Source organism: Diprion similis, chromosome 4 (assembly GCF_021155765.1).
Source record: "Diprion similis isolate iyDipSimi1 chromosome 4, iyDipSimi1.1, whole genome shotgun sequence".
Classification (NCBI taxonomy): Eukaryota; Metazoa; Arthropoda; class Insecta; order Hymenoptera; family Diprionidae; genus Diprion; species Diprion similis.
The window spans coordinates 14,447,130-14,549,963 of NC_060108.1; the positions used below are offsets into that span (position 1 = coordinate 14,447,130).

Consider the following 102,834-nt stretch of genomic DNA (forward strand, 5'->3'; position numbering starts at 1 on the left):
TCACTCGTCGGATCCCAGCAATATCAGCGCTATTCAGCGTCAGCGAGGTCAATGTACGGATTTTTGATGCCACATCACGATCGTATGCCAGATCAATGTAGAGTTGGGACTCCTTTACTCTGGTCTCCATGTTGAGATAGTCACGGCAGCGGCCACGGCCGTAGATCTTTATACATAAGCCAATTATACAACATGCATTTACCGACCAAATACGTGAAGAATCAAGTTGCAAACCTCTGTTTCGTGTCAAAGAGCGCTACTAAATCACGAACTCGAAAAACACGAGCGTGTGGGTTCACTCTGGCTTCTCTCTAGTCACTGATTTTTATATGGATGCATTCCAATATTAGTTCCCAATGCATTGCTATCAACCATCGTTTATCTCTTTTGCGCTGAGTTCGTGGTTAGCTCTGCCTCTCTGCCTAGTGAGTTTTTAGCGCTGCCACCAAATTTCGGAACGCACTTATATTAGAGCAGCTCCATGTAGATTGGGGAAGCCCCCGGTAGTCGATGGGGGTGCTGCCAGCTATTCGATACGTGAAATTAAGTGCAGACAATTTTTAGATTGTGTCGTCTGGTACGGAAAAAAATTGTTCTTGAATTAGAAAGCGCTGATCTATTAACATTTGAAATCTGGTAAAACCCTTCGATATTGGGCTAGATCACTATACTATCCTAAGCACACCTGAGTATTTTATTAACCGTAATAATTAATTTCAGAGGAACGATGAAACCATCAATATTTGCCACCGTAGCCGTAGCGACAATCCTCATTTCGGCTGAGGTAATTACTGTAGAAGCTGGACTGGTGGGCATTGGACTTTGCTATGCTGGCTGCGCAACACTCGCCGTCGCATGCTTTAGTGCAGCTGGTGCCATATTCGGCGTCGCAAAAATTGCCCAGATCAATGCATCTCCAGCCCTAGGACAATGCAATTCGGCCTTCGGTTCTTGCGAATCTGCCTGCGTCGCAGCATTTGGTTGATCTAAACGTTATAATCTAGATGTATGTATCAAGTGTTATCGACTTAGAAAGTCCGAATGCCAATGCTTACGTAATCATGAATAAAAACTGCAATAAAAAATAAGAAAATATCTGACTTGTTGAATGTTTTTCATCTTCGTTTTCCGCCATATCGATATTGCCTTTTTCCGCAGGACAACTCGTCACCATGCACTTACCACCCACATTACCACCCTGTTGAAAATCCTGTTCCATTCCAAGTTTCGTTTGACCCGTCGTAACCTAACCTGATTCAACCTAGCTGATAGTAATGTATACCCATGTATACCTCTGTATGTATACCGCACGGAGTAATACCACTTGATTTACACATAGTAGCTCGGAGAGTACGGACGATAGTAACTAGACTTTATCATAACAGTGTGTACTAGTGTTATACACAATTACCATGTATGGCTGCATTTTGTTATTTATTAATTATCACGTTTACGTATTGATATAAAATTGAGTAACTGCGAGCTACAAATATTGAGATAATAAATAGTATTCGATATGGATATCGGTGAACTACTATCATACAAGGTAATTATTCAAATATTTCTACAAGTTACCAAAATTACGTGATGTCTAGTTTTCAATGTGGACAGAAAAGTTTTTTTCACGTTTTTTGAATTTCTTTCGTTACCGATAATTAAGCTACCTACTAACAATATCTACCCTAAAAATGTGTGTCAGAAACATAACCTGTTAATTTCTCCGACACTTGTGGTTATTGTCGGTAGACAAGGGTACACTCACTGCATTACTGTCATCAGCTGATCAATTGCAAGTTCTGATGATTACTGGTGGAGTATGTTACGTTTTATCTATGGGATGAAATTTTAGCCACCCAATACACCGAAGCGGCCAGTACATGGAGATGAGGAAGATGAGGATAACTGGGAAAATGTTAAACGAGCAAAGCGTGTGATTAAAACGCCATATCATCCTCGTCAGCGACAGATCAATGAGGGAGATCTCACTCCGGCTGCTAGCAATGAACCTCCTACACCGATCAGAGCTGCACTTCCAGCTCCAGCCAATGATGTTATCGAACCTCAGTTGACAGAAAAAGAAAAACAAGAGATTATCAAGTATGTAGAGACGGAAGCAGCAGAGGTTGAAGCCTTAGATGAAGCCACACTAAAACGAATGGTTCTATTGTTTGAAAAACGAGCTCTTAGGAATCAAGAAATGAGGGTAAAATTTCCAGATCAGCCAGAAAAGTGAGTTGGTATTTACCCATTTATTTATGAAGACACACTGCCAATTGACTTTTTACCATTCTGTCTTTTCTAGATTCATGGAATCTGAAGTGGAACTACATGAGACATTGCAAGAACTAAATGTAGTGGCAACAGCCCCAGATCTCTACCCAATAATGGTAGAACTTGGTGCTGTGCCTTCCATGCTAGAGCTTCTTTCTCATGAAAATACAGACATTGCTGTTGGAGTGGCTGATCTACTGCAAGAGCTCACAGATGTTGACATTTTGCATGAAAGCCAGGACGGGGCAGATACGCTTATAGATGCATTGCTGGAACAGCAAGTATGTGCCCTCTTGGTGCAAAATTTAGAAAGGCTTGATGAAAGTGTAAAGGAAGAAAGCGACGGAGTTCACAATACTTTGGGTAATATTCCGTGACATAGCAAGATGATTATTACAGTATGGAACTATAAAGTTGATCTAGGTTCAATTAGGAAATGAAATTCTTAGGGATATTTATTTTTGATCTCAGTTATCACCTTTACCTAAAAGTTTGCTTCTTAATTTTTTTCAAGCCATATTCGAAAATCTACTCGAGTTCAGACCAGACCTCTGTGTGGATGCAGGCAAGCAAGGACTCCTCCAGTGGCTATTACGAAGAATCAAGGTGAAGGCTCCATTTGATGGAAATAAGCTATACGCCAGTGAACTGCTATCTATACTTGTTCAACAAACGCCTGAGAATAGATTGCTGCTTGGGGATTTGGATGGAATAGATGCTCTTTTACAACAGCTCGCTGTAAGGATTTTGCTGTTTCCTAACTATATTGCGAATGATCTTGATGAAACAATAACAGATACGAACTCGTTTATTCTTATCCTGTAGTTCTACAAGCGTCATGATCCCCGAACGGCAGAGGAACAAGAAATGATGGAGAATCTGTTTAACGTTTTGTGCTCCAGTCTAATGGCAACGATAAATCGAGACAGATTTCTCCGTGGTGAAGGGCTCCAGCTGATGAATCTAATGCTACGAGAGAAGAAAATGTCTCGTAATGGATCTTTAAAGGTACATAAAGTGAAAAATTCCTGGAAAGTTGTCACACTCTAGTCGACTCAGATTTCCGTTTTCTAGACAGAGGTTTATATTACAGGTACTAGACCATGCTATGAATGGGCCAGATGGAAAGGACAATTGCATGAAGTTTGTAGATATACTAGGATTAAGAACAATTTTTCCATTGTTCATGAAAACACCAACTAAGAACCGAAAAAAAATACTCACAACAGAAGAGCACGAAGGTAATTACATAGTTTTTATTTACTGCTGTTCCCCTCTTGCTGAACTCACAATTTTATCTTGTTCTTGCCACCTGTATTTATTCAGAGCACGTCATTTCCATTATCGCAAGTATGCTGAGGAATTGTAAAGGAGCACAGAGACAACGTCTGATAAGCAAATTCACCGAAAACGATTTTGAAAAAGTCGATAGACTGATGGAGCTTCATTTTAAATACTTGGAAAAAGTAGAGGAGGTTGAAAGAGATACAAAGGCAAGTCGTGTAACTATAACTAACTATTCTTGACTTTTGTAGTCATCTATAAATTGATATCAAAACTGACACTACTTACATTACTTATATCCACTTCTGATCCCTACATCTATGTGTATGTGTGGGATTATCACTGGATATTTTCTGTTCCTGATATTATTCAGAAATTCTAATTTACAGGATGACGAAGAAGAGGAAGAATCTTACATGAGGAGACTGGATGGAGGATTATTCATTCTCCAGTTAGTAGATTACGTTTTATTGGAAGCCTGTACAGGCTGTCCGCCAACGGTGAAACAACGGGTAACTAGAATTCTCGCACAAAGACGTGCATCTCTCAAGACCATAAGGCACATTATGAGAGGTAGGTTGGACAGCTCATATTATGAATTCGCACTTCCAGTACGCTTTTCTGTTTCTACAATATGAAGGAGACAGCATAAAAACCGGTGCTTTTCATAATTCCTATAGAATATGCGGGTAATCTTGGTGATGCAGGCGACAATGAGTGGAGAGAAGCAGAACAGCAACATATTTTGCAACTGATCGACAAGTTCTGATGCTTACCTACCTCAAGATTTTCAGCCTTTATAATGATGAGAAGATTGTCCCACATTACCCAATTGTGTTCACACGTAATTAGATGTAGATAAACCCTCTACACATCAGCGAAAATCGAAAAATTAACAGATTATTGTAATCACGTAGTATTAATCGTATTTGCATTTTATTTACAATTAATAAGAATGAATTGTCAGTAAATGTGGTTCACTGTTTTTGTAGGCAGTTTTTTTTCTATGCTATCAGTGGAACTCCTACTGACTAGTTTATCTTGCATGTTGATGCCAATAATATCGAAGAAAGTCATAAAAAGTCATTCAATGATTACTTCAGACACTACATAAACTTGCAACATATTATTCTTATAATTTTTATGTCATTTCTGTTCCCTATAGTTCATTACTTCATCATTAATCAAGGTAAACGGATGGTATGTATAGCGTACTTACATCTACAGCTTTGCAGAAAGCACTGATGCTAGTTCTTTCTCGAATAAGCCACAAAACTGATAAGTGGTATCGCTTCATCGGTTGACAATCATTCATACCATAAGTTGTTACCACCATTTGTTGTAATGTCTTTTTATTTCCTTCTTTACTGATGTTGCAACTTATATTTTTTTCAAACTTTTGAAATATTATTAGTGAGAGGATGGATTCGGTTCAATGATTGAAGAAAGACAAGGCTTCAATCTGATTATAATTGTCTTCACAAGGACTGCAATTATCTACCGCAAATACCGCGAGTGAAAAGAAGTTGAAAATTTTCGTTAATTATATCCGACCATTCTTTAAAGTTTTAAACGAATATGAATTTATTTACATTTGAGCGGAGTACACAGTAGGTGCTATGCAATCACAACAATAATATTATCATTGTAAGATGATAAAAAATAAACAATTATGTATTACAATCTAGTATGGATGAGTCGCGTCTTGTATTTTCCCTGATACGCTAAAATGTAAAGTCTCGTGCTCTGCAAACCTAATGGCGTAATGAGATAATGAAAATATGTAAAAAAAAATGAACAAACATGTTTTATGTACAATGTGAGAATTCGACGTAAAACCAGTCACGCCTTTTTTGCGCACCGTCGGTTCCGTCGCTTTTCGGGATCAGTCCAGTTCGTTGATTCGATATAACGAACATCCGTCGCAGATTTATCTAACAATAAGCATTGGATCACAGCTAATCTACATGAAAATCTTACCTCTAATGATAATTAATATGTCGCTACTGCTAAATAGGTCACTCGTTAATGACTCAATAACACATGCCTTAGACGAACGAGTTTCCTAAATACATCGCGTGTGAGGAGATGCGGCAGGATGATTCCAAAACGTTAAACCGTATCGAAATACATAATTCAAGGTCATTAATTCTTCTTTCACTATATGTTTTACGCAAATCTGTTGCTGCATCTCATCGCATTTTTTTTCAATAAGAATTTCCTTTGCAATATCGTGGGTGATGAATTGAAAACTGTGGGAATAAATAAATAGCGATATCACGAACGATTACGTGTGATGTCAGTGGAAGACAATAACGGTGTCAAACTGCAATGGTATTTTAGCCCTTACTCAACAATGAAAGTAATGGGGACTTAACAAATCACTAGGCTTGGATATGCCTCTGATTGTACGCAGCATTAAAAGTATCGAAATAAAATACACGAGATAACACGGATGATGGCAAGTTGCTTTGATTGTTTACGCTCTACGCGTTATTTTTCTTATTTATACTGTGTTTCATCACTCACCAGCCTTAGAGTGATGGTCATGGGAGGGTTTTACAAAGCAAGGTAGAATGTCACGATTTTTGAATGTCAAGTACATATCAATTCAATAAACATAACAACGTCCCCACTACACCCATGTTCATCTACTTATAAGAATATTCATTTGACGGTGACCGGCTAGATAATAAACAGGTACTGGCCGTGGTGAAAAAATTTCCAAAAGTCTCATATTAAGGAAAGTTTTTTCACAACAGTACCACCAGTCTCACCAATAAATGAGCTAGCAGCAAAGAAACGATAATTGAAACCTATTTCCGACAAAGATATGAAAACTATGTCAAGCCCAACAGCCGCTCAGCCTTCTCATGCTTACCAACAGTATCCTTCTGTAGCTTGATCTATGGGTTTCATTTATCTGGCTACTTGATCTATGACTAACCACTGATCAACGTATGAGACAGGTGGCGCAAATTCGTTGAGGGCCAATACAGTCATCATGGCAGAAGGCTCCACATTGTCGACATATGACCATAGCACCTCTCATGTTGCATTCACACGGTGGTGGAGGATCACCACCCATAATAACACCAGGAGCACCAGGCTCAGCGCCACCACCACCTCTCCCATCTGAAGCACCTCTTGCCTTGAGAGTTACAGCTTGATGAGAACCCTCCCCAGCACTCGCTGGCCGTCCTCTGACCAGATGAAGTCCCACTCCCATTCCAGCTATTTGAGGGGGAAGCGGTGGTGCCGATGAAGCCCGAGGTGCACTGTCTCCGACTCCAGTTCTTTGTACTAAGATGTATTGACCCAGACCATTTGTTCCATTAGGACCCAGCTGAGCCACTGCCCCACTTTCAGTCACCTAAAATATGATTTATGCAAGTTATTTTAAGCGAAAACATCATCAAGTTCCTACAGAATAACCAAATCATATTTCACATTTACCTCCGCAGGTATGGCTTGCCGTGTGGTAGCAAATACATGTCTAAGCATCACTGCTTGACCCTTATTCTGCGTATGTTTTACATGCTGCACAGCTTGCTGAGTCTTCTGGGTTTTGACACTGGTTAGCGAACGTCCTCCAGGCTTGCTAGTAGTAAAAGCTCCATCAGCACGGGCTAATAAACTTGGGGGTGGTTTCAGATGAGCCTTGAGTTGATCCCTATTCGGCGAGCTTTGGATCACCTGTAGATTGATAAAGGATTTGAACTATTCCAAATAATCTAGAAATCCCTCAACAGTTCATGTACCAATACTGAATTCTAGTCAAATTTTGGACTTTACAGATGAAAAAAAAATAAATCCTATAGCATTCAACTTTTCAATGCAATGGACTAACCGCCTGACAGATCTGGTAGCTTCGTTCCAAATTTACAGCTCCAGGGGGTTCTTTTGTGGAACTCCGAGACCTTCCCCCGCCTTGTTCCTTATTACCACTCCGTGAACCTCTTTGGCCACCTTGGCTGGTAGAACGAGCCAATCGCGAAGGAGCAGTGACGACGTTTGTGGGATATTGTTGCTGGACAGTAGCAGTTACAATCTGTCGAGGTTGCGCAACAATTGGAGTCTGTTGCTGGACAACAATTGTGCTTTGCCCTCGACCTTGATTCGGGGACGGAACACATATAGGGTTGCTCTGTGCCTGGTTACGTGGAAGCACATTGCTATTTGCAACATTCGTTTGTCCAACCACATTTGCCGACGATATTTGAACAATGGTCTCTTCTTGAGTACTGACTACGCCGAGCTGGGAGGACGGATTGGGCTGATTTTGAATCTGTATTGGGACAGAGTTTGAGTTTGTTTGCCCCGTATGAAAATTTGTTTGTACAAATCTGATTGACTGTAGTGGAGGAAATGCTATTATCGGTGGGCTATTCGACTGAATGTTGTTCAGTAGGCAGGTTGTCACAGGGGTACCAACAGTCACTGTGTCAGCTCTTTCATAGGAAGGGCTTTGGTCAACGGGAATTTGCACAGAGTTCATCACTTCTGCAATACTAGTCTTTGTGTTACTTTGTTGGGGAATGCTCTCAATTTCGTTGGATGTCGATGAATCATTGCAGTCATCCTGTGTCGTCACAGTTATGTTTGCGGCAACAGAACCATCTAAAGCTGCCGTTACTAGGGGCCAGGGTACTTGGAGCTCCTCATGTGTCTGCAAATTGGAATTAATTATTAAACCATCACTTCAATTCAAGTATTCTAAAATAAGTTCGATTCAGAGAACGTGATTTTGAAGAACCTTATGAAAGTCGTCTCCGAAAAAGCATTTTATAGGTTTCAATTATTATCTACTTACAGTGGTTACTCCAACGTTATTTACTGTGGGATCAACAGTCCAGTTGCATTCGAGCATCCCGGTACTAATCTCTCGCGATTCGAGAACATAATTATTGGCATCAATGAAAGCATCTTCCTCATTTCCAGTGGTCATCTCACACGAGGCTGCATTGACTGGCCCTTGTACAGGTACCGCAGGATTGTCATCCTCTCCTCCTGTACTTGAACCAATTTCTATGTCGGCCAGAATGGGATAAATATTTTCTGGGCATCCTGATATCTCTTCATAAGCTTCTTTCATTTCACCACGTACCTACGACCACAAAAATCCATTTCATTGGAATATGTAAATACCAACCATCTGAGGATTATAATGCTGATAACCAATATGATTCTTGCATTTTCTCACCTCTAATTCGTGTATGCGTTGTAATGTTTCACTATCTATCTCCATCTCTTCTGGAATCTGTGGTTCACCATCTACAGTTGTAGTTGTTGCTGATTCTTCTACTTCTGGTTGACTATTGATTATAGACTGGTTCTCTGATATTGGTTCTGACAGAGGGGCACCATCACAGGATGACAAATTCTCTGTTGTTATATTACTTTCAATTTTATACATCTCTGAATCATGATTATCCGATTGACGGGAGATCTCTTCATCGGGTACATCGGAAACTAGTTCCTCAGACTTGTGTATTTCTTCATCAATAACTTCAGCAGCTACTCCATTGGGTATTTCTAACATCAACTCTCTTGGAGCTTCAGATATACAGAGATCTGATGACTTCATGGTCTCTTCATCAGTGACAATGACAGGTGTTTCTTCTGTGAGTGGTTCAGGGTCAGACTTGATAATGACATTGGATGAAGTTAGTTTTTGATGTGTTAGTACTTCTTTGCAACTAATACTCGGGACCTTATTCTTGTCACTGTCACATTCCTGCACCGATTTAAGGGACATTGCTTGACTCTTCGTTGCCAAGCTTGATGCAATTATATGACTTTTAGAAACATAACTTGCTATCGCCACTTTTTCTTCTGTAACTGCTGCTGAACAAGGTATAAGGTCAGTTGCTGATTGATCATGTATAGATTCTGAGCGTAGTCGCAAACTTGAACGCGTGACTGCTCCAATCGGCCTTGGTTCCAGTGCACAGTGCAGTCCTGTAAGAATACATTACTCATGATTTAATTTTTTCATTTTTATTATTGCAGCACGGGTAAGTACCCAATACAAAACAAATGAAAAATAAAACTTTTCAACAATTTACGGCTTAAATTTCATAAATCTAAAGTCTTTTTATAAACTCTTCCTTACTTAAATGAAATAGATCTGAAGTAGTTTTGTTTATGTTTACAATATTCATAGCTCTCTACAGTAGGGATGCTTTTATCAGACCAGTATCAACGTCGAAAAGGGGTAATAATAATAATTATAAAAAGCAAAACTATATAACATAGAAATTTTGTATGAAGGTTTTTGAGATATTCGACTTACCGGATCTTAATTTAGGCTCCCGTTTCTCGCCCCATATTGGCTCAAAATGCTTAAGCTTCCAAGGATCTAACTTATTCTTATCTCTCTCGGCTTCCATTTTCAGTCTCTGTTGATTTTCTGGGGTGAATTCACCCTCAGCCAGACGTTTTTTCCACTCAAGGCAGGCACGTGCAAAGAACTCATTGTTCAATCCAGATGTTGCAGCATCCTAAAAAGTAATGATTGCATGCAAGAGCAAATATTATACAATATGTATAAATATTTATGAAAGGCTCTTGCAGTCAAAGAAGTAAACTTTTTATCATATGAGGCTGAATGAAAAGCCAAACATTCTAATTTTTATTCAATTAAGGGTAGTGTAGTTCGAAAATAAAAATTTTGTGAAAAACCTTGAACCCCCAATACTTTTATAGAATCATGAGCATTAACCTAAACTGCAGTTTACTATTTCGAAAAAATTTAACACGTTTGGCTAGTAACTCTGGTTGCTAGCTTTAGTTTCATTTTTATCATAACTAGTGATCATTTGAAATTACAGATACAATGACCAATAGCATACCTGTCTATCAACAGCTGGTAAAAGCTGAGCGAGCTTCCTTTGATAAAGAGGAGGAAGTCCCTGGAAGGTGTACCGATTAAGTAAAGCCCTAAGACTGGTGCTGGCCAAAATGCTGGCTGGTGATTCCAGATCTACTAACCCAGCTTCTAACTGAGCAGCAGCTGATAGCCTTTTCGTCGATCTTCTACGACTAGACTTCAAACTAAAACCAGGTAGACTTGCCAACACTTCCCTCATTGTAGCTGCTGGTTCCTCTGCTATTTTTATGGAAATATGATTACTTTTATTTCATCAGTTTAAGAATAATAGCAATCCAAAAATAATCCTGGACGTTGACAGATAACATATTATAAATACATTTGGATCTTGAATAAAAATTATTGCCTTTCTGCATATCCTGCGCAACACGTGTGCCACAATTCTTGCTATTACACGTTTCTTATCCAAAGAGTTTCAGCAGACCTGTTAGTTACAAATAGAAAAAAAAACCTAAATGATTTTGGTAATCAAATATAAAAACCAACATAGAAGCAACGATCCAACAATTCTGTCAACAGATGACACAACTGAAAGCAATCAAAATTTGTATACAGACGATGAAATTCAGAGCTGTTGATGGTTTAAAAAAATGATACCGATTAATAAACTTACTTGTGGGAGTTCGTGGGACATTAGCAACATTCAAGGGAACATCGTCCGGAGGAGGTGGCGGAAGAGGCTTTACAACAATTCTTGGAAGGGTGCGAGAGTTGCCAGCAGCTATCGTAGTGTTTTTTCTCCTCCTCTTGGCCTGCTGGCGGAGCGCGTGTTTGATAACTTTTTTGCTGTGAACCATACTGGAGTAACCAGAACATCCAGGGCTGCTTTCTCCGCCTCCCTCGCACTTCGTGCCATCCAGATCCATCTCCATTGTCATACAAGTAATGCCCTACCTCATTGCCACGATAAAACTACACGTGTGCACATGGTTGATTTGGCAAGATTCCACGAGTTTTTAAACATTAACATAACAATGGTTACATTTTTGATTGGTATATTATGTGAACTCCGACGAATGTCAACTGGGGTATAAAAAATAAAAACAACATTTCTTCAAACCGACTGCCCAACCAACTTCCTGCTAAACTAGGTTAAAGTTTTTGACAATTTTCAGCACAAAATTGTTAATGTACTATTGTCACACGTTGCAAACGCGTTCTGATTATGAAAATAGAGAGTTTTAACTCAGTGAAGCATGAAATATCGAACAGAAAAACTCTGACGACGTTTCACTTCAACCAGCCATATTGTATTTACGTATTTATTCCGTCCAGGCTAGCCAACTGGAGGAATTTTTTTCAAATTCTCGTTAGTTCTTTACATTACGTTTATATTATTTTCATTCGCCGATTCACACGTATCAATTTACGAAGAAATTCATTACGAATTCAAAATTGTTAACATTATACTCGTATCGGTCTGAATGTAGCATTTCGAATTAGTTGTAACGCATTAAATTCATGAGCATGAAATCGAAAAGAAATTTTAAAAAACTCACACGTCCATAGAGCTTACATGGAGTGGACACGGCGACGTTTTCACGGTCCTTTCAAACGTGTCCCAAACAGATTGAGAAAGAAGGCTCATGAAAGAAGGACATATCATGTCCCGCCTTTTCAGCACACTTCTAATGCGATCGACGAAGACAGCGATATATTTGTCTTGAGCGCAATGCAATTTGAAGCCTGCAGAAAGATCAGAGGAAAACGTCGGCATGTCCACTCCATGTTTTTCCAGCTTATAATTCGGTGCTCTGTGCGGACGACCCTCTAGAAATGTATTACTCACAGTTACATAGATATGTATCATATAATTCCTTCATCTCTGTGTATATTGAACGCATAAACATGACATAGCTTATGGAGACTGACTGCGCGCCTACAATAGAAATTTTAACTGCGCGGTCTGTGCACCAAGCGAGCCTGAAGCCGTAATTAGAAAGAGAGAGCACAGCTGGACCGGACTCCTCTGTTGGACAATCGAAAATGTGGGAAGCAGTCGCCAGGCGGGGAGGTATGTGTAGTTCCATGGAGCTATGTCGCCCCCCCCCCCCCCCCCCCCCAGAACGCGACGCGCTGACTAGTGAGAGGTCCCCGGCTCCTCGCCTAGGAAGTTTTTAGCGCTGCCCCCTAGTTTCGGAACACATCCCTAGAATCCAGAAGCGGAGTGCTCTAAAGCCTTAGAGCATATACTGTATATGCTCTAAGTCTAAAGCGAAGGGCTTGTGCGATCGCAGCGCTGGCTGACAGCGAAATAAACAGGGAGCGTTCGAGTAACGAACGACTTTACTGTCTAATCCTCTGTGACCATGAATTGACTCTACACTCTAAGTTGACTGGTGTCGTCCCTTGTCGAAATTTGCAAAACTATCGCGTGAACTCGTGAGAGGTTAACTTTATTGAGTGTTGATTTGTTTAAAAGTTAGCTTTATTATGTACGGTCTAAAGTTAGGTTTGTCGTTTTTAATAATAATCTGTGCCTTGGGCACACACGCAGGTGCAAACAGCGATAGCGATGGCGATATCCCGCTATCCAGGATTCGGGGCAGCGCCGGACCAACGCTAAAATTTTTCTACTGGCGAGTCAAATTCTTTTTGTCGAATGATGAAATGTTTTATCTGCATCCTTAATAGACAATGCACTGACATTCGTCACGTGACTATCGTGTGAACCATAATGATGAACTGTCATTAGTTTTGTTATAATTCTTTCAGTTATTCGTGTGGCTACAGAAAGGTATTTGACGACTATGTCAATATTCTGCAACAGAAATATCCTGGACTGAATATCGATGGAGAGAATTTTAATCCAGCTGGCTACAAGCTATTTTTGGCGAAATTTTTGGTGAGTATAAAACATCTGTTTCAATTCAAAGTAAGAGTATCTCCGAAGCAATGAAACCAGCTTATCGATTGATTAAAAATCTGATCTTCATAAGTTTATAGTATCGAAATGATCAGTTCGTTTATTACAGTTTAGTTGTAATATCGATCGTTCAGCTTTACCATACACATAACTTATTTGATGTTCAGACCATTGACCCATTACTAATAGCATTGATCAATTCTCTTTGCAGGGCATGTCTAAAATCCTGGTGATCATCATAATATTATGCGGCATAAATGTATTTGCCCCGTTAGGCATTCGTCAGCCATCTTGGTGGCAATGGTGTACTGATAATCGTCTCTATGCCTGCATGATGCTCTTCTTTCTCTGCAATGCAATTGAAGGACAGTTAATTGCATCAGGGGCATTTGAGATCCTACTCAATGGTTATTAAACTCTTGCAATATCAATCATCAGCACAAGCAAGCAGAATGAAATAACTCTTGAACCTATCTCTAGCACGCTTCCATGTTACAGATGTTCCTGTGTGGTCTAAGCTAGAAACTGGACGAATACCGCAGCCTCCAGAACTTTTTCAAATCATAGACAGTCACATGCAATTTGGAACAATGGCTGTTGAACATGACGGCTTTGGTAAATAATGATGAGTCTGATAACCACTATTGTCAAAGAAAAACAAAAAATGTTTTATATAATTACGTATCTAGATAACGGAAAGTATAACCTGTTCAGTTTACCACATGTTATACTACTTTGCAGAAGCGATAGTAGACAATCTATGATTTATCTTTAAATGATTTTAATATCGTTTCGCTCATCGAAGTTCACATTGCATTTACTGTTGCTCCGGAATAGTAATTCCTGTTAAATCTGAAGTCAGTTTATTGGTGTATCATTAACGGAATTTTTTGATGTCTCAAGTGTATTGGGGCATCCTATTTTGGTCTAAGGATAATTTACCAAGGGGTTGAGGTGGTAGATGACTGTATTATATTTGTACTACTAGACAAATGAATTTGTAATTGTCATGTTATCAATCTTGAGTAATTCTTTTATTGTCTTTAAGTGTAGCATAAGATTCCGTGTACATATACGTGTGTTCGTTAACGAACACTTGTCAAATGTTGTATTATATTTCTTATCAACTACGTATTTGTTATCCTTCATTTATCGACTAAGTGACAAGCTAGGAAGAAGCGCTAACTCATTGTCAGTACCGAGACAGTAAGTAATAGTAGAACCCCGATTAACCGGGGTTGACGATCGATCGATTAGTGACTGCCGAGCGTATATTTTAACAAGTCTAAAGCCAGTTTCAAGACTAGATGCGTTCCGAAATTAGCTCCCCCAGTGCCATCAACAATCTCGTATCTCTTTTGCGCTGCCAAGTTTGTGACTAATTCTGCCTCTGTCCTAGGGCGTTTTTAGTGTTTAGTTCTGCCAGCTAGTTTCGGAACGCAGCCTATGTTTACGATGGCAATACCAACGGTCGAACTGACGTACCGACATCAATATCTTTATTCTCTTTAAGGTAGCGCTTCACCCACTACAGAAAACCTAGCTCTTGTTGTAGATCATGGTGGAGCCGTGTAAAGAATAAGGTTGTAAGTCATGTGGGTTGGTTTGCAGTAGAGTCCCTATAAAATATGTATAGCCCTAACCAAAGTGGCAGAAGTCCTCTTGATGTTCTCAACCTCTCATTTACTACGGTTTCACCACTGATATATACTAAGTGAGTTTCTCCCACGGTCTTACGTGCGTCTGGAAACGCAGCCTCATTTCAATAAGGCTGTGTATCCCCGTTACGAGCTGCGCTATTTTTTTCGCTCACCGTCACGTAAGTCGCTGCAATTTAGTAGTACTTCCTACCCACGGTCTTCTGTGCTCCCTTCCTTGCTCCTGTACGAGCACTACTAACAATAAGCAGTAATGCTACGTAGCGGCGGGTGAAAAATTTAAAAATATTTGGTTCGGTTAACGGGTACCTGCATAGCGTTTTTGGACCTGTATATAAGACCGTGGTTTTGAATCATGGTAAAGAATCATTATTCACCAATAGTTCTACTGGGCCGTAAGGATAATAGCCGGAGCCTAACCAACGGCAATCAATAAATAAACCCTGTGATCTGAATTCGAAAGTACTTACTCCTCTAAAGTGGAGAAGTGTTCGTGACCTAAAGTCAGGTTAGATCAACTCACAGGCCATAAGGGCCTGGGACTCAATCATTTTTAATCGATTTTTAATCGAAAATTATGGAAGTAATACTATTTCTCGCACGCCGTCGGTCCTGGCCCGAGAAATACGGTCGTTTCATGCAGCACTGCCAGCAATACTGGATGCTGCGCGTGATCCCGTACTACCAGATCATCGGATTTTCATCAAAATTATCAAGTATTACGCTTACAAGAACACAAGTGATACCACGACAGCTGTCATGGTGGAATTCCTTCAGGAGACCTAGGCCCATGTATCACGATTTGGTCTCCGTGAATATTCCAATGACAATTGAAGCTAAGAGCCACTATAAAAGTTGCAACACCCATCTCGAAGTTGAGAATACTATTTTTGCTATAAATAGTAGCAATGCCCACATTTTTGACTTCAAATGCAGAACAACCAGTGAGATACGAGCCTCAAGCCAACTCCAGAAACTACTTTGCATTGATACTGAAAAGGCTGATATTTGGGTCAAGGCTAATCGAATTTTTAGTCTCATGGATCCAAATGATATATCATTTAATTATAAAGCATGCCTGGATGCTGGGATGTCCGAGGCAATTATTAGAGAAAATGCATGGTTACTGTCTCATCCGCACAATATATTCAAGTCAAAGATGGGGTTGATTAAGAACATGATTTTTACTAACATTGAAAATGGTATTCCACTCTTTCGCTTGGGCATATCCGATTTGCTGACACTTTCGAAACAGCTCGGATACGATGCCAAATCGTATGGTGGAACAAACAGAATACAGTATCTAACTGAGCAACTTCAGGTGATTTCTATTCATTCATGGCTGTCAATACATAAGTGTGTTGTTGTGATGTGCCTCTAATCAGATATTATATAATTCCAGTGTTCCACATTTGAAATATGCCAACTTATAATCAAGTACCAATTTATGCAGAATCATCCATTCGATAAGCTACGCGAAACCTTGGAAATACTGCTATGTATGACCCTATTCTGCATATCAATCTAATTGAGTTCTATGATTAATTTCAACTGCCCATCGAGATTGTGAAAATTAACTTCTCAATGTCATAAAAATTTACAGACTATGGGGTAGACCGGGGAGCTATTATGAAAGACTGCTGGCCATTCAGACAGCATCCTGAAACCATAACTGACAGATTGGAGAGAATTAGAAAAGCTGGAATTTCTTCTATCAAACCGTGGATGGTTCGTTGTACAGAACCTGTTATTGCCAGGTATATTTCGTCACATGCTTTCTTACATGTTATAAATACTTTTTTTGACAAAAAAACATATGTGAACATGATAGAGGAAATATGTTATTCTACTTTGCAGGACGATCAATATAGTGTCGTGTCGACGTGCAATACTGGGAGAAAACACAATTATTCGTTATCTTTCGGAAAGATTTCAATGCGATGAAGATAAAGCAGCTGTGATTCTCACCAAGTTCCCGAAAGCCAATAATGTAACCGGGCCCAAAATAAAGAAAATTGTCGATTTTCTGATAGAAAACGAATATACCATAGACCACGTGATACGAGTGCCACGATTTCTCTTCCATCGAGTAGAAAAAGCTCGGATACGACTAGATGAACTACATACATACGGTCACAAGCCTACTACTCTCACAGTATTCTGTGAAACCAAAAAAAAATATAATAGATACTTGAGAAGAGTTCAAAAGAAATCGCTGAAAAATAAGTCGTAAATTATTGACTGGCTATTTATTAATTATTTTTTTTCACAACTGGAATAGTTGAAAAGTTATTGTATGTCATTTTTTTGTGACACAAAATGTAACATGTGAAAGCCAATCCTTGCAGAAATTACTTCGCCATCTCACCATTTTCTATTTCAGTTGGAGTTGATCAGTTACTGCTACTCCTAATCGATCAATATTAAAATTCACCAAAATATGTATCTGCATAAATACGTTTACAGAGAAAATGATGTGAACTAACACGCAATAGTGAAAACAAGGAATAAGGTCATGTCTATTGGTCAGAGAAACCTGATTCAAGGGATCATTGTTGTATCTGAAGTTGTTCACGAGTTTATTATCTGAAGATGCATTAATAACGCCATGGTAATAACTATTACCTGATTCACCCCAGCCTAGATGACATCTAATCAACAAATCTTTTGTTATGTTTTAAGGGGGTGCCCTAGTAGATTTCGACGTATTTATCTCTACATATCAAAGTCCACGTATCTCAAATGCAAAAAGTCCCATTTTATATGCAATTCTGAATAAAAACACTCCAACGCATTTTCATCTGAAACAGAAATGACATGAATTCTACGAATTTATAATTATGATTACATTATTTACTGTAGAAACAATGCCATTTCTTTGGTTCTGCGTCAAATGAAAATGTATTTAATTGTTTTTCTTTTCGAATTACATACAGAATGGAAATTTCCCTTTTTCGCGTTTGAGATACGTGGACTTCGATATTTGGAAATACGTATGTCAACATCGAAATCAACTAGGATACACCCTTCAAGAAATAATCAGAATGCACATGTATCATAGAAAATACTGTAATGCATGTACATTATATTACCGTAAGGTATTTATTTTATTACGAATGATGAGTGATGGGATTGAAGTTGCATTTGACAACTTTTAAAATAAATCCTGCATACCTATCCCGGATATATTCATTTATTTTTTTTCCATGGAGCAGGATTGTTCAAGTTACTAACTGAATTATATCATTAATTGCTTACTTCGCTGGTTTTACAATGAGCGAGTAGATTCTTGATGTGCTCTTCATTCTCCATGGCACACTTATTGGTAATCAATGTTTTTTTCAGTGAGGAATTAATTAAGTCTGGATAACCATTGGCCAATTTATCCCTTACCTCTAAGGGATCGATCCATAGGATATGACTGAGGTGAAGCAAAACCTGAAACATTGAATAATTAACACACAATGATATTTAATCTTAACGATGAGACATCGGTAAGCAAGTGCACAAGACTGACGGACCTTTCCGAAAACGGATGATGTTGAATGAGTCACATTTTCTTGTAGCCAAGTATAAGCCATTCGATCGGCGCATGGACTCCAAGTAGGCTCCTCATCGAATGGAATAATGCCTGTCAGATAGATGTCTACAAAATGAGATGGCCATTGTGCAAGTTCGTCTGGAACTTCAAGTAGCTGACAAATCTGAAGCAAATAATTTTAATTTTTCAGGCTAAATTTGACAATAAAAGCAATAGTGACTATGAATTACTTTACAATATTGATTTGTAATAAGTGACTACTGTAAAATAACAGGTAGGCTTACTTTGACAAAAGATATGTCTCCGTCATCTATGCAACGCACTTCCACATCTTGGATATTGGATGATTCATTGTCTATCGCCGACAAAATCTTGACTCTTTTATAATTTCCTGGAGCCTCTTCCACAGCACAAATGTGACCGACATTCACCGCTCTAGCTGATCTTCTGTCAACGGAATTAACAGAATTTCTATGATTATTCACTACATGGAATTGCAATGAATATAACTCACTATTAATTGTTAATGACAAAGTTTTTCATATAAGGGATTGCAGTATATGGATAGCCATAATGCAACACAGATTGTTCTCAACACCTGAATTGGTTTCTCACCTTCTAGTTGGATCTGCATAATGATTCTGTAACTCAATGGAGAGTTTAGCAAGTTCCTCGAATGAAAATATTACTCTTTCATTTGTGTTTGCCTTTGTGTACTCTACGACTCTGGCTGAATAGTGATTGGCACTATGTATAGATGTGATAACGAATTTTACATAATCACCACTGAAAAACAAATAACAATGGTTTCATGTAATTATCGTAAGTGTACCTATACATCTTCAAGAACTCACGCTTTGATTTGTGTGGATGGTTCATCAATTTCAGGCACAATACAATGTCTACTTGTGCAGGCGTCCCTCCAAGGACAGCACCCAAAGGCTTTAAGATTTTCACATAATTGGTGATCAGTCTTTGCCATTTCCATTGATATAAATATTTGCTGTCGAAAAAAATACACATTCAGCATTGTGAGACAACAACAGTATATGGGTGTTTTACCTCGCAATAAGCTTCTATTTCTGGCTTCATTGCGATCCCGAGCCTTCGCATAATATTGATAATTGCGTATAACTGGGCGTCATTGCTTTCATCAGCTATCATAATGAATCTGGGCTTTGGTCGATCCTGCAAACACAGAAAAAAGTTGAACAATATAAGAGCAAGGTGAAATCGATCCAGCTTTATCTTACAACACAATAAGATCTTACCTGTTCGCGCGTTTGCGAAGAAAAATTGTTAGCCAGTGTTGAAAATCTGTAGAAGAACTGAGTCTTCGTATTTGAGGCAAGCGAATAGTGGATCAGTAATTCTGCATCCCTGATATTCAAGTCTGAGAGGACCTGGTCTGTGCAAACAAGCACAGAATACATACCTGACACTTTCACCATCCAGGACTCTCTGATACCTATGCTAACAAGCAAGTCGTGTTTATATGTCGTATGATTTGTAAGTTGTTGCGAACAGGTATATGTAGTATTACATTGGATATTTTGTGGATTTAGAGTAGCCATATCATACCTTGTATATGAGTGAAAATCATCTCATCATGAACGATAAGGATATCGATAGAAGCTGATTTAAGAAATTGGGAGAGTTCCCTTGCTTCATGTGGGGTTGTGCATACTATTACTGTCTTGAGCATCCGCCATTTTGCTCCAAGTAAGTCTGTTATATGGGGAAAGATGCAATGCAGTAAATACAGTTAACAAATCGTTAAGCACATTTAGGAGTCTAACGACAAGTGGAATTCGATAAAAAATACTAGCAGAACAATCTGAGTTTGCAAGAGAGGTAAAAACCGCTAAATCATCAACATATTTTACTCATTTTGAACTCTCACCAACAACTTTTGCAGCCTTCTCTTCTTTGGGTTTCATAATGAACATTGGACTGGAAGCTGCATAGATCACTGCTTCCATATATGATCCAATACAGACATATGGATCTTCGATGAATGCTTCAGTGAGGGTCCTCATGGCAGGGGTCCAGTGCCGTGCAATTGTTATCAGTTGCAGTGGCATTGAGCCAGGTAACTTGCAATGTCCATTTTGAACTTTCTTTATAACTTTGAATATTTCTTCCAACTGATGAGCAGAGAAAGCAACCACGAGTATGAAATAAAAAAAATGCATCATTTTCCATTTTATGGTGTTTGTGTAATTCATGTGGCAACAAGATATGTTAACGTACGTAAACTGATCGTTTGCTGAAATTGATGCATGCAAGGTGGTTGATACATCTCTTACCGACTCGCGATATCTATCAAGAATCACGTCTGCTCCATCAAAGACTACGTGAGATAGTCGTTTCAGGTTCAACAACTTCCTATTGTTCTTGATCAATCTCTTCAGACACGGAGGTGTGGAAATGAGAATTTCACAACCATTGTATAATTGTATCTGGTAAAAAGTTTAAGATTTTATTTCTACACAATCTTATACTTATTTCAACGATTTAGTTATCTCCATCACATGTGGATGTGGGAAAGAAATCATAAAGATGTCAGTGAGAACAGCAATGAATTACCACAAGGTTTTTTTCTGGCATCCCATTAAAAGCCGTTAACATTCGTATTTGGGGATACTCCTTCAATATTCGCTTACATTTCTCATGCACATGAAAAACATCACAGGAAGATACACATAGTATTATTGTCAGTGGCCCATTGACTCCAGATAACTATAACATGAATCATAAAAATGAAATCAGGCTTTAGTTTATTCAAATTTGGTTACAGCCAATACTAATACAATTATTTACCATTGTTTTAGTATTAGTATGTACGTAAGTTGACCCCCCCGTATCACCACTTTAGTTCAGCGATTTTCATTTGGTAAACCAAATAGAAGTTGATTATGAGAAAATTATTTGTTATTACAGGCGTATTTTTTAATCATTATTGCATTTTTTTTTCCACACATGGCATCAATAAGATTTCAGTGTATTATGTAAAAATTTCGTTTTTAATTTGTTTATACTTCAAATTGACGCTACAGTTGGCGCTGTGAGTAGGGCAGCTTTCAGGACTATAGAGGAAGATAATAAAGTTCAGTTCCCCCCTCTATGCGCAGCAATTATTCAAAACAATTAAAGTTTGAGTTTTTAAGATTTACCATTTCATTGTTCAAATCACAACAATTAGTCAATGATAAAGTTTTTCCAGTCGCTGAAGTCGATTTACAAAAAATCCCAAGTATAAGTCAATCCTTTGTATGAGTCACATATGGATTTTGAGAGGGAAATCGGTTAAAAAAAATATCTTATACACTATTCGGACTGATACAGTATTGATTTGCAGAAATACCTTTGGGTATATTTCGTTGGCAGCAACCAAGCTGGTTATTGGTACAAGATACGAGAATGTTTTTCCGGATCCCGGAGAATTAACTGCTACAACATTCAAGCCTTTGAATATTGCAGGCCAGACATATTCCTGGAGGCGCATTGGTCTCACAAATTTCATTGAGCGCAGTGTCTTATGTATTTTCTCAGGGAACCCAGCTTCAGCCACTGATGTAAGCTGCTCACAAAGAATTTCACTACATACCAGTATTTCATGATTGGAATTAACACAGGAATTGCCTTTTGGTGATCCATTGAATGCATGTGGGTAAACAGCGTTATTTTTGTTACGCCTGAAACGAAACCGTTCTGATTAATCTTAACAACTGTGATTTACCTAACTAGTGTTTGTAACTTTAATTTTGGAAGAAAGACAAATAAGAAAAATTGTGCCCACCTTTTATTATGGTCAAATGTATCTAAATTTTTTCTATGTAATTCCGACGTAGTTTCTTTTGTTGTTTTTACTGGAGAACTCTCAACTGATACTCTACTAGATATATCAGTGTTTCCAATTATCTCGATCAAATCTATTTCATTAATCTCATTAGTTCAGCTATTGAAATAATTATTGCTACAACCATTATTATTATTATTTATAAAACCACTTACCAGCATTTATAGCTGTTGCAAATTGATTGTAAATCAGTGCTTCGCTGAGAACAACAATCTCATTATCTACGATCAAATAAAGTTCACCAAATTTATTTCCATACTTGTCAAAAGAGAGACAATCAAAGTATGTCTGAGTAGATGCACCTATGATTTTTTTAGTAAATTCTATAGCACTGTTGCTCCAAAATTCTGAAACACTTTGCATCAATGTATGAAAAATAGATGCATGGATATGTTAAATTCAACTCCAAATAATACAAACGACTTTGAACAAATAAAAAGACATACCAGGCAATTTCATCTCCTGCAGTGATTGGCAATATATCGTTAATGCCAATAGATGACGTTAAAAAATCATCAGATATGGAAGCAGGTGGTAGGATTTTCAATTCTTCCATCCAGAATTCCAGTGCTATGCCATGATCAGGTAAGAAGACTCTGTACTTTGTATTATTGGTATTGAATGATCCAACAATTCCTCTGCAACACCAACCTGGTAATTCAGCGTTAAAACTGCCCCTGTTGTCAATGATCACCAGCTGTAGAAATATTTTTCAATGAACAAAATTGTTTGTCCTTTTAGAGAAGAAAACCATCCAGGTTTCAAAACAATTTTTATACATATAATAAAATAGTAAACAAATAACAATGAAATGCTTACATCTCCAATTTGTGGGCGCAAATGGTCTCCATACTTCTGTAAATTGGCTTTTGCTATCCTGTGTAATTTTTTCTCTAGCCGAACTATCTCTGCAGCGTAATTCTCTGTTCGACGAATTCTGATGTGAAAAGGATTGATGGCATTTGTCACTTTGACCGATTCAGCAGTACTCGGAATGTAGATACTATCGTCTGAAAGTTAAAATAGAATTATCCATTAACGAATTGTCAACCACCTGTGCAAATGATAAAAATCGAATGTGCAAAAATATGTCTTGAACATAGTTTCGCGATTGGCTCACCCATGTCGAAGTTTAATTAGACGGAAAAGATTATTTTGAAATATTAGATTTGTGTCGCGTAGTACAGTATTCTTATGTCTTTTAATCCATTTGGTTGTTTTATCACGATTTATCTGTCAGAATTTTTTCAACAAGTGGTCCCCACAGGCCACATCCGTCGACTAAATCGTAGACAGAAGAACTTTATAGACTAATGCATAGAACTATTTTAAAATTAGCACGGACGCGTGTTGACGTTTCTCCCAATGTCGAGTTAACCACTCTGGATGCACTCCCGATATTGGGTAGCTCTCAGTGTCTTTTATCTTTTGGTTCTCTTGCGCCGCCGAGTTCGTGAGTAACTCCGCCTCCGTCCTAGGGAGTTTTTAGCGCTGTCAGCTAATTTTGGAACGCACCCTCTATTCAAGCCTCATTTACTATAGCCTCTCATTGATACCCGGATGAGTTGATTTTTTTAATCGTTTGTTGGATGTCTGTGGCGTTTGATAAGTGTGTTTCCTACATTTGGTAGTAGTTTAAACTTCGGCTGAGAATTAAAGTGTTGTCAACCGCCCACAATTGTATTTTGAGATCGAATTCAGTTCTGCCTGTGCAGTGTATCTTGATTATCTATAGAGTTAAAATAAATTCGCTTGTAGCTAGACGCTACTTTCAACTGTTGTTCCAGTCCTAGCGCATTTAACTTTTTTGTTTTGGGGGATTTCATTACCAAATATCCTGCAAGCGATCAACAAAAGATTTCCCGTACGGCAAATTGAATTTCATTGCAATTCATTTTAACAGGAAACTGCAGTAAGTTAGATGCGGTAGGACTGGATACCCTCGAGTCTATATAACTTTTCATTTTTTACGAATAATCGCTCAATTATCAAACAACGAGAACTCACCATATCAAATACCCACAATCGATCAACAAACGATTACCAGTACAGAGAGTTGACTTTCATCGCAATTTACTGTTAAATGAGGTCCTGCTGTCAATTAAATACATTAGGACCGAAAAAATGCCCAACTTGCTCCAACCCCAACGAGCGACCAACAAACAATCGCATGTACGGGAAATTACATATGAATGTAATTTACAGTTAGCGAGAGACGATCACAATCTAGATGCGCTGGGATTGGGCAAACTTTCGGAACTAGTGCCTAACTACAGTCGGTTTTTTTTTTTTTTTTTTAGGACAGGTGCTCAGAAGGGGGAGGGAATATTGTTTCAATTTTTACAGGTAATTGGGGGACTATTAAAGGTTGGAGAAGCCCTAATAAACACCAAGAAACTATTCCGCACAAGCAGATGAGCTAAATCTGATCCCAAAATGCAAATATATAAGGGGCTAACGTTAATTAAATTTGCTAACTGATTTTGTTTTATTAACTATCAAACGTCGGGAAGTCACTATGTCAAACACCAGCAAACGACCAACAAATAATTGAAAAAAAATTAGCTTCTCTATGATATGGAGCGTTTTCTAATCGAGTGTAAAGTTACGGATATTCTCCTAAGTTTCTATTCTGGTACAACCTAAGTAGTTCGTGCCTGCTGATAAAGTCCGCGCAACAACGTAAACAGAACACCTCAAAGAACTAAACGCTAAACGGTGGGCGAGGGTCAATGGGTGAGGTATATATCCATATATATCTTCAGTCAACGGGTGAGGTACCGGTGAGCGGAGAGCAGGCAGAATCGGGCTTGCTCTGTGGGCTTGCTACACGGACGCGCAAGACGGCCTCCTTGAGGCATGGTGCGGCATTAGTGTTTGTTTTTTGTGTCTAGATGATATATGAATCAAGAATTAATTAATGATGTCGATTTTCAATGTGAAAAATATGATCGGACAATTTAACCCCAAGTTTGTCATTACACTACCGTCGATCAATTTATCCCGAACGCAAAAGGTGGGTGCGCGAGCGTAGTCTGGCTCAAAGAGTTGGGTTAATTGTCTGCGTCTACTAGTTTTCTTACATAAGTATTGAAGTTGGGGCAATATAATTATCTCTTCCGCTTACTCTATTGCTTTTACAGATTTTAATTATTTGCCTAACAAGTGGAACTCTCTTGTTGGGTGGATTAGCCCAATTTCTGAAAAGGCGCAGAAGACATCCAGCCTCTTTTGCTAGAAGATATCCCAGAGACGTGAGACATAAGTACATAAACGGAAAGGGTTCAAACTTGGGTAAGATCTTTAATCTTATTCTAGTCAAATAACATTTGAATTACCATTGTCGCTTTGTTGCAGTACATTGTGTGAACTATTCTTTAAACGATTTTCACCTTTGAATTTTTAAAAAAGATGCTGTATCCCAAGTATCCTGGGCGAGGCGTAGCGAAGCTAGTACTCGGAGTCACGTCAGTGACCGAGCCTCTCTGATCTCGTCAGTTCCAGGTGGCCCAGACGGTGATGTCAAGCTTACGCCGCAACAATACGGAGTACTCGGTAAGTTGTACATAATTGCAATACGTAGAGTTGGACCAATTTTTTTTCCTTTAGTGATTTAAAATTAATTTCAGCATGAACAATGACTCCTAGAATGACGATTACAGTATTGGTCTGAATGTAAGTCGACCCACAATTTTTCCACTTAAGGTATAAACACAAGAGGTATAAATTTTGAACCACTTAAATTCGGCATCCCCTTTTTTGAAAGGGAAGTTGTTTTCCTCCTCTTTCCGCTTTTCAATGCATCTACTTTACTGCACAATGCATAGAGCAAACACAGCAGCGACAGAGTCTGTATTGGATGAATATTTTGATAGTGAGGGTAACCCGTAAATTCTGGTTCTTAGAATTCTCAGCTCCGTAGCTTCGAATACATAGGAATTCTACTGTAGACTGAATATAAGTAGAATTTTATGGGGAATTGATCTATTATCACAGGCAGATTTGTTGATTAATATTGCATTTTCTTGCCTACATTACGTCAGTAAAACTTGAACGTATTATATGAATATCTCATTTTTAATATGTTGATACTTCAGACTGATGCTGTTCGAAAAAATTGCAGACTGATTCTTCATGATTCGTGATTTTATTAGTCAAAAACTTCGACTTATGTTCAGAGCAATACAGTATATCGCTTATGCAAGTCAAACTTCATTCTCTAAGAAACTATCTAGTATGACACGATTCTACTCGAGAAATATGCACTCTATAGATGGAAGGACAAGGGCATGAGTCATTATGGAAAAATAAAAGATGTATTTTAAAATAGACTCTTCAGTTGGGCAACGTCACTATCTCTTGTCCTAACGAATTTATTGGAAAAGGATAAAGTGATAATCGTTGTACAGTCGTAAATCTTGCAAATATATTGACACGAGTTGGAAGGAAATTAAAAAAACTATTGACTTTTTTGTATAGATATATACATTGCATTTATATATACACGGTAATGTACAATACAGCAAAAAAGCCGGGAACGAGTACTTAAATAAATATACATAACTGAATAGGAAACGCCCTTGGTGTTTTTATATGAAGCAGCACTGTTATTATTGATATTATTATTATAATAATATTATCAGATTGGTACTGCTGGTATTCCCACTTTTGATTGAAGAATGAAATACAGAAAAGACGTTATGTCGGCTTCAAGATTCAGAGCCGACAATACTTAGAAATAAGTATGTGCGGTCAGACCGTACCTGCCATCAGGTATCTAACGCTTTGAGTATAATGCGTAGATAAAAACTATATTAGCTGGATTACAAGCCACACACGCTGTACAAAAATCCTCACCAATATTAAACAAGTGATAACATAATAAATTACATCCTACCAAGCAAGGCTTGGCAGCTGAAAAGACAAGTATATATTACTACATTCTACAGGTATATAGAATATCCCAGGTAAGTCCATTTCACTCGAACTCACGACGCTCTTTTACAAACCTTAGCTTAGAAACTTGTGTAAAATTATACGGCCATCTCAAAAATATAGCATAGCTGATTAAGATTTCTATTCATCTTTTTCTTTCTTCCTATCTTCAAATTATTATTATATACGTTTTTTATTCATATTCCCTCCCACATTTACGAGCGTAGTGGGAATAGTGGAATGTAATGAATATTTGTCGGAAGTTGAACGGCACTTGTTCATCTTTTCTTTTCTCCATTCCTCGTCATTAACCGTTGTTGAAAGCTAATTTACATAATCATAATCCATTGGACTGAAGTTGCTTGTACTTGGTAAACTATGAGACTAGCTCATGATGGATATAGATAATCATTTTGTCTTCCTAATAAGCTAAATAATGACGTATTATTATTATACATATTGAATATCAAGATTTTCTTTTCTTTGTCTTTTTTTCTTTTTTTTCTTGAAGGCAAGCGGATGTCAGCACCGAGATCCCGTCATTAGAAGGAACCATCTCGTAACATACCCAAAGAGAACAGTTTATTTTTAAGGTTTTCATCTTGTTTCGTTTTTCTTACTCTCATTTTCCGCGAAATTTCCGCCATCGTATGCATATTCGGTAAACTTGTAGCGATGTAAAATTAATTCGTTCCCACGTATTAACGAGTGATATATATACTACATATTGCGTTAACGAGAATTTAAATGGTATTTTATACTGACAATAAACGTCGCCGCGATAATCATGTCGCCCATGCATGGAACCAGTCGCTGAGGGCGACCAGGATTCCTCCGGCAAGGATGAACAGCTCGGGATAAACTATGCAAGGAGCGCTGCCTCGCCCCTCGAGTTTATTTTTTAGGGATTGGGGGCTACCGTCATCGGCCTGCATCTCTGTTGTACCCTTTCCGCCTGGTGGAACAACCAGATTAAAATTGGGGTCATCGGTGTCTTTTTCGCTGTGATTTTGTCGACCCTCGATATCAGATTGCGAGCGCGGTCTTTCCGTTGTCGTCGTCGTCGTCGTCGTTGTCGTAGTCGTCGTTGGGACCAGGGAATAGTTACCCAGATAGTAAATAGGTCCGAAATCAGGATTGACATCGATCATGCTTTCTTCACGATAAACACCATCTATCGTGCGTGGTATCTTCTTTTTGTCCTTGTAATGCGAGGTCAACTCTGCCGTGTAGGGAAGTTCCTTGTCTGTGTAGTTCGCCCTGAGTGTAACGTTCACCGCGGTACCCGGCTCGAGGTACTTCTTCACTCTGTAAATCACAGAAACGTGTGTCAAGTTATCATATACTCAAAATAAACCAGCGAGGTCGATTCCAGAAGGAGATAAAAAACTCACGTGTGAACGCTTTCGCGATGCTCGTTCACCTGGCTACCCCATTGTATGTCTGGTAATTTCGTATTATTAGCAAGGGTGATCGTGGTATTCAGTCCTTTGAGCATCGCTTGTCCATGTCCCCAGTGTGCGGAATAGTTGTAAGAGTAAGCAAAAGCGTTTGCGACGGTCACCGCATATGAGCCAACGTTGCTGAGAGTTGCCTCGCCGAGTACCTGAGACTGTCGTTTTATAATTCGATCTTTGAACTTTTTGAACTTGACCGATTTCAGTTCGTAAGATACTGGCTCCCACTCGACAAGAACCTCGCCGGAGTTTGCCGAGTCTTGGACACCGTTCTGAAATGAGAGTGATATGTATGTTCGTGCTTATGTATTAAAATCGTACACCTTCTTACACGGTTCTTACCTCCTTTACGTAAGTCATGCTGCCGAGATTGTCGCGAGGGTCGTACGTCCCTATGTAGTGGGTAAAGCTGACGCCATGTTTTGCAACGTCGGTTTCTTGCTTTGGTCCCTCGTGCCGAGCTACGTAGGTCATTTCAACATCGCCGGTCGCGACGGAACCTATCTCGGGTACCGGTTTGAATTTATCCCAGTAGCGCCATTCGAGGCGCGCGGCATTCTCAACGTTCACAAGAAGTTCGTACCGGTGGTATGAATGTACGTTGCCGAGAAGCGTGACGACGCATCGTGTCTCACCTTCAACCTGGCCTCCGGACACCCAAATAGCGTTGTAAATTGCCCGACAGACAAATATCCGTCTCGATTCGGTTTGATTCGAGTTTGTGCTGGAATCCACTGTATGGAAAAATGTATATGAAAAATGATGCCTGACGATACACGGGACTTGAATATGTGGGCGTTATAAGAAGAGACGCGTTGCACCTTCCGATCCAGAGGCGAATTTGAGGCCCCCAGTAACGAGGTCGTTGTTCCCTTCGATTTCCACTTGATTCTGAGGCAACCATCTGAGTATGCTAGAAGTTACTAGCTGGTCAAACGACGATAGAACGTGAACGCTGTTGTCGCCGAATGCAAAGGTGGCCAGGAATATCAGCTGTACTAGGGCAAACGCTACCGGTTTCACCGGTCCGCGCATATTTTTGCTCGTGATAATCATCTGCAAAGTGGCAAGAATGAGCACACCGACATATCGGATGTGTGATGTGACACGAAGTGGAACGGGATTCACATTGAGCAGCATGTGTGTATATTCGCATTGTATAGGTATAGGTATACCGGCTAACGCCGGACGTGCGACATTGTGGCGCTCGGCGTTATCGATCGCCTGGCGACTTCTCAGTGCAGCGCCATTGGCGAGGAGGTGCGCGGGGTACCCTGGCGTTACCATGATAACGCCCCGTACCTTGAGGAAAAAGGAGAAGTTGAAAAGATGCGGCCGGCGCTCTCGTCTTTCCCTACGTCTTACCACTCCAATCACCGCGGGGTTCTTTTCCCTGAATGCACGCCCGCACGGCGGGTTGCAGCCTCGCGGTGCTTCAGGAGCAATCACAGCACGCTTACGTGAATGTCGCGTATTTCCATAGAGCCACGGCTAGATTATATGCATACACACGTACACGATCGTAGATTATCTACGTGTATAGGGCTGTGGGTTACGACATTCGCGAAGCGAGGGGCCAATTTTGTCCAAATATTTCCTGCGATTACGTACGATTCTTATAGGGCGTAAATATGCCTAGCAATTAATCTATGATTGATGATCCGGGCGAATTTGTACGTTATACGTGCTACTTGTTAGAATTTGTCAGTGGTATGGATAAGAGATATCAATCACATCATGCGCATTGCGTGTAGGTACCTATAGATGTATGCGGTAGAATACTACAATTGTCAACGAGAAAAAAAATGTGGAGTGCAGAAAGGCGAGAGATGCTGATAATTCCGTACATCGCCTTGCTTACGGCCGGTGGCAGTGTTTTGAAACGAAACACGCCCGCTGGCAAAATTTACTCATTACATGCGCACTCCTTTCGCATAGCTTTGAGCAGGGTTTCTCACGACGTGCTGCAGCAGCAACTTGCCTCTTCGTACAAACGCGTACCTAAAATTCGTCATCGCACTGGTGTACATAATACCTGATTCCGAAAATCTGTTATAATTCATCGAATTCACTAGCCCGTGACTTACCGCTTCCGGCGAGACAAACGACACGTTCATCTGACTCTTTCGTTTCTCTCTCTTTCTTACTCTATACCCCTCCCGTTTGCTGGAATATCGACCGAATCAAACCCCGCGCACACACACACACATACACACGAACTCACGCAAACATATTCACATGCTTATTATACGAACAATGTCGGGGACTGGTCAAATTATCAGATGATTTAATAACTTTCTTCAAAACGTCAAGCGACTCACCGCGGAGTCAGGCGTCGCAACATTCAAGGGCGATGATGCAGCAGCCAATTAAATTATTTCTCTACCGCATAAATTCCGAGGAGCACGCGTGGTCACAGGGCAAAACGTGACTCTCTGGTATACGCGTTAGGTGTACATAGATACGGACACGTTTAAAAGTTAACTCATATAAATGTAAGCCTGCCCTCTCTCGCCTCCTGCTCACTGGGATTCACAGCTCTGACGAAATAGAAAGTACGTATATCGACTGATAGAGTCCTTCTGCGCTAAACCGTGAATTTGTACCCAACTTTTAGACTTTCATTAAATATGCAGAATCGTTGACACAGGTGTAATTCAAACTGAGGGTACTCCTCGTATATATGACGGCCCTGGATTTCGTTGTTATTGACATACCCTGCAGGTATACGTCATCACCTTTTCAAACTAATTTAGAGCCGGCTCGCCTCGAAATGCCCCGGGTGATAACTTTGCCTCATTAATGCGGCAATCTGTGTTTCGTTGCGTTTCAGTTTTTTACCTATACGTATTAGACAATCAGCTAATGAAGCATAGAGCTTTATCACGTACGATAGTCTTTACGAAACAGAGCTTCCAGTTTTCTCATTCGGTCGCTGCTAACAACGCAATGGGGCTGATTTTTCGGAAGGCTATGTCTAATTAACTAATTAACGTTATACGCGGTTGAGCTTTTGTGGTATAGTATACACTCTCATCACGCATCCACGTCAACTCTAACGACAATAACCGTGAGCTAAGGTCGACTCCTGATTAAAATTGAACAGGAGCGGCCACGAACTATAATCTGCGAATGACTCGGTCCTTAGGGACGGATTTTCCACGTTCAAGTATGACAGGATTGTGAGAATGAAATTACCCGAGTGCAAAATGCAGGTCACCTAGGAAGGGTGGTTTAATGAGAACATTAATGTTTGAGTGCCTTCTACGCGTACGCAGACATTACAGTGATTAAAGTCGAACGGGAGCGGCCACAGATACCAATTTGTAAATGACTCTGTCTTTAGTGGCAGATTTTCGCGGATAGTGACATATCAAACGGAGCTATCAATTCTGGCAAGGATGGTTGATTGAAACCATTAATGTTTTCCCTTTGCTACCGTGTACGCGGACATTATGTGGGCTGTGCTTGGAACCCGTATATGTATTGATACTACGATTACGCAGTCCATTGGTTCAAGGTCGCCGGTATGCGCGAGGTGCTAATGCGACGATAATTAATTTTTCCTCATTGGGGTCCCTCGCATAACTAACCGAAATTTCGAGATCTAAGCGTTGCCTCGGTCTTTCCATAATTCATGAGACGAAAGAGAACGCCGGCAGAGCGAAGTCGCGCGGGGTCAGAAGAATTGGAGATGAAGGAGTAGAAGGAGTACAATAAGCACGCAGGCGGTTCCGATCTTTGTGTCACATTCATTGTATACTTACTTTAAGTGATCCCTCGTCAGCATAGGAGTTATAATCCGGATTGTTCGTCAGAGCCTAATGGCACACTGAAAGACTTCTTCGACGCGGTTCCCCTGAGCAGAAATGGACACAGCTCATAATTCGTCACCCTGCAACGATGTACCGGGTGTTTTGGTCATTCCGCAGATTATGCCAAATTCAGATACAAGGCAGGTGAGAGCTGTGCCGAAATAACGGTGTAACACAAACTGTGCCGATTGGCACTTGGCCCGGCGACGAGGTATGTCAGGTATGGCTCAGCAACGAGTGCAACGAGAAACGAAAACTCTAGAGGAGAACAACGCTGGGTGAAAAAGCAATCTGGCACAACTATTCTTCTCGGTACAATACGCACTGTACTGTTACTACAAACGTCTTCGGGACCAGAAGCCAGTCGACTGAGGACCGAGGTGCACCACTATAAAACAAACGGCTAGACCTCGACGCCGTCGCCGCTATTCTCTCCCCCCATTGGCCACTCGCTTTCCTTCTCTCTCCCCTTCTCTTCCTATACCCTCTTGTTCTCCTTCTCCCTCCGCATTTCGGCCCTGGCCTCAGCTGCCGCCAACATACCCTCTCCATTGGATGACACATCCTCCAATAACAAAACTGGGGAGGATTACGTCACTCGAACGCGGCGTTATTGACGCAGATCGAGTTCCCCTGCAGCACCAGCATCAGCAGCAGCAGCAGTAGCAGCAGGAGGAGGATGGGAAATGTTGGTCACAAAACCAGAACCAAGGAACAAGGGACAAGGGCGAACAGGCACACGGGATTCCCTCCTCCTCCCCCCTCATCCCCTGATTCATCATCGAACGTTTTCACCTTCTTACCAGGTTCACATGCGCTAAAAGCACGCCAGAGTATTTCTGCAGGGGATGCAACCCCCTGTCAGTCATACCTTTACACGCGTTGCATAGCTTGCAAATACCATATACAGCATATACACATGTAATAATTCATCATGCGTAGGTACGGATTAGCAGTAACATGGGATGCATTCAATGCACTTATTGTCAGTGCGTTGCACATAAGCCGCCGCACCCGCGGCGTCAATTGGATATTATGTTTCGGACGGTCTGATTGCCGCGAAGGATTCTGTATCCGGCCCGCGTGCCTTTGATTAGAGATTGAACGCCGTCGTTGTAGTTCTACGATATACGTTGGACCTTGACGGCGATTCCCAATACCCGATCTCCCTGATCAAGGTATTTTCCACGCATATATGTATGTGTATATATATAGTATATAGAAGGTATATCACGTGTACAGATTATAATGTGACACAGCGAGTTATATACGCGAAACGGCGGAGAAGGAACGAGCGTTGAATACAACAGTGAACGGAATGCATCGTGTAACGTAACCGTATAACATTCACAACCGGTTGGCGTCGACCCGCTAATAAAACGACAGCAGATAATACGCAGAGATGATTACGTCAGCTAGGTACATATGTACGTTTTGCCCTCCACGGAGAGAATCGCACCGTTTCACGTTCGCACGCCGGAATAAATCCCTCTAGCTCTGGTTACCGTCATAGTTGTTATAGGAGTACGAGAGACGAGATTCACGGGTCACGGCAGTAGTTATACCTATATATTTTACCGTTATCTCTCATGACGAGTTTGTAAAAACTGTAATATTGTGTTCAACCATCGTTGACTGGTCCGCCAATCGCCTCTGCTCATTTCTTACACTTGTTCTCATGTACATACCTATATATACTATAGAGGTCCGGGACGCAAGTATACTTATCTTCCAGAGTATAACGGGACTAAAGGGAAACGAACTAGGTATACGTTCATCTGTAACACCGCAACTCCGCAAAGTATTACGATCATCTCCGAAACAGTATCCCTGATCCTGTAATTATTTTTTAGCATACCGGTATTGATATCACGCATATCATAGTACATTGTGTAATTTAAGGGAATAATAGGCTTTACATATTATTTATTCGAAAAAAAAGCAAGACAACCAGAAAAACTGAAAAATGCTTATGCTGAAGAAAAGTACTACTTTCGTCTCGTTTTTCAGATAAATATAGTGGCCATTGCCGTTAAGTTGGGAGTAAAATACGTTTATACGAACTGTATAGATACAGGAAACGTGAACTTACTTGGGACGAAACAAACTTAAAATCAGAAAGGTTTACGAGACTTTTCAACCATTCATGAAATCGAGTAAAGTGATCTGAAGTTTGCGGTCTTTCGACAACGTTTATGCGCTTCGTTAGAAGAATGGTCGCCGAGCTTCACAACGATCCCACATGGCATTCCAACTTATTGTTAGATAACGAATTGTCCCATTTTCCTGAATTTTCGCCTATAATACTCCCTCTTGAGACTTGATATCCTGGCACGTTTCCAGGACTCGAGGCGCTCGAGCGAGCCATATACTGCTGGGAGGATGCCCTTACAGCTTTCAGTTCCTCATTGAACTGCGGAGATGCCCTTGCTCTACCCTCCAAGGCCGACGCCGCGTTTACTCACGATGTCCAAGAGCTGCTAGACCTCGGTTACCACATACAAAGCACCGCCGAGCTCCTCTTTATAGATCAGGTGAGCTCGTCGTAATTCGAAGTTCATTCAATCGTCACACTGCATTACTCATTATGGGCACCTTGAGTGCAGTTGCTACTATCAGTTCACTGCATCGTTACACACGATCCTGTTTTGTATTCCACAGCACTCCGTACTATTCCGTAACGAAAGCGACGCAGGCAGCGAGGAGAGCCGGAAGCAGTCCGTATCAGGAACTCGGGCGTCTTCCACCCTCAGGGATAAGCAGGACGCGGCGTCATCCCCCGAGTCGTTTGAATCGGCCCGCGACGGGGTAAGCGACGCCCGTCAGCGGAGATGCATACGTACAAATTGTACTCAACGCACCTTTTGCAAAATCAGTTAATATTTAAATAATAGTTGTTTCATGTCCCTACGACAATTGCTCGGATTGTAGGTCGCGGATCTTCGGGAGTTTGAGGAGTTCTCCGAGTTCTTCCCGCACTTTGAAAAGCAGAAATTGTACCATACGGCGCTCAAGCAACACGAGGACAAGGGCATACCTTGCAGGTAAATTAACGCTCCCACTTCGCCACGATGTCTCATTCCCGTCTTTTTGTAATCGTTTCGCGTTTTCACTCATCTCCGTCGCTGCCACGTAGGAAGTTACACACGGAGTTGGTTAAGTGTGGTTCCGATGTCGAGTACCTGGCCAAGGTCCACTGCCTGCGGCAGGCTTTCTCCAGGTTATTCGCCTGGCCCGCTGCCGCCTCGTGGATAGCTGACATGGGAAGGCAGCTGATCACTGATCTGATCGTATACGCGGATAGGGTCGGTATTGTTGTATATTCATGAAGGCCGCATATACCTACATCCAGCCTGGAATATCAACGAAAAGCTTTTCTCTTTCTTGTTCCACAGGATCCGAAAGAGTATATAACGCACTACGAAGCCATGCTCGACTTTCTTCAGGATCCAAGCAAGCGCAGTATGATGCAGGAGGAACTCTCGGGGCGAAATGTAAAGTGCATCAACTTCTACGACGTGCTGATCGACTTTATACTACTTGACGCTTTCGACGAGGTCGAGAAACCACCATCCTCGATAAAGGCGATACTCCAGAACCGATGGATTTCAGCGAGTTTCCGTGAAACGGTATAATACCTTCTAGCCACAGCTGATTACCTTCCGTTTCGCTATTAAAATAATTATTGTGTACACGACGCGTAACGGCATCCGCCGAGCGAAAACCGGGAATGGGAACACTGTTCAGATACGATTGTGTAGAAGAGCGGTGCCTTTAATCTATCTGAATATGGTGCATCTATATTAACATTATGCATTTACTAACGGGATAATCAATTTACAGGCCATAGGTACGGCGGTGTGGTCAGTGCTAATGGGAAAGCGCCAGATGCTCAAATACAACAAGGGTTTCCTAGCACATTTCTATTCTATTTCGGAACAAATATCACCGGTCTTGGTCTGGGGTTTCCTAGGACCTGAGGGCAGCCTTCGTGCTACTTGTTACTACTTCCGGGAGCAGGTCGTCGAGTTTCTTGTTGACATATTCAATTTTTTTAAAGTTCGCTATACCACGGTCGATGAGCTGGCCGAGGACATCCTTAGGGAAATAAAAACTAGGGTTGGTAACATAAATCAAAGACTTTCACTGGAAGGTTGTTAAAAAATGCTGCATTATAGAAATTTAACATTTGTAATTGATTAGACTAACCGGAACGAGTTATCGTTCGAATAACTGGGCTGACCGCCTTAATAGTGAAGGTACAACGACTATACAATTAACGGGTAATTTGCTTCACCCGTAGATGTTTGACCGTGTGTTCAAAGTTACGTACATTTAAGGATAGACGACGATGAATTCCTAGAGAATGGTAAATATGATCTGTGGCGTTCTTCTCGTTAGTTTTATGTAGCAATAATTCATTCGACGGTGAATGCCGTTCGTCGCTGTGGATAGGGTAAAAGATTTACTATCTCGGAATGAAGGAAGAAAATTTCATTATCGTTAGTAAAGGTGCCGACTAGTCTGTGGGTTATTTGTAGGACAAATAAACAGCGTATAGTTTGCTTTAATTTTGTAAATAATAGTAAAAAACGAAGCAAAAGGTATTCTGTAAAATGCTAATAATATTTCACGCAAAGCGCACCAAACTGATTGATATAGCAATTTCTATTCAACGCGTATAATTATATATAATTTATACATGCATAGATATACATATAGGTCTGAGTAAATCGTATGTAACATACGTACGTACATGATTGCATCAAGCGTACGACAAAATCTTGACTTTATATTACAAAATACAATTTTGTACTTTTTCCTTTCCCTTAATCAAAAATCGACCCTGATTGACCTATTCTTCATCACTATTCTTTCGCGAGATTTTTCATGTGATGACGTTAGATTTTAATCGAACAGACAATATCAACATTCCAGATTTTATTTTCATTTGATATAGAAACAACGATACCTGAATACATGTATCACCGAATATGTTAACCCTTTTGCCATAATGAGACTGAACGACTCAACGAGGACAGCAAATTGAGGGTTTCTATAATTAGCGTTGCTTTCAGAGGATGCAAAAAAAAAAAAAATACAATATGCGTCTCGTTCTACTGACAAAAGATTCAAATTCTTGAAAAATCAAGCATCCCTTGAGACGTGGAAAAGGATGAAGGCAAAGAGTAAAGCGGGGGGTTTGCGGCATGTAGTTCCGCCTGATATACAGGCATGTAGACATTTCAATCAAATCGAAACTTAACCCCTTGCCCAACAATTTAAGTTCCGATGGTATATGCTATAATGAACAGCAAGGTCGGTTGCTCGTCGAATCGTTTCACTGGTCGGCTAAACGTTCGAAGTTGTGCCAATCCCATACATCTCATAATATGTAAACAGATGTGTAAGATACAATCGGTTCAATTTCTTAAGATGTTTAATAAATAATTATGAACAAATCATCAGTAAACAAAAAATGTTTATTATCTTGAAATGAATAATAAATCAACAAAATATTTTATTTAAATTTTTGAATAAACGCTTATTTTAAATTATAAATGTTTAAAAAAATCTAATAGAAAATTATTAAGCTTCAATCGTACTTTTGAAGCATATTGATACATGTAATACAACTTTACATCTTTTGGACTCCCATGTCGTTTCGCTACGTTTTTTACTTATGTCTTGTACAAACTTTACACGCTCTTGATGACTTTGTTTTTGATTGTGTTGGGTCTATATGCTTGGAAAAATGACCCCAATATTACACGTGGAGTCTCTGTGTTGAATCTCCATTCCAAAATCATCATTGTCGTTTATATTCTAGTGACGGTACATTTTTCCGTGATAATTCGGCTATTCCATTTCTATATTTAGAGTGAGTGCCTCTGTTTTTCTTCTAGTATTTATTTTGTTGAACAAAATGTAGGAGTTAAAAAGTCTAATATCAAACATATAAACGAAAACTTTTCGACATCCTTCATAACAGAGAAGCACACTAGTATTTGGTCTTGCCAATCAATTCCGATCATTCCTTTGTTGTACTCAATGACACACTTTGATTTCGAAGTAGGATTGAATTGATTTTTACATTATTCAGTAATTTCTGTTGATTCGTGTTTTGTAGAAATGATATAAACGTGTCGTTTATCTTTCCATTTTAATGCCAGTATTCCATTTCAGCTTTTCACTCTGCATTCTCAATTTTTGAATTTCGCTTCGACAAAATCATTTGGCATATTCTTTCTGTTCAAACGTACTGCCTCAACAGCATTAGTTTTTCTATTAATTAAAATTATAAACACTTTTGATGCAGTAAACTGATTGTCACTTCTCTATAGCGGACAAGATTTATGGTCCCGAAGGTGTCCGCTATTGGGAAGTTTCACTGTAGTTATTTGCAGAAATCTTTTCATTGGCATCGTTTCTCTCAATATTTTGGGAAACGTTACTGTCGTTATTTGCAGAAATCTTTACACTGGCATTGTTGCTCTCAATATTTGCTAGCAAACCAAGTTTCTTCTATTTTTCGTCTTTGATCTTTATTATTTATTATTTGTTCTGCATATCGATTTGTCGTCGTCGCAGTATTTTCCCAAAACATTTTATCAAATACTGTATTAAAAATGTCTAATTTTTTTCTGTTTGCACCTAATTAAGGTAAAGTTGCTACTTTCATGCCAGGAACCTCCGTATACTTCTAGATTTTTGGTTTATTATTTCTTTCTTTCCAAATGCATTTCTCAAATTATCGATGATCAACGCAGGCTTCATCATGTGTATCATTTTTAGTAACTAGTCGCTTACAATGTTTTTACACAGGAAATAAAATATCACTGCTGTTACTATTGCTATTAAAAATATCTATCAAATCATTATTTATAATGTTAGTAAAACTCTGACTGCCTTCATCAATGGTAAATTTTCTTTTCGAAGACATCTTTAGAGGTATTTTTCAACATGTTTAAGGAAACATATTTGAATGTGCGAATGCAGACAAAAATAACACGTCACTGAGACTGAATGACATAGGCCAAAATTCGGCCTGATTGACGTGCCACAGTTCTCACACGATATTGTAGGCGAATGGATCAATAAAACTTTTCATTGGGAAAACTCATGTGTGCGTTGATCATGTTACTGTTACTACCGCACATACACATGCTTGATTTCTATAAAATCCATTAGAACTTGCAATTTTTTACCCTTCAGTTAGAATGTTTTAAGATAAATTCTCCGACTGTGGGGGGGGGGGTCGTAAAAACTCGCACCACGTAATTTATGGATAGACCCCCCATGTGTAAAGTTATTTTTATTAATTTTCATTTATTCGTATAAACAAAGTAAAGATAAAATACAATAACTAGATTTCAATAATTCTTAACTTTTAACTAGGTAAAAAATATCACGGGATGAACAGTGAATATCACTAATTTACTCCGATAAAAAAAAGGTGGAAAATAGACCAAATCTACAGAACTTATAACAGTTTCTGAGTTTCAAAATTAATCAGGCTCAAGCTGTTGGCCACAATTCGCGACCAAACATGATGGAGTCAATAAGGATAAGGTATGAAAAATTCAATAGGATGAGATTATAGGCATAAAAGTTTACCGCATTGTTCTATTTAATAGAAATTCAGTCCGCCGGCTACTAATTCCTCCAATAACTTCAGATCGTGCCGAAAATATATGTGTTGAATGTAATTGTAAACTGTAAATAAAGCTTTGCTGTATCAGCAACAGTAGAATGTCATATACAAGTAAAAGAATTCAGCTACATAATTATTGGAGCATTTTAGTTACCTCGGAAATTCGTTAATTGTACTTTTGGTTCTACCTTTTGAAAGTGTCGTTCAACGAATCCAAGTAGATTGGCCTTCACACCTCATTAGAATCAGATTTAGAACTCAGTTTTGTCAATCCGTTTCAAGTCATGTTAATAATCAAAAATCATATCGTTCTCCTCTCCAGCAGACTCGTCTTCATTTGAAGATGGTACATCGGGCCTTATATAAGATATATCATGTTTTCGTTTGAAGGTAGCAAAGTCTTCTCTCTCTGGAAATGTATTGAACAGTTAAATCCTTTTGATCTTAGCAATGTTATATAGTTATCTTGGTATGTACTTGTGCGCATACGAAATTGGGCTATTTGCTAGGCTTGGACCGTTTGTTCATTGAATACAATCACGAATGAATCGTACCATTCCAATCAATATCTTTCTTGGGTTTTATCGAGGCAAGGTGATCAAGGTCCACATATACATGTGGATATGCTATGCTTGAGTAAAGCAGCCTTGGCCAGGGGGTCCCTGGAAGCAGAATAGAATACCAACTTTTAGATAATATCAACTCTGTATTAGCTACATTTAATAGTAGGTTATGTACATTCTTACACTTTTGAACTTTTTGAAGGTAAACTGTGAGTTCTCTTCCAGTTGTTTTGTGGATAGTTTTCTCGGCAATGACTGCGCCAAAAAGATACAAATAAATATAGTAATCGATGCCTTCTAGCGATGTGCTGAAATTATCAAACATTGATCAATGAAATCCTAAGAATTATTGACAGATGCACGGTAAACCGACCAAAACTGTTTATCAGCGTTCGTACCTAAATTCAAGCTCGTCTGTCCTTACGCTAAGAAAGTAATCCTCCACATCGTGAAGAATTATACGAATCACGATTTCCGCATCCGTCTGATACCAATAAATTCTTGGCTTTCTCAAGTTGCTGATTAACATCGGGCAATCCATCTATATGCAACAATATTTAATCCCGCGCCGGTTATCCGTAGAAGCACGTGGTCGTTACCTTGTTGCTTCCCTTGCCCATTGAGAAACAGAGATAGAGGCTACTTCTTTCTCTGTCGCACATGAGGCCCCGACATGCCATGAGACACGACACGCCACCTTGCGGCGTAAGTCGAAATTAGGAACTTGGACTCTAAGCGGGCCAATCCCACCACAGCTTAGCAAGCTTTTATGTAAGGCCCGTGGCCATGGCCAACACAGAATGGAGACCACAGCTGTCAAGGCGTGTCTGAGGAAACCCTAACCTAAACTGACGCAAACGTTAACGTCGTGACTAATCCTACACAAGTGACAGTTAAAATGTCAAAGAACACTTCAAGCTCAGCTTTTCGAAAAATCGATGTCGACCAGTATAATGAAGATAATTTTAAAGAGGAAGAGGGTGACGGCGGAACTGCTGGTCCTGACGAGATGGAAATCATCACTCTTCTTGGACAATATCCTTTACGTCGACTTTAACCTGCGATCAAATTTGCATTTTTTCAGCTAAAAAACAAACATTTTTCTTATCAAAGACTCAAGGGGAAAAACATCGAAGCTCTGATATCCGTACTCAAGTCTGCACCTCTCGGATGCAAGAATCAACAAGTGAAGGTAAATTGCAAAGGTTTGCTACGTTTTGACCAACCTATTGATCCTGATGAACAACGCTTTTTATAGGACAATGCTTTGAACCTAACACTTAAGGTTCTATTGAGCATAAAATCAAACCAAATTGAAGACGCTGTAGCAAAATTGGACAAATACCTGGTTGACGTGTTGATGAAGTACATATATAGGGGTTTTGAAATTCCATCAGAAGGAAGCAGCGGACATTTGTTGCTCTGGCATGAAAAAGTTTACAACGTTGGAGGTGTTGGAAGTATTGTCAGAGTTTTATCGGATAGCAAACAAGCGTAAATGGAACAATATGGAAAGGAATTGCAACAAATATGTTATCAATAAACTGTTTTAAACCTGGTAAATTTGGTAAATGTGGCAAAGCAAATAGACAATTTCACCCTGTTAAACTATTTTATTTTTAGTTAAATCTATGATAAAGGGGAGTGGGACAGTAATTCATACAGGTAACATAGGTGGGTGTATACAATATTTGATTAGTCAACAACATGGTGCAGTTGGGCACTATGTAACATTAGCCACCAGTTTGCAAGAAACTGCTTTGCCCCATCGATTTTCTGCTTATCTCAGTATTACATTAATCAATAATATTTTTCCCAAGACATCCTGCCATTCTTCTTTGCATCTATTCATTCGCACTTATTCTTGACTGTAACCATGATCATATTCGTCTGATGAATCAAGTAGAGTGCACTCACAAAGACTGCGTTTGCTCTGTAAAAAGTGTGGAAGACTGCAGGTAAAGAGAGTGAATATTGCATATTTTACAACTTGATTGGTAGCAAAAAAACACTTACTGCCCTTCCTTGAAATATTCTTTTAGTGTGTTGCTGAACCTTTTACTGTACTTGACAAACTCTCGTTTGCGCTGTTCCAAAGCCTGTTTTCCTGCTGATCCTGGTATGAAACCAGCAACCTCATTTACAGCATCCAAGAGCTTCTTGATTGCGCTAGCAATCTCTCTGCACATGCAAAAAATAGCAACTAAGCACGTGCTCGTTGAATAATGTTCAATTAATGCACCTAGAGTTTACTCACTTAATCGTTTCAAGAAATGTTTTTCGATCAGTTATTTCATCAGGGATCCTGCTCAGAATTTTTTTTAGTGAAGCAGACTTCCGGTTTAATTCTTGGAAGGCGTCCTCTGAACGAGCTAAGCGATACTCAACTACTGAAAACAGTTTATAATATTGCATATAATTAAGAGATAGTAAATGGAGGTGCCGTGGCAAATTTATAAATTTATTTCGTTTATTCACATACCATCAATGTCAGAAGCAACTCCTTGTAGTCGCAAAATACTTTCATTCATATTGAGATTGAGATCAGCTCGGCGAACAATTCCCAAGACGAGATCATGCGTAACTCCTGGGTGTGAATTTTCCGCCTTTGAGAGAGCTGCACGTAAAGTCTGTGCAGCGCTTACATTTTGCCGTTCCAGCTGTAGATAAAAAGTAATGCGATCACTTTGGAATCGTTTGGTCGAAAATTGGGGCTTAGATATTACAGAATAGCTAGTTTTTGCAGATATATCCAGAAGTGATTGTGGTGGGAATAATCAACGTGTTATTATACGATTAAGAGGTTAATAGGTTGACCCTTAAAAGGCAAAAATAAAACGGTTACAGTAAATACCTTCGATAATATCGGGCGTAATATTACGGGAAGGACGAGTGATGTAACTGGGGTCTCATCGCCCATTGTCATCCTTCACAAATTTGAGGTCCTCAAGAATATTCCGAAGAAAAGCTACGCGCACTACTCAGTCCTCTACCCGATTGCATCCAGGAGAGATATACATCAAGTGTAAGACAGACGGTAGATTAGATAAAGTTTTCAATTCCTCATCGTGCAATTATTGCGCCCCGACCTATTCCGACAGCTGTCAACAAACTCGATGTTAAATAAAACAAGGTTAACGAGTCCAGAGGAAGACTTGTCGGATTTGTGGCAATGAAAACGGACATAACACGAAGAGAGCTACTCTCTCTATATAAAATGGTATACGACAGGCTCGCGGGTTTGTCCAGGTGTTGCGGTCGACAAACTGAAAGAAAACGGAGTCTCACTAATGGTTATATCAATGGTCTCAGTGAGTTTCGTATCTCAATGGGTGATCATCCATGTTTATGTAGGAGCATTTATTTTACTTGTCACATGCCTTCTACTGGGCCAGGTGAGCTTGTGTTTTGTGACGAAAATCGATCGATAGTCGTCAAAACACAGATGAGTCGTTCACCTACGACGTCGGCATGAATAAATTCATCCGATATTAGTCCATCCTGATCGCGAGCACGCATAAAAATACCAAAAAAACTTATAGACAAACTGATAAACCGCGACTTCTGTATACGTCGTTACAATGCAGAGCGTTATCAATTCTGTCAAAGGGACGGCGCTCGGGGTTGCCGAGTATCTCACCCCGGTTCTGAAGGTACGACTGTCATACACAAAACGTCCCCTATATTCCCACCTGCTCTGTTTCATCTCGGTCCTTACTAATTCACAGTATGCAATTCGCAGGAGAGCAAGTTCCGAGAAACCGGAGTTTTAACCCCTGAAGAGTTTGTTGCTGCCGGTGATCACCTTGTACATCATTGCCCTACGTGGCAGTGGGCTACTGGAGACCAAGACAGGGTCAAGTCATACCTACCAAAGAACAAACAGTTTTTATTGACTCGTAACGTGCCATGTTCACGGAGATGTAAACAAGTCAGTAAAACTTGGACTATGTTTTGACATGAGTTCAACCCTCAAATTGTCTGTAAATATTTTACATTTAATATTTCTAGATAGAGTATTGTGAAGATCAGGAACGTGTTATTGAGGTAGACGATCCTGAAGGTGGATGGGTCGATACCCATCATTATGACTCGAGCATTGGAGGAATAGATGAGAAAGTTACGGAAATGACATTGGAGGAAGGGCAGCCGGAGGCTGCTACTAGAGGTGGAGACACAGACGAGGATGATGAGGATGATGAAGAGCCAGCAGATATGGAGGCGTTCGAGGTCAGCGGTCTATTGGACGAAGATGATAAGGTACAGAAAATTGTGAATGGCACAATGATGCACAATCGGTATTCTTTTATTCTTGTCTTCAATCTATTTCTATTTAGTATACTTCGGAATCGACACGAAAACCTGTTAATGAAGAACGCGATTCTTGTACTGATGGTGAAATCATACATACACGCACATATGATCTTCACATCACCTATGACAAATATTACCAAACACCTCGGCTGTGGCTGTTTGGGTATGATGAGGTATGTAGTTAAGACTGCTGTCGCAATTAAAAGTTGGGATAAGGAGAAAAACTGTTTAAACAGTCTGTAGCAATGTTACGTCTGTAACAACGTCCTTTCTATGTATGTAATAGAAATGATTCCAAGCAATTTCGAGTATCAAAAGATAACATTTCAATTATTAAAGAAGAAGTCTTTAAAATAATAATGTTTAAAATGAATAATCAATGGCGTACCGTACGAGTACTGCATCTACCATACGACAGATGATTGGCAACAATCACTACAGTGCGTCATGACTATACTGTAATATAAGAGTTCTTGAATGTTTTTGAAACAATTTGTGATGATCTGGGCACTAAGCAAAATAAGGTCACAGATAGAAAAATAGAATCAAACACACAGATTGTAGTCACTTTTTAAGGTTCTGATTATAAAACATTTTCTCAAATACTTGATCAGGGTAGAGACATTCTAGAAAAACTGGCATCAGTCAGGAAGTTACGTTGTTCCACTGGAAAAAAGTTCCTATCTTACATTTAGTTACAGTAGCACATATAATACTTTCAGAGTCGCAAGCCACTGAGTGTTGAAGAGATGTATGAAGATGTAAGCCAGGACCACGCGAAAAAGACTGTTACAATGGAAACTCATCCACATCTTCCTGGTCCACCTATGGCATCTGTGCATCCATGCAGGTATTGGACGTGGGCTGACACCCTACATGTATTTATCTTTACAGGCACACTTTTTGTACTGAAAGATGAAACATTTTTTTAGGCATGCTGAGGTGATGAAGAAGATCATAGAGACAGTAATGGAGGGTGGGAGAGAACTGGGCGTTCACATGTACCTAATTATATTTCTCAAGTTTGTTCAGTCTGTCATTCCCACGATTGAGTACGATTATACACAGAATTTTATGCTTACCACCTCTGGATAGGTGGATGCAATAGTCAGGTGAAAGTAATGCTACTTAATAATATTGCAATTTCATTTTCAATTGCGTGTACCACCCTGACATCGCGAGGAAAGAAATAGCGTGCTGCCATGAAAATGGAAACCAAGTCAGCGTACCATGATAAGTTTACAATTACAATCCTGGAACCATAATCAGCTCCATAAATCTGATTAATTAATACTCACCACGGTAATTCGACGCCTAAGTAATTAGCTTCTGGTAGATTGCCTACTGCAATGAGTTACTTCTTGCCATTTCTAGATTAATACGATCGATTCTTTCATCAAACCGAATTACCCAAGCATAGCTAATTACTTATATTGCCTGGTATTATAAAGATGATGGCGATTTTAAGCTCATCATCGATACTACTGATGATTACCAGATGATCGTTAAGAATACTTCGGTTTATTTTTGCAGGTGGTAAAATTCTGTTTGTCTTTAGTTTGACGAAAACTACCTGTGCACTTACAAATATGTCGGACTTCAGTACTAGATTTATCTTTAGGGTAAATTGAATATGCAGGAAATAACACAGAATAATATTAATCAATCTTTTGCATCTGCAAATAAATTGCTTTAAAAATACGGACCTAAAAGTGGACGTTTCATTTACACTTCGCATTATTATGTAACCCATAATCCATCCCCAATTCTAATCAATTTTTCAACTTGTAATAGGTAATTGTGAGTCATATAAAACACTGTGATGTAGATGGAAATTTTCTGTCAGTTTTTCGTCATTTATTTACTACCGTCTTACATTGGTAAAGAATTGATACATTATTTCAACTCTATACATAATCAATTGGATACTTATAAACTGTAGTTAGATACTCGAGGTAATGTGCTTGCCTGAACACATCAGCCTGTCATTGAATTTTCATAATTTCTGCAAGTCACTACGATTATAAAGCACAAGGGTACCGCTCGTAATTGTACAGGTTCAATGTAATATTTTATTATCGTAGCATGAGAATATTTTTTTTTCGGCAGCTAAAATGCTGACTTCGTCATTTAGACAATAGTCAAGTATTCGGAGGCGAGTTGCATTGGGTCGACGTGATAAGACGTTACAAGTCGGACTTTCTGGCCATCTTGAGTTGTGAATTCTATCGTTTGCTCGCCATCCATTATGTCTTCAGTCTGTTCCTCGGTTTCCATTTGATTAACAGCAGCAACAGCCGTTGCATCAGTGTCCTCATCCTTGTATGAAAAATTAATTGTTAACAAAAATAATTGAATGAATTTTTCAATTAGACACAACCGGAAGACAATACTGAAAGTATACCTCCAACGCCTTGACAATATCTTCGGCGTCAGTGTGAGTTGTCGAAGTCAAGGCTACAGTGCTGCTTGGATCCTCTGTTACAGTTTCGTTTGGATCCTCGATTGTCATGGAGCCTTGATCTTCAACTTCTAGTTGTTGCGCCAATTCTTGACTCAAGACTCCTGAGTGAACTCTAATTGTCTGACCGTCACCCAGCTGACTAACAAACTGACCTTCCGACAGTAATTGTCGCGCATCTTGAATCGAAAGTGGAATAGGATTTCCTTCCTCATCGGTAATCTGAGACATGAAAGATGCGTAAGGGGGTTATAATCACACACACACACGCATCACCATACATATTGAACATAATTTTAATCATTTCACACCTGCAGCTGTAAGTCAGACTCGGTTAATTCCATGTTGATTCTCTCATCTGGCTCGAGATTCTCTTCATCTTGTACAGGCTGTTGGGTTGTCTCATCTTCATCTTCGACTTCCAAAGACGGCAATGATTGGCTCCCTGCTACTGCAGCAACCTCCTTGTTCTCCATCATGCCAGCATCAACTACATGGCGGGATGACAAAATATATTATTGTTTTTGCCCTGGTGTCAATAAAACATTGGATAAATTCTCTTTCATTGGAAATTTGCCTACCAAAGTGTAATGTTCTCGACTGATTTGGATCATCTGGATCCTGATATGAGACATATATAATCTGCTGTATGCCATCACCCGATGCCTCATCAGTTGCAATAACTTGAGTCACTTGATCTCCAAGCGAATTCTCATCACCCTCTTGTGCACCAGGTAATATCTGCCATACCTCGCCGATGGGAGGATTTTCTGTCAGCTCCCCAACATCAGCAACTTTATTTTCTCTGTGCACCTGCCGAAAAATAAATGTTTAATTCTGTTTGACCATTTTCAACAATGGTCATTGTACACAGTACCTTTTTGTGTTTAGTGAGGTTCGAGCAATCAGCAAAGGCTTTACCACAGATATTACATGAGTACGGCTTTTCCCCTGGACAAGGAAAAGCAAAAATCGGATTACTTTTATATTGAATATTCTCGTGATCTTCGACAACCCTTCTACACCAAAATGGCTCTTCAATAATATGAATACCTGTGTGCAATCGAAGATGTTTTTTGAGAGCCCACTGCTCAGTAAACCCGCGATTGCAGTGGGCACATTGGAAGGGGCGTTCACCCTTGTGCCGTCTGACGTGACACTTCCAAGTATCCTTGTGCAGGAAGCATTTTGCGCAAAATTCACATTTCCAGGGACGCTCGCCTGTATGTCGTTTCACGTGAAGTTTGAACTGTGAGGAGGTGGTAAACTTTCGACCACAGTAGTCACAACAGTAAGGCTTTTCTCCTGTGTGAATTCTCATATGTTCCTGCAGATTGCCGTTCTGTGAAAAACTTTTACTGCATACTTCACATGTGTAAGGTTTGTGCCCTGTATGCCATCTGAAAATAGGGACCGGAAATCGTTAATAATCATGAACATATAAACTTTTTACCTCAGCTATACCAGAAAATATAAATCAGTACCTATAGTGCAGTGTGAGACTGGTCTTGTGTGCAAATTGCTGCCCGCATAATTCACAGAAATATTTCTTCTCTCCAGTGTGAATAGATTGGTGATTTATCAGATTGGCTTTAGTCTTAAAAGTGGCACCGCAAGACTTGCAAACGTATGGGCGATCATCTGAATGTACCAGTTGGTGACGCTGCAGCAGCTGTTTGTGCTTGAAGCTTTTCCCACACTTATTGCACACAAAACGGCGGCCATTATTGTGCTCGGCTTCCTTGTGGTACACAACTGAGCTAGGGTGATTTAGAACTTTGCCACATATATCACAGGGAAATCCCTTGTCAGATTTATTTGCCTGGAAAAAATGTATGCTAAGGTAAGTCAGTAATTCAATAGTTCATTTTCCAGAACAATGGAATCCTCACCTCATGCGCAAGCATGTGCCCTTTCAGGCTTGTGTGATAGGCAAAGGTCTTGTTACATATGTTGCATGTATAGGGTTTTTCCCCTTGATGAACAACCTTTGCATGAACCTCATAGCTCTGCTTTGACTGGAATTGTTTTTGACAGAGTTCACACTCAATCATTTTCCCACCAACTTCACGCCGTTTTTCTTCCGCCACAGAAGCTTCTCCAGGTACATCTTGCGTCTCTTTGGGTGGAACAACTGCTGCATTTTCCGTTCCCTGGATTGAAAAACTGGTGAAATATTGCAAATAATACCAGTCTATAAGAAACGATTGAATATACCTCAGTTGTTGGAGGCTCTTGATTGCGAACATCGTTCTCCTCTGGATTTTCTATTATTCCTTCCCCAGTGTGTCCTGTAGTTTTCTGATGAAGACCAAAATTGTCTCTGTTCGTAAACTGCTTTTTACACTCGAGACATTCGTACTTGACGCCTTTGTGAAAGCTCCTAATATAAAAATGTCAAATACGTTCCATAAAAATGAAAATAAGGGTCCAAACGTTTCTGCACGACCATACTGGCGCCGGATGTTTTCGCAATTTACAAAACATTACACCAAATATTTTTATTTTATGTCCCTGGTCACAATAACTGTGCCAAAACTACTCGTTCCAGAACAGCCCCAATTACAAATTACTAAATTATTGAAGTACTGAAACCTATTGTACCATTGAAAATGTGGTAACAAATGCTATAACTGTTCACTTACTTGTGCATAATATATCTGCTACGTTGCAGAAATCCTCGTCCACACAAATTACATGTGAATTTAGTCTTACGCCGCCGAAGCCGTGGCCTGCCCCTACCTCTTCCACGATTTACTATCACTAGTTCACCAAGGTCTTTCCCCTCTTGAGTCTCCAGATGCCCAATAATTTCTATGATTTGAAGTACGTTGGGAAAAATGAATAATTTTTTGTTGTTCCAAAAATCCAATAAGACTATTAAAATTAGTTTTAATGTAATGACCTGAAGGTCGTTTCTTCCGAGCCGTAAGGAATAGATTGGTTCGGCTTTAGGTATGTTTAGAATATCAATTATATGTGTATTGCGAGGAAGTTGATGGAACAGTAAAAATAAAGTGTGAAGTTCAAAGGGTAGGTCAGTAGTGTTTTGGAAAAAATGGAATGAAGCGTTAGCGAGTGCACTGAGTACAGTGTAGGATCAGGGTTCTGGGAATAAAAGGCAATAATCAGGTAAAATGGGAGGTCAATTAGACACGATAAATAAAGAATGAGTCATGAGTGTGAAGAGTGACTCAGCACGTAACATTAGCGACACGTATTTAAACTTACTGGCAACAAGACACTAAAAACTACGAACCTTCGTGACCATCAGTTGTTGGCAAATTCAGACGTTCTTCCGGATCATCAAAGTCATCCTCAGGCTCATCATCATCTTCTTCATCGATTACCCCTTCTTCTTTAAATATCCTCTCCAGCTCCTTTCCCTGCACAGCTTCCATGAATCTATAGAGGAATGTATAGGTTGCAGAGGAGTATCAATTTAAATTATGCTAAAACTAGTGACCCGTTCTCAACAGCCAAATAACTGAAAGTAAGGTTTCTGGAAATTACCCAGCAAATTTTGTGATCGCAATGCTTTTGCAAAAACTCTTGCTCTTAGCTATATATTGTTGGTATTTAGTTGCTGGTTTCAGCATCAAACAGTCTCAGTAGCAAATTAATAATGTGATAGGATTCTAGATCACCTAGTTAATTACCTTTTTGGCACTTTTCGTTTTCGGCGACGCCTACCATCACCATCTACTTCTTCGAGCTCCTCCTCTTGCTTGTCTTCTTCCCCTTGACTGCAGACTTCTTGTTTCAATTCTTTCACAGTCTCCTGTATGAATGAAATTGACTAAAATTGTGTACATTCAAAAAAGAAAATGTATCTTTTGAGCTTGTGATGTTTACCTTTTCAAAAGAACAGAAACTTGATTGCAAATAGAAAAAATTACATCAATCGCCAGCATGTTACCTTAGCCTCAGCCTCAGTATGGGCCTTGGGAGGTCGGCCTCGTTTTCTTCTAGGCTTATCCAACCCTTCCATTTGTAAACTCATCTCATGTTCCGCCGTATATAGGGTTCCATCTGGCATGACTGGAAAATGTAGTATATTTCAATTACCTCATGATGATGTTGAGGGATCAGTTGCAATCAATATTAAACAAGGTAATCAATCAGAACCACCTTTTGTCCCATTCATCAGCTTACTTTTAATAACAATTTGCCGTTCAATATGATCGCCCTCAGCTTGTAATCCAAAATGGTCAAGCTCAGGAGTGACAATTTCCAACTCAGTATGTTCCCTTTCAGCACGAAGGCGCTCCCTCTCAGCCTTGCGATGTTGCTCGACTTGAGACTTCCACATCTCACGAATTTTCTTTTGTCCTTCGACAAGCAATTCGAAGAACTGTACAGTTGCCTCCAGCTGAATGTTGCATCCTGGGCAGATAGTGCGAGGTAGCTTACCATCATCTCGAATCTATGGGAAGTGAGAAACGAAATTTTCAGAGATAAGTCACAATGAAACAAAAAAAGTGAGTGTCTACAGAAAATATTCTATTATCATTACTTGCACCTATCAGCCAGCTCTTAGCTCTAGAAGGATGTAACGATTATTTTACTCGATCATATGTTTTTAATTGTTTGACGATAGTTGATATAATCGAGAGTAATTTTTTTGCGTGTGAAATTATCGGTGCCCTCGGGTTCGGCACCGTCAGAAAGGTCGAAATAGAAATACAAAATAATATCTTGATTCGTGTAGTACGTGAGTTTGAGGTTGTGCAACGAAAATCAGTGGAGCCTCCATATTGGTGAAATAGGAAGTCAAGTTGCTGTCTGATATCGAAGGATAGCTTGCAAATTCTCATACCTTCAGCGGCAAGTAGCGATTCACCATGGAGCTTAAATCCGACTCTTCGCCGTCAGCTGTGTACAAGAATTCTCCGTTGCCATTGTCTTCGGCACATAATCGACAAACCGCTGAATCATAAAGCGGGACCTCCATAATGGCGACAAATATTATTAGAGGCCCTGCCTACGGCCCCTGCCCGCAGTACAACGGGTGACCGGTAACTAACTCGTCCCTATTGCTTGTCAGCCCGGTCATCCACTCACGTTTCACTGCAAGAGAATATTTTCATCCGCTGATCGGACTTCTATCCAACGTTCTCGACAAAAGATTTTCCGAAGCTGTACTCAGTAGTTAAAAAATATCGGGACTACGTTGCTTCATATTAAGACATATATTCGTAGATCATAAGAAATTATTTACGACACCCTGTATGAGCTCCAGTTTGCAACGCCACGATACCGAAAGAGGGAGAATTGTGTGCTAAGACATTTTGGGTTAACCTCCAAAAACAGAAATTTCACGTTATACCTATATTCCTTTAATAATTCCTTGGAATCTGAAGTAAATGAGACAACTGTGATTTATTTGTCAATACGTTTGTAATCTCTAGCCGTTGCTTTGAATACTATTTTCAAATGGATCCAAAAGGGTTGTGACAAGCATACTGTTTACTACGCAAATTGAGTTTGTTTTGTTTTCATTGTTGATCAACGTCAAATGTTGCGGTGATCATGTCATTTTCCTTTTCGTTAATGACCCGGTTCCCCCACCGTTATTAATTTATCTTACGGGATGCTATATTTTGTTGGTTTCAACAAGATTGTGAAGGGAACCGACGTTACGGAATATGTATGAGCATAACTTGGTATGACTTGGCGGGCATAACCTTGATTATACCGTGACGTGTGCCGATCTGAGAAATCGTACGTATATGAACGTCATGGACGTATTTGTCGCAATCCATGTTAATAGAGTACTTGGTACTTACCCTGAAGGGATCTGCCGAAAAGGACAAAAAAAAAAAAAAGAAGAAGAAGAATCTATGTGAATAAAAGATGCTAATTGTAGGAAGTTTCTTAATAATTTTTGTTGCAAAAATGTGTTTAATGTCAAACAATTCCATTTCGATTCAATTGTGACACACAATGACATACAAGATACCTTTCTGCAACTAAATTTAGGTGCTAGATCTAGTTCATGTATTCATTCAATCACAGGTTGCTCCAAATGCTACAAAGTCGGGCCTTTTGAAAATGGTATCGGTTCAGCTGTTAAGAGAAGAAATATACTAATATAGTTACAAAGCCCTGACTGAAATGAAACCTGATACAAATCTGCCAGAATTCTTACAATGGCAAGGTAATCCTTTGTTTATGTATTCATTTCTTTTTATGTTGAATCGCACGGTTGTATCATTTAATTCATGAAATTTCAGAAACAAATTGTATATATAAATTGTAAACTGTATACGAAAATCTGAAACAACCGAGTTGTAATGTATGTAATGTGTAATTAAACTTTTTATTTTCTATTACAGTGGGGATGTGAGTAATTATCTTAAGGAAACTGAATTGCTTGTCCGATTGGTTCGTGAAAGACCAGCACTCTATGATAGATCAAGAACAGACTTCAAAGATCCTGCATACAAACAATTCATGTGGCAGGAAATTGGAGATCTAATGGGATGCGCATGTAAATATGATAGCATTGTATCACTCACAGTAACAAATCCAAAGTTACAGGGCCAATCAAGTTCAAGAATAAAAAACTTTAACGATTAATTGTAACACATAGTGTGGCAAATATGTAATCATCTGTATATCAGCACAGGAAATTTATAAGAAATGGATAAGTTTGCGTGATCGTTACACAGCAGAACATCGGAAACTCAAGAAAAATCCTGGCCTTGTACAGTCAGCCTGGCCTTTTTACGAATCTATGAGGTTCTTGGAAAAGCATATTATCGAGCGAAGGTAAAGCCGAGAATAAAACTAAGCTCATATTAATTGCAGAAGCGCGTTCAATCCACATTTGTGTCTGCTCTTATTTATAGAAGAATCTTGCCTCATATATATGGCTCACTAAGGGACACTGAGCTTATAAAAGAGACGCGTGATGTCAAACTTGAATCTTTCGATTCAGGTGCATTGGGTGACCCTCCATGGAATGGAGGGATAGATAATTCTTTACCAGTAGAAACTGGTTATGTTGAAAACCTCGCAACAGATCAAGCTGTCACACCTGATACTGTAACGACCGTTCCACCGAGCAAGAGGTACAGAAGCATATCTCCCAGCACTTCCCCGATCTCTATAAAGAGAGACAAGTTGAAACTAGAAGAAGGGCTTCTAGACAGTCTTCGCGATATAGGGAATGCTACCAAGCAGATAGCGTCATCAGTGTCTGATGAAGAAAACGCAGATAAACTGTTTGGGAAGATGGTTGGTGTGATGGTTGGAGAATTGAACAGTGATGATAAGAACAGAGCGAAAATCCATATAATGTCGTACCTATGCACGCACGGATATAAAAACAATGAATCAAATTGAATAGAGAAATAATTCTGGTGTCTAAATTCCAGAGTATGGTGTTACACCTTGTTAACTTTGGAAACAATTGGTATTATTTTTGTCGATGTGTATTTATTTCTATTTAAATATATGTACAACAATTGACATTATTAATATGGATGAGAACGTAGCTTTTTCCAGAACAGTATTATCGGTAAAAGTGCACTCCTGTGTTGTAGGCTTGGATGATAGATATCAAAGTCCACTCGCCTGAGCCGTTCTAGATAGAAATCGATTGCGATAGCTGGGAGAAAAATTGCGTTTGCTTTCTTTGGGACGTCATTGCGCAATGAACGTGCCTAAAAAACCAAGTACAAAATATCTTAAGATGGAAACATCTGATATATTTTGTATCTCATCGTGTAATTTATATACACATTTACCTTTTCGAGATGTAGCTTAGCTCTTGAGGAAACATCGAAAACAGCATCACTAATCGCTTTTCTTGACTTTCCTCGAAGCAACTCTTCTGTCGAAAGGCTATGCTTCATCATTATGTCCTGGGGGATAACGATTGACCGTCTCTGAGCATTGTAAAGAATTGAGCGAATTATATTTGTAATTCCGTGTGCCTTGCCTAAGTGACTGGCCGCATGGTCGACACGGACATGTTTTATATCGCTAGCTTCCAGTAGCAAGTAGTAAACCGGTGAAGCTGTATTTTCGGCATATGCCTCCAGAGATTCAAGGCTTGGGAATATGGAAAGAGTTAGTTTGTCTGAACGGGCAGCTATCAGACGTTTCAAATAGTGTTTCGAAAGCTTATGCTTTCTAACGATCTGTAAAAATATCAACTTCTGTTAAGAGCTTCAAGTTCCATGCGCCTAATATCGTGTACCTTTGTTATTTGGCCTTTAACAGAAGCAGTTAATAGATCTTAATGCGATAGCCTGATATGTAATAGTTCTACCCGATGTAGCTCCAAGGCAACTGGATTCCTGGGTGGAGCGTCATTGTAGATTTTATCCAGTGTCTCCTCCCAAAATTTGAATCTCATCTTTCCAATGGTAGTCTCACTTGCTTGTTCCTCCACTCTTGCTACTTCGACATTGAAAGCTCTGATAGCAAGTGCTGCAGACCGCACTGTGTTTGGAAGGAGTAAAGCACAGAGGTAATTCTCGTAGTCATATTTCCTGAAAAATGAAAGCTCCAGGGCTAACAAATCGTGATGTAAGTTGGGCTTTCGAGCTACACAGCATCAATAGGTACCTAACCAAATCCAAGCAATACTCAGCCGGCGTTTGCTTTGCGACTGTAGCCTTAAAGCGCGTAAGTAGTGGAGTGCAAAAAAGTTCGATAAGCAAGGAACATTTGTTCATTGTTGCCGACCGGCTATTTACTAGAATCGATGCCATAATATTTTTAAAGACTAAAATTCAGGGAATTTCAAAAATGTTCGTTTTATTACGCGATAACCTGGTAATCATATCTAATCGTAATTGTCATAACATTATGACATATAATGATTTGAATTTCTGGTCTTGCACAGTGTCTTCGGAGCTTCAAATGATTTTTAGGTTGTGTTCGCGGTTCTGTCGTAAGAGTTTGTCGGCTGCTGTAAGCTGCGGAGTATTAGCGACATGTAGATGGTCAGCGCATTGAGAATAGATATCAATGCTTTTGTCCAATTCTGCATCGTGCGAGTCAAGTGCGAGTATCGCGTCTCACGACGACTCGCAGTTTGTTAATTCCAGCTCGAATCAAGGAACGGGCAGACGACGTGAAAATAGACCCAGCACAACCCGGGCTGTGTCAAAAGCAGAGTTGAACAAAATTACGTTAGGGTCATCAAATTGTACATATTTGTCGCAACGTCGTTAGACTTCAAGATTTTGAGTCAAAATGTTGCGATTTTTGGTGGGTAGATTCAGTCGCTTTGCAGTCCATCCGATTCTAACATTGAAATCGAAACCTTCCTTACAGGTTACTCTGGGGGTCGGTGTCTACGCGGGTATATACATAAGCCAGAATTATCAGGTATACTGTTTACACACCATGTAGTTATCTAGTTGTAAAATTAATGGGATATATCAATTTAATATAAGAATAATTTACATACTCATATTCCAGGTGCCTAGAGTTGATGAGCCTGCACAAATATTCCAGAAATTGAAAGCATTTGCTGACGAATATAAGAAAGATAAATGACGAGTTATGTGACAATGAGACACATCTCTGGAATACTTGCAGTGATAATTCTACTGCATTATTTTAACAAATGATAATTTCAATCGATTAGTATAATTGGAGGATTTTATATATTAAGTTAAAATCTAAACGAGCCAGTAAAGAGGCTTGGTTAAATAGTGTAATGATTTATTTGCCGCAAGTTTTTGCCCTGTAATAACAGTTAAATATAATTGTACAATTATACATATATAATTCCTCCACCGCAGTATTCAACCCTTGTTTGTGGTTCGACAAATGCCAACCAGTCTGAGGCATGTGTCGGCAGCAGACCCATGGACTGACATTTATAAAGCGCCAGGGCAATGTTCACTAGTTGACCGAGGAAAAACACAAACTTCTGTCCAAAAGCGTGCGTTCCTTCTATGACTTTGAAGGCTGAAAAGAGCATAAGAAAACTCAGTGTTATTCTATAACGAGAAAATTATAAAATGTCAAGTTTCTAGAAAAAGCTACTAACTTTGCTGCAGTGTGAATAAGGCCTTGATGGGTCTTATGATCAGCATACCAACCATCATTATTGGGAAAATCGATATCGAGTTACCAGCCATGTACATAATGAAGAGATTCATTGGAACCTGCTTCAGGGGACCGAGTGCCAGGTCCCATGATTTTTTTATTATCAGATGATTAGAGTCTGATTCTCTAAGGGCTTCTGTGTTGTGTGCTAGGGCTACCGACGGATTGTAGCCTGGAGGTGCTGCCACATCTACACTCCTTTCCTGTTTATTTCTGTTGAGAGAAATAGTTGTCTAGTTACACATTTGCGATATCATCAACCAAGATCCAGGTATTATTTGGTTGATAGGTGACGGTTCGGTTTCCTGGTGAATCGAATGCTCGGGGAAAAAGGTAGGAGGTTGTTTTTACGTAAACAAAAATGACGAAGCAGCTACAACTACGTACAGTTTAAAAAAGTTTAACAAACTATTTTCAAAGATTTATCGTACTTGTGAGCGAAATCCAGCGACCACTTCAATTTCCTTGTGTTTTGCTTCGACGTCGCCATCGCACTGCAGTGTAGTATTAAATTATCTAATTAAATAGTTATATTCTGTAAATGAAGCAGACACTTCGACCGGATTTCGTAGGTTAAAAATTGATAACTTTATTACTTCGTACCACTTTAGTGATTAGTCTTGCTAAATTATACAATATGTAGATACGCAGGTATTGATGATTCACTCGAGGGAGATGGTGCTGCGATCTTTCGGTGAAATTTTGTAATAGAATTGGACAATTTAGCGTGTTTAGTTTAGTTTCTAACTGCAGTGATGTGAATCCACCACTGATGCATACTTTCTCGTCTTCAAGATTTTCCTACTTCTCTGTACTGTAACCGGAATGATGAGAGTGCATCAAAGTAGCCCGAAAAAGCTTGTCACTCAACCCGTTATCCAAAATTAGGATTAAGATTTCGAAGGATTTTCCGCTGCTTTACGTCTTGATTTGTGCTCCCTGAGAACTGCTATCCAAGAATATAAGGTTTGCACAACTTCATCATTATCTCGCCCCTCATTTTAGTCCGTAAATCATACCAACGTTCATTTTTTGGTTATATTGCTAAGCTCGGGTCAGAACAATGGGAGTTCCTGGAGGTAGAGGAGTTGAAGCGATGGAAGTTGAAGTTCCTGGAGGTGTAGAGGCGCCTGCTGGTGATGGGGATGTAGGCGAGAAAAAGGATGTAGACCTTCTGACAATCCATGACCTCCGCGAGCACACGAGGCAAATAGAAAAGGCGGTACAAAACAAGGAGCCACGCTTCATTCTACGTGTACTTCGTGCCCTTCCTAACACGAGGCGCAAACTGAATCCTGTAGTCCTACGTGGTATCATTGGAGGCTTTTATACTCGTTCAGCAGCAGAAAAGGATGCCCTTCTTGCCTGGGTAGAGGAGCCGATGGACACTGAGGGTGCGCAGGCAGCCATTCAGCGATTCCGCAGCTCTGCTTTGCCGCTGCTGCCTGAAATCGACGCCTACGTTCATCTGCTAGTCCTTGTCAGGCTCATAGACACCCACAAATATGAGGATGCAGTGCGTTGTTCCGAGGCTCTTGTTCAGAAGATTACTGCGCAGAATCGAAGAACAATTGATCTCATTGCAGCAAAGTGTTACTTTTATCATACTAGAGCGTACGAACTTACTAACCAATTGGACAAGATCAGAGGTTTTCTGCACTCAAGATTGAGGACTGCTACCCTGCGTAACGATTATGAGGGCCAAGCTGTCCTGATAAACTGCCTCCTACGCAACTATTTGCATTACAATTTGTATGACCAGGCAGACAAGCTGGTTCTTAAATCGACATTTCCAGAATCAGCCAGCAATAATGAATGGGCTAGATTTCTTTACTACTTAGGTAGAATAAAAGCTGCTCGGCTTGAATACTCAGCTGCCCACAAATATCTGGTGCAGGCAATGCGGAAAGCACCTCAAACCACTGCTGTTGGATTTCGACAAACTGTTCAAAAGCTGGCCGTTACCGTCGAGCTTTTGCTAGGGGATATTCCAGAGCGGCAGATATTCAGGCAGGCAGCATTACGTCGCTCACTTGCTCCCTACTTCCAACTAACTCAGGCAGTCAGACTTGGAAATTTGCAACGCTTCGGGGAGGTATTGGAAAATTTTGGCCCCCAGTTTCGCTCAGACTACACTTTCACTCTGATTCTCCGGTTGAGACATAACGTTATCAAGACTGCAATTCGATCCATAGGGCTGTCCTACTCCCGTATCTCCCCCGCAGATATTGCCAGAAAACTTGGTCTTGACTCTGGTGTTGATGCAGAATTTATTGTGGCAAAGGCAATACGCGATGGAGTTATCGAAGCAACGCTTGATCCAGAGAATGGATACATGCGCAGCAAGGAAACAACTGATATATACTGTACTAGAGAGCCACTGCTTGCTTTCCATCAGCGTATTACCTTCTGCTTGGACCTACACAATCAGAGTGTTAAGGCAATGCGCTATCCTCCAAAATCGTATGGAAAAGATTTGGAGTCTGCGGAGGAACGTAGAGAGCGTGAACAGCAGGATTTGGAACTTGCCAAGGAAATGGCAGAAGAGGATGATGATGGATTCCCATAAATACTTTGTCATCTTCGATCGTGTGCGCGATTATTATAAATAAAATTATTCATTTTCTGTAACAATTAAATTAATAAACCAATGTTTCGACAATTCATAATATCTCATAGTATGGAAGCACACTCGCTGTCGTACTTTTATAGTAAATTGAATTGTATTATTACAATAGAGTACTTGGTTTTCACGTGGTGCTTAATCAAAATATGAAGGAGAAATTATGATAGCTGCAAGAGAACTGGCTTAAAGTGAGCCCAGAGAGTAGGTATTCACACAGTATGTAGATTCATAGGGGTCTTAGGTAAATAAAAATTGTGACATTATTGGAGTGGTGACTCTTCGAGCGCTTTGGAAATTTGAAATTTCGCGGTTGAGGGGCATTCGCTGAAATTGGACAGTTTCTATCGCCCACGTGGCAACAGTGGCAAAGGGTGGCGTGCGCATCGCCAACAGTCGAGCGCCAGAATATCGCGCGATGATTGCGGCATCGTAACCTTAAATAATGCGAAAGATGCACCTCGGCGACATAACCGTTCCAAACAATGACAACTGACAATAATACAGAGCTAAACAATAAAAGTTGCGGATGAAACCTAGTCTCTTTCGAAACGTCTTTCGTCCGAGTGCGCAAATGGTTATAAACAAGCCCTTGAGTTTAACTGCATTAACGATGGCGAAAAGTAAGTACGAGTACGTTAAGGACTTCGAGGTGGAGGATAAGTGTTTGCCAAACTGTTGGATCGTCGTTCGTATCGACGGACGAGGCTTCTCCAAGTTTGCCGAAGCCCACCAGTTCGTCAAACCGAACGACATTGCTGCTTTGGAACTGATGAACCGAGCCGCCGTTACTGTTATGGACGATTTTAGAGAGATCGTCCTCTCGTACGGACAAAGTGACGAGTACTCCTTCGTTTTCAGAAAAGACACACAACTCTTTAAGCGCAGAGGTATATATACGCGTTTTTGCATATTCCCTTCCTACCCCACTCTACCTCAATCCGTAACATTGTACAATCAGCCATTTGTATCATTCTTCTTTTGTTGCCCTACTTAGGCTCCAAGCTGATGTCCAACGTCAACTCTCTTTTCACCTCTGCCTACGTCTACCACTGGCCAAGATTCTTTCGTGGCAGAGAACTCCACTACCCACCCTCCTTTGATGCCAGAGTTGTTCTTTATCCAACTGACAAAAATCTGAGGGATTATCTTGCTTGGCGCCAGGCTGATGTCCATGTCAATAATTTATACAATACTTGCTTCTGGAATCTTGTCCTGAAGAGGAAAATGACTGCAACTCAAGTAATTATCATCAAATCAATTTATCACCATGTAAAATTGACTTTGTAACTCAGTTCTTAATGTATTTTTTGTTTATTTATCACAGGCAGAAGAAAAATTGAGAGGCACATTGGCTGCTCATAAAAATGAATTGCTGTTCCAAGAGTTTGGCATTAACTATAACAATGAACCACCTACATTCAGGAAAGGAACCACACTGGTCCGAAAGCTGGTTCCTGACGGTAATGGCAGGCTGAAGCCCTTGGTCGTAGCCCTGGTAGATGACATTATTGGGGATCGATTTTGGAAGGAAAATCCGGAAGTCATAGGATTGAAAAGCTTGGCCACTTTTCAGCCCTCTGGTCTTCCAAGCAACCCCCCACTCCCTCAGCCTTCAGCCGTCCATGTGGTGCACGCAGGTCATGCCACTCACCACCAAATCAACAATAAAACTCCGACTGTAACTGGTCGTCCTAATACCCTAAATGCATTGAATGCATTGAATACATCGAACGAGGATGGAAATGCTGAGAGAAACCCAGAACTGGACAAACACAAAATGCAGTGTGAACCATCTGAGAGTGATAGGGCCCGATGTAAGCCATAAGTTATTTAAACATAAACGGGAAAATCTGCACTAATTTAAAACCAATGGAAGATGCTCTAGTTCCCTGTGAAAGGAAAACTGTGTAGGACCCTCTATCTTTGCCTCACATGATGTTATTAGTAATTGAAATATTTTGCCAAGTTTTATAATTCAGTACCCTGCCAATACCGAGTGACAGCTAATGAGCCATTTGATAGGGGGACACATATGCAGCTGCATCGATTGACTGGAGCACATTCTGTGAGTTAAAATTTAGTGGGTATCTGTTAATATGCATGGTGTGAGATTTTCACGAATGTTCATCACCCTGTTCTCGAGCTAATGAATGAAACTGCAAATACTGCACAATTGTGAGCTCAAGGCACACAGCTTACCGTAAATTATTCAAAACCGCAGACCCGTTCCTGCTTACGTAGACGTACAAAGTAAAGAATAATTGTGCGAGAGATTGGAGAGATATTTTCAGCATTGATTAAAAAAACAAAAAGTAGAAATAAAGTGAAAAAACGAATCACAATCGGACACCTATTGACGTGGAATGCGTTACAACTTTATTACTTACGAGTTTATACAATATGTAGTTATTATTAAATTAACAATCACACCGTGAAATAATACTATATGTATAAGACAATGGTAAGTGGTTAATTTTATACCGATAAAATACACTATATACATGAAATAATTCTCTAACCAGAAGTAAATATTTGTTTATTCTAACTGAGAGGCACGGAAGTAACAATGAAAACATGCTGCAACCGAAATCATAGCATATTTCGTGTAATATCTAGGTCCAGTTGGTGGTTGTAAGAACTGTGGTGATGCAGTAAACTGATCGGAATTCAGAGTGTGTAAGTTGTGAAACTAACTTGGAATTAAATTGCGGATTGAAGATTGCATTGATCTGCCTCCATTGATCGGTATTTCGAAGATACGGAATATTACGTTTCCTGGTGACAGTTGGTGAATTAAAAAATTGGGATGTAATTGTCGATCTTAGCACGATGTTTCTGCGCTACACATTCTGAAATCCACACAATGTTGCGGCATTCCTGCTCTTTCAGCTTCAAGTAGCTGTAAAACACTCCGAAGTGGAACTGTTGTAGAAATGCTTGCATGTTGAGGCGGACCTGTTGCACGAGGCAAAAAAAGCGAAGTGAAACACCAGAGAAAATTAGAGAAACCATAAAATGTTACATATGACAAAACTGCTCCAATACCTCATGCTCAAAGAACTTATCCTCCAAAGTTTTGTCTCCCGGGTTGTTTCCAGCACCTTCAAACAAAGCGCTGTACTCCTGTGAATACCACATTGTTGATTAACGTAAAATTTCTCGTCAAATTTCAATCAATGCAAGCAATGAACTTGTAGCACTTACCGCATAGTATTCCGCAACTGCCTTAACCTGCTCATAATCGTCTGCACGGGCCAGTGCAGCTAGTCCATCAGGGTTTAAACGACCACAACGTGGATACAGTTTAGCACGGTCGTCTTTCCCCAACTCTGTCCCAAATGAGTTGATTGTTATGATAATAGCTCGGCGATCGGCTTCAAACTATTGGCATCAGAAGATAATAGATTATTGACATAAAAAAGGGATTACAGTAGAACAAAGCGAGGAACTTACTGCTAGAATTTCGCACATGGTATCAGCAGTAGTGCCACCAATTGCAAGGCAGAACTTGTAAAAAGCCTCCAGATAAGCTTTGTAAAGTGTGTTTCTGATTATCTCAATGTTCATCTCATCAAGATCCTGCTCAGAGATGCAGTCGACGAAGAATGGAGCTGTGGATGAGACAAAACCATTAGACACACATCCATTAATGATTCATAGACATAGGTAGATCGGAAACTGACCTAGTGGTGTATCGACAAGCACTGCATTGTAGAGTTCAGCAGGAGTAGCTGCTACATGGATAGCTTCCATCTGTTCAAAGCTTCCCAAAGGATGACACTTGGGAATCAGCTCGGAAATGGGTCTTTGATGCAGGGTTCCAGTGATCAAGAGGATAATATTATCGATCATGTAGCTGTAAGTGATAAAGTCCAGAAAAGTGGACAACGGCTGAACTGAATGATTTCTCAAATGCTGGAACTCAATGACCAATTTTTCTCGTAGCTTGTCGTCGATCACGCTCACTGATAGAGGGGATGGTTCATTGGCCAAGAAGCTACCATAGTCAGTTCCAGCCAAGTGCAGCTTCAAATCTAAATACGAGTACATTGGGTGAATAAACGATTATTTTTCACATTTACAAGAACATTGGAAAAAAGATCAAGTTATTGAGCAAAGTTTTCCTCAGAGATGCATTTCGTCATTGTTTTTTGCTCCAAGGTCGCGGGAGTGCCCCAGATGAAGCAGAGGTAAAGGTGGGCGTAACCTTGATCAAGAGGGAATAGCGATGCATCGGATCCCGTGGAACGTCAGGCATCGCGGAAACTGGATCGATTTTGCCGGTGAATTTCGGGTGCGCGTTTCAACATCGGGAAATATGCTATAAAACTATTACGGTATACCAGGCAGTTATTACGTACCCTCCAAGGTTTCGCATTGAATTAAATTTAGGTAGTCACTCTGCTGGAGGATACCGCACTTGAAGCCGCGGCACAAGCCCTCCAAGTATCCACCGTCGATGTTGAACATACACCCGTTCATTTTGGCGACTTTTCTTTTCCACGAATATATTAGATGGATATCGCGACTCAATCGACGCGCGGAACTAATCAATCGACGTGATTATGGTAGCGAACGTGAACGACACTTCGGAGCTCAGGCTAGACTCGCCCACTTTTTCTTTCGTCGATCATATGACCAGCTGATAACGTGACGTTGGCGACCGTCCGCGAGTGTGCGAGTTACGAGGAGTCGCGAACAAGCGAACCTTGTCCAACATTGGTCCAACAGTCGATAAGACCGTGATTCAGACTACTTACTTCAGACGGTTCAAAGTTACTAACAATACTAACTCTATCGCAGCACTTATCATATGATGACGTTTAGTTTAGTTTAGTGAGTTTAGTGATCACTTCAACTCGACTCTAATCCGACCGAGACCTGAATCAGACTCTTGGTGGAAACATACTTTATACTTAATATTGTTTCTTCTATTTTCTATTATAAAATAGATTGTACGCTCCTATAGGTATACGAGGCATTGAAGGCATCTGAAGCTAACATTGTACAGCGGCCTGTAAGAGCGCTTCAACGTCTATCTTCTGTCTCTTAGCTCTGGCCACCGTCAGCCACTACCTCTAGCGGCGATAGCTCGAATCGAGTTGACAAGTTATTAGAAATGGAGTTGATACGCAGAGCTCCGCTGTTGTGAACGTGTTTTTGTCGATTTTGTACCTTGTAGTGCTTTGTAACAAGTTTGTAAAATGTTTGGTACTAAGAAGGAAACCAAACGAAGAGCGAGACCTGCTGGTCGTGACGGAGGCCTAGCTCAGGTAATTAAGTGCTCCGAATTAAAATGCTAAAACTCTGGTCGTCGTCTATTAACGACGATCGTTGGATCATTGTATGACTAATAACTCATGCTTTGCATATAGTATGGACTTTTTGACGTGCCCGGTCAAATCAGCAGCATCGACGGGATGAACGACTTGGATGATGACGATGACGAGGATTTTGAAGCAGAGTTGGCCGCTTTGACAGGCAATGACGAAACACCAAAACGTCGCAAAGGCATGTGTTTATTTGTCCAATAATTCTATTTCGTGTTGAGCAAATTATTTATTGATTTCTTTAATGCCTGTGAAAATCACTTGCACATGTGTACATACGTGTATTGCTAGAAAAACAGGTATAATTGCTCTTTGTCAACAAGCTTGTCTATTAGTGCCACGCCTCTGATTCGTCTTAAACTTTGTTTATTTTTCTCTACCACAACTCAGGCTCTTTTGTTCTTTTATTTCTCAGCATTGAATTTTGAACGATATTTGTACTTGTTCATCAACATATCACTCATTTTCACAGATGCGGCGAAAGTGTTACCAAGTGCACGGCTGGATGTCATGGTTGCAGAAAGTATGAGGGATATTGGTGATGATGAGGAACTATCAGGAGATGATGATAACCCTGATCTTTTGGTAAATTTTCTTACATTTCTCAAATTAGTATAAACCTTTTTTTTTAACTGTAATTAAGCCTGGCAATGTTCAGTCATTATCAACTTTCTTTGAAATCATTTTGGTACAGAATGAGTTGCATGAGCTGACAGGGGAAGACCCTACAGCACTATCAACCCCTGAGCATGAGCAGGAGCGCCCTGTTGCTGATGATAACGAGAAAGACAGCGAAGGAACAGTGAAACTCCTGGAAGAACGCTTAGCCAGTTACAAACTAGCTGTAATTAAAGCAAAAGCTGACAATGAGCCTGGTCGTGTCCGAAGATTTAGTAGAGGGTTAAAAACCTTGGAGGAAATGCTTGTGGGTGCAAAACGTGGACATCCAATCAACACTGGCGATGTACCACCGTTACTTCCTCCTTCCGCCACTGGCCCTATTACTAAAGGTACCTTCGTCAACCTGGATTTTTTATTGAAATACTTATCAGTTCACATTATTACCGAGCTTAAAATTTCTTTGCTTCTTATATTGCAGAAGAATTGCCAGCTGATTCCACACCTACTCCAGAAGCAACTCCTGCTTTACCTGCTGCTGCACCTGCTGCGGCACCTCCACCACCTGCCGAAAATGTTGAGGAAACTTTGCGACTATTGAAGGAGCGCCAGCGCGAGTATCAGCTCGCTGCAGTTGCTTGGAAGAAAGCAGGCAACACTGACGAGGCTATCAAGCTAGTTCGTATCTCTAAGCAATTTGATGTTGTTGTCAAGGCTCTCGGTGCAGGCGATCCGATTGATTTGTCAGACATGCCACCTACCCCAACGCTTCCTACAAAGACCGCCCCAGATAGTGGATCGCCTGCCACTGCGGGAAAGCAAGAAAGTGAGACCCAAAATGATCCTCCACCAAATGCGCCCTCACCTGGTATTTATACAGTTGATTATGTTTCGTATAAAAGGTCTTACTCCTGTCCTGCCAGATTCAGCGTTCATTTATTAACTGAAAAAATTCTCTAAGCAGTAAGTGCCTCAAGTGGTGGTGACGTCCTTGGCTCCGCTTTGAAAGAACGCTTGGAGGTATACAGGCGTATGAAAGTTACAGCTGAAACAGATGGCAAGGGTGCAAAAGTGCGAATGTATGGACGTCTGTGCAAGCAGTTTGAAGAAGCTATTAAGATACATGAGCGTGGAAAGCCAATCGATCTGGAAGACCTGCCGACACCCCCAGGTTTTCCTCCACTTGGTACTTTAGTGGGAAACACATCTCCACCCAAAGCAGCAGCTGAATCAGAACCAGGATCAGAACCGATTCCTGAGCCTGAACCCTCGGAGAAGATGGATCCCACACCCACACCACAGAGGAAAGGCCCAGTTCCACCTCCACGAACTAAGCCGGGTAAAATGTCACTTAGAGAAAATGTATAGGAGATAAATCGAGTTGAAAGATAAAACAGCTTATATATTTTTACAATTTTCATAAAGTTTATTCAATTCTCTATTCATGTTGTAATACTGATAAACCATCGACAGCGATATCGCAAAGGCAGGGTCGTACGCGAGCCGATAAGCAGTTAATAGAACTTCAAACGCGCCAACACGAACTTAAACAAGCTGCGCTAACTGCGAAAAAGGATGGAGACTTAGAATTGGCAAGGACATATTTAAGGCAGGCGAAGGGGATGGAGCCCTTAATACAGGCCAGTATAGGCGGTCTCCCAGTCGACATGAATTCTGTACCATTATCACCACTTGCAAAGCTGCGCTTGAACGAGCTTAATGATCCAGACAGCTTTGTCGTAGTCACAAGCAAAGATTCCGGAGCCATTGAGGGAAATGGTGACGACCAGCAGATATACGAGAATATGGAAAAGCAGCTGGTGAAACACATAAAGGTAAAGTGACAAAGATATACGTGTGGATATCTTGAATAACTCTTGACAGTGAAACTAAACAATTGTACCTGAACATTTATGGAACGATTATTCGCAACTATTTACAGACTTGTCTAGCGTCGCGAGATCATTCCAAAGCCATTGGTGACGTTGCCGGTTACAATAGGTGGGAACGTATGGCCCTTGGCTATACCCGTGATCTCGATATGCTCAGGGTCAAACGTCGTGACGGTCTTCCACCTCCTGTACATCATTATGAGACCAAGTCGTTCGCCATTGTGCAGTAAGTCATACTCATTTGTCTCGTTCACAACTACATATCCTCGAATACTAGTATACAGATTTGTTGATCGAGATAATCCATGCGTATCTTCTAAATGGCATTCATTGTTACGTAGGTGCTGTACAGACTTGGGTGACAACGACATAGAGATTACTATAGCAAGGGGGGTCAATTATCCGCGTGAAGCGGATACCTATGTCATGTTTAAGTTTCCGTATCCCTCGGAAAATCCACCATCAGATAGAACATCGACTGTCAGGGATAGCAACAACCCGGAATATGAAGCAGTGTTTCCATTGAGCGGGGCTCTCGATCGTTCGGCAAGACAATGCCAGCGAGTTTTCAAAAGACACAGTCTCAAATGCGAAGTCTGGGCAAAAGGGTAATTCAGTGTTCATTTTGTATACTTATCTCTTTTTTCGGCTTTTGCCCCTTTCTTACTATTGGATATTCTGTAACATTTGTAACCCTGTGTTACGTTAACGCAGTTCATAGTGTTGCATCGGAATTGTTAGATAAATTGCAGTTATCTTGGTAAAGTCGTAAATGAAAAATTTTCCAAAATTAATGCAACTCAATTTAAACGAGTATTTGTACCTTTGACGCATGACTTAATTAATTGTATAGAGTAATACCCCGAAGTTACGCCATGGGTCGTTCAGACATTGACGGCGTAAATTCAAAAAAACGCAAGTCAAAGTGCACGTTTTGTGTGTATGTACTAAATACTGCTAAATACTCACCAAACATAATCGTATGTCTCACAGCAAACCTCGGAAAGAGAAGTTATAATAAATACTGTTTATTTTTGTAATACAAACTATTTAAATAATACGTAAATAATGGATACAGAAGAAGTGCGGGAGGGAGGGCGAGCGACCGATGATGTAACTGCAAGTTGGCATAAGTCGGGAAGGTGTAACTCGGAAAGGTGTAAGTTGGGGTATTACTGTATAGGGTTTTATTGAGTCGTTGATGACGGTTTATTGATTGAAACTGGTAAAAGTAAATATTATTTATCACCTATAATAAACATTGCACATTCAGTTTAGAAATAGATTATCTTAGTAAATAGAATAGGATGTTGCTTGCAGATGCTCGCTGAATCCTGTCCTGTGTTGCACTCACCCAAGGTAGGAAATCTTCCTACATTATGTATGAAACAAGCTTTACCGTATACATGTCGCATGTAACATAAAATGTCCAAACTCCAAATTCCAAGCTCTCCTCAAGCCTGCGAGATCGTCGTAAGAGCAACTTGTTTTTTTTTTAAATGTCAGTTGAAATATCATCTAAAGTCATGAAAGGATTACAATGAATGTAGGCCTGTCCAACCAAAATGTTCATTATGCTTTTACATCTGATTTCAGAGGGTTTTTACGAAGTGATAGTCTTTTGGGTACCGTGACGGTAAAGTTGCACCCTTTAGAAACAAAGTGCATCCTCCACGACACGTTTCCGGTAAGTTTCTAGAAGCAGTATCACGGTGATACAATATTCATTTAAAAAGCAAAATCTCTTAGGAAATAGAGTAAATGTCAGATAGTTTTTCAAAATTTAATCTCGCCGACTCCTGATGTTGTATAATGTATGCATAAAACTCCTAGAGAGCTAGAAAATTTCATGGATTGTTTTAACTGTTAGTCGAACATTTCTCATTCTATCATCGGTATTTACTGATCTATTTCAGCTAATGGACGGAAGAAAACCTGCGGGAGGCAAGCTGGAAGTAAAAATACGGGTGAGAAATCCAATTCTTACAAAACAGGTCGAACAAGTTACAGACAAGTGGTTGGTGATTGATCATTAATTGATAAGTAAGTTTGGGATCAAAATGCCTTTGGGACTGGTGCTAATCATATGTAATGACAGAGGAATTCTGTTAAGTAGTAATAATGATGTGCACAACGTTTAACTAATAATTACTTATTGCCAATGCCACAAATTTATTCCTCCGCATACCGTATCTCTTAGCTTTACAAATTATATATTTTAATATTACTCATATAATATGTATTTATGTATATATGTATGTATATATATAAGCAAAGTTCATGTACCATGATATCTGGCGACATTTTTATGTTTGCCGTAACGGATATTATATGGAATAGCTTACCGTTAAATATATTTAATAACTAAATGATTACATCCGGTCTTCGTTACCAACTCTGCACATATATGAATACAATAGTGATGTATTTTATGTGTGCAGTCTATTTGCTACAATTATGCATATGCACTACAGATACTGTGCAATCAATTGCTTCCTGTTCACTGTAGAGCGGGCTAGATATAAGCGCCATGTGATATAGCTGTATCTACGATTCCCAGATAAGAACAATAGACGGGATGAATTCAGCTAACAACGCATTGTTCGATAATAGCTTCCCTCACGTTCCTAGTGACTATAGCAGATCGGGATCCCCCCAAGCGTCTAGCCGGCTGTGTTCGAATAAACGAGTTGAGGAAGTTTTAAACCACCGACAGGTGCTTCACTCGCACGGAGGAACTCAACTAAAATCGTACTGAAATCCGAATATCCCACCATTGAATTCTACGCCAATCAATGAATCACTCGACCGTGAATCGCGACGAGGAGGGTAGATCATGCATCGCGCTTTGTTTCCGTGTTATTGATAAAATTATGATTGCGCAAGTGTGTCATATATTTACAATTCTTACTTTTTCCAAATAATGAAATCTCCTCCAACTTCAGGATATGATCGGGCGTATAAGTGTGATTGCGTAGTTCCCCAGAAAATTTCAGAAAATTGATGATGAAATACAAAAAATATCTTATTCAGCTCCAATAACGTACCATAAATCTCAAATCGAGTAATAACCAGCTGCAAATACTTGAATATTTCAGTCAATTTTCAGAATTTTTTCCTTAGCCAACCCATAACTACAATCTTAAACCCTATCGCTTGCCAAGGTTTGAAAAGATTCATTACTCGAGGAAAGAAGTCGAAATTTCCGTGTTTGACGACAGTCCGACATTCCCTCAAGTCGATGCTTTGTGTTATTCTGAAATCGCTTCGGCCTGCTGTCGATGAGATCGGAGCTGTGAAGAGCGACCGATTGCACGACAGGTCAATGTCGAGACGAAAGTTGCTGCAGGTTGAATGCAGGCAAAAGCGACCCCCGGTGACTCGACACTCTATGCCAACTGGGCACAGCGGGTATCTCTTCGGTACCAGTTGAAAGACAGAGAAAGAGATAGAGGGGAGATGGTGCCGATCGCTGCACTTCCCCGTTAGTTTTCTATTGTATGTGTAGACTGGTCTATGTGGACGCGTATACCCAAACCGCGGATCGGGGCTTCCGAGATCGTCGGGAAACAAAGCGATTTATTTGCCAATTAGACAATTGGCGCTGCGCGATCCCTCGGAAAGGGCATCGAACAGTGAAGGGTTGCCCACAGTGCGGCAGCTCCTCTACTGCCACACGTTCGTTGCAGGCCGATGTTCGCAAGAACGCGAATTACACGCTTCGCCGACGAATATTTGCCGAGTTGCCGAGTAGTAGGTACGTACGTACCTACAACCCACCGACCCGGTGTTGACCTTTTGGTCCACGGGAGGCAGGCCGCGTGCAAATTAACGATGTTTACGCTCAACCCTTGCCCCCACCTCGCCCTTTTCGCCGTCACCCTTTTTACCCTCTTTCTACATCGCGGAGTATGAATATGTGCGTTGATGTACTATGTACAGTTTACACACACATACAGGCGTAACGTGGCATCAAGAGACTCTGTAGTCTATGTACGTATCCAGTAGTCGCAGTAAAATTATGTATACGCGGTACGTCAAACACCGCGCGCTCACGCGCCTCGTATTTTAAAAGATAAAACAAAGCGAGGGGAGAAATATGGATGGATGGATGGATGGATGGATGGATGGATAGACGGCAGAGAAAAAGGCGGCGAGGAAAGTGTAAGATACATGCAAGTTTGCATATATATGTAGACACACATACAGTAGATATAACTCATACCGTCGCGGTCCGATCTTATTTCGCCTGTACTAAGTAAAATTTTTGCATCTCTTATATCGTCGTTCGCAGCGATACTATTTCGTATACGGTAGAGGTATAATAAGTATAATGTATATACATGCATTTATTAGGCCGGTTTAAAAAAAAAAAATTCTTCTGTACCCTTCGAATAGTTAGTCTTTAGCCTCAAACGAAGCCTCGTGAAACTGGAACTCGCTGGCAAAATTCTAAAAGGTGACACATCCGTTTTGAATTTTTCAAACACTCTAACCGAAATATCTGGAAAACTATAAGTTGTGAAACTGTTTTTGGTTTCATTTTGTATATAATCACATTTTCTTTACCTTATTTGTATCAGCTTAGAACACCGGTGAGATAAAAATTTACAAGGTAATAAGAATCTTCATTTATTTATTCAATACGTTCAACTTTAAACGTTCGTATCGAGTACAATATGAACTTATTTTTCTATAGAAAATTTGATTATCTACAAAATCGAACCAAAAACACCTTCACAACTGGTATAGTTTTCGAGATATTTCGGTTAGAGTGTTTGAAAAATTTAAACCGGATGAGTCAACTTTTGGAATTTTGCTACCGAGTTCCGGATTCACGAGGCTTCTTTTGGGGTGGAAGACTTTGTGAAGGGTACGTAAAAAGAAAAAAAAGTTGAACAAAACTTGCCAAATGTGTCTTATATACATATATAACGTGAGGCCATACCTAAAACGCGAGCCATTTCATGAGGTCACACAATGCAAGGATCCAGATATTGTTACAACTGCTAGGCGGAGGAATCGTAGGATGTAAATCACGCAAATATTGTCTAACCGCGTGTGTACTTATTAATGAGGTACCGGACGTGCAACAATTAGGGAGCGAGTGCATGTATACCTACAATCATAACACTGTGTATATATTTTGATCGTCGAAGAGCGCATCGGCGCGGGTAACGGGATTGAGGGGGGGAACAGGGGGTTGGATGACGGGGTGGGATGAGGTTAGCGGGTCCGACGTGTCTGATAACCTCATCTCGAGGCGAACGCGCGATTCGATATATTTTAATCTTTATCTCACTCGTAAGTCCGTGCACTTGTTACAAAGTGCAACATTGTCGCGCAAGGGTCGCGACCACCGATGATCGTAAATCAGCTCTTGCCGCATATGAATCCATCTTTATTGAACCCGACAACAGCGTCCAAACTCCAAGCACCATATTATATATGTACACAATTTTTAACTCATTCGGTCAAAGACGATAAGCGAAATTCTTTACAATATTTCGATACCAATGTTCGCGTAGCAACTATGTATTATAATATTCAGGTTGAATTATATCCATGAATACCGGTTTTGTTCGACCCCACTTGAAAAAAGAACACTTTTCGTGTATATGAAGCTGGCCCAAAATTACTGCTCGCGAAGTTCGTACGAAAACAGAAATTTCTTGAACCTATTTCACGTCATGTGCGAAAAGTGAATTTTCAAAGGGACTCGGCAGGACAAAAAATCGTATTCATGAAGTGCGCAAGACGATTTTAATCGTACGATCAACGCCGAACGAATTCACACTCGTTTTCGCCTTCTTTTCGCCCTTTATACACATCGTACTATTTTCGACATTTTACTGCACTCCTTACCATGCACCATGTACGAAAATGTAAAACGAAAACAGAATCACCACGTCTATCGATGTACGATTTAAGTCTTAGGAAATTAACCTGCAGTAAAAATCATGCAGATAATAAAAATAGCCCCGTTTTATATCTCACGATTTCAATAACATTACAATCTTTGTTTGCAATACCAATTATACATATGTCGACGCAGGGTTGCGGCATAGTTGTGTTTCGTAAACTTCCGCATTAGGCGTGGATTAAAAATTAATATACCGGTTAGTCTATGGAGACGGAGAAGGCAGGAAGGGTGGAGGACGGACGTCGGCGACCGTGACATTTCACATGATTTCCAGTATAAGGTTAATATATACTTAATATATAACTGCGAAGTGTGTATACGACGCTCGACGCTCGACACCTCGGCGTAGTTTTTGCTAACGCGGCATTTCTCGGCCGGATGTGACGTCAGTGGTTGCAACGTGCCCGTGCAAATGGCAGATGGCTTCAGATGTGACCCGACACCCATTGCCCCCGTCCTCCCTCTCCATTTCACATCCTCGTCTTCGTCGCTGCCCAACTTATCCACGTACGCAGTGCATGTGTACCCTTATCCGTGTTGTATATGTTACTCCTACTGCGGCTATACGATCTTATTTACCTATGTATGTAGGATACTTTTATACCTTGTATCCCTAGAGTCGCCAAGTGCTGCAAGTTCAAAAGGAGAGTCCAAGTGCAGAGCCGAAGAATCACGTTCAGACGCACTCCACGCACGGTTTCAAAAAGGCCAGCTAGGTCATCCGCAGACCCGATAGAGACCGTAAAATGCGGTTAACGTGTTATCGGCTCGTATCGGGCGATTATGTACGCGATCGCAGCTGCAGCATTACGACTTCGAGGATAGGTATGTATGGTACATATGCTGGTCGTATGTGAATGCGCATCGCGAAATTCGTCCAAGTAGTCCTTGAGTTGAATATTTTTTCAGTAAATGACCGAAGTAGGTATTTCTTTTCATTGTCAACATAAAACTAAAACATGTTTAGCAATAGAAATTTTTATTTAGGTGCATTTAATGATTCCAACTGTAAGTAGCTAAATGCGGTAAAGGATTCAGCTTTCGTTACCAGGTCACGTACCTGTCGTTACTTTTATCCTTTTATATTGCTCATGAATTTCGAATATTATAATACCATTAAAAACGCGGGATTGCTGTTATCGCGACCGCAGACTGAACATCCGGCTAATTGGCCGTCTCCGGAGCTGATACGAATTTTTGCAAGATCCTGTGTTTCCGACTATTAGTTTAATTCGAAAGCAAATCTTTGCGAAGGGTACACAGACCCCTCCCGATTACCACTTTTTAATAAATGAAAGAGAAACTTCGATTTCTAATTCTCAGCAGAATTCTTTCGAGTACACGGCTCGTGTAGGTGAACATAATCCGTCTTACAATATGGATTACGCAAACAGTAAAGCGTGAATAAACATTTCGCAATCATTTTTCTACATCGCACTTTACATTGATGTGATGTAGTGGATTTCATAGAAATCCTATTTGACACCTGCTTTTATATGTGTATTCGATATCGTCTGTTCCGGTCGTCAGAAACAATGGATCTAGATATACGGCCGCTAATAAAGAACACGAGTGACAAATATGGCGGGACTTCCGTCACTGGCCGGAAACCGCAAAATGCCCGATGTCCGGAAGACTCCTCCTCTTCGGCGGCCCTTCCATTTATATATGATTTCTTGCTTCCACTCTCTGCGATATTTCAAAGCTAGAGATGATTGCATCCTGCAACTCGCTCACCCCTCGCTGCGGTCACTCGACACAGATTTCTATTTGTAATAATTCTACGCCGGAATGGTACGAAAGCTTTATAAACTCGCCTAGGACCTCACGCTGTGCAAACGCTGTTTGCACGATATACCGTGCAAATTATCGTACGTCTGCATATTGTTTGTGCCACGTTTCATTTAATACACGTATATATATAGTTACATTTCATAATTTTTCACCGAAGTACGCTGTTGCGGGTAGGTACTATTTTACGAATGAATCACATCGTATAGGAGACAGTTTTCGGACATATCTTCTAGTGCAACTTTGAAACCCTCCTAGACTTTTGTAACCCACAAAGAAAACCTTCCTAAATTTTCTCCTAAAATATTTAACTGACGAAAACGATCTTGAATCAAGTTTCTACAATATGACGTATACAATTGGCATGGAAAAATGAAATCTACCTTTTAGAAGAAGCTTTCCCTATATAGAGAATGCTTTACCCTGAGTGCATATTTTGATTTCCTTTACCGATAAAATTTCATACTTACTCCATCAAATGGTCGCTTTTCACTCACTTACTTGTCGCACAGAAAAGTATCAAACAAAGCCAGTAAAAACTGCAAAATTGGTGAGTGAAGCGTAAATCTACTAGATATTTTTTCCGCAACCTTTCAATTTCTTCTAAATTTAGGAAGAATTCTCCTAATTAGCAACGATGATTGAGTACAAGAATACAGTAGCTGTGTGATGTATCGAAGTGTGTCGAAATCTTGAGATAGACGGATGTAACTGCATACAACGATCGGAATATATCGCACAGCCATATATTTCGGAGGTATAGATATATACAATGAACGAGAGAGTGAGTCCCATTTAATTGTCATTTCTGGGAAATTAATTCGCAAGTCAAATACACGTCGAGTTATGAAATGTCCATTGTACATAGTACATGCATACATACATACATGCATACACACAAAGAGACGTATTTCTATAGAGTCGATCGGCGACGACGATTGTTTCAATCCCTGCGACCGCGGTGATACAGAGATCATCCGAAGCCAATATTATACCGCATATCCGCGAACCCCCTCGAGGGTGAACCGAGGGTGAAACAGCAAACAGATCAGTCTCCGGGCGCCCGTTGTCATCCGTCGTTGCAAGAGTACCAGGAGTACACCGTGAACAATTGTACGTCTGAGCAGCTGACAAATAATTCGCGGCTCATCCGCGCCCCTCTTCTCTGATTGATATATGCCACGATTTTGCGGTCTTTTTACTATGTCGATGGTTGGATTCTGCAGTTTTATGCCGAGTGGGTATACTTGTGTATAGAGGAAATCGAGATATTATATTGCATGTAATGATATTTTCTCTTTGTATGAAATATAAGGTTGTTCACTGGTTATTAATAGGGATGGAAAAATCGCGCGAGAAGTTGAAAGTCGACTTTTTGATCGGTTTTGAATGTTTCAACTTTCGAAATCTACACGAAGTGAAAGGAATTCTTGAACCAACAAAATAGATTTTGTTTGTGTCAATTCACTTTAATCTAGTATTCCTTGTTTGTTCCAAATACGATGACTTCAATTTAACGATTTTGATTCAGTTAGTTTATATTGAAATGATTCTGTCAAGCGAATTCCTTGATTCGACAAAAGCCTTTCTTGTCGTGATCGAGTGAAGCTTTCGATGTGTTTCCGAAATTAAGTCAACTAAATATCATGTCATTTGAAGTTTACGTCTAATCGTTCCTCCAAGTCTCATGTTCATTAACAGAAAGAATGTCGTATTTCAAATAAAATAAGCACTTGAATCTAGTCAACAAAAAATTTACATCGATTGAATGCCGTACTTTGTTGATCTAACATTCTTTGAAACAAGTAGAGAATATATTTGTCGTAAACATCGGTATAATAGTACTACGAACGGCCACCAGGTGGTGAACTTTCTCACTGCGGAAGTAGCTTCAGAGATAGTTATAAATCCGGGTAGTCAGCCGGGAATTTCGATGTGGATAACGTTGTATATCACAAACGGAGAAAACATGATACCACATCTCGAATCATCGAAATTAATATTGACTACCAGTAATCAAAAACTGGTGACTCATCAACAATAAATTTTCGGGTCTTACCCATTTAATATCGGGTAAATTCTACGGAATTTTAAGTCAACTTTATTATAAATGATTTAATTCGAAGAAAATATTTAGTGCGCTTGAATAACTTTAATGTTCAGTCAATGCAAAAGATTTTTGTAACAACAAATTTCATTACCTGTTTCAACTATTGAACGCTCGATTCAATTAAACACGAGTTACAAGATACTACAATTTCAGATTTTTAAAACAAAAGGATTGAGGTACACGTTCAATCAAATTTTTAGTCATTTCAATCACACATTTTCTTGATAAAAAATTCACATTGTCGCAAGAATCTCACGCCGTGTTATCTCGAATAAATTAATAGTCAGCATGATCATTCAAAGGCCTGATTCAATTCTATACTTAGTTGTCACAAGTATTTTGTCCTACAAAAGTACTTTGATGGATTAAACATAAGTAAATGCGTTTGCCGTATTCAACTGCAGCATTTAACTGAATGAAACAAATATCGCTTGACTCAAATAATCTTTCCCTCCGTTGATTAATCGTCTATAAAAGTCGACTCTTTGATTTATATTAATTCTTTGAAAAATTTCAATAATTACCAATGAAAGATATTTTGCTAGGCGATATAAATCAAAAATCTTGTTAAAAATGACCAAGTGACGATTATTAACTATCGACTAACCGTATAACCGGTACAACGGAATAATATTTTGAAAGACAACGCTTTAATTCGCACTTTCGGTTGGGCTCTAAGAGAACGAATTTAACTTCTCAATCCCTTGCCACTGTACCATCAGATATTAAATTTAGTTCAAAAAGTCTCAAAGTCATCACTCAAAAGTTTCGAGTAATCGATTAATTTCAAAGAAAACTCGATCTTCGACTAAAGTGAGAGTCGACTTTGTCATCTCTAGTTATCGAGACATTCCCTTACTCCAATTGCGAGGCGAAAATTACTATAAACGGTAAAATAAAAAATAAAAACCAAATCATGTTATGTATAATAGGAAATTAGCTTTACCATATAAATATCCAAATTTCGTTTATAAAATATAAATAATACTATCAACGTCCCTGAAATGAAGTTGCAATCGATATAATACGTATGCCCTGATTCGTGCATGATTATTTTCATTAATATTAACATTAATCGTCTTTATCCGAAAGACTTCGCAATTCATTCAAGAATCGCGGCGATGTAGGTATTCGAGCATGAAACAGGAGTCATCGAGTAATGTGACAGTCTGTTACAGATCCACGTGTCACACACGTATTCCCATCGCATCCACAGGTTCTACACAACGGCAGCTCGGCTTTATCCTGATTCTTGGATAGAATTAGGCTGGCTGGCTGGCGGCTGGCTGGTTGGTATCGATGCGGCTGGCACACGGCTGCTGGCTGCTGGCTGCTGGCTGCTGGCTCAGCGTTCTCGCAGTTTCCTCCGTCCTCTTTACTTCCCCAGCCGCCCTCCGAGGTGAAAGCTGTCTGCAGCGTCCACGAGGCCCAGCGCGAATTCATCAGTACAGTATCTACCTGCACCCTCACGGAGGAGAAGGTGATGGCATCCTTTATAATCGTCGACCTTGACCTATGCGGAAGTCTTTGTAACCATAATGCAAATTGAAGATATCGCGGAGCGAAACCTGGCAGCTAATTCCTGCCGTCTGTTTGGAAATTTTTTTTTGCCTCTTTGAAAATTATTTATGACTGGCTTTAAAGAAGGAATGATAAATAGGGGAGGGGGAGGTTATGCGTGATTCATTAATAACAAATAATTATACATTTCGTTTGCTCGGAATTAATATCCTGGTGGATCGGTATAGAACAAGTATAACAACGGACGACGGGTTCACGCGGACGTGTGTAGGTGTAGATCGTCGCGGCTCGAGCAGCGTCTGCAAATTCCTTATACCGCGTCCCCTGCGCACCTTCCCCGGGCCTTTCCGGATCTACGAGACTCTCGACCTCGAGACACAACCGACGTTGAGTCGTATCCACGTCCGGGCGGATAGACCTTAAAGCGCCCTGACGTATCCCTCACGCGACGTCATGTTCAACCAGAAGAAGCTTGGTTAATCGTAGAACGGTAACAGGGGGTGAAAAAACACCCCGCGCGTATTTAAATTTCCCGCCGCAAGAGAACAGCTCACGTTTTCGACTCTAGACATACTAATTTTTTATCATTTTTTTTTCAAACTCGCGCAAAACGTTTTTTGGCCCACTTGAATCTTTATTAAAAAAAAAAACGAAGAAAATGAGACCGTATAGGATCCTTAACGGTACGACGCATCCGAGAGGTGGAATTTACAAGATTGGGACGTTTTTTCAGCCCCGTTACCGGAATAGGTAAAAAAAAAAAAAGAATAACGTTATCGTTCTAGGGTTAAATATTTAACGGCTCGTTCACGGGAAGGACGCAGGTCAAATACCGCCTTCTGAATTTTATGCGAGCACAACCGCGTATGAGTGTTTTTTTATTTTTTACAGTTCGTGTAAAACTGCGTTTTCAATACCTCAAAATTTGCGATGATATTGATTCCTGTGCAATTTATAGAGTATAATATAACAGTGTAAATTCGTACCTGGATGAAACATTGATATCAATGCAAATTTTAAAATCGTAACAAAATGTAAGCCGAGTTATTTTTCCATCAATTTTTATTAAGTAGATAACTCTCTTACTTTCCCCTGAGCTGCGAATGTTTAAGAATCCTGTATAGTAGCGCACGGAATGAAATGTGTATAAAAAAAGATTGATGCCGTGTATAGTTATTATATCGTACGTATATATCCGCAGCAAATTGCGCGGGGTGAAAAAAACGTGGAAGTCCGGGAAACATACCATCTATAGGTATATATATGTATACTATAATGTATACCTATAACTATACACATGTATACGCCAAATATGTATACGCGAGTCGCGGGACAACTTTTCATATCTAGAATTGAGATCTACACATGGTCTGTATATAGTAACACCCGGGATTTATATCTTTATTTTCTCGTCGAGCCTGCTGGTGCGCGATTTCACGCGGCGAACAAATTTTAAATTACATATTCTCTCTCTCTCTCTCTCTCTCTCTCTCTCTTGGGCGCGAAACTAGGGATTTTTTACCCCCCCCCCCCCCCCCCCCCCCTGCCCTGCATACGATACCGTTTTTCCATAGTTCCAAATTTCGCTTTATATAATCTCGACCTCTTTGCCTTGTAGAATGTTTCCGTCTACCAGGATTACATCCTTATATCTTGCACCACGTTCTAAAGTTTAACTCCTTCGAAAGGCGTGCAGCGTTGCTGCTCAACAGAGGTCAATGACACGCGACGATGGTATAAAGTAAAAAGAAAATTTCTGCACAGTTGAAATTGGGAGGAATCTACTTTCGTTTTTACAGCTGCAGTTACAATACTATGTTTTATGAGTATATGTGTACTGTGACAAGGATAGGAACATGTATCAGTTCATACGACTGTGCATATTTAAAAAAAATGGTCTCGAGACGTGTGGCGCGGATCAATTATTCATTACTTATAAATAATCCAAGTTTAATTCTCCGAGATTGGTACGGATAATTATCGCGCGGTGGCAGCCGCGTTTGTGGAAGTTTTCGCGCCCGCGGAGCGTATAAGAAGCGGTCTATATTCCGATCCCCCTGTAAATTGAAATCCGTGAAGAGAGCGAAGAGTAAAAAGGAGAGGAAAGAAAGGAAAGAAAAAGAGAAGAAAAAAAAAAAAAAAAAAACAAAACAAGGAAGAGAAAGTGAAAAAAGAAGTGAATCCGGGGAACGACGAGGGGGTTGGCCCGGGTGAGGGGAACGTTGAAGGGCGCGACGGGGTGAAAAATTATAATAACGACTTTAAATATTAATGCGTTTTTCACTCGCGGTATGCACGGGCTCTGGAACCAATGGCGGACCAGCCGACTCTCCGCCAATCCTCGGACTCCTCGACGAAGGATTGGCCCGGGACGGCGACGCCCCCGCGCTACGTCACCGACGTCGTCGTCGTCCCTGCGCACCCCCGGATTCGGCGAGCGTCGCGGCGCCGTTCCCGCTCCCGCACACCCGCAGCTGCGGCCCGTCGCACGTCCTCAGTCGGCGATAATACCGCGGGTCGCCCTGAGCTCGTTGCCGAGAAGTTCGCAGCGCCGTTCGTACCCCAGATAACGCCGATTAGGTACACCGCATCGACGTATGTGGTACATCGGAATTACCGATCTGCATTTCGCGATTACACCGCGAACCGCGACGCGCTAATTAAGTATATAACAATTATTGCAGCTGATTTGCAGTGCGGTATAGGCTTCGGATGCTGGAGTCGCGCGAGAGCTGTATAATAATTAAGTGCGGAACATCGCGCTCGACGATTTATTACAAATTCTCGATATATACGATTGAAGCGAGTTCTTCGGTGTGCCGCAGTGCTCTTGTGTTTCGTATAAGATTGTGCGGTGCATTGGCGTTTTTGGTTTCTTACGTGGAGTACATGCATCGTCGTATACTTGTCGCTAAACTGTGCTAAACACTGCAGTGCGGGATAATACTATTATCACACGTACATGTGGACATCCTCTGCACGCCTGCCGGAAGGAGTTGATCCTAATTCCTGGACTTTTGCTAAGGCGGAATTATATCATCGTCGAAACCCCCGCCGTCGGGGGAAAAACGGCCCCTTACACGCCGAAGTACGCGACTCAGGTCGCTCTTGAACACCGACCGTGGCCTTCCGCATGCGGTCGAATCGCCAATAGCACCGCGGCGGTAACAGCGGCCGCTAATCCTGCACGGAGGTGGAGAGCCGGAGCAGGTGCCTCGTTCCCAAGCCACGGTGGAGCCCGAGGCCGACGGTGTCAAAATGGAAGCGGAGGACCACCTCGCCAGGGAATATGTCCAGGAGTTTGTTCTCGACCACTTGGACCCCGCCGATGTCAAACGCGAGGTGAGCCACACTACGATTTTCCGCATCCGACGCTTGGTGAATCCAATAAGTCCGCAACCAAATTGATTTTTAGAGATAGTAATGTCGTGAAAACGAGATGACAGTGGAATTCTGGTTTACGAATATGTCATTTTGTACTTTAATTTTCACTAAAGATTTTTAATCTATGTCCGGTTTGTCGAGATGTGCATGACAGAACAATCTCTTATAAAGTTGAAGAAATCGACAATCTTGATTATGGCTAAAAACGATTTCAGTAGAGTTTTCAAAAAGATACTTATCATCCAAAATGAGCAGTGGTGCAGTAATTTTCAGTCGATGATCCGTAATCTATACTTTAATGTTGTTATTTCCTGACTTTTGTAACTGATCTAGTTACATAAGTCTTGCTAAAACTGAAAGTCAGTTTCGCCAAAGCCATGAATTAATTTTTGCATCGCGATATTCTTCACGTGTTATTATTCATTGTTGATTATTACAGCTGTAAAAAGAAAGAATTAAAACCTGAAAAAACGAGTGAAATTTATTCTAGATTATATAATCTTTTTCTTTCGCAACTGGTGTCCCGCAATTTCAAAAAGTTTATTCATAATTCCAATGCAGGCGGGATCGCGAACACCCAGAAAATTTTTCCTCAAAAACTCACTTCCGCTTTCATTAATATATTAACAAACTAAACTACACGTATAAAAATATTATAAATCATCGGTGCAGTTTGATCATTGCTCGTTAAATATTCATTCATCGGATCTATAATCTCCACCACGTTTTCTATAACTTGCGAAACGCGACTCGCGCGGATGTTGCAGGTGCGTTTGGGTTCGCCGACGGTGACGGTGAGCGGGAGCGTTCTCCAGCTCCAGGGTCAAGTGGGTCAGGGTATCGCGTTGGCCCCGCTCACCCCGCCGGCCCACGAGCTAGAGCAGCCTCATCCGCTCTACGGCCAGCCCCACATCCAGGTGCAACACGGAGTCCTGGTCAAGGCGCCGCCGGGCGTCGCACCCCAGCTGACGACGCTCTCGCACCCTGGAACACCGCCGGATACGCCGCCGGTTTCGGCGTCACCCCCGCCGATCCATCTTCATCGTGTCGGCGAGCGGGACCTCCGGGACCTTCGGGACATCCGGGACCCGAGGGACCCGCGGGACCGTCCGACCCTCGGGATCGGCCTTGGACTCCACCTGCAACAGGGTCCAGGAGGGCCGTTAGGCCAGGAGGATATGCAGGTTGTAGGCGGGGGTGGGATGGGATGGCCCTCGCACTCGCTGAGACAGGAGCCCTTGGATTTGAGGCCCCACTGCCCTCAGGATCAGACCCCGGAGCCTCCGCCCGAATCCTGGCCGTCACATCACCACTTCCAGGAGCTTCAGCATATCCCGCGTCACGCAAGACACCCCGGTGAGTTTGTTGAATATTGTCAAACTTACCACGGGGAGTTCCATTTTGTTTTCATAATAATCGTTCGAGTAGTTGTTTTTGTTGTTGTACTGATTCTTGGCGGTATTTATACACCGTATGTTATACCCCGTCGTGCTGATCAAGGTGACGTGCCGAATTCCATTCGGGTGATATTTGCGTGTAGAATTAGCTTACGCGTTTCTTGTATGTAGTTTTTGTGTTGAAAGTTCCGATTTTCTTTTACTTTTGCTATTTGCAGCTTGGGAAATACCAGTATTTTAGTTATTGAAGCTCTGTTGTATGTCCTGTTTTTTTCACCCGTGCGTAATACAGTACAGTTTGTATTTACTTGCTGCAACTGTACATCTTTTATACTTAGACCTTATACTTCTGATGATTCTGTAGATATCAGGTATTTTCATATTATTATACATACATAATGAATATTCTAAACTTTCTAAACTAAAATATTTTGAGAATAAAACATTTTATTTATGAAATATTCGATATTCAATATTTTCTAATCAAAGCGGCGTTGCGAGAACGGCTTTTTCATCTTTATTTTGCAATTAATCTTTCTATGAGTATCTCTTGATTTGTGATTAGTACTATTGTACGTACAAGATCAACGTATAGACCGTTTATTTTGAATAGATACATTATAGTAACATCATATGTAGTCGAATATTTTTGAAAAATTAATCACGTGGATCTGTACCTATAATGTAAGGTTCTATGAATTTTACGTGAAATCACACTGCTTGAAAGATGCTAGTTGTTTAATTTATATGAATTCGACTATGAATAGTTGAACCATTGGTACTCCGTAGAACCAACTATTGTTGCCCATTAATAATCTGATAATCAGTCGAAGCTAATTCATTTCACTGAAACCTATATTCTGATCACTGTTGTTTTCTATCATTACAACATTACGGAATTACAACAAATTGCAGCGTTTCTTGACGAATCGTATGGCAATATCAAGGACATTACATACGAGAGCTGTTTATAAAACGCATTATTCTATTTCGTCGTTGCGTTTGTCGGCCGTACGTTCTCATAATTAAGCTGCACTGTATCGAGGCTTGCATTCACGTATGAACCAAGAAGGCTTATTTTTTTACAGACGACGAGGAGTGTGCAGGTGGTTGTCTGGTTGCAGGCGGCTACATCACGGTCTCCGGTCATATCGAGTACTACGGCGGTGTCGGGGGCGGTGGAGGCGGTGGTCCAGGAATGGGACTCGGCGGAAGTGGCGGCGTGATGCAGGGTATGGACGACAGCATGCAGGGGATGCCGATGCAGCCCGGTCGGCCGATGAGCGTGTGCTCCGTCAGCTCCTGCGGAGGGCCGAGTCCTCACCGAGGTCCCGGGGGTCTCTATTCGACCTGTGGAAGCGGGACGGCCGACGAGCTGATGAACGACGAGCTCCTGATGTCCCTCTCCGTCCGGGAACTGAACAAGCGCCTCCACGGCTGCCCCAGGGAGGAGGTGAGTCAGGTCTCTTCTTGCTACACGTATTGGTGAGGCGCGGGAGCGCGCCCGAGGCGACCATCTCCCGAAAAGATCATCCCCGGGATACGGGAACGGCCGTTTCTCGATTCATTCGGACCTGGTCTACACGGCGAGTTATTTACGCCGGTGCCAGTCAAAATTTCGAATCTTAGAATTGTTCGGACTGACCGTTGCAGCGAACGTCACTAATTCGAATGGTTAAATGCCCGTGTTTGGTGAATAATTCTGGAGTGTTAAAAAAGTGACGAAGATTCGAATTGAAGACATTTCATGGAACTTACAGACGAGTATTCGAAGTACGTTATTTACAGTTTGAATTCGGATTGGTGGTTGGTAATTCTCAACTTTCGGAGCTTCGTCGATTCGAAATAACGTATTTCGAAGACTTCTACCAACTGAGCTTTCATGCCTTCTATTTTCGCATCTACGAAACTCCCGAATTTAACATTTCGGCATCGCCTGCTTACGATTCGGGAATTCGAGCATTCGAACAGACGACATTTGATATAACGGTCAGTCCGAACTTTGAGAATTGGGAATTTGGACCCGCACCCCGCCGGATGCTTGGGCATCGAGTGACTAGGCGCGTCGTTTTGCGATTTGCTTTTTGATTGCACGAGGTGCGTCGCCTCGGGCGCGCGCTTTGCTCGCCCCCAGCTCTGCAGGCCGCGAGTCGGGCGTTTGACTTACGTAAGGCTCCCCGGGGTTCTTGTGTCTGTGCGAAGGTGGTGCGGCTCAAGCAGAAGCGTCGGACCCTGAAGAACCGCGGTTACGCGCAAAACTGCAGGAGTAAACGGCTCCAGCAGCGACACGATCTTGAGACTACGAATAGAAATCTACAGAACGAAATGCAGCGGCTTAAAATCGAACTGTCGCGCGTTCAGCAGGAACGCGACGTGTACAAACAACGGTGTGAGATTCTCAGGGCCAGGCAGCATCATCATCACCATCACCACCATCAGCAGCAACAGCAACAGCAACAGCAACAGCAACAACAACAGCAACAGCAGCAACAACAGCAGCAGCAGCAGCCTCAACCCCCCTCGCAGTCCCAACAACAGCCCCCCCCTCAGCAACCCCCGCAACCCCAACCCCCTCCGCCCAATCAACCGACTCCAGGAGCGAGTCCCGAGGTATACCTGTGACATCGACAACGTCGCGGCGGAACCTGCTGGACTTAGAAGTCCGTACTGTCGGGGATTAAGACGCAGGTCTGTTCCGCCCTGAGACGCGGTTTTTTTTTGGTCCGAAAAACGTGCATGTTATATTAGCGATTGCTTTGGATTGAAAAATTGTGTACAACTGCGAGTTGAAGAGAGTTGCACATTCCTATACAAATAGGATATAGATGATCGAGCCGAGGTCGATATACACGTGCATATAGGTATGTTTTTGTATTATACCTATACTATATACACGGGCGAAGTGCAAGTGGGTGGACGAGTGAGTGGCGGCCATTTTGCGTCACCTGTTCGTTCGCCGCCATCGCGGAAAACACCCACGCAGGTAGACGTGCATTGTAACTATTATACTGCATAGGAGAAGCGAGAGGACTATGGAACCGTGCTTTTTCATTTCAGAATCCAATGCGGTCGGCGATTTCGATTTCGTGTTTTCTCTTACTTGGTTTCGCGCAAGCTCCGTTTTGGAAGTCAATCACCCCTAAATTTCTTTTACAGACACTTCTTGGTTTCAGCTGAAATATCTGGTTACACAAAAACGAATGAATAGTTGCAATTAACAATAATTTCGTAGTTGGACCCTAATTTTTTACATATTCCGATCCATGCAGATGTTGTTTGAATTTATTATATATTTATATCACAATTTCACTGTGATCGCTTCCATATTTGTCTCGTTTAGTGTATGTTGTACACACGATTGATGCCCAATGCTCATAGATGATTGGAAATGGTTGGATGGAAAGTTTTAGAGGGTACGGAATTTTTATCAAAACCTTTTTTTTTCTTCTAATTCAGGGTAGTATATATATATATAATAGCTTTTGAAGTGTAACAGAATTGAGTTAACTATATAAAGCTTAAGCATTTGAATGGTGGAAGTGAGGAAAAAAATTGAACTCAATAATGTTATATATACGAGTGAAAGCAAAGAGTATACACGAATAAATGTTCCATCATATCTGCGTCAACCTGTGTGTGGTATAACTTGTAGGTAGGTACATACATACATACGTAAGGGAGGGGTCTAAAGAATTTTCCTTTCGGACTGTACAAATATTAAACATTTTATTCATTACTATCATGATACATATACATGGTATGTACCTATATATCCAAACTTATATAGGTATATTGTTACGTGTACAAAAGTTGGTCGTCCTCTAATCTCTTTTATGTATAAAAGTTTTTTCCATACGCGTATATATATATAACAATATACTTGGTTTGTTAGGTATAGTTTGTTAGTCCATTAGCCTGTTGGTTTTTTTAGTTTATTATATAAGTTGGTTGGTTGGTTGGTTGGTTGGTTGGTTGGTTAGTTGGATTAATTCGTTATCCATACTATGGGTTTATACCTATATGACGAATGTACGTATAGGTATATACCCGTACGTGTTATCATATATACAGTAAAATAAAATATAGGTGCGACGTGTGATAGGCTGTGCGTTATTCAGACTAATCTGAATCTGATCATCTTTATAATTCCGCGACATCTCGTCGAATCAGGCTTTCACATCACGTGCTATAAAACAATGAATTTCTATTAATGATACTCTTGATAAATTCACTACCACGTGACGAAATAAACATTAAACATGCAGATTACGTTGTTAGTTAATTAATTCTTCGCAGGAAAAGTTAGTAAACGTATAACTGTAAAAAAATGACACAGTTATAATCAGGGCTCAGGGTTCATTGGCTAAAAATTAAGATGATCGAAAAGTGTGAATTGAATAATATTTTTATTGTAATTGGTGCAAATTTTCATATTATACATACCTGATAAATTTACGAAAAATTATTATCATTGCAGCTGCAGATTGATATTGTAATAATGTATAATTCATTATTTATATAATTTGACTCGCACAATATAGATCCGCCGAACGAGGTCTAATTTGCGTTCATTTTGCGATTTGTAATTTATATGTATAATGTATATAGGTATATACCACACCGGTAAAAGTGCAGCTCGGGTATATATTTCCTCGTGTCTGGTTGTCTCGATTCGCTTTGAGCCGCGGACTCTGAGGTCGTATTGAATTTTCTCTAAGGTATCACTAGATTAAGGGAGGGTAGGTTAAGGGTAGGTGCGTACGAGTGATTAGGCAGCACTGCAGGTAAGAGGGACGCGGTAGATCGAACGAGATTTGAATACCATGTTGTAGAAAACAAAATTGAAATGTCGTATAGCACAAATTTTAACTTTACAAAATATATATAGGTATGTATATATAAATATATAATATACACGCATATACACGTATAAGTGTATAAGTGTGTAAGTGTGCGTGTGTGCATAAATATCAAATATTAATTGCACACACTAGGGATCAGTGGCAAAAAATCACCAACGACATATAACATGTATATATATATATTTATATATACCTATACGTATATCGAATTCTCTCGTCTGTTATTTAATTTTAGATCAGAGGCTTTAATTAAATTCATATTATACCATACGATATATTTTCATGTATATATCTATATACACATCGTACCTATACTTAGGTATAACATATGCATAGATCATCGATAATTGTGTATTATAATATTCTAGGTATATATATATATATATATATATATATATATATATATATATATATAATATATTTTTGTTCCGATCAATCTCTGTACCTATACTATATACACATCCACTTATTATACGGCCGCGGTGATTATAGATATATAAAAATAGATCTTTCCATTGATGTCATCTTATAGCGCATGCAGGTTTCGTACGGTTTCCCACGGTTTCCTATACTTGCACACCTGAGGCACATCGTCGACGTATTTAACGTCTCTCCGATCTCGTTCACACAGACGCATAATACCACTTCACGGTTTCCCATACGGTTTCCCTTACATCGTATGTGCATGTATATACATACATACACACCATACACGTGAACACCTACATTTTCGATTTGTTTCTTTCCTCGTAAATTGGGTTTGATTTGCGGTTTTTTATAATTGTCCGCTTCAATGTCGATCTCGCAAAAACATGAAACTTGTGTCTATATAATGTACCTTATTACCCTAGATCTAACTGACACACGTAAACCCTCATACCTTACAGCGAATGAAAAATTGTTATACGCGTGACGCAATTATACGTATCGGTTTTTTTTTTGTGTAATTTTTTCATCCTACACAGTAAAATTATCCTGCGGATAATCATCATTGTCATTATTATTATTATTATTATTATTATTATTATAACGCCGGCAGTGCAACGTGTACATAAAAATTATTATATAACTGATAAACATATAAAATAAACGTCGCTTGCAGCGACACTTTCGCATAATATCAATTCCTTTTTCTACATTTATTATTCGATTATAATTTCTAATTTTATTATATCCAGCTTACGTTTGTATTATTATTGGACTTAGCATCCTTTTTATATAGTCTTCTCATATCTGGAAAAGCGGTAAACACAGTTCGGTTTCCTGTTGACAACCTAGGCAGTGAACAGCTGATTCGCAACGTATAACGACAGGTACGTAAATCGATTTGCTATGAAATTTTTCCGAATGAAACAAAATTGTCCCCGATCTTAACGTACGCGTGTTAGGTTTTGTAAAAATGATCGTAGATGGTGTTTTAACCGTCACGAATCCAGATAGAACGTTATACACATAATATACATGTGATTTACTTAATTAACACTTCCTGGGTGCATGAGGCTGGGCGTCGAAAGGTGTCGAGATAGTGAGACGTCGACGGGACGTCACGATCCTAATGAGAGTTTAACTGACTCGTTCTCCAGGGGTGGTTCTGACGTCGACAGAGGGTTCCTCCGGAACAGCTTGCGACAGTTTGACTGATCGCCCCGACCTTTCGCTGCAGTACACGTCGAGGAGTGACGTTAGGGGAGCATTTTGGCAGGATGATCATATATCCAACAGGTATACCGAATTATTTCCGTGATGCACCCTATAGGACCCCTAATTATAGGCAAATCAGGGTATGAGTTCATTTTGAGCATCTCCGCTGTTCTTTTGTTATCACGCGGCTGAAACTCTGAGCTGCTCAGAGTGGACTTGCACCCCGATTTGCCTACAGTTAGGGGTCTCTATGAGGCGAATCACGGAAATAACCGGGAATAATCGTCACGCACTCGCACCGCGGCCGTTAATTACTCTTGTTATCGTCCTTTTGTGTTTTTGTATTTCTTTTTTTTTTTCATTAAAAACTTTTCCATGGATTTTTTCCGCGTTATGCAGACTACATCGATTCGCCTTCGGCGTATAAAAGTCGGTGGGGCCGAGGGGCGGGCTTGAGGACGATCGGGGCCCCGACCCGGCTCTCTGGGTCTAGTTTCGAGGCGCGGTGAGCCGTATTGTCGAGTCACGGTGCAGCCGTGTACTATCTCTTCTCATCACCCTCGTCGAGGCCTCGAGAATCGAGCACCGTTCACCCAGTCCACTCTACGCCTACGCGCGCCACCCCATCCGGCACGAAATTGTTACCCGTTCCTTCACCGCCTCCTGCAGTTAGGTCCGTCAAATTCGAGGATAGACGTCTCGATGTGATTTTAATTTTATTTTCGGTGTATTCAATTCAACCTTACATTCATGCGGGTTTCATAATACACGCTCGTGGTGTTTCGTTTGAGAACTTTTATAACGAATATGTTTATATAGGTACGATATACCGATATGATTGTAAATTAGTGGATTTTTGACGTCAATATTCCCGTTCATCGTTGCGGTTCCGATCCGAATACAATCACAACAACAACAAGAATAATGAAAATTGAACTGGCCTCCCTGCCCGCATGACGTCATGATCATTGTTTAATACGGTAGAATTAAAATTGTTTTTATCGCGTCACCCGACTCCTTTATTATATGATTATAACCAGCGCAAATGCTTGATTGTAAACGAATAGCCACATCACATACACAATGTACAGTCTAATTGTATACAATGTGCGTATAATATCAGTTTCCGACTACACGTTATTCGCACACCTTATATTATTATGTGTGACGGACCTTCTCGCAGCAGTTTGCAACTCTGTTCATAACTTAACGGATCTGTCCATCTCTATATTAAATTAACAAGTGTATAATTTATTCTTTCTTCGCCTATATCCACACCTAAGTTTCTTCATTTTACGCTCGTGATCTTCGAAAGCGCCGACGGTCGCCTGTCGTCGCACTGACGCACTGCATCCAGCTGGCTCTATCTTTACCTGTACATCTAAATCCGCGCGTAGCCGACTCTGTCTTCGGGTCGTCCGTCCGAAGGATCGATGCTCCCTAATCAGATCAGCGGTTGTTATACCCGGAACCCCGACGCGTCCTTATCAGGGTGCAGCTTCGTCGCTTCGTGGCGTAACGCACGCCTGAACTGGAAGCGATCGAACACTCGTCTCTGAGTATTCCGTTTCAAGGTCATTCCGATACTGCATGCCCGTAAGCGCAATGTAGTGTAAACAGTATAGTTATGTACGTGTAATAGTGTACTTGCATGGACCGCACACGAGGGAACATTGATTGCACGAACTGACCGTATAGTACATTATATACCACATGCTTAATTATCGCGTTAAACTTACAACGATTTTGTTCCTTTATTCGGTTTATTTGTTACCAGGGATAGCGATATTGACCGGGAAACAATAATAGGATTGTACCGGAGACCGATAGTGTAGTTGGCACGTGTGATTCTTTATGTGGATGTTTAATAATGACAATTTATGATAAGGCTATGCACGTCATGCATAGCTTTTCGTAGCGTCAATTATAATGCATCTAATTCTTGGTGTATAATCGAAACTGCTGCAGTGTAATTATGCGGTTTTAATTATACATACAAATCATAATTATTACCATGTTATGTAGGAGAATGAATAGCGAGTAGAGAAAAACTTGGTTGTTGTTTCACTTGGGAGGTATAAAGTTGGAACGTTATTCCAGTTTTATCCCAAAACCGGAAGCTGCAGGCATAAACACTGTTTGAGAGTGGACATTCCCGAATTATACGTCACGCATAATCGTCTGTAAACATTACATGTATGTATGTATGTATATGAAATAACTTTGAAGTCACGCGATCTGCGGTTGATAAACAGTCATGCAATCGCGATCTTACCAAACGTAGACGTCGCGTAACGGACTCAGCTGACTCGGGTTTTTCATTCATTGGTATATCTCCCGAAGTTGGGTTGAAGAAGTTGAGTCATTAAGACGTTGGTGTATATAATATAAAACTCTGAATAAATAAGAGAAAGCTCATCAATTTCAAGTGCGGTGAACTCGACGCTTTGTATCCCTGGATGTTGAGACGAAGTTCTTGATAATGATAAGATCCTTGAATTTGTTGAAGTTGTGCGCCACGTCGATGATAATGATTGTACCTGTGCAGCGACGTTCACGTCAGGTAAGATGAAAAGATCTTTCCAGGATCCACATCCACAAGATTGATTTTTCTTCGTGTATGGCGTATACCTACATAGATATATATTTCATCGGACCTATTGGAGAATCGAAATATCGAACGGCGAACAGAGGGGTGAAATCACGGGTTGACTTGACCGAGCAATCGGTGAAATGTCATTTGGTACGCAAGACGTAATGCGGCCTATGGATGAACGTGAAGGTGTGGGGGGCTGGAACGAACCGAGGGGATCGAATCGATTTTCGAAAATCAGCTGATGCGGTTCTCGACTGTATACGAGTCGTACAGTCTCCGGGCTTTTTAACCACGTTTAGGTATGTTTAACCAAGCTGATCGATGCGACGTTTGATCCACAATTATAACTACGGATTACACATGACTGGCCGACGAAAATTTAACGATGATATGAATAACGCGGCCTCTGCGTAGCATTTATAACGGATTCACACATGGTTACAAATACCCCGTAAAAAATTCGTTTTTCAGACATTTTTCCGGTAGGGTTATCGTCAGCCAATCACTTAACTCGCCGCTGGTCCTGGGTATTGTTTTACCTATACATCAACTATCCGTAAATCTGTGTAGGTTTATATATAGGTATACCTATAATGTACAGGCTGGGATACCAGCCTCTGTTCTCCTGAGACCGTAACTCACATCAATCGAATATTTGGTCGCTGACATGTACATTGTACAATATAGTATAATTCTTTCCTTTAATAATAGCGGATCGAGTCTTGTGTAATTAAGATCTTGATTTACTTTTCATATCGAGATAATGTCCATTGAATGAATATTATTGATCCTGCGGTGAACTTTTTATTACGAGGCACAAAGATCGGAAACAAATATGTATATTATATACTTGTTAATAATTTTCCGACAAAAACGACGTTAATCAGATGAATTTGAAATTCAGGGCTCCGATTGACGAAACAGCAGTCTCATTTTTGTCTACGATTTTCCAATGTCATTTTACAGGAGAACAGAAGAAGTAAGATATCGTTGCACTGCAGGCAGTTTGAATCGAGTCATGCTGCTTCGTACGTATATATAGGTGGAGTTTCGAGGGTTACATGGCTTACAGTACTGGTGCACGTCATATAGAAACAGGATATCCTCCGATTCCGCGTAACCTCGGCGGGGAAGAGGGTACCTTGCGGCAGAAGAGCGGAGGGGAATTTAACGTTTTTATTTCGCCGAGTTGAGAATTCGAGGGACTCTTCAACCGCGTAATTCAATCCCTTACAGCTCCCGGATAAGGGACTCGTTCGCATACCTACTTCTTTCGCCTCTCTATGATACCTCTAGCTTTGTATATGATAACGTACGTCTGATGTCGCGTCATGACGTATATCCGTAAATATATTTATACATACATATGCATATATATACCTATATATGCATACATGCCAAGTAGTTACGTCGATTGATGCATCTCTTGTAACTATATCTGCAAACTGCATGCATTCATCCCTGTCCGCGACGTATTAGAGGTATTATGTATTCGCCCCCAGAAGCTTCCTATTCCCCGTGCAGACTTTTATAGCGTTTCTCGACTTTATAAAGGGATAATTTTTATCCGTTTTAAGGCTCGGCGGTAGATTCACGTCCCTCTCCCCCCACCCTCGCCCTCGCCCTCTTGCCACCATCGTCGCGCCGGTCGGCAGCCACCATGCGCCCGTCCTCATCGTAAAATTAAGTCAAACAGTTCCCGAGCGTCGCGGCACTCACTCGTCTCTGTAGCATCCCGCGCGTTCACCCGGCTCGAGAAGGAGATCTGGGGGAGGGTAGGGGGTGAACCATTTTATATATCTGTATATATACACGGGACGAGATTGAGAGGGGTTGAAACTGCAGGGTGACGTTGACGACGCCTCACACTCCTCGCGGCGTTCTTCGTCTCGGAAGCTGCAAGGTGGAGCCGGTACACAGATTATACCTTATACGAGTCGCGCGCGGCGAGGATCAAGAGGCTTCGGTACGGGGGATAAATTAATTCACTTTTCTCGTCCCGCATATATACCGGAGCAGCCGAGGAGAGGGCGGTGATCGCCGGTGTAAAGCTGCATGTACCCGAGCGAGGCATTGGACCATCGAAAATCGGTTCATCGCTAGAGACTTTCGACTGCATCGCCACCGCAACATAACCGCCAGAGACAAATCTACTCCGAAAGAGGGGCAACGAGCCGACGATAACTGACTTTGTTAGGACCCCCACGGAGCAGCGACGATGATCTAGTTACCCACAAACCGGGGACCGACGACGGACCCACCCGCCCTTGAGGATGACGGGGGACCCGATGAACGGATCAATACTCCACGACGACGACAACGACAACGACGACGACAGGACTCGAAGTGGCAGACAGCGTACGGAGGTACGTATCCAGCACCTTGAATCACTGTGCAGTGATTCTCTCTCTCTTTCCCTCTCTCTCAATCTCTCTCTCGAGTGATCCGGAGTAGTGGGTATATTTGCACCTCGAAGAAGAGGTTGTCGAGTCTCCTTCGGTACCCGGAATCATCCCTCGACGGGCATATTGATGAGGATGGGGTTGCGTTCCTCCCGTGTCAGGGGTGAGGAGCTGCCGCTGTGGCGGTGAAGAGAGGACGAGAGGATGAGGGATGAGCCGAGGCGGATGAGGATGAGGAGGAGGGCCGTCTCGACGCCTCGCGCGCCGCGCCGTCGCGGTCCTCTCGAAAGTCGTCCTATAACGGAGGACCCGCTAGGCGCCGCCTACCGCGATACAATACCCCGCCACTGGACGAACGTTATTAACCCTGTATCGCGGCCCTCGATTCGCCGCGTTATGTGCCTACCTGCCGCGCGGCGCCTACCCGTCTTCACACCCCCAACGCGCATCCGCGATTCCGAAAACTCTCTCTGCCTGATACAAACTATTACAAACGGTGATCAAGTACCTACACACATGATATACGTGTGGTCACGCGTTTAATCGCTCCGTGTGTACCGCACGTGTGATATTATGAGAAGGAAATTATTCTCCAGCCTTTCTACGCCACGGCGATAGGCTTAATTTGTTAAACATCGAGGATTATACCGGCTTTTGAGAATATATCTACGCTTGGATTCACAAGTTTACTTCAAAGCTCGCGTGCCTGTCCACAGTAGACGCGTGTATACTTGTTTCCGTTGATAGCAGATTCGCGTAGTTCTACCTCGAGACGGGCGTTTCGGTAGCGCGGTTTAATGTATCGGCAATGATTTACGCCAAGCCATGCTCACTGTCGCGCAGCTACCAAGATACGATCGCTTCGACTGGACACCGGCAGGTCCACTATACTGATCCATCGAATGTTATACTGACTATGGGCTTGTCCTGGTCATTGCATGGTCACTGGGCCGTTATTCATCCCTTTTACCCCCGATTGTACAGCCCCTGCAGACAATCCCGATGCCACAATACACTTTCAGATATTATACCTGAATGGTGTGTTATGGTAATGATGAAGTATAAAGAATGATTGACCTCGCTGACCTTTGTTCACTGCTATAGCAGCTGCAACGTTTTTCCTGCGTACATTCTGAGATTCGTGAATGTATTAGATTTTCCTATTGTTTGATAAGGCATCGTGTATCATTATACTTATACCCTGCGAAAAAGAAGATTTTTAAACATGGCACAGGTGTGCTGAAATGCATCTCGTTATAGATAGTATGTGAAAAAAATTAAACACACGCGAAATTGTAGATTATGCGAAATCGAATCACCTATCCGGCATCCGCCTGCGAGCAGGCAACCCAAATGATAGATCGTAGACGTGTCTCGAAAGATGCACTGCGTGAGGCTATGCGAGCACGAAGAAATATATGCATCGGCGCGCATGTAGTGATAACGGGTATCAATAATATGCGGGACCTGGGGCGGTCATCCCCGGTCGTAATCGTCCGATCCGGACGTAGGGTACCCCCTCGAGTAGGGGCCCTCGGCACGTTATATCCTCCGCACGTACCCATACAATGCCGTTTCTGCATATGTGTTCACCACATACACAGATATAGTGTGGTCCAGTGAATCCCGGCACAATACGGTCCACCGTCCAGCTTCTTAGCATTTTTATGCTCGCTGTCGCTGACAGTTTATTTTATTAGGTATGGGAGTCAACGCGCGGCTATTTCCCGTACTGAACACGCGGTCATGGCGTACTCATTCCCTCCGATTCACAAATTCCGCGCTAAATTCCGGAACACTGGCGCCTGCAAGATGGTCACAGCTTGCGTTCCATGCGTCTGGCCGCTTCGCTTTTACTACGGTGATTAGCGCCTGCAGGTAGGCAACAGAACAGCACAGGAACGCGCCTAGACTCTTCTCGGGTAACTCGCTCCGTGATTTGGGTGATTAGCGCCTGCAAGAAGGCAAGAGAACAACACGACAACGCATCTTCGCGGGTGACTCGAGGAGGGCGATCTGCGTTCCTCCCTGCGGATCGGCAAAGTTGTCGGCTCGATTAGCATGACAAGGCGGGTGGCGCAGGGCTCTGCAAACGGGCTGAAGGGCGAACGGATGGACTGCGGCCCTCGGAGACGGCAGTATTTTTTATCTAGTCACGGTCAACTGGCTTACGAGCCTCCCTCCCCGCCCTCCGTTATTAGCGCAGGCTGGTATAGTCACGGCCGTGATCGGGTATCGGGAAACTGACTGCGGCGACGCGTGTATGCGGCCACATAGACACACGCGTGCAGGCGTGTCAGCCTCGCTACGGAAGCGGCGACGGTGCTGCAGGGGAGTTGACTCGATCGGGTGGTTTTATCTTTTTAGTATTATTGCGTGCTGCTGGACGCTGCGGGCTGTAGCTCGACTGCCCTGCCCCAAAGGATTTCTTCGATACTACCCCCGACTCTACCCCCTAAGCCAAAAGACTCCACGGCTCGGGTCCTGCAGGGTTGAGATCTTGGCTTCGATCGCAGTACACAGGTTTGTGTGTGTACGTCAGGATTTTGTTATACATGCTTCGAAAATCGGGGAAATTGGGAACAGTTTGAGAACTTGTAAGCCATCCACTGTAGTGCAAAGGCAAAGGCAGGGAATCTTATTGAGATTAATCTGGTGTATAGGATTTTGTAGATATGGCATGTTTGGAATGATTAAAGTCCGAATTGACGATTCGGGTGTTCCGTTTATATTCTCTGTAAATTACATTATGCTTCGGAGGATTGAAAAACCTGATTTATGTGTGTACCTGCATATTGGACTGTACATGCCATGCTATGTCTACTATGCAGTCGAACTCACAGATGGTCGATCGTATATGATGGACTTCCATGTGTGCAACTAATACAAGTGCATTGATATGTACGTGTATATATGTGATTTGAGCAGACGCACGTAGCACTTTTCCGGTTTCGACGCGGCTTCGGGACCAAGTAACCTACCTATACCGTCACTTACCCTACCTATCTATCATTTCCGGCTCGTACTCGTGCAGATTTGCCAAACTGTTTACTTCTGGAGAACGCACACGAACACTAAATACCTATAATATACCTACTAGTAAATTACTTTTATTTTACGAAAACATTTTTCACCAGATTTTCTTACAATAATTCAAATGCCACAAACATACCTGGAATCGTTCGAAATATGAAATATTGAACAAATCCGTTGCGCATACTCGAGACATGATATATTCCACGGATATCAATATAGACTTTCATAATATGAATGATCTGATATATCTACTATACGCATATATATGATACTGAAAAGGGTGCACATTTGTGATTTCGCATCGTATAGGTACATACATCTATGGACTATGCGTCTACGTATGTATATGTCGATCGCCTTCATGGCTCCTCCATAAAGATAGCACGAAGCCATCAGATAAGTCTCATACGGAGAGACTAGAAGGAGGCAAAGACAAAGATAGAGAAAGAACGAAAGCGATATACAAGATTGAATGTATAGGCATATACATACAACCATGTATCTTCGTGTATCAGGACGTTGCAGAAATAATCGATGCTTCAGTTTTTCTTTTCTTTTCTATTTTTTAAACTTCCGTTCGCAATTTCACGTTTTGACACAAATTCCGAAAATCTCAAAATTGGTCTTTAATCTACATTCTACATACGTGTAAAACATATAAAGTAGAAGAACTGACTCGATGAAAAGAAAAATTAGTAACTCTGTTGAAGTTTCTTTTCGTGTGCATATAATGTGCGTTAGACTCGATCTAATCTCGGATCTAATTCTTTCATTCGACGGGATGAATTTCAGTCACTTATTTTCAACGTTATGGAGCAATGATCATAAGTTGTAAGTGGATCAATTGAAAATCGGCAAAGAGAGAGTTCCTACCCTCACCACATACAATTGTGTTGCCAAATATTCGAAAACTATTTTGTTACAATAAAAGCAGGTAATAATTTGTCTGTTAGACATGTTTGAGCTGATTTTCAAGTCAACTAAAAATCGAGTCTAAGTCTGCTAGTGTACGGCAGGTGGCGCTAACGGCGTACCTGTATAAACCATAAATGTTATATCGAGCAAGCTTCAGGCACGGCAGTTATTTGCCAAAGTGTGTTCATAATCGTGAGATAAAAGTGATTGAAAGTGTCTCAACAGCCGAAGTTTGGCCGAATATCCTTAAAAGGTAAGAAGTTTTATCTCATCCGCAAATGTACAAAAATTCTGATGATGATATGAAAACATAACCTTATCAGTGACGCGTCGGTACGTTCGAAGGTACGTTTTACACTTTCGTATTGATTTATCAATACTTTCTTACTCGCGGAATCCACCGATTTTGCGGCGACGACGATGAGCATGCTTCAATGGTACTTAGTAAATCTGTAGATTAAATAGTATTTTGTAGCCGGAAAGGATAGAGGCAGTTTCAATGATTGTGAACAAAGTTTGACCCCCCGCGATCCTCGCCAAGTTAATCGCCGATGTTTTTCATGTTTCCAGTCTAGTGTAATCTACGAGTACGAGTAGGTCTTTTGGTTTCATTATTCTATAGAATGAAAATTTTATATTCAGATTGCTGATAAGTAGCAAAAATTCGTTTCCCTCGGCTGCTCAGCCGGAATTTTTCGTAATTTTTTTCTCTGTAACTGAAAGTCGTTGAATTCAATGGAAGATTTAAAAAAAAGATGAATTTCGTTTTTTTTTTTAAGCAGTAAATCGTACAATTATTCAATATTAAAATTACTACCTTACAATGTCTAAGGTGCTCATTCCAAAAACGGAATTTCGTGCATCAAAAAGATTAAAATATATTATGCGTTTTTATTCAACCCTAATAATTATCACAAATTAATTGAACTGCCCGTGCAAAGACGGTGTTGGCGTACAGTAACGGGGAACCCTCATCCACAAAAGGCTAAAAAGAACAAATTACTTCGACCGAATATTATACGTCTATAGTATAATCAAAGGTTATAATACCGCGTCGGACGAAGCGCGTGCCAACACTTACTAATTGGCGTATGAATGACCGACGCCGGATCCACACGGACAAGTTATATAATAATGCGAAGGGGTGGATGTATTATAGTATAACTATAGGAAGTTGAGCGTTTACGCGATTCATAAAATAAAGTCACCCATGCAGCGTGAGCGGCCACGTCGGAGGACCTTGTTCCGGGCAAGAAAGATGGTCCGTAGTTTTTATGGGTGTCGATGATGTTACAGATTCGGGCCGTAAAAGAAAATTTACTGTGACCCATCCTGGCTGCGCGGTGTCGCCCCCATCCCCCAACCCCCAACCCTTAGCGCCCCTCCTCCACCCAGTCATCCACCCACCCATCCATCCATCCGTCCATCCATCCATCCGCTTCCCTTGATCGCACATTGCGAGGCAGCTATAAGCTACGCCAGTGTCGAAGTCTGATATCGGCGGCTCTGCGTGCAGGATCGTTTCGCGGACGAATTCTGTACGAATAACGTGTATGATATGCGATAATACATGTATATCTAGACCTCGATCTAGACTATAGAAGATGTAAAATGAATGTCGTACTACAATTTGTATGTTTTGTACCTACATAGAATACTATTGTGTTTGTTTAAAGCAGAGTTCAAGACTATGCTTATAACATAGTTATATTCATTGATGATTAACGTTTTTCTTTTCTATTCACGTGGTTTTTATTATTTTTTTTTTTTTTTTTTTCAACTGAGTCTACATACCTAGATCAAATTACAGCTGGTACGCATTTTTTATTGCGATTCATTTAACATTTGGCTGTGTAATTGCTGACGTTAAGTTTACAGTTATAGCATTAAAATTCCTCTTCATTGTGTGTGATATCATGTATACCTATTTCTAATATTTTCCTCTAAGTTTAAGCCTCGCAATGTGCATATTTATGCCAGTACAAGGGAAGTGTGAAAAGCAATTACGGGGATTCGGTTGTTGAACGAGGTCAAGTAGCTGCATGCAAATACTCCGACGTATGTACCGCCACCCGGAGTCCAGCCGAGCTTTATTTTCCATGTAAATATACATAGTTTACGTGTAAAGCTCGCCGGAGATCAACCGTGTCTGTCCGTTTTGCTTCCTTGTTTTTCTTTTCTAATTCCTCTCGCTTCCTCTCGGTGTCTCAGTCCCTTGGGCAAACAAGTACAGAGATGAAGCCCTACGTGCGTGAGCCTCGCGACTCCCAGAAGCCCCGGTGATGTGGTATTAGATCGCATCGATAGATTTTATATATATGTATACATATATATAACCATACGTACAGTCGAGACATACACAGCCCTGCAAACAGGACTGCACTAACCGTGCGAGTATCGGTATTCGTGTCCCAAAGTAACTAGGCAACATCTCGAAAAGTTTAGGAAAATCTCAGGAAAAAGTTTAAGTTTCTATTCTGTATTATATATTATGAGCTGGTGAAAGGGAAGATTTATCGTGACTTCGAACGGTGACGGTTCGAAAAGTTTGAACACGTTGCCTTTGGATTTGACAACATTAATGTATGAGAAAAAGGTGGAGAAAAATAGATTAAAAAATCTATAAGATCGAATTGCTTGATGGTAAGAAGCTAAAAAGTAAAAAAGTTGTGAGAAAATTGGATTCTTCTTTCAAAATCGTGAACAAAATGAATGGAAACTCATGCATTTCAAAAATTGAGTCGACACACTGGCGTTCGTGTTATTGCGTCGAGTATAAGGCTCGTGTCACGGAGCTGTAGAACCGGCGACGGTTAATTGGATCATACTTGACTCGAGTCTCGACAATAAGCTCTCCTCGCGCCTGCCTCCTCGATCGGAACACCCGCGAGGAGTTTGCAATCCCTGCAGCAGGTCCTGCGCCCTGGAGTGTGCGTGAAACTGCACGGCAAAGGATGGAGCGTTATGGATGGATACGGCGCGAGCGAGGGTCACGGGTCAGAAGCTCCGTCGCCTCAATAAATCGTCCCGTGCCTTATCACGAGAAAGAGAGAGAGGGAGAGAGAGGAAGGGGCGCGCTCAACGGAGGGTGGCTTAAAAATTGTTTAAAATAGGCAGTAAAGGGCATTTAAACGGTCCCA

At 40.9% G+C, this 102,834-nt stretch overlaps 20 protein-coding genes and 1 long non-coding RNA gene across 39 annotated transcripts; 12 read left to right on the forward strand and 9 right to left on the reverse strand.

Moving 5' to 3' along the window:
* The first annotated feature begins 1,391 nt into the window (after nt 1-1,391).
* Nucleotides 1,392-4,404, forward strand: LOC124405185 (beta-catenin-like protein 1). The gene is made up of 9 exons (XM_046879873.1): nt 1,392-1,546; nt 1,850-2,229; nt 2,303-2,634; nt 2,786-3,009; nt 3,097-3,279; nt 3,365-3,512; nt 3,598-3,764; nt 3,945-4,128; nt 4,236-4,404. Exons 1-9 carry the CDS (start codon nt 1,517-1,519, stop codon nt 4,322-4,324), a joined length of 1,737 nt encoding a protein of 578 aa, XP_046735829.1. The 5' UTR covers nt 1,392-1,516; the 3' UTR covers nt 4,325-4,404.
* A 495-nt stretch (nt 4,405-4,899) lies between these two features.
* On the reverse strand, nt 4,900-11,733 carry LOC124405184 (polycomb protein Asx). Of its 4 annotated transcripts, none has more exons than XM_046879869.1 (9): nt 11,061-11,733; nt 10,410-10,666; nt 9,851-10,058; nt 8,759-9,516; nt 8,369-8,662; nt 7,991-8,224; nt 7,406-7,843; nt 7,012-7,251; nt 4,900-6,928 (listed from the first exon to the last, which is right to left on the reverse strand). In XM_046879869.1, the coding sequence occupies exons 1-9, from the start codon at nt 11,323-11,325 to the stop codon at nt 6,509-6,511; spliced, it is 3,114 nt and encodes a 1,037-aa protein (XP_046735825.1). In that variant the 5' UTR covers nt 11,326-11,733; the 3' UTR covers nt 4,900-6,508. The 4 variants fall into 4 exon arrangements, with proteins under 4 accessions (XP_046735825.1, XP_046735828.1, XP_046735827.1 ...); XM_046879872.1 differs by adding an exon at nt 10,794-10,975 and having other exon boundaries at nt 4,902-6,928; nt 7,406-8,224; nt 11,061-11,185; XM_046879871.1 differs by adding an exon at nt 10,794-10,871 and having other exon boundaries at nt 4,902-6,928; nt 7,406-8,224; nt 11,061-11,111.
* A 1,016-nt stretch (nt 11,734-12,749) lies between these two features.
* Nucleotides 12,750-14,443, forward strand: LOC124405583 (thioredoxin reductase-like selenoprotein T homolog CG3887). The gene is made up of 4 exons (XM_046880610.1): nt 12,750-13,026; nt 13,163-13,292; nt 13,525-13,720; nt 13,812-14,443. Exons 1-4 carry the CDS (start codon nt 12,881-12,883, stop codon nt 13,934-13,936), a joined length of 597 nt encoding a protein of 198 aa, XP_046736566.1. The 5' UTR covers nt 12,750-12,880; the 3' UTR covers nt 13,937-14,443.
* Nucleotides 14,444-15,324: 881 nt separating this feature from the next.
* On the forward strand, nt 15,325-17,417 carry LOC124405249 (transcription termination factor, mitochondrial). Its single transcript, XM_046879988.1, has 5 exons — nt 15,325-15,477; nt 15,543-16,292; nt 16,374-16,470; nt 16,575-16,728; nt 16,829-17,417. The coding sequence occupies exons 2-5, from the start codon at nt 15,549-15,551 to the stop codon at nt 17,202-17,204; spliced, it is 1,371 nt and encodes a 456-aa protein (XP_046735944.1). The 5' UTR covers nt 15,325-15,477; nt 15,543-15,548; the 3' UTR covers nt 17,205-17,417.
* A 30-nt stretch (nt 17,418-17,447) lies between these two features.
* LOC124405245 (putative ATP-dependent RNA helicase TDRD12) lies at nt 17,448-23,668 on the reverse strand. Of its 2 annotated transcripts, XM_046879981.1 has the most exons (17): nt 23,495-23,653; nt 23,194-23,384; nt 22,821-23,071; nt 22,530-22,729; nt 22,315-22,447; nt 21,880-22,210; nt 21,102-21,254; nt 20,822-20,974; nt 20,416-20,659; nt 20,094-20,240; nt 19,784-19,980; nt 19,575-19,700; nt 19,367-19,515; nt 19,128-19,298; nt 18,797-18,959; nt 18,493-18,675; nt 17,448-18,409 (listed from the first exon to the last, which is right to left on the reverse strand). In XM_046879981.1, exons 1-17 carry the CDS (start codon nt 23,496-23,498, stop codon nt 18,218-18,220), a joined length of 2,988 nt encoding a protein of 995 aa, XP_046735937.1. In that variant the 5' UTR covers nt 23,499-23,653; the 3' UTR covers nt 17,448-18,217. The 2 variants fall into 2 exon arrangements, with proteins under 2 accessions (XP_046735937.1, XP_046735938.1); XM_046879982.1 differs by lacking the exon at nt 17,448-18,409 and having other exon boundaries at nt 18,584-18,705; nt 18,763-18,959; nt 23,495-23,668.
* A 1,555-nt stretch (nt 23,669-25,223) lies between these two features.
* On the forward strand, nt 25,224-38,036 carry LOC124405246 (mitoguardin). 2 transcript variants are annotated; one of them, XM_046879985.1, is made up of 9 exons: nt 25,224-25,390; nt 25,518-25,668; nt 25,801-25,929; nt 34,925-35,115; nt 35,243-35,389; nt 35,513-35,625; nt 35,718-35,886; nt 35,977-36,210; nt 36,425-38,036. In XM_046879985.1, the coding sequence occupies exons 1-9, from the start codon at nt 25,295-25,297 to the stop codon at nt 36,740-36,742; spliced, it is 1,548 nt and encodes a 515-aa protein (XP_046735941.1). In that variant the 5' UTR covers nt 25,224-25,294; the 3' UTR covers nt 36,743-38,036. The 2 variants fall into 2 exon arrangements, with proteins under 2 accessions (XP_046735941.1, XP_046735940.1); XM_046879984.1 differs by having other exon boundaries at nt 25,225-25,390; nt 25,786-25,929.
* Nucleotides 27,815-32,961, reverse strand: LOC124405248 (protein unzipped). Its single transcript, XM_046879987.1, has 5 exons — nt 32,534-32,961; nt 29,588-29,822; nt 29,109-29,500; nt 28,704-29,038; nt 27,815-28,617 (listed from the first exon to the last, which is right to left on the reverse strand). Exons 2-5 carry the CDS (start codon nt 29,820-29,822, stop codon nt 28,095-28,097), a joined length of 1,485 nt encoding a protein of 494 aa, XP_046735943.1. The 5' UTR covers nt 32,534-32,961; the 3' UTR covers nt 27,815-28,094.
* Nucleotides 38,037-39,966: 1,930 nt separating the features above from the next.
* Nucleotides 39,967-41,380, reverse strand: LOC124405255. Its single transcript, XM_046880001.1, has 4 exons — nt 41,197-41,380; nt 40,982-41,106; nt 40,790-40,897; nt 39,967-40,644 (listed from the first exon to the last, which is right to left on the reverse strand). The coding sequence occupies exons 1-4, from the start codon at nt 41,337-41,339 to the stop codon at nt 40,523-40,525; spliced, it is 498 nt and encodes a 165-aa protein (XP_046735957.1). The 5' UTR covers nt 41,340-41,380; the 3' UTR covers nt 39,967-40,522.
* A 181-nt stretch (nt 41,381-41,561) lies between these two features.
* On the forward strand, nt 41,562-42,406 carry LOC124405256 (actin-related protein 2/3 complex subunit 5). The gene is made up of 3 exons (XM_046880002.1): nt 41,562-41,833; nt 41,918-41,990; nt 42,057-42,406. Exons 1-3 carry the CDS (start codon nt 41,697-41,699, stop codon nt 42,294-42,296), a joined length of 450 nt encoding a protein of 149 aa, XP_046735958.1. The 5' UTR covers nt 41,562-41,696; the 3' UTR covers nt 42,297-42,406.
* LOC124405253 (programmed cell death protein 10) lies at nt 42,392-44,024 on the reverse strand. 4 transcript variants are annotated; one of them, XM_046879995.1, is made up of 5 exons: nt 43,653-44,024; nt 43,281-43,458; nt 43,056-43,188; nt 42,815-42,979; nt 42,392-42,750 (listed from the first exon to the last, which is right to left on the reverse strand). In XM_046879995.1, exons 1-5 carry the CDS (start codon nt 43,722-43,724, stop codon nt 42,657-42,659), a joined length of 642 nt encoding a protein of 213 aa, XP_046735951.1. In that variant the 5' UTR covers nt 43,725-44,024; the 3' UTR covers nt 42,392-42,656. The 4 variants fall into 4 exon arrangements, with proteins under 4 accessions (XP_046735951.1, XP_046735952.1, XP_046735953.1 ...); XM_046879996.1 differs by having other exon boundaries at nt 43,056-43,185; nt 43,653-44,021; XM_046879997.1 differs by having other exon boundaries at nt 42,392-42,731; nt 43,653-44,019.
* Nucleotides 44,025-44,158: 134 nt separating this feature from the next.
* LOC124405251 (ubiquitin-like-conjugating enzyme ATG3) lies at nt 44,159-46,813 on the forward strand. The gene is made up of 6 exons (XM_046879990.1): nt 44,159-44,451; nt 44,541-44,729; nt 44,810-45,058; nt 45,136-45,285; nt 45,835-45,962; nt 46,045-46,813. Exons 1-6 carry the CDS (start codon nt 44,380-44,382, stop codon nt 46,205-46,207), a joined length of 951 nt encoding a protein of 316 aa, XP_046735946.1. The 5' UTR covers nt 44,159-44,379; the 3' UTR covers nt 46,208-46,813.
* A 134-nt stretch (nt 46,814-46,947) lies between these two features.
* Nucleotides 46,948-52,527, reverse strand: LOC124405244 (zinc finger and SCAN domain-containing protein 2-like). Of its 3 annotated transcripts, none has more exons than XM_046879978.1 (15): nt 52,393-52,527; nt 51,729-51,999; nt 51,493-51,614; nt 51,233-51,354; nt 50,833-50,978; nt 50,219-50,387; nt 49,791-49,956; nt 49,466-49,726; nt 49,058-49,395; nt 48,627-48,973; nt 48,451-48,524; nt 48,155-48,386; nt 47,885-48,063; nt 47,517-47,795; nt 46,948-47,431 (listed from the first exon to the last, which is right to left on the reverse strand). In XM_046879978.1, exons 1-15 carry the CDS (start codon nt 52,525-52,527, stop codon nt 47,243-47,245), a joined length of 3,030 nt encoding a protein of 1,009 aa, XP_046735934.1. In that variant the 3' UTR covers nt 46,948-47,242. The 3 variants fall into 3 exon arrangements, with proteins under 3 accessions (XP_046735934.1, XP_046735936.1, XP_046735935.1); XM_046879980.1 differs by lacking the exon at nt 52,393-52,527 and adding an exon at nt 52,094-52,271; XM_046879979.1 differs by lacking the exon at nt 52,393-52,527 and adding an exon at nt 52,090-52,271.
* Nucleotides 52,467-55,070, forward strand: LOC124405252 (transcription factor Adf-1-like). Of its 3 annotated transcripts, XM_046879993.1 has the most exons (6): nt 52,669-52,935; nt 53,194-53,297; nt 53,592-53,733; nt 53,912-54,066; nt 54,200-54,347; nt 54,428-55,070. In XM_046879993.1, exons 3-6 carry the CDS (start codon nt 53,726-53,728, stop codon nt 54,921-54,923), a joined length of 807 nt encoding a protein of 268 aa, XP_046735949.1. In that variant the 5' UTR covers nt 52,669-52,935; nt 53,194-53,297; nt 53,592-53,725; the 3' UTR covers nt 54,924-55,070. The 3 variants fall into 3 exon arrangements, with proteins under 3 accessions (XP_046735950.1, XP_046735949.1, XP_046735948.1); XM_046879994.1 differs by lacking the exons at nt 52,669-52,935; nt 53,194-53,297 and adding an exon at nt 52,467-52,591; XM_046879992.1 differs by lacking the exon at nt 53,194-53,297.
* Nucleotides 54,994-56,434, reverse strand: LOC124405250 (NADH dehydrogenase (ubiquinone) complex I, assembly factor 6). The gene is made up of 4 exons (XM_046879989.1): nt 56,154-56,434; nt 55,855-56,077; nt 55,328-55,723; nt 54,994-55,243 (listed from the first exon to the last, which is right to left on the reverse strand). Exons 1-4 carry the CDS (start codon nt 56,297-56,299, stop codon nt 55,055-55,057), a joined length of 954 nt encoding a protein of 317 aa, XP_046735945.1. The 5' UTR covers nt 56,300-56,434; the 3' UTR covers nt 54,994-55,054.
* Nucleotides 56,435-56,638: 204 nt separating this feature from the next.
* LOC124405257 lies at nt 56,639-57,318 on the forward strand. Its single transcript, XR_006929076.1, has 3 exons — nt 56,639-56,801; nt 56,868-56,921; nt 57,015-57,318. It is a non-coding gene; the product is annotated as an uncharacterized LOC124405257 (long non-coding RNA).
* On the reverse strand, nt 57,240-58,270 carry LOC124405254 (ER membrane protein complex subunit 4). Its single transcript, XM_046879999.1, has 3 exons — nt 58,082-58,270; nt 57,592-57,863; nt 57,240-57,509 (listed from the first exon to the last, which is right to left on the reverse strand). The coding sequence occupies exons 1-3, from the start codon at nt 58,138-58,140 to the stop codon at nt 57,313-57,315; spliced, it is 528 nt and encodes a 175-aa protein (XP_046735955.1). The 5' UTR covers nt 58,141-58,270; the 3' UTR covers nt 57,240-57,312.
* Nucleotides 58,271-58,456: 186 nt separating this feature from the next.
* Nucleotides 58,457-60,312, forward strand: LOC124405247 (probable 26S proteasome non-ATPase regulatory subunit 3). The gene is made up of 2 exons (XM_046879986.1): nt 58,457-58,616; nt 58,700-60,312. The coding sequence occupies exon 2, from the start codon at nt 58,714-58,716 to the stop codon at nt 60,217-60,219; it is 1,506 nt and encodes a 501-aa protein (XP_046735942.1). The 5' UTR covers nt 58,457-58,616; nt 58,700-58,713; the 3' UTR covers nt 60,220-60,312.
* Nucleotides 60,313-60,661: 349 nt separating this feature from the next.
* Nucleotides 60,662-63,061, forward strand: LOC124405214 (probable tRNA(His) guanylyltransferase). The gene is made up of 3 exons (XM_046879917.1): nt 60,662-61,163; nt 61,271-61,515; nt 61,601-63,061. The coding sequence occupies exons 1-3, from the start codon at nt 60,803-60,805 to the stop codon at nt 62,099-62,101; spliced, it is 1,107 nt and encodes a 368-aa protein (XP_046735873.1). The 5' UTR covers nt 60,662-60,802; the 3' UTR covers nt 62,102-63,061.
* On the reverse strand, nt 62,630-64,917 carry LOC124405215 (V-type proton ATPase subunit d). The gene is made up of 6 exons (XM_046879918.1): nt 64,638-64,917; nt 63,960-64,310; nt 63,730-63,887; nt 63,481-63,657; nt 63,322-63,399; nt 62,630-63,231 (listed from the first exon to the last, which is right to left on the reverse strand). Exons 1-6 carry the CDS (start codon nt 64,756-64,758, stop codon nt 63,070-63,072), a joined length of 1,047 nt encoding a protein of 348 aa, XP_046735874.1. The 5' UTR covers nt 64,759-64,917; the 3' UTR covers nt 62,630-63,069.
* A 464-nt stretch (nt 64,918-65,381) lies between these two features.
* Nucleotides 65,382-70,407, forward strand: LOC124405391 (coiled-coil and C2 domain-containing protein 1-like). 3 transcript variants are annotated; one of them, XR_006929107.1, is made up of 12 exons: nt 65,382-65,549; nt 65,652-65,787; nt 66,079-66,191; nt 66,301-66,616; nt 66,706-67,092; nt 67,189-67,563; nt 67,698-68,059; nt 68,167-68,342; nt 68,458-68,724; nt 69,423-69,475; nt 69,713-69,803; nt 70,033-70,050. XR_006929107.1 is itself a non-coding variant. In XM_046880249.1 (12 exons), the coding sequence occupies exons 1-12, from the start codon at nt 65,481-65,483 to the stop codon at nt 70,150-70,152; spliced, it is 2,451 nt and encodes an 816-aa protein (XP_046736205.1). In that variant the 5' UTR covers nt 65,383-65,480; the 3' UTR covers nt 70,153-70,407. The 3 variants fall into 3 exon arrangements, 2 of the variants coding, with proteins under 2 accessions (XP_046736205.1, XP_046736206.1); XM_046880249.1 differs by having other exon boundaries at nt 65,383-65,549; nt 69,437-69,475; nt 70,033-70,407; XM_046880250.1 differs by lacking the exon at nt 69,423-69,475 and having other exon boundaries at nt 65,384-65,549; nt 70,033-70,407.
* Nucleotides 70,408-82,570: 12,163 nt separating this feature from the next.
* Nucleotides 82,571-87,786, forward strand: LOC124405625 (ataxin-2 homolog). Of its 5 annotated transcripts, none has more exons than XM_046880662.1 (4): nt 82,571-82,803; nt 83,604-84,201; nt 85,331-85,704; nt 86,445-87,786. In XM_046880662.1, exons 1-4 carry the CDS (start codon nt 82,720-82,722, stop codon nt 86,862-86,864), a joined length of 1,476 nt encoding a protein of 491 aa, XP_046736618.1. In that variant the 5' UTR covers nt 82,571-82,719; the 3' UTR covers nt 86,865-87,786. The 5 variants fall into 5 exon arrangements, with proteins under 5 accessions (XP_046736618.1, XP_046736619.1, XP_046736622.1 ...); XM_046880663.1 differs by having other exon boundaries at nt 85,331-85,695; XM_046880666.1 differs by having other exon boundaries at nt 85,367-85,704.
* Nucleotides 87,787-102,834: the final 15,048 nt, after the last annotated feature.

What these genes read in the sequence shown, in the direction of transcription:
- LOC124405185 (XM_046879873.1), top strand. Translation starts at nt 1,517, where the DNA reads ATGGATATCGGTGAACTACTATCATACAAG. An exon ending in CTCTTTTACAACAGCTCGCT is followed by an intron (nt 3,010 to 3,096) that starts GTAAGGATTTTG and finishes CTTATCCTGTAG; the next exon opens with TTCTACAAGCGTCATGATCC. An exon ending in CATAAGGCACATTATGAGAG is followed by an intron (nt 4,129 to 4,235) that starts GTAGGTTGGACA and finishes TAATTCCTATAG; the next exon opens with AATATGCGGGTAATCTTGGT.
- LOC124405184 (XM_046879868.1), bottom strand. Translation starts at nt 11,325, where the DNA reads ATGACAATGGAGATGGATCTGGATGGCACGAAGTGCGAGGGAGGCGGA. An exon ending in TACCAGCTGTTGATAGACAG is followed by an intron (nt 10,059 to 10,409) that starts GTATGCTATTGG and finishes ATTACTTTTTAG; the next exon opens with GATGCTGCAACATCTGGATT. An exon ending in ATAACGTTGGAGTAACCACT is followed by an intron (nt 8,225 to 8,368) that starts GTAAGTAGATAA and finishes TCCAATTTGCAG; the next exon opens with ACACATGAGGAGCTCCAAGT.
- LOC124405583 (XM_046880610.1), top strand. Translation starts at nt 12,881, where the DNA reads ATGTACGGTCTAAAGTTAGGTTTGTCGTTTTTAATAATAATCTGTGCC. An exon ending in ACGCTAAAATTTTTCTACTG is followed by an intron (nt 13,027 to 13,162) that starts GCGAGTCAAATT and finishes TAATTCTTTCAG; the next exon opens with TTATTCGTGTGGCTACAGAA. An exon ending in ATTTGAGATCCTACTCAATG is followed by an intron (nt 13,721 to 13,811) that starts GTTATTAAACTC and finishes TCCATGTTACAG; the next exon opens with ATGTTCCTGTGTGGTCTAAG.
- LOC124405249 (XM_046879988.1), top strand. Translation starts at nt 15,549, where the DNA reads ATGGAAGTAATACTATTTCTCGCACGCCGTCGGTCCTGGCCCGAGAAA. An exon ending in ATCTAACTGAGCAACTTCAG is followed by an intron (nt 16,293 to 16,373) that starts GTGATTTCTATT and finishes ATATAATTCCAG; the next exon opens with TGTTCCACATTTGAAATATG. An exon ending in ACAGAACCTGTTATTGCCAG is followed by an intron (nt 16,729 to 16,828) that starts GTATATTTCGTC and finishes TCTACTTTGCAG; the next exon opens with GACGATCAATATAGTGTCGT.
- LOC124405245 (XM_046879981.1), bottom strand. An exon ending in CCAACGAAATATACCCAAAG is followed by an intron (nt 21,255 to 21,879) that starts GTATTTCTGCAA and finishes TTCATGTTATAG; the next exon opens with TTATCTGGAGTCAATGGGCC. An exon ending in TTGATAGATATCGCGAGTCG is followed by an intron (nt 20,660 to 20,821) that starts GTAAGAGATGTA and finishes TCTGCTCATCAG; the next exon opens with TTGGAAGAAATATTCAAAGT.
- LOC124405246 (XM_046879984.1), top strand. Translation starts at nt 25,295, where the DNA reads ATGATGTCGATTTTCAATGTGAAAAATATGATCGGACAATTTAACCCC. An exon ending in GCAACAATACGGAGTACTCG is followed by an intron (nt 25,930 to 34,924) that starts GTAAGTTGTACA and finishes GCACGTTTCCAG; the next exon opens with GACTCGAGGCGCTCGAGCGA. An exon ending in TGATCGTATACGCGGATAGG is followed by an intron (nt 35,887 to 35,976) that starts GTCGGTATTGTT and finishes CTTGTTCCACAG; the next exon opens with GATCCGAAAGAGTATATAAC.
- LOC124405248 (XM_046879987.1), bottom strand. Translation starts at nt 29,822, where the DNA reads ATGATTATCACGAGCAAAAATATGCGCGGACCGGTGAAACCGGTAGCG. An exon ending in GCATGACTTACGTAAAGGAG is followed by an intron (nt 29,039 to 29,108) that starts GTAAGAACCGTG and finishes CTCTCATTTCAG; the next exon opens with AACGGTGTCCAAGACTCGGC. An exon ending in CATCGCGAAAGCGTTCACAC is followed by an intron (nt 28,618 to 28,703) that starts GTGAGTTTTTTA and finishes TGTGATTTACAG; the next exon opens with AGTGAAGAAGTACCTCGAGC.
- LOC124405255 (XM_046880001.1), bottom strand. Translation starts at nt 41,339, where the DNA reads ATGGATTGCCCGATGTTAATCAGCAACTTGAGAAAGCCAAGAATTTAT. An exon ending in CCTTCAAAAAGTTCAAAAGT is followed by an intron (nt 40,898 to 40,981) that starts GTAAGAATGTAC and finishes TTCTGCTTCCAG; the next exon opens with GGACCCCCTGGCCAAGGCTG. An exon ending in GAAAGATATTGATTGGAATG is followed by an intron (nt 40,645 to 40,789) that starts GTACGATTCATT and finishes ATACATTTCCAG; the next exon opens with AGAGAGAAGACTTTGCTACC.
- LOC124405256 (XM_046880002.1), top strand. Translation starts at nt 41,697, where the DNA reads ATGTCAAAGAACACTTCAAGCTCAGCTTTTCGAAAAATCGATGTCGAC. An exon ending in ATCATCACTCTTCTTGGACA is followed by an intron (nt 41,834 to 41,917) that starts ATATCCTTTACG and finishes TCAAAGACTCAA; the next exon opens with GGGGAAAAACATCGAAGCTC. An exon ending in GCAAGAATCAACAAGTGAAG is followed by an intron (nt 41,991 to 42,056) that starts GTAAATTGCAAA and finishes CGCTTTTTATAG; the next exon opens with GACAATGCTTTGAACCTAAC.
- LOC124405253 (XM_046879995.1), bottom strand. Translation starts at nt 43,724, where the DNA reads ATGACAATGGGCGATGAGACCCCAGTTACATCACTCGTCCTTCCCGTA. An exon ending in TACGCCCGATATTATCGAAG is followed by an intron (nt 43,459 to 43,652) that starts GTATTTACTGTA and finishes TTTTATCTACAG; the next exon opens with CTGGAACGGCAAAATGTAAG. An exon ending in ACATTTCTTGAAACGATTAA is followed by an intron (nt 42,980 to 43,055) that starts GTGAGTAAACTC and finishes TTGCATGTGCAG; the next exon opens with AGAGATTGCTAGCGCAATCA.
- LOC124405251 (XM_046879990.1), top strand. Translation starts at nt 44,380, where the DNA reads ATGCAGAGCGTTATCAATTCTGTCAAAGGGACGGCGCTCGGGGTTGCC. An exon ending in GTTCACGGAGATGTAAACAA is followed by an intron (nt 44,730 to 44,809) that starts GTCAGTAAAACT and finishes TAATATTTCTAG; the next exon opens with ATAGAGTATTGTGAAGATCA. An exon ending in GGCTGTTTGGGTATGATGAG is followed by an intron (nt 45,286 to 45,834) that starts GTATGTAGTTAA and finishes TAATACTTTCAG; the next exon opens with AGTCGCAAGCCACTGAGTGT.
- LOC124405244 (XM_046879978.1), bottom strand. Translation starts at nt 52,527, where the DNA reads ATGGAGGTCCCGCTTTATGATTCAGCGGTTTGTCGATTATGTGCCGAA. An exon ending in AAGAGCCTCCAACAACTGAG is followed by an intron (nt 49,727 to 49,790) that starts GTATATTCAATC and finishes TTTTCAATCCAG; the next exon opens with GGAACGGAAAATGCAGCAGT. An exon ending in AGTCTGACTTACAGCTGCAG is followed by an intron (nt 47,796 to 47,884) that starts GTGTGAAATGAT and finishes TTCATGTCTCAG; the next exon opens with ATTACCGATGAGGAAGGAAA.
- LOC124405252 (XM_046879994.1), top strand. An exon ending in AGATCTAATGGGATGCGCAT is followed by an intron (nt 54,067 to 54,199) that starts GTAAATATGATA and finishes TCTGTATATCAG; the next exon opens with CACAGGAAATTTATAAGAAA. An exon ending in AAGCATATTATCGAGCGAAG is followed by an intron (nt 54,348 to 54,427) that starts GTAAAGCCGAGA and finishes TCTTATTTATAG; the next exon opens with AAGAATCTTGCCTCATATAT.
- LOC124405250 (XM_046879989.1), bottom strand. Translation starts at nt 56,299, where the DNA reads ATGGCATCGATTCTAGTAAATAGCCGGTCGGCAACAATGAACAAATGT. An exon ending in TATTGCTTGGATTTGGTTAG is followed by an intron (nt 56,078 to 56,153) that starts GTACCTATTGAT and finishes TTCATTTTTCAG; the next exon opens with GAAATATGACTACGAGAATT. An exon ending in TTGCCTTGGAGCTACATCGG is followed by an intron (nt 55,724 to 55,854) that starts GTAGAACTATTA and finishes ATATTTTTACAG; the next exon opens with ATCGTTAGAAAGCATAAGCT.
- LOC124405254 (XM_046879999.1), bottom strand. Translation starts at nt 58,140, where the DNA reads ATGGCGACGTCGAAGCAAAACACAAGGAAATTGAAGTGGTCGCTGGAT. An exon ending in TCGCTGGATTTCGCTCACAA is followed by an intron (nt 57,864 to 58,081) that starts GTACGATAAATC and finishes TTCTCTCAACAG; the next exon opens with AAATAAACAGGAAAGGAGTG. An exon ending in CTTATTCACACTGCAGCAAA is followed by an intron (nt 57,510 to 57,591) that starts GTTAGTAGCTTT and finishes TGCTCTTTTCAG; the next exon opens with CCTTCAAAGTCATAGAAGGA.
- LOC124405247 (XM_046879986.1), top strand. Translation starts at nt 58,714, where the DNA reads ATGGGAGTTCCTGGAGGTAGAGGAGTTGAAGCGATGGAAGTTGAAGTT.
- LOC124405214 (XM_046879917.1), top strand. Translation starts at nt 60,803, where the DNA reads ATGAAACCTAGTCTCTTTCGAAACGTCTTTCGTCCGAGTGCGCAAATG. An exon ending in ACAACTCTTTAAGCGCAGAG is followed by an intron (nt 61,164 to 61,270) that starts GTATATATACGC and finishes TGCCCTACTTAG; the next exon opens with GCTCCAAGCTGATGTCCAAC. An exon ending in GGAAAATGACTGCAACTCAA is followed by an intron (nt 61,516 to 61,600) that starts GTAATTATCATC and finishes TATTTATCACAG; the next exon opens with GCAGAAGAAAAATTGAGAGG.
- LOC124405215 (XM_046879918.1), bottom strand. Translation starts at nt 64,758, where the DNA reads ATGAACGGGTGTATGTTCAACATCGACGGTGGATACTTGGAGGGCTTG. An exon ending in TCAATGCGAAACCTTGGAGG is followed by an intron (nt 64,311 to 64,637) that starts GTACGTAATAAC and finishes ACTCGTATTTAG; the next exon opens with ATTTGAAGCTGCACTTGGCT. An exon ending in ATAAGTTCTTTGAGCATGAG is followed by an intron (nt 63,232 to 63,321) that starts GTATTGGAGCAG and finishes CTCGTGCAACAG; the next exon opens with GTCCGCCTCAACATGCAAGC.
- LOC124405391 (XM_046880249.1), top strand. Translation starts at nt 65,481, where the DNA reads ATGTTTGGTACTAAGAAGGAAACCAAACGAAGAGCGAGACCTGCTGGT. An exon ending in CTGTGTTGCACTCACCCAAG is followed by an intron (nt 69,476 to 69,712) that starts GTAGGAAATCTT and finishes ATCTGATTTCAG; the next exon opens with AGGGTTTTTACGAAGTGATA. An exon ending in TCCTCCACGACACGTTTCCG is followed by an intron (nt 69,804 to 70,032) that starts GTAAGTTTCTAG and finishes GATCTATTTCAG; the next exon opens with CTAATGGACGGAAGAAAACC.
- LOC124405625 (XM_046880662.1), top strand. Translation starts at nt 82,720, where the DNA reads ATGGAAGCGGAGGACCACCTCGCCAGGGAATATGTCCAGGAGTTTGTT. An exon ending in GCGTCACGCAAGACACCCCG is followed by an intron (nt 84,202 to 85,330) that starts GTGAGTTTGTTG and finishes ATTTTTTTACAG; the next exon opens with ACGACGAGGAGTGTGCAGGT. An exon ending in CCAGGGAGGAGGTGAGTCAG is followed by an intron (nt 85,705 to 86,444) that starts GTCTCTTCTTGC and finishes GTCTGTGCGAAG; the next exon opens with GTGGTGCGGCTCAAGCAGAA.